This window comes from Brugia malayi (genome assembly GCF_000002995.4).
Source record: "Brugia malayi strain FR3 genome assembly, contig: Bm_v4_ChrX_scaffold_001, whole genome shotgun sequence".
Taxonomy (NCBI): Eukaryota; Metazoa; Nematoda; class Chromadorea; order Rhabditida; family Onchocercidae; genus Brugia; species Brugia malayi.
The window spans coordinates 24,509,668-24,653,846 of NW_025062479.1; the positions used below are offsets into that span (position 1 = coordinate 24,509,668).

At 22.8% G+C, this 144,179-nt stretch overlaps 19 protein-coding genes across 21 annotated transcripts in view; 14 read left to right on the forward strand and 5 right to left on the reverse strand.

Moving 5' to 3' along the window:
• Window positions 1–11,304: 11,304 nt before the first annotated feature.
• On the forward strand, window positions 11,305–13,009 carry Bm18090 (Uncharacterized protein; the record flags this gene model as incomplete). Its single annotated transcript, XM_043075997.1, has 3 exons — window positions 11,305–11,415; window positions 11,951–12,124; window positions 12,869–13,009. The coding sequence occupies 3 exons, from the start codon at window positions 11,305–11,307 to the stop codon at window positions 13,007–13,009; spliced, it is 426 nt and encodes a 141-aa protein (XP_042931931.1).
• A 2,460-nt stretch (window positions 13,010–15,469) lies between these two features.
• On the forward strand, window positions 15,470–22,951 carry Bm8480 (Uncharacterized protein; the record flags this gene model as incomplete). Its single annotated transcript, XM_043075998.1, has 9 exons — window positions 15,470–15,619; window positions 16,223–16,339; window positions 17,834–18,002; window positions 18,870–19,020; window positions 19,864–19,978; window positions 21,247–21,456; window positions 22,153–22,299; window positions 22,400–22,537; window positions 22,856–22,951. 9 exons carry the CDS (start codon window positions 15,470–15,472, stop codon window positions 22,949–22,951), a joined length of 1,293 nt encoding a protein of 430 aa, XP_042931932.1.
• A 3,095-nt stretch (window positions 22,952–26,046) lies between these two features.
• Bm11717 (Serine/threonine-protein kinase K06H7.1, putative) lies at window positions 26,047–31,320 on the forward strand (the record flags this gene model as incomplete). Its single annotated transcript, XM_043075999.1, has 6 exons — window positions 26,047–26,111; window positions 26,808–26,955; window positions 27,779–27,910; window positions 29,225–29,418; window positions 30,375–30,492; window positions 31,213–31,320. The coding sequence occupies 6 exons, from the start codon at window positions 26,047–26,049 to the stop codon at window positions 31,318–31,320; spliced, it is 765 nt and encodes a 254-aa protein (XP_042931933.1).
• A 632-nt stretch (window positions 31,321–31,952) lies between these two features.
• On the forward strand, window positions 31,953–32,637 carry Bm18091 (Uncharacterized protein; the record flags this gene model as incomplete). Its single annotated transcript, XM_043076000.1, has 2 exons — window positions 31,953–32,048; window positions 32,518–32,637. 2 exons carry the CDS (start codon window positions 31,953–31,955, stop codon window positions 32,635–32,637), a joined length of 216 nt encoding a protein of 71 aa, XP_042931934.1.
• Window positions 32,638–40,235: 7,598 nt separating this feature from the next.
• Bm9421 (uncharacterized protein) lies at window positions 40,236–46,090 on the reverse strand (the record flags this gene model as incomplete). Of its 2 annotated transcripts, none has more annotated exons than XM_043076001.1 (13): window positions 40,236–40,729; window positions 41,007–41,364; window positions 41,560–41,728; window positions 41,977–42,018; window positions 42,250–42,398; window positions 43,403–43,519; window positions 43,767–43,912; window positions 44,107–44,225; window positions 44,374–44,496; window positions 44,830–44,939; window positions 45,287–45,395; window positions 45,687–45,739; window positions 45,968–46,090. In XM_043076001.1, 13 exons carry the CDS (start codon window positions 46,088–46,090, stop codon window positions 40,236–40,238), a joined length of 2,112 nt encoding a protein of 703 aa, XP_042931935.1. The 2 variants fall into 2 exon arrangements, with proteins under 2 accessions (XP_042931935.1, XP_042931936.1); XM_043076002.1 differs by having other exon boundaries at window positions 41,977–42,027.
• Window positions 46,091–47,790: 1,700 nt separating this feature from the next.
• Bm13718 (60S ribosomal protein L11, putative) lies at window positions 47,791–49,449 on the forward strand (the record flags this gene model as incomplete). Its single annotated transcript, XM_043076003.1, has 4 exons — window positions 47,791–47,925; window positions 48,362–48,511; window positions 48,919–49,161; window positions 49,390–49,449. 4 exons carry the CDS (start codon window positions 47,791–47,793, stop codon window positions 49,447–49,449), a joined length of 588 nt encoding a protein of 195 aa, XP_042931937.1.
• A 1,044-nt stretch (window positions 49,450–50,493) lies between these two features.
• Bma-vha-15 (Uncharacterized protein) lies at window positions 50,494–55,242 on the reverse strand (the record flags this gene model as incomplete). Its single annotated transcript, XM_043076004.1, has 9 exons — window positions 50,494–50,662; window positions 50,765–50,866; window positions 50,959–51,059; window positions 51,283–51,516; window positions 51,760–51,922; window positions 52,268–52,470; window positions 52,830–52,943; window positions 53,321–53,513; window positions 55,112–55,242. The coding sequence occupies 9 exons, from the start codon at window positions 55,240–55,242 to the stop codon at window positions 50,494–50,496; spliced, it is 1,410 nt and encodes a 469-aa protein (XP_042931938.1).
• A 2,692-nt stretch (window positions 55,243–57,934) lies between these two features.
• On the forward strand, window positions 57,935–67,285 carry Bma-adm-4 (Uncharacterized protein; the record flags this gene model as incomplete). The annotated part of the gene is made up of 17 exons (XM_043076005.1): window positions 57,935–58,040; window positions 58,259–58,388; window positions 58,706–58,851; window positions 59,150–59,259; window positions 59,704–59,879; window positions 59,993–60,074; window positions 60,532–60,723; window positions 62,108–62,248; window positions 62,424–62,532; window positions 63,206–63,330; window positions 63,996–64,168; window positions 64,524–64,673; window positions 64,877–65,019; window positions 65,618–65,736; window positions 66,256–66,334; window positions 66,792–66,880; window positions 67,151–67,285. 17 exons carry the CDS (start codon window positions 57,935–57,937, stop codon window positions 67,283–67,285), a joined length of 2,205 nt encoding a protein of 734 aa, XP_042931939.1.
• Window positions 67,286–68,470: 1,185 nt separating this feature from the next.
• Bma-glna-3 (Uncharacterized protein) lies at window positions 68,471–76,645 on the reverse strand (the record flags this gene model as incomplete). Its single annotated transcript, XM_043076006.1, has 11 exons — window positions 68,471–68,610; window positions 68,897–69,024; window positions 69,805–69,920; window positions 70,229–70,402; window positions 70,515–70,715; window positions 71,712–71,956; window positions 73,593–73,659; window positions 73,900–74,076; window positions 75,411–75,540; window positions 75,649–75,797; window positions 76,511–76,645. The coding sequence occupies 11 exons, from the start codon at window positions 76,643–76,645 to the stop codon at window positions 68,471–68,473; spliced, it is 1,662 nt and encodes a 553-aa protein (XP_042931940.1).
• An 8,594-nt stretch (window positions 76,646–85,239) lies between these two features.
• On the forward strand, window positions 85,240–92,690 carry Bma-npp-11 (Nsp1-like C-terminal region family protein; the record flags this gene model as incomplete). The annotated part of the gene is made up of 16 exons (XM_043076007.1): window positions 85,240–85,534; window positions 86,092–86,292; window positions 86,509–86,634; window positions 86,958–87,053; window positions 87,410–87,577; window positions 87,985–88,287; window positions 89,074–89,136; window positions 89,528–89,587; window positions 89,685–89,733; window positions 90,309–90,395; window positions 90,491–90,799; window positions 91,158–91,302; window positions 91,631–91,845; window positions 92,119–92,191; window positions 92,284–92,401; window positions 92,638–92,690. The coding sequence occupies 16 exons, from the start codon at window positions 85,240–85,242 to the stop codon at window positions 92,688–92,690; spliced, it is 2,361 nt and encodes a 786-aa protein (XP_042931941.1).
• Window positions 92,691–94,974: 2,284 nt separating this feature from the next.
• Window positions 94,975–97,858, reverse strand: Bm13207 (the record flags this gene model as incomplete). Of its 2 annotated transcripts, none has more annotated exons than XM_043076009.1 (6): window positions 94,975–95,016; window positions 95,179–95,318; window positions 95,927–96,119; window positions 96,568–96,735; window positions 96,978–97,215; window positions 97,653–97,858. In XM_043076009.1, 6 exons carry the CDS (start codon window positions 97,856–97,858, stop codon window positions 94,975–94,977), a joined length of 987 nt encoding a protein of 328 aa, XP_042931943.1. The 2 variants fall into 2 exon arrangements, with proteins under 2 accessions (XP_042931943.1, XP_042931942.1); XM_043076008.1 differs by having other exon boundaries at window positions 96,547–96,735.
• A 4,437-nt stretch (window positions 97,859–102,295) lies between these two features.
• Window positions 102,296–103,061, forward strand: Bm13428 (Uncharacterized protein; the record flags this gene model as incomplete). The annotated part of the gene is made up of 2 exons (XM_043076010.1): window positions 102,296–102,388; window positions 102,894–103,061. The coding sequence occupies 2 exons, from the start codon at window positions 102,296–102,298 to the stop codon at window positions 103,059–103,061; spliced, it is 261 nt and encodes an 86-aa protein (XP_042931944.1).
• Window positions 103,062–104,305: 1,244 nt separating this feature from the next.
• Bma-icln-1.1 (Uncharacterized protein) lies at window positions 104,306–104,911 on the forward strand (the record flags this gene model as incomplete). The annotated part of the gene is made up of 2 exons (XM_001896063.2): window positions 104,306–104,424; window positions 104,710–104,911. 2 exons carry the CDS (start codon window positions 104,306–104,308, stop codon window positions 104,909–104,911), a joined length of 321 nt encoding a protein of 106 aa, XP_001896098.2.
• A 2,213-nt stretch (window positions 104,912–107,124) lies between these two features.
• Bm18092 (Uncharacterized protein) lies at window positions 107,125–108,741 on the reverse strand (the record flags this gene model as incomplete). The annotated part of the gene is made up of 3 exons (XM_043076011.1): window positions 107,125–107,166; window positions 107,327–107,466; window positions 108,597–108,741. 3 exons carry the CDS (start codon window positions 108,739–108,741, stop codon window positions 107,125–107,127), a joined length of 327 nt encoding a protein of 108 aa, XP_042931945.1.
• Window positions 108,742–113,239: 4,498 nt separating this feature from the next.
• On the forward strand, window positions 113,240–115,740 carry Bma-dpy-7.2 (Cuticle collagen dpy-7 precursor, putative; the record flags this gene model as incomplete). Its single annotated transcript, XM_001892797.2, has 6 exons — window positions 113,240–113,320; window positions 114,008–114,074; window positions 114,284–114,485; window positions 114,575–114,752; window positions 115,196–115,339; window positions 115,522–115,740. The coding sequence occupies 6 exons, from the start codon at window positions 113,240–113,242 to the stop codon at window positions 115,738–115,740; spliced, it is 891 nt and encodes a 296-aa protein (XP_001892832.2).
• A 2,546-nt stretch (window positions 115,741–118,286) lies between these two features.
• Window positions 118,287–119,117, forward strand: Bm1101 (Uncharacterized protein; the record flags this gene model as incomplete). The annotated part of the gene is made up of 2 exons (XM_043076012.1): window positions 118,287–118,394; window positions 118,923–119,117. The coding sequence occupies 2 exons, from the start codon at window positions 118,287–118,289 to the stop codon at window positions 119,115–119,117; spliced, it is 303 nt and encodes a 100-aa protein (XP_042931946.1).
• A 2,642-nt stretch (window positions 119,118–121,759) lies between these two features.
• On the forward strand, window positions 121,760–123,488 carry Bm18093 (Uncharacterized protein; the record flags this gene model as incomplete). The annotated part of the gene is made up of 4 exons (XM_043076013.1): window positions 121,760–121,918; window positions 122,350–122,542; window positions 123,153–123,292; window positions 123,453–123,488. The coding sequence occupies 4 exons, from the start codon at window positions 121,760–121,762 to the stop codon at window positions 123,486–123,488; spliced, it is 528 nt and encodes a 175-aa protein (XP_042931947.1).
• A 1,039-nt stretch (window positions 123,489–124,527) lies between these two features.
• Window positions 124,528–126,066, forward strand: Bm18094 (Uncharacterized protein; the record flags this gene model as incomplete). The annotated part of the gene is made up of 2 exons (XM_043076014.1): window positions 124,528–124,733; window positions 126,039–126,066. The coding sequence occupies 2 exons, from the start codon at window positions 124,528–124,530 to the stop codon at window positions 126,064–126,066; spliced, it is 234 nt and encodes a 77-aa protein (XP_042931948.1).
• Window positions 126,067–138,791: 12,725 nt separating this feature from the next.
• Bm951 (Uncharacterized protein) overlaps window positions 138,792–144,179 on the forward strand; it is a gene marked incomplete at both ends in the record, with an annotated part of 5,554 nt that continues 166 nt past the window's right edge. Inside the window, 11 exons of the mRNA XM_043076015.1 lie at window positions 138,792–138,861; window positions 139,775–139,951; window positions 140,221–140,303; window positions 140,798–140,917; window positions 141,087–141,200; window positions 141,548–141,660; window positions 141,936–142,000; window positions 142,092–142,253; window positions 142,762–142,839; window positions 143,608–143,703; window positions 143,938–144,075. Of these exons, the coding sequence (XP_042931949.1) occupies window positions 138,792–138,861; window positions 139,775–139,951; window positions 140,221–140,303; window positions 140,798–140,917; window positions 141,087–141,200; window positions 141,548–141,660; window positions 141,936–142,000; window positions 142,092–142,253; window positions 142,762–142,839; window positions 143,608–143,703; window positions 143,938–144,075 (1,216 nt within the window). The remainder of the gene's footprint in view (window positions 138,862–139,774; window positions 139,952–140,220; window positions 140,304–140,797; window positions 140,918–141,086; window positions 141,201–141,547; window positions 141,661–141,935; window positions 142,001–142,091; window positions 142,254–142,761; window positions 142,840–143,607; window positions 143,704–143,937; window positions 144,076–144,179) is intronic.

Consider the following 144,179-nt stretch of genomic DNA (forward strand, 5'->3'; position numbering starts at 1 on the left):
TTGTAGCATTTCATTATTTCATAAATAAATTTAAAAAAAAAAAAAACTTTTTTATTTATTCAATGAAATTAAATTTTTTTTTTAGGTACGTAAATACAAATTTGAGATAATATTATTACTGAATTAATGAATAATTTGTAAAACTGATAAATACAAATTTTTTTTTTCTTTTCAATTCTATGAAATTCTTTTGATTTGTTTCATTTTTCAATTTTAAATTCAAATTTCAAAAAAATATTTTGAATTCAAAAATTTAATAAAAATTTCCATTGATCTTTTTTTTTTTTTGCTGTTTAAGTATGATTTTTTTTCTTCAAATTTCTATTTGTATCATTAAATAAGCAATAATTTAATATAAATAATTTAATAAAAGAGTTAAACAAATAATTAGTAATTATATCAAAGTTAATTAATTTTACTAAGTTAATTTGCTAATTAAAAATAAAATTAATAATCTAATTTGGTAATTAAATTAGTTTAATAAAAATATAATCAATTTAATATCATTTATTATAAATTTGATTAATTTTTTTTTTTTTTGATTATTATTATCGTTCATGGTCATTTCAATATTTTTAATTGATAAGTTCATTTGGTTAACCTAAATTTTTTCTCATTTTTCCCATTTTTTTTTTTTTTTCCTCCCATAAAATTTTATTGGGTATAGTTATAGAGAAGCAAATATAATTATAATAATTAATGTAATAAATTCAAAAATACTTCCCATTATTTCACAGAAAAATTTTAAAGCTTCAAAAAAAAAAAAAAAAAAAATAATTTTTAAAAGTTTGAAAGTTTCAAAAGTTTTTTTTTTTTTTTTTTTATTTTATAACTTTCATTCTTTTTCTCTATTTGATGAAATTTAAAGTATAATTTTGATGATTACAATTATTAAATTGATAATTCATATAAGTAATAAATATTTTCAAAATTTAAAATAAATTCTAAAAAATCAGATTAATGGACAGATAATACAAATAATAATAAATGTTCAAAATTAAATTAAATTCTTGAAAATTAGCATATTAGAAGCTTTTTTTTTTTTTAAGTTCTTTTTATAATTTTATAATTTTCATTCTTTTTCTCTATTTGATGAAATTTTAAACTACAATTTGGTTATAACTATTAAATTTGATAATTCTTACAATAATAAATATTTTCAAAATTTAAATTAAATTCTAGAAAATTCGATTAATGGATATTTCTTACAAATATTAATAAATATTTTCAAAATTTAAATTAATTTCTATAAAATTAAATTAATGCTAAATAAGCTCCAAAATGATTGATTACAATTAGTAAACAAAAATTTTGATCAAAATGAAGACAATTTATAAAATTTACAAAAATTTCATGATAGAGGGCATTTGAGGGAACGATCGATCATTTCAGATTGAAATAAATAAGAAATCAAATTCTTGAGAAAGGAAGTAATAAGTGATAAAGTAAAGATAATTTTAGATAGATGAATAGAATCAAAAGTTTATTTTACATAAAAATAGTTACATTTTTAATATTATTGTTATTATCACTCATTGTTATCATTAATGTTATCGCAATTTTACTATAAACCCTATCAGTATCATTATTTTATCAGTTTTTATCATTTATCAGTACCTCTTTAGCTTGTTAAGATTATAACCAAAATGTGCATAAATAAAATTTCCTTTCTCCCTGAAAGTGGACAAAGAAGTTCATTTTACAAAAAAAATAGTTATATTTTTAATCTTGTAATTATTATCACTATTATCACTCGTTATCACCACAATTTTATCACTAGTTTTATCAGTATCCTTCTCTTTAGCTTGTTAAGATTATAATACAAAATGTGCATAAATAAAATTTCCTTTGTCCTTGAAAATGAACAAAGAAGTTTATTTTACAGAAAAATAGTTATATTTTAATCTTGTAATTATTATCACTATTATCACTCGTTATCACCACAATTTTATCACTAGTTTTATCAGTATCCTTCTCTTTAGCTTGTTAAGATTATAATACAAAATGTGCATAAATAAAATTTCCTTTCTCCCTGAAAGTGGACAAAGAAGTTCATTTTACAAAAAAATAGTTATATTTTAATCTTGTAATTATTATCACTATTATCACTCGTTATCACCACAATTTTATCACTAGTTTTATCAGTATCCTTCTCTTTAGCTTGTTAAGATTATAATACAAAATGTGCATAAATAAAATTTCCTTTGTCCTTGAAAATGAACAAAGAAGTTTATTTTACAGAAAAAATAGTTATATTTTAATCTTGTAATTATTATCACTATTATCACTCGTTATCACCACAATTTTATCACTAGTTTTATCAGTATCCTTCTCTTTAGCTTGTTAAGATTATAATACAAAATGTGCATAAATAAAATTTCCTTTCTCCTTGAAAATGAACAAAGAAGTTCATTTTACAAAAAAATAGTTATATTTTAATCTTGTAATTATTATCACTATTATCACTCGTTATCACCACAATTTTATCACTAGTTTTATCAGTATCCTTCTCTTTAGCTTGTTAAGATTATAATACAAAATGTGCATAAATAAAATTTCCTTTGTCCTTGAAAATGAACAAAGAAGTTTATTTTACAGAAAAAATAGTTATATTTTAATCTTGTAATTATTATCACTATTATCACTCGTTATCACCACAATTTTATCACTAGTTTTATCAGTATCCTTCTCTTTAGCTTGTTAAGATTATAATACAAAATGTGCATAAATAAAATTTCCTTTCTCCTTGAAAATGAACAAAGAAGTTCATTTTACAAAAAAATAGTTATATTTTAATCTTGTAATTATTATCACTATTATCACTCGTTATCACCACAATTTTATCACTAGTTTTATCAGTATCCTTCTCTTTAGCTTGTTAAGATTATAATACAAAATGTGCATAAATAAAATTTCCTTTGTCCTTGAAAATGAACAAAGAAGTTTATTTTACAGAAAAAATAGTTATATTTAATTTTATCATTATTATCACTATTATCACTCGTTGTTATCACTAATGTCATCGCAATTTTAACACTATTTTTATCAGTGTCCCTCTCTTTAGCTTGTTAAGAAAAAAATCAAAAGATGCATAAATAAAATTTCCTTTCTCCTTGAAAATGAACAAAGAGAAAATATCACTTTGTGTAGTCATCAAAGAGAGAGAGAGAGAGAGAAAGAGAAAGAAAGAAAAAAAAAACTGTCTCACAAATAATTTTTATACATTGGCGCAAATTTCCTCTGATGGGAAATGTCCTTCAGTAAAAAGAATTGACATCGATGATTGTTTTTTTCCGCCCATCTGTCCCATTTAATAAAAATATATTTAGTATAAATTTCAAATTATTACATTTATTTCATTTCATTTTTTTTTTTTTTTTCTAAAACGAATGGAACGGAAAAAATATTTTAAATTTATTTTCAATTTTTACAATAATTTTTTCTCTTTTTTTTAATGCATAAAAAATTGCGCTTCTTTCTTTAATTTAGCGCAATTGTTTAATTTATTAATTATTATTAATTTTAGAGTTACAAAAATAATAGGTAATTTGTTATCTGTTTTTTAGTTTTAATTTTTAAAAAATTATTTGAAAATTTAGTTTATTGTTGATGTTATATGTAAATATAATTTAAAATGAAGTTATATAGACTAAAAATTGAAAGGTAATACGATGAAATGAACAAAATTAAATTAGACGTAACTGACCTAAATTCAAACTCAATTAAAATAAAATTTTAAACATTTGAAATTGCAGAATTTGAAATGTGATTGAATGAATCAAATTAAATTTAGCTAATAATATTGTCATATTTATATCGCAATTTTCCTCTTTTTTTTTTTTTTTTGTTTTTTGATTTTAATTAATTAAAATTACCAACTAATATGAATGAATTAATTTTTTTTTTTTGGAAAAAAAGAAATTTGTTCGATTTATACTTTTTTTCCCATCTTTATTCTCATTTATTAATTTTATAAAATAATACGAAAGTTAATTGTCTTTTTTAATTAAGCATTTAAATTTGCAAAATTTGATTTTTGTTGATAAACAAATATAATTTATCAATATATTAAAATTTTCGTATTTATTAATTGTAAATTTTAGTGCAATGCCATAATCAATGAGGTATTTTAAAAATTGAAATTATTAAATTAATTATTGTTTGAAATTATTAAATTTATTGTTTAAAAAATATTTATTCATTAGTAGAAGAAAAAGATCGGAATTAATCCTATGCAGTAGTAGTAGTAGTGATTCTTGTTGTTGCAGTAATATTTGCAGTAGTAGTAGTGATTCTTGTTGTTGCAGTAATATTTGCAGTAGTAGTAGTGGTTCTTATTGTTGCAGTAATATTTGCAGTAGTAGTAGTGATTCTTGTTGTTGCAGTAATATTTGCAGTAGTAGTAGTGATTCTTGTTGTTGCAGTAATATTTGCAGTAGTAGTAGTGATTCTTGTTGTTGCAGTAATATTTGCAGTAGTAGTAGTGGTTCTTATTGTTGCAGTAATATTTGCAGCAGTAGTAGTAGTGATTCTTGTTGTTGCAGTAATATTTGCAGTAGTATTAGTTCTTATTGTTGCAGTAATATTGCAGCAATAGTGGCGGTTTTTGCTACTGCATTAATATTTGCAATAATCCTAGTCCTTATTGTTGCAGTAATATTTACAGTAGTTGATTTCAAGTAAATGAATTAAATTTATCGAAATTATCACAAATAGTTATTGTAGTACTTCTGGGTACTAGTAATAATAATAAAAGTTTTATTTGTAGTATTAGTCAGTCAAGAAGTACTCGAAATACAAACATCCAACAATAGTAATTGAAGAGGGTTTTTTCTCTCTTTCAATTGGTTTCATTTTTTCAATTTTTCTTTTTTTTGCCTAACTTATAATAATTTAAGTACTTTTTTTTTCCTTTGTAAACTAAATTTTATAATTTCTTTGATTACTTTTTCAAATTTAATTTCTTTTCTTGCAAATCGAAATATTAACAAAATATACTTTGTTTTACAAATAAATATGCATAATAATTTAAATGTTTAGAAAATAAATAATAATTTATTAAAATATAAAGAAAATGTATGAATTATGTATGAGTAAATTAATTTTATAACTAAATTGATTTTAATAAATTAATTATAAATAAATTGATTGAATTTATTAAAATGAATTGCAAACATTAATTAATTTTGTTAACATTAAATTAACTAAATGTATTTGTAATAATTAATCAGTCAACCATTTTATGTTTATTATCAATTTATTAGATGAATGAGTCAATTGATTTATGACAAATACTGTTGCTGTTGTTATTGTTATTGTTGTTGCAATTGCTGTTGTTGTTGTTTTTGTTGTTGTGTAATGAATAAATTATAAATTGAAAATGCTTTAACAGAATTACATTTTCAATTAATTAATGAAATTTGATTGCTACATATTATTAATTGATTAATTCAAAACAATTTGTTCCTATTAAACAATCATTAATTAATTAAATAATTAATTCAAAATAATTTGTTATCATTAAATAATCATTAATTAATTAATTTATTCAAAATTGTTTGTTATCATTAAATAATCATTAATTAATTAATTCAAAATTGTTTGTTATTATTTAGCAATCGTTAATTAATTAATTCAAATTTTTTGTTATTTTAAACAATCATTAATTAATTAATTAATTCAAAATTGTTTCTTATTATTAAACAGTCGTTAATCAATTAACTCAAAATTTTTTGTTATTATTAAACAATCATTAATTAATTTATCCAAAATTTTAATCATTAATTAATTTATTCAAAAATGTTCGTTATTATTAAACAATTATTTTTTCTAGTTGTAAATTTTTTTTTGAGAGAGAGAAGTAATTAATAGTTTTATATTTTTTTTTTGAATTAATTTCAATTTCATATAAAACTTATCAAAATGCTTCAAAACTTTTTTTTTATGGGTAATATTTATTATTGTTAGGGAATTTTTCTTGGATAGAAAATAAATATGAAATTAAATTTGATTTGAATAATTTAAAATATTTTCGATTTTTAATTAAGTCACATTTAAAAAAAAAAAAAAAAAAATTGAAAATATTTTCCAAATAATCAATCTTAGTTTTCTTTCGTTTTTTTTTTTTTTTTTTTTTTTGTCAAAATATTATTTCTCATTTATGAAATCACTGCTAACTATTTATGAAAGTAATTAATAATAAATATAAAATGTAATTGAGTTTTTTTTTTTTTTTCACAAAAAGATTTTAATCAAAATTTCAACAATTTTTTGAAATATCACTTCAAAAATTTATTCAAATTATTAAATTTGATTTTAACGGAAGAAAAAGGTATTTGTGAATGAAATTAAAAATTTACTAACCATCGCTATTTAAATCTTTAATTCTTGGAAAAAATTTTAAAAAATTTTTGATCTATTTTTTGCTTCGTTTTTGTGTTATTGTTGTCTCTGTTATTGTTCCTCATATTATTGTTGTTGTAAATAATATATTTTAGGTTTAAAAATTATTTTCATTTCAGTTTAAATTTTAATTTAAAAAAAATATTTTCACATTAGCTGTACAATTATTTTTCATTTAATAATAGAAAATAATATCAGAAAATATTGAATATTTGTGCTGAAAGAAAATGATATGAGATAAAGTAGTCGAAGTTAATTTTAATTTTAATTTTAAAAATTATTTCATTTCGGTTTAAATTTTAAATTTTAAAATTATTTTCACTTCAACTGTAGAATTATTTTCATTTAATAATAATAAATAATAATAATAGTTTTATAACAATAATAAATAGTTTGTTAATCATAATAATAATAATAATAATAATAAACAATTTGTTCTATTAAAATTATTTATCATTGAGAAATTTTAATTCAAAATTTAAATATATAAATTCAGTCTAAATTTGCTTTCTTAAGTTTAATTAAACTGATTATTATTATCAATTATTATCATTAATTGCTATTGTTAATAATAACAAACAATTTGTTCTATTAAATTATTATCAATTGTGAAATTTCAATTCAAATTTAAATATACAAGTTCAGTCTAAATTTGCTTTATTAAATTTAATTAAAATAAATTTAATCATTGCTATTATCAATTATTATTTATTATTATCATTAATTATTATCAATTTTGCCTTATTATGACATCAATCATTTCAATTTTTGTTTATTTCAAAATTTTCATTAATCTTTCTTCTTCTCCTCCTCCTCCTCTCTCTCTCCCTCTTCCACAAAATCATCCTGTTTTAAAAATTAATTTCGCTTCAGTTGCACAAATTATTCTTCTGCCGTCACTCTAATCTTTCAATCTTATCTCTCTTTTATTTACTTTCGAATACTGTTTTCTATTTCTTTAGAAAGTAAAGTAACAAGTAAGTAAGTTAATCCATGCAAATTATCAGTAATCATCTAAGTATATTATCTTCTTTTGTCATTTTAATCAGTTGCTTCGATCAAAACTTCAAAACATTGACTTTTTGAAAATATTTTTACTGAAATGGCATTTCGTTGATTCGTTATAGTAGAAGTAGTAGTGATAATAGTGATAAATTATATTTATTATCAGTATCGTCGCTATTGCTATTACTTCTGCTATTGTTATTGTTATTGTTATCATTATTATTATTATTATTGCAACTATTTTTGTTGTTTTTATTGTTGTTGTTGCTATTATTATTGTTATCATTATTATTATTGCTACTATTTTTGTTGTTCTTATTGTTGCTGTTGTATTATTATTATTACTATACTATTGTTATTGTTGCTATTATTATTATTATTATTGTTATTATTGTTCTTATTGTTGTTCAGTAGTGATAAGTTATATTTATTATCAGTATCATCGCTATTGCTATTGCTTTTGCCATTTTTATTGCTATTGTTGCTATTATTATTATTATCATTACTATTACTATTATCATTGTCGTTCTTATTGTTGTTTAGTAATAATAGTAGTGATAAATAATATTTATTATCAGTATCTTCGCTATTACTACCGCTTCTGCTGTTGTTATTGTTGTTGTTGCTGCTGTCGCCGTTATTGTTATATATTTATTATCCATATGTTGTCGTCATTATTACTACTGCTATTATTACGATTATTTATTATTACATTACCATTATTATTATTATTGTTACTATTATTACTATTAATCATGTCACTAATTGTTGTTATTGTCACTGTTGTTGTTATTTATCATTTATTATCCATATCTGTTGTCATCCTTATTTCTACTGCTATTATTAATATTATTATTATTATTAATTATGTCACTAATTGCTGTTGTTATTGTCACTGTTGTTGTTATTTATCATTTATTATCCATATCTGTTGTCATCCTTATTTCTACTGCTATTATTAATATTATTATTATTATTATTAATTATGTCACTATTATTTGGGTTATTTTGCTCTATTTACTAAAAGTTTTCTCTTCTTCCTTTTTTTTTTTTTTTTTTCCACCAAAACTTTTGCTACAATAATTATTAGTGTTAATCGTTTCTATTCATCTAAAAATTGCTCTTTCTGCCCTCTTTTTTTTTTTTTTTTTTGTTGTTGTTGATAATTCCCTAATTTTTGTTGTTGTCATAATTATTTATTTTTTTTGCTATTATTTTGCTCTATTTACCCGAAAAAAAATATGTATTTCTCAAATTGTTGCTTTTTTTTTCCTAAAATTCCAAAATTAAATATTTAAAATAATTTTTGTTTATTAAAAAATGAAAAATTATTTTATGACAATAAATTATTATATAATGTAAACATATTTAATCTAAAATATTACAATTTTATGTTAACAATTAAACAATTTGAATGAATTTCATTTCTATTTTTACTTCAACATATTTTGCTAATTATTTTTTTGTACTTTAAAAAAATTCTTATTTATTACTTTATTGTATGAAAAAATATTTATAAATATAAATCTAAAAAATTTTATTTCAATTTTCAATTTCTATGTTGAAGATTGAATTTGAATATAAATCAATAATTGATAAGTATTCTTATCAATTGTAAAATTTTATTTTGTTTATATTTGTTGGCGGCACACACACACAAAAAAAAAAAAATTCTTCTATTTCTAAAAATCATAAAAAATTTTTCCTAAAAATTTAAATAGTTAATTTGAATTATTTATTATTTTTACAATATTTTTATTTTTTTTTTTAAAAAAAAAAATAAGAATTTTACTTGTGTGAAATCTTTTCCCACTTAGCAAAATATTTTTTTTCAATTTTTTTATCATTTTTTAATTTCATTAACTTTTTTAATAAAAGAATTACGAATGATTGAATTATTGATTTTAATTTAAATTTAATTTTTATTTACAGTGCTCTCAATTTTAATTACATTTTTACTTTATATTTTTACTTACTTACTTACTTTTGTGCATTGGAAATCTTCACATTTTAATTTTAATTTAATTATTATTTACAGTACTCTCAATTTTAATTATATTTTTACTTACTTACTTACTTGTGCATTGGAAATTTTCACATTTTAATTTTAATTTAATTATTATTTACAGTACTCCAATTTTAATTATATTTTTACTTACTTGCTTATTTTCCTATATATTATAAAACTGTTTTAATAAATTTTAAACAAAATTATTATTTTTTTTAAAAAAAAAACTAAAATGAAAAAAGAAAAATATCTATAAATTTCATTTAAAATGAAAGTTTATTGTACAAATATTTTTTTTTTTTTTTTTTTTTGGAATAAAATTTCATAAATTTGTGGTCAATTAATTAAACTGCGAAAAAAAAATTTTTTTTTTTTATTTTAAAAATTACAACAAATTTAAACTTTAAAAAAAATGAAACAATTTTACAAATACATTTTAGAAGTTATATCTCAATACATTCAATAACATATCAATAGGACATGATAGTTACTTTGACCTTGAAAAATGAATAATTTCTTGAAAGGTCATTTTTATGTAACAAAAAAATAATATTCCAAAATATATTTTCTTCTTTCTTTTTTTTTTTTTTCTTTTAATCTCAATGTTTTCTTATTTTTACTATTTGTTTATTTTTAATTTTGATATATTTTGTAAACAATGATCGTTTTTTTTTTTTTTTTTCAAAAAAATAACCTATTTAAATCAGTTTTATTCTATTGTGATATGATAAGTTGATAACAAGTTTTGAATGATATTATACTACTATATAATACAATGAAAAGTAATAAGTGAATAGTTAATTTAAACTATTGATTTATTGTGATATGATAAGTTGATAACAATCTTGAATGATATTACATGAATGAATAGATGATCTGAGCTATTGATTTTTTGTGATATGATAAGTTGATAACAATCTTTGAATGATATTACGTGAATGAATAGATGATCTGAGCTATTGATTTTTTGTGATATGATAAGTTGATAACAATCTTTGAATGATATTACGTGAATGAATAGATGATCTGAGCTATTGATTTTTTGTGATATGATAAGTGATAAGAATATTTCGAATGATATTACACTATTAAAATACAATCGAAGGTAAAAAATGAGTAAATGATCTGAGCTATTGATTGATTGGATAGTATAATCATTTGATATAAGAATTTTAAATTTAAAAAGTTCAAATTTTTTTTTTTTTGCTTCATTAAATTAGTAAATGAAAAAAAAAAATTTGAAACTAAAGAAGTAATTTAATAAATATTTTATAAATGCAAATTTTGGAATTACAAAAATTTTTCAATTTATCGGACTTTTTTTTTTTTGATTTATCGAATAGAGAAGATTGCATAATTTATATTATTTAACTAGAAATTTTGATTGGTTATGAATTCTTTTTAAATTCGTTTCATTCGAAACGAATTTAAAAAAAAAATTTCAATCAATCATTTTTTTTTTTTTTTTTTTTAATAATAATTTGAGAAATTTTAAAGAAAGATTTATTTTTCAAAAAAGTAAAAAGATACACAATTAATTGTTTAATTTTGAAAAAAAAAAAATTTTATGATAAACAAAAATTATTTGCTTAAATTAATATATTATTTTTGTTAATGCAAATGCTTATTAAAATTTAAAAAAAAAAAATTTCTTATCTTATCAATTTAAATTTTTAATTAAAATTTGCATTAAATGCAGCAAAATTAATATTTGCATTATTCATTTTTATGTTTTTAAATACTGTTATTTCATTTTTAATTTTATAAAATTAATTTGAAAAAATATATTTTTAGCAATTTCATTTTATTATAGATTATTATTATTATTAGCATTTATTAATAATAATACTTTCCTGAAAAAAAAAAAAAAAAAGAATTCCTGATAGTTAATGGCAGCAGTACGTGATTCATTATGTAATATGGAACCGGTACAAATTCCAAGGCCACAAATTTCCGGTTTACAATTTATTCCAACCAGAGGTCGATTAGGATTTTATGCGGTTTAATTTTCTCTCTTTTTTTTTTAAAAAAAATTTTTTTTTTTTTTGAATTTCATTTTATATTTTAATTTTATGTATTATATTTTATTAATTAAATATGTATTTATATTTTATGTAAATATTTATTCAAATTTTCACAATCATTTTTGCTAACCAACCTATTATATAAGTAATTTAATTTAATACAAAAATGTTTATTATTTATTTTTAGAAATTTAAAGCATAAAATTTATATAAAACGAATAAATTTATATGATAACTTAAAATATGTATTTTAATTATAAGTATATTAATTTATTAAAATAATTAATCTTTATCTATTTTTAAAATTTAAATATAAAATGAATATATTCATATGATAACTTAAAATAAGATTCCTATCATATAAGTAATTTAATTTATTACAATAAATATTCATTATCTATTTTTAAAATTTAAAAATATAAAATGAATATACTTATATGATAATTAAAGTAAGTTTTTTTTTTTTTTTTTTTTTTTAAATTCTTTTTAAAAATTTAAAAATTTTTTATAGACAATTCGCCGTGATGGTGAAAAATATGGTGTAGGAATGAAACCAATTGGACCACGACGACCAGTCCTTTCAGAAAGTTTATTTAAAGATGATTGTAATATTTCGAAAACATCAAACATCAAAACGACTAATGAAGGTGACAAAATGGAAAATGTGAAATTGTCACCAAAACAAGTAATTATTTTCTTCAAAATTTCATTTAAATTAGAGTTAATTAATTATAAGTTTTTAAATTGTTTATTTTTTGTTGTTTAAATTTTAACAAATTTAAATTAGAGTTAATTAATTATAGGTCATTAAATTGTTTTTTTTTTTGGTTTAAATTTTAGCAAATTTGAATTCAAAATTAGAATTAATTAATTATAAACTTTTAAATTTTTTTGTTAAATTTTAACAAACTAAAATTTGAGTTAATTAATTATAGGTTATTAAATTGTTTTTTTTTTTGTTTAAATTTAAGCAAATTTGAATTCAAAATTGGAATTAATTAATTATAAACTTTTAAATTTTTTTGTTAAATTTTAACAAATATAAATTCAAATTAGAGTTAATTAATTATAGGTCATTAAATTGTTTTTCTTTGTTTAAATTTTAACAAATTTAAATTCAAAATTCGAGCTAATTAATTATAAGTTATTAAATTGTTTTTTTCTGTTAACTTTTAACAAATTTAAATTTAAATTAGAGTTAATTAATTATAAGTTATTAAATTGTTTTTTTTTTTTTGTTGTTAAATTATAGCAATAATTTTGATAACAAAAAAAAAAATTTTTTTTTATCAAAATCATTATTAAATCATTTAAATAGAAGTATGATAGCTATTATCAATTACTTTATCAATATCAATTCAATTAAAAATGATAAACTGATATGATACAAATCAGTGAAATGATTAAATGATAATAATTTTTATTAAAGGATTTGCAATCAGTAAAAACAAAATCAAATTCGATGACAAATATTTCCAAACAAACAAATTCGCCGACAAACACTTCCAAACAATCATTTCAAGCATCAGAAAATGAAAAAATTAATTTGAATAAAGTAAATGAAAACTGATAAACTGATAAGGAATTTTTTATGAATGATAAGGAATGATAAATATTTCGAGATTACTTCAATGAATTGAATTTATATTATGAAAAATGCAAAATAAAAAAAAAAAAAATTGTTCTCATTTTTTTTTTTTTGTATTTATTTGAAATTTAATAATGCAAATTAATTGCACAATTAAAATTTAAAATTTTACATCAAATTTTGTTTTTTTTTTTTTTTTTTTTTTTTGAGAAATTTATAGTTAAAAATTTATTTATATTGTTGATAAAAAGGAAAATATTAATTTAAATTTAATTTTTATTATTTTCCGATTAACTTTTAACTTTTTTTTTTTATTGTCAAAAAAGAATTATTTAATAAATTATTCATTTGTTGTTTCTATCTTTTTTTGAAAAATTTTGCAAAAAAAATTGTAAATTCTATATGATTGAAGTGGAATGGTTTGATTTTATATTATTTATATTTTCATTATGAATTAATTTAATTAATTAATTTTAAAAATTTCACAACTATTTTTAAATTTCAACGAAGAAAAAAATATATATTTTTATCAATTTTATCAATTGTAAATATTAAAAAAAAGAAATGATAAATTAGTACCAATAATTTGGAGCAGTGATAATTTATCTGATAAAATAGTTAATTAATAATAATTAATTAACAAACAAAATTAGCTATTAGACAGATAGTATGGATGACAAAAGTTAGAATTAAATTTGAACAAATTAAATTTTCTTAATATATATTAATCTAAAAGTAATACTTAAAATTGTATTTTCTTTTTTTTTTTTTTGAATAAAATTTATTTTTATTTTATTTAAAATGTTTGTATTCAGGTAGTTATTGCTATTATAAAATGATAGTTATGTATGACAAAGGTAAATTATAACAAATTGTTTTAATTTTATTTGCTATCGTTTTTTTGTTTGCATATGTTTGGATAAAGTAAATCATTTTGTTGAGTAATATTTGACATTAAAGCCTTATAAATAATTAGGCTTACAAGCTAAGCTCACATCTTGGCCACACAATTCAACCATTCTGCTCGATAATATTTTACAATGAAGCCTTATAAATAATTAGGCTTACAAGCCAAGATCACATCTTGGCCACACAATTCAACCATTCTGCTCGATAATATTTTACATTGAAGGCCATATCAATAATTAGCCTTACAAGCCAAGCTGACATATTTTAGCCTACAATTCAACCATTCTGCTCGATAATATTTTACACTGAAGGCCATATCAATAATTAGCCTTACAAGCCAAGATCACATCTTGGCCACACAATTCAACCATTCTGCTCGATAATATTTTACATTGAAGGCCATATCAATAGTTAGCCTTACAAGCCAAGCTGACATATTTTAGCCTACAATTCAACCATTCTGCTCGATAATATTTTACATTGAAGCCTAATTAGCCTTACAAGCCAAGTTGGCATTTTAGCCTACAATTCATAAGCAGTGATTTAATTATCAAGCATTTCCATGCTTATTTTTAGCTTCTTTTATTCATTGCTTAAATATAAATAAGAAAAACAACTGCTAAGAATTTTTGATCTCTTTTATGCGTGAAAACAAAATGTCACGTGACGTTAGGTACTATCGTACGTGAAAATTGTTTATCTGTCAACTATTTTACCCTAAAAATTGATTTCAGCAAACGCTTAAAACACGTAAGAAAATACGTGTTGTTATTTACTGATATGAAAAATACTTAGCAACAATTGGTTTAACTTATACTTTAACTTATGCAAATTTTACTTAGTAGTACTTATAAATAACTTTGCTTTACATTTACTTAATATTGTTTAATTATGAAGAATCAATGGTACGTTTGTTTTGACATGTTGAACAATTGAATTTTGATTTTAAAATTATTGCAATTTGCACAAGAAATTAAAATATCAAATTACTGATGAAATGATTAAAAGTTGCTGATTAACTTTATTAGGTAATACAATAATTAAATTGATAATTAAATATACTTAAAATAGTTGAAGCAAACCTTTGTTAATCAAAAATTTTCTGTATATTACATTAAAGTTTCTTGTTCAGCCGATATCATTATCAGCTGATATCATTATCACTTCATTATCAGTAATCAGTGATGCAAACTTTATTAATCAATCCATCATGCATTTATTTTTATTATAAACAAAATTTCTAAAATAAAAATTCGCATAGTATAAAATTCTAAAATAAAAATTCGCATAGTTTAAAATTTCTAAAATAAAAATTCGCATAGTTTAAATTTCTAAAATAAAAATTCGCATAGTCTAAAATTTTAAAATGAAAATTCGCATAGTATAAAATTTCTAAAATAAAAAATTTGCACAGTCTAAGGAAAAAATGCATAAAATTGCAGCCTTGTATAGTAACTTAAAAAAAAAAAAGTAATTTAAAAAAATTTAAAAAGCAACTTAAAAAAAAAAAAGAGTAACCTGTGTTATAGTGTGATGAGTAAGACAAATCCGCTAGCAATCCAATTACCGCCCGGAACAGTTATTGAGGGGCGCTTTTTGTTCGAAACATTATCAATGGGTCGTTATAGTACTGTATTTAAAGTTGAGGATAAATTTGATAATCGTCAAAAATATTGCATAAAGGTTTTTTCTAAAAACTTTTTCTTTCTTTTTTTTTTTTTTTTTTTTGCAAATTTATTAAAAATATAATTTGTAATATTATAATTATAATTTTTATTTGTAATTTATATTTTATAATTGTAATATTTATTTAATTTGTCTAATTTTTTGTAATATTTAATTAATAATTTGTATATAATTTGTAATATTTAAATAAATTGTATAATTTTAATATATTTATATAATTTGTATAAATTTTTGTAATATTTAATTAAATAATTTGTATATAATTTGTAATATTTAAAAAATTTGTAATATTTAATAATTTGTTATATTATTATTTAAAAAAAAAGGCCAAAAAATTTAATTTGTAATAGAGTGAAAAAAAAAAAAGCAAAAAATTTAAATATATAATTTAATGCAAATAAAATAAAACAAATTTGTTTATTGTTAAATTTATTATGTTAAAAAAATTTTTATTAAATTTATCTATTATAGCTATAAAAATATGCAATAAATGTTAGCAAATTTTTTTGTCTTTTTTTTTTGCTATTAAATAAGAAATAATTTTTAAAATAATGAAAAAATTTTTTGAATTTAAAATTATTTAAAATTAATTATTGTTAGATAGAATATGATCGAGGATCAAAGACTAATTATTTACATCAAGAAATTGCTGTTTTACACAAATTGGAAACACGTGAAAATATGGCTAGATTATATTATTGTGAACGTTGTGAACCGGTAAAAATTTAATAATTTAAATTAAAAAATAATTTGAATTTAAATTCAAAAAATTTTATTTCAAATTTGATAAGACAATTTATATTAGTAAATTAAAAAATAAAGAAGAAAGCTAGGCTATATTATTGTGAACGTTGTGAATTAAATTAAATTAAATTAAAAAATAATTTGAATTTAAATTCAAAAATTTTATTTCAAATTTGATAAGACAATTTATATTGGTAAATTAAAAATAAAGAAGAAAGCTAGGCTATATTATTGTGAACGTTGTGAATTAAATTAAATTAAAAAATAATTTGAATTTAAATTCAAAAATTTTATTTCAAATTTGATAAGACAATTTATATTGGTAAATTAAAAATAAAGAAGAAAGCTAGGCTATATTATTGTGAACGTTGTGAATTAAATTAAATTAAATTAAAAAATAATTTGAATTTAAATTCAAAAAATCTTATTTCAAATTTGATAAGACAATTTATATTAGTAATTCAAAAAATAAAGAAGAAAGCTAGGCTATATTATTGTGAACGTTGTGAATTAAATTAAATTAAATTAAAAAATAATTTGAATTTAAATTCAAAAAATTTTATTTCAAATTTGATAAGACAATTTATATTGGTAAATTAAAAAATAAAGAAGAAAGCTAGGCTATATTATTGTGAACGTTGTGAATTAAATTAAATTAAATTAAAAAATAATTTGAATTTAAATTCAAAAAATTTATTTCAAATTTGATAAGACAATTTATATTGGTAAATTAAAAATAAAGAAGAAAGCTAGGCTATATTATTGTGAACGTTGTGAATTAAATTAAATTAAATTAAAAAATAATTTGAATTTAAATTCAAAAAATTTTATTTCAAATTTGATAAGACAATTTATATTAGTAAATCAAAAAGTAAAGAAAAAGCTAGATTGTATTATTGTGAACGTTGTGAATTAAATTGAATTAAATAAAAAATAATTTAAGTTTAAATAATTAAATTCAAAAAATTTATTTCAAATTGATAAGACAAATTTTGTTAATAAATCAAGAAATAAAGAGAAAGCCAGGCTATATTATTGTGAACGTTGTGAATTTAATTAAAAAATAATTTAAATAATTTAAATTCAAAAAATTTTATTTCAAATTTGATAAGATAAATTTTGCTAATAAATCAAAAAAGAAAGGAGAAAGCTAGATTATATTATTGTGAACGTTATGAACTGGTAAAAATTTAATAATTTAATTTAAAATTTACTTTTAAATTTTGTAATAAATCAAAAAAAAAAAAAAGTAAAATGATGAAATAAAATAGTAAAAATTAAAAAATTTAATTAAAAATTAAAAAATTTAACTATCATAAAATATATTCAATAATATTTGCAAATAACATATTTTAAATGTAAAATGATTAATATCAATGATTAATTTTGATAAAATAACTAAAATAAATTTTTAAAAATATTTTTTTTTTTTTAATTTTTTTTTAAAAAAAATTGTATATTGTTTAGTTTTCATTTATGTTAACAACATTATTCGGCAAAAGTATTTGGACTTTACGGCAGAATTTACCAAATAAATTACTATCACCGGGATGTTCAGCTCGTATTGCCGTGCATACATTATATCAAATTAAACAAATACATGAAATTGGCTATATTTTACGAGATTTAAAAATTGGTTTAATTTTATTTTATGACGAAAAGTAGTTTAAGTAATATAAGTAATAAAATAATAAAAAAAAAATTAATTTAAAAAATTTCATTTTTTCAAAAAAAACTAATCAATAAAATGATTATTTAAATGTAAATTTAAATATAAAATGATTATCAAATCAGCCAATTCACAAAAGTTTAATCCAATTCAAATTTTTGAAATTTAAAATGCGAAAATTTTAGAAATAGTTTAATGTAGGTAAGTAATAGATTATTTTCTTCTAAAAACTAATCAATTAAATGATTATTTATATGATTGAAATTTTCAATCCAATTCAAATTTTTTTTTTTTTTTTTTGAAATTCCATTTCAAATTTTGAAATTTAAAATATGAAAATTTTAGAAATAGTTTAATATAGGTAAGTAATAGATTATTTTCTTCTAAAAACTAATCAATCAAATGATTATTCAAATATAAATTTCAATATAAATAAATCGATTATTAAAATATAAATTCAAATATAAAACGATTATCAAATCAGCTATTTGATAAAGTTTTTCAATTCAATTCAAATTTTTAAATTTAAAATGCAAAAATTAAAAAAATAGCTTTATGTAGATTATATGAATCATTTTTTTTTTTCTAAAAGCTAATCAATGATATGATTATTTAACAATTAATTAGCTATTTAATTAAACTTTTTTTCAATTGAATGCAAATTTTCGAAATTTAAAATACGAAAATTAATTTTGATTAAGAATTAAACATTGCAAAACTCATCAACTTATCATATAAAGAAAATTAATTAATTAATTATTTTTAATTAATTAATTAATAATTAATTTATTCCAACAACTGATTGATTCTCTCAATCTAAAATAATTGTTCTAGGCGATATGCTAGTTGGATTAAGCGGTAAAGCAGCAAAAATGATCTTTTTGGTTGATTTTGGAATGTGTCGAACATATATTCGAAAGAATTTGAATGGCTCAGTGACAATTCGACCACAACGACAAAAAGTCTTTGTCCGTGGCATTTTAAGGTATTAAAAAAAAAAAAAAAATTTGAAATTTATTTGGATAATTTTAATTAAATTAAATTGAATTAAATTAAATTATATGCCTATTATTATATATTATTAACTTTTGGTACTAAAATTATTATATATTAACTAAATTAAAAAAAAAAAAAAAAAAAAACTAAAATTATTACTATTATTATTATATGGCATTTTAAGGTATTGAAAAAAAAAGAAAGTAACTTAAAAATTTATTTGGATAATTTTAATTAAATTAAATTATATGCCTATTATTATATATTATTAACTTTTTGTACTAAAATTATTATATATTAACTAAATTAAAAAAAAAAAAACTAAATTATTATTATTATATGTTATTAACTTTTGATTTTTTGTAAAATTATAATTAATGAGAAAAGCAAAATTATTAATTCACATTGATTTTATTAGAAATATATGAAAAAAAAAGTAGCAAAATGCAAAATTGTTTATTCACTTATTTTTTTTTTTTTTGTCTGTGGCATTTTAAGGTATTAAAAAAAAAAGAGAAAGTAATTTGAAAATTTATTTGGATAATTTTAATTAAATTAGATTAAATTAAATTATATGCTATTTTATTAACTTTTTGATATGTAATTGAAAATTATTAAACAAATTTATTTTCTAATATTTGTCAAATGAAAAGCAAAATTATTAATTTACATTAATTTTATTTGAAATATATGAAAAAAGTAATAAAGTGCCATTGTTTATTTGTTTATTTTAATTATTGTTTATAAATTTAAATTAGTTATTTATTAAATGTAGCTAAGAAGTTTGTTTACAATTATTTCATACATTTTCAAAAATAATAGTTAAATTCAGGTATTGCTCACCACGTATTCATAAACGACAAGATGTATGCCGAGCAGATGACCTCTGGTCACTTGCTTACATTCTTGTTGATTTAACTACTGGACTTCCATGGCGTGATATTAAAGTAAAATCATAAATAATTTTAAATAAACAATTATTTGTTTGTTTGTTTGCTTTTTTTTTAAAAAAATTAAAGATATTAATCGAATAATTTTTAGGGTTATTTAAGGTTAAATTTATTTCGTATATATTAGGGAAAAAATCAATCATCAATCAGTCAATCAATCAATTAATCGATGCGTTATTTCAAATAAACAATTATTTGCTATTTTTTTTTTTTTTTTTTTAAATCAAACATATTAATTGAATAATTTTTTAGAATTATTTAAAGTTGAATTTATTTCGTATACATTAGGAAAAAAAATTAATCTGTTAATTATTTAATTAATTAATCGATGCGTTATTTCAAATAAACAATTATTTATTGTTTTCTTTTAAATTAAGGATATTAATTGAATAATTTTTTAGTGTTATTATTTAAGATTAAATTTATTTCTTATATATTAAGGAAAAAAAATCAAATCAATCAATTAATCAATTAATCGATGCGTTATTTTAAATAAACAATTATTTGCTTTTTTTTTTTTTTTTTTTTAAATCAAACATATTAATTGAATAATTTTTAGAATTATTTAAAGTTGAATTTATTTCGTATACATTAGGAAAAAAAATTAATCTGTTAATTATTTAATTAATTAATCGATGCGTTATTTCAAATAAACAATTATTTATTGTTTCTTTTAAATTAAAGATATTAATTGAATAATTTTTAGTGTTATTATTTAAGATTAAATTTATTTCTTATATATTAAGGAAAAAAAAATCAAATCAATCAATTAATCAATTAATCGATGCGTTATTTTAATAAACAATTATTTGCTATTTTTTTTTTTTTTTTTAAATCAACATATAATTGAATAATTTTTTAGATTATTTAAAGTTGAATTTATTTCGTATACATTAGGAAAAAATTAATCTGTTAATTATTTAATTAATTAATCGATGCGTTATTTCAAATAAACAATTATTTATTGTTTTCTTTTAAATTAAGGATATTAATTGAATAATTTTTTAGTGTTATTATTTAAGATTAAATTTATTTCTTATATATTAAGGAAAAAAAATCAAATCAATCAATTAATCAATTAATCGATGCGTTATTTTAAATAAACAATTATTTGCTTTTTTTTTTTCTTTAAATTGAAGATATTAATCAAACAATTATTTAGGCTTATTTAAGGTTGAATTTATTTCTTATAATTAGGGAAAAATCAATCAATCAATCAATTTTGATCAGTTTTTTTGATCACTGTAAAGAATTAGTGTTTGCAGTTAGAAAAACCAGTCGCAAAGGAAAAAGAAACAATTAGCGATGCAAAATTATTTAAAGATTGCCCGGAAGAATGGATTGAAATAATGCAACATATTCGATCATTAAACTATGAAACACGTCCCAATTATAAATTAATCTATAATCAATTGCAGAAAACATTGATTCGATTACAGGTTTCTTATTCAGATCCATGGGATTGGGATCTTGTGGTATGCTTTCCAGTAATCTTATCATTTTTATCAGGATTATCAGAAATTATCTAAATTGTTGATCTGTAGTATCTGAAGTATAACATTCCTGAAGTATAATTGAAATATCTGAAGTATTGCTTTCCTGAAGTGTAACTGAAGTATAACTTCTCTGAAATATAACTGAAGTATAACTTTCCTGAATATAACTGAAGGATAAATTTCCTGAAATATAACTGAAGTATAACTTTCCTGAAGTATAACTGAAGTATAGCTTTCCTGAAGTATCTGAAGTATAACATTCCTAAAGTATAACATTCCTGAAATATAACTGAAGTACAACTTTCCTGAAGTATAACATTCCTAGAGTATAACTTTCCTGAAATATAACTAAAGTATAACTTTCCTGAAATATAACTGAAGTATAACCCTCCTGAAGTGTAACTGAAGTATCTGAAGTATAACATTCCTGAAATATAACTGAAGTACAACTTTCCTGAATATAACTAAAGTATAACTTTCCTGAAATATAACCGAAGTATAACTTTTCTGAAATAATTCTTAAAACAGCAATTGAAATATCAGAATGTATATAAAATGATAATGTACAATTTTGTTTTCTTCCTTTCCTTTTTTTTTTTATTTTTTTCTAAAATTTATAAAATTTTAAATTAAACTTTTTTTCGTTTTTCATTTTCAAAAAATGCATCATTTTAGGGTAATAATGTAATTCTTGAAGCAGATTCACGAGAAAAAACTTCATCATCACATTCGAAATCGGAAAAAATTGATCATTCCGGATCCGAACAAACATCAATGCAAAATGATTCATCGAATGAATGCAATTTAAACGCAAATCAAAATGTGAATTTCAGGATTTAATAAAATTTTAAAAATATTTCTTTCTTTCTTTTTCTTTTTGTAATTCAGGAATAATTCAAAAAAGAAATTTTTTTTTTTTCAGGATTTATCAAAGGTACAAAATGTGTCTGAAAATCGATTAAAACAAAAAAATCCATTTAAAGAATTTATTAGTGCACTTCGAAGTTCAATTCCTTTGGTTCCAAGTGTAACAACCGGACAGCAATCTCCACTGCTACCGGTTCTACCTTTTCCTGATTTATTAATTTCCGGTTTTTTTTTTTGCAAGATTGAAATATTTGAAATTTTTGTGATACAAATGTTTGTGTAATTAAATGTATTTGAAATAAAAAAAAAAAGAAAAACGAATAGGAACAATTATTGCTATTGCAACCGGCTTTATCTTTTCCTGATTTATCAATTTCCGGTTTTTTGTGTTGCAAAATTCAATATTGAAATTTTTATGATTGAAATGTTTGCGTAATTAAATTTATTTGAAATAAAAAAAAGGAAATTATTTCTATGTTTAGAATTTTATTGAAGAAAAAATATTTTACAGCCTAGCAAACGGAAACGTTTATCAGCACTGGAATATGATCCATCATTTCCGACAACAAATCCGGAAGAATTTGAAAGAAACGATATTGGAATTTAATATAATGAAAATTTTGCTACAAAATGAAATAAATAAATAATATTTTATATCCATAATTTTGCAAATGCTTTTGTTTATTTGATCAAAATATTATATCACTTAGAAATTTATTAATACCATCGTACCAGTATTTGCAGTCTACTTGATCTTCCGTTTCCGGCAAAATTTTTTTCCGAAATATTTTTAGAAATTATTTGAATGATTAATTTCAAATGTTAAAATATGTTATCTAACCTTTTTCAAATCTTAATTATTTAATAAATTGATGAAATTTCGCATATTTCTAATGCAATAATAAAATTTCTTACTAATTTAGTTTATTAATTAAAATTACTTATTAATTTATAAATAATCCATTGTTAACTTTATTTAATTTTTAATTAATTTTAACAACAAATTTGAAATGAAATACAAATTAAAATTGAATTTCCATTAATTTATACTAATATTTTAATCTCTTTTTTTTGGCATTTTGCTTAGGGTAATATTTTCGGGCAATGTGATCTTCCGTTTCCGGCAAAATTTTTTTGCCAAAGTATTATTAGAAATTATTAAAATTTTGAGATATACGTAGATGGTTAACCTGAAATTTAGATAAATTACCCAAATAATATTGTAATTCTTTTTTTTTGACACTTTGCTTAGGGTAATATTTTCAGGCAATGTGATCTTCCGTTTCTGGCAAAATTTTTTTTGCCGAAATATTATTACAAATTATTAAAATTTTGAGATATACGTAGATGGTTAACCTGAAATTTAGGTAAATTACCCAAATAATATTGTAATTCTTTTTTTTGGCATTTTGCTTGGGGTAATATTTTCAGGCAATGTGATCTTTCGTTTCCGGCAAAATTTTTTTGCCAAAGTATTATTAGAAATTATTAAAATTTTGAGATATACGTAGATGGTAATATTTTCAGGCAATGTGATCTTCCGTTTCTGGCAAAATTTTTTTTTGCCGAAATATTATTACAAATTATTAAAATTTTGAGATATACGTAAACGGTTAACCTGAAATTTAGATCAATTACCCAAATAATATTGTAATTCTTTTTTTTGGCATTTTGCTTAGGGTAATAATTTCAGGCAATGTGATCTTCCGTTTCCGGCAAAATTTTTTTTGCCGAAATATTATCACAAATTATTAACATTTTGTGATATCGGTTATCCTGAAATTTAAATTAATTACCCAAAAAATATTGTAATTAGTGCAAATTATTGAGATATTCACGTAAGTGTGAAAAAGTTCATATAAATTATCAATTATAATGTTTTAATAATATCACTTTGCTTGTCTATTTTAAATAAATATTTTAAAATTTTGTAAAATAATATAAAAATAAATATAATATTAATTCTTTCAAAGACTTTTTGAAAATCTAAAAAATTATTTTCAAATGTAAATTATTTTTTATGCTAAAAATGCAGAAAATTTGTGCAAAAAAAGCATATTTTCTCTATTAGTATGCAAATTTTGCTTTGCTATAAAAGTAAATAATAATTCAAATTTTTTTTTAATTATTGTTTATAGGTGACAAATATACGTGTCGTTTCGTGTTATTAGTTGTGCTAATATTGCTGTGGTAAGGTAGTGGTATATTGAATTTGTCATATTTTAAGTGACAGGTGACAGGTGACAATAAATAATACTGTAGGAATGTTTCTATTCAAGTAATTCAAGCTAAATTAAAGTTAATTAAGCTTATGCGACCATCGAATTTCTCATATTTTATGTGACAGGTGACAGGTGAGATACTAATATGAATGCTTCTATCCAAGTAATCTAAGCTAAATTAAAATTAATTATATATTTAAGTAATTTAAGTTAAATTAAAGTTAACTAAGTTTATGCGACCATCGAATTTGTCATATTTTAAGTGACAGTGACAGGTGACAGGTGACGACAAATAATACTAATATGAATGTTTGATTTTCTCATATTTCAAGTGACAGTGATAGGTGACAATAAATAATACTGATATAAATGTTTCTATTCAAATAATTCAAACTAAATTAAGGTTAATTAAATTTATGTGACCATCAAATTTCCCATATTTTAAGTGACAGTGACAGGTGACAGGTGACAGTGATAAATAATACTAATATGAATGTTTCAATCCAAGTAATTTAAGCTAAATTAAAATTAATCAAGTTTACCCAACTTTAACAATATATATTCAAAAATGAGATTAAAAAAAAATTACAATTACAATTAAAATTGTTAATTAATAGCTCAAAAATGATTATATGCTTCAGTTATACTTCAAAAACTTCAATATAATTTAAAAATGAAAAGAAAAAAAAATAATAAAATAAGAAATTTATTTAAATTCATTTGTTCGCTTTTTATTTTTTTTTTTGCATTACCATTATTCATTAAAAAATTTATTCATTTAAATTATTTTAAAGAATTTATAAGTCAGAAAAAAATACGAATAAAACTTTAACAAATTTCTTATTGTAACATTTTTTCTTTTCACGAAAGTTTAGAAAAAAAAATGATCGATTGCAAATGAAATTTAATTAAATGAATGATTTATTAGCGTTTAAAATGAATTAATTTTAAATTTGTCAGTAATTTTAATTTAATTCTTAATATTTCCATTTTATTAAATTTATCATTTATCATTTATTACTATCATTAATATTTTATTGAAATTTAATTATTATCGTTTAAAATGAATTAATTTTAAATTTGTCAGTAATTTTAATTTAATTCTTAATATTTCCATTTTATTAAATTTATCATTTATCATTTATTACTATCATTAATATTTTATTGAAATTTAATTATTATCGTTTAAAATGAATTAATTTTAAATTTGTCAGTAATTTTAATTTAATTCTTGATATTTCCATTTTATTAAATTTATCATTTATCATTTATTACTATCATTAATATTTTATTGAAATTTAATTATTATCGTTTAAAATGAATTAATTTTAAATTTGTCAGTAATTTTAATTTAATTCTTGATATTTCCATTTTATTAAATTTATCATTTATTACTATCAATACTATTTTATTGTACCAAAATTTGAATTTATTTTTTTTTTTTTTTGTACAGCTTAAATTTGCATAAAGGTATGCAGTAATGAGCGTTGAAGTGACAGCTGAAAGTGAGCATTCATCATGGATTGATTTTAAACCCGGTCGAAGGTAAGCTAATTAAAAAAAAAAAAGTTAATTAAATTGATTTTAAACTCGGTGGAAGGCTAGCTAATTAAAAAATTTGATTAAACTGATTTTGGATTGATTTTAGGATTGATTTTAAACCCGGTCGAAGGTAAGCTAATTAAAAAAAAATAAATTGATTTAAACTAATAAAAAATTTGATTGAACCTGATCGAAGGTAAGTTAATAAAATTGATTTTGAACCCGGTGGAAGGTTAACTAATTAAAGAAAAGTTAATTAAATTGATTTTGAACCAGGTTTATAGTCGTAGGTTAGCTAATTAAAAATTAATTAAATTGATTTTAAACTTGGTCGAAGGTTGACTTATAAAAAGAAAATTAAATAAATTAATTTTAAACTCGGTGGAAGGTTAGCTAATTAAAAAAAAATTGACTAAACTGATTTTAAACCTGGTCGAAAGTAAATTAATTAAATTGATCTTAAACTTAGTCAAAGGTTAACCAATTAAAAAAAAAAAAAAAAGTTAATTAAATTAATTAGAATTATTTAGGCTAAAAAGTATCTTTTGGCGCACTTTTTTTTTTTTTATCTTCCATTTACGGCGGAAAAAGTTTAAAAAATTAAAAACAAAGAAGAAAAAAAAAATTTTTTTTTTTACTTTCATTTGTAAATTTTGCAAATGATATTTGAGAAATTTAAAATTTAAAATTTTTTTTAAGATTTGGTAAATGGCGGATAAAAAATAAATTAGATGAAGGCGGCTTTGGACAAGTGTATCGTGTGGAACATATTCAACAACGTGGTCGTTATGCTGCATTAAAAGCTGAACCAAATGATATTGAGGGTGGATCAGCAATTAAACTTGAAGTTTGTCAAAAAAAAAAATTTTATAAAATTTTTTTCAAAAAAAAAAAAAAAGCACTTTTGAAAATAAGTATTTTCAAGGGAAATAAAAATTTTTTGTTTTCTGTTTATTAAATTTTTTAATTTAAAAATTAATTTAATTAATAAAAATTAAACAATTTGTGATAATTTAAAGTTAAAGAGTTTTGTCTTGTTTTTTGTTTTTGTTTTTTTAAAAAAAAAGCTTTTGTGATTTAAATGATAATTTAAAGTTAAACTTAAAGTTAAAGACTTTTGTTTTAAACAAAACGATTTTGTGATTTAAATGATAATTTCAAGGTAACTTATAATTAGCAATTTATAGTAGTATAATAATTATTGAATCATCGATGAGCATAATTGTCAAATTTTATAGTTTTTTTAAAAAAAAAAAATTTTTTTTTTTTGAAAAAGAGCTCTAATTAGTTCGAAAATACTTTTTTTGTTAAATTTTTGCTTTTAAATCAAACAAATTTTGTGAAATGATAATTTTGAAATTATAACCAAAATTAATTTTTGAATTTATTTTGTTTTTTAACTTATATTTAACAATTTATAGTAATTTAATAAATACTAAGATAGTGTGATAATTTGAATGATAAATTTAAAGTTATATCAAACGATGTTTTTTTTTTTTTTTTTAAATTTATATTTAGTAATTTGTAGCAATATAAAATAATTATTAAATTGTAGATGAAAATAAAATTTAATTTCTGAAATTACAATTTCTTTCTTTTTTTTTTTTAAATCAACTTATCAAAGGTTGTTTTTTGTTTTTTTTTTTTTTTTTAAATTTAAAATAATTCAGATTATGATAATAAACTTTTTAAATCGTGATGGTGATAAGCCACATGTGGTGAAATTATTTCATGCTGCAAAACATAAAAAATTTTCATATATGATTGTAACATTACTTGGTGAAAATCTTCGAACACTTAAAGTAATTAATATTATTTTTTTTTTTGTTCATTTTAATTTGTAATTAATTAAAATTCATAAATTTATTAAATTTTAAGTTACTAATTAAAACGACAAAATTTATTCAAAAAATGCAATAAATTTGTAATATTCTTTTTTTTTTTTTTTTTTTTTTTTTAAATAACAATAACAAAAGTTTCTGAAGGAAAAAATGTTTTTGAACGTATTTTAGATTATTTGTTGCAAAATATATCAAAAAATATTAATTATATTAAAAAAGTATCAAAAAATATTAAATATATTAAAAAAGTATCAAAAATAAATATATTAAAATTAAAAAAAGAAAATAATTATATTAAATTATATTAAAAATAAGTATATCAAATTTATTATATTAAAAAAGTATTGAAAAATATTAATTATATTAAAAAGTATCAAATAATAAACATATCAAAATTGAAAAAAAAATAAGTATATTAGATTATATTGAAATATATTGAAAAAGTCTCAAAAAATATTAAAATTTAAATTTTAAAATTTTATTTACTTTTATTTAATAAGTCATTTAAATATACAAATTAATTTATAGCAACAAATTTTCTGTTTTTTTTTTTTTTTTAAATGCCAAATTTTTAAATGCTTTTCCTCGACAATACTGCTCCATTTTCTAATTTGTACTTTCAACTTTTCTAAATTTAAAATTTGAAAAGTTAATTTTAAAGCGGTATATTTGCTATAAAAAAATCTAATTAAAATTTAAAAAAATTAAAAATCTAATTTCTGTCATTTTTTTAAAATGTCAAATTTTTAAATGCTTTTCCTCGACAATACTGCTCCATTTTCTAATTTGTACTTTCAACTTTTCTAAATTTAAAATTTGAAAAGTTAATTTTAAAGCGGTATATTTGCTATAAAAAAAATCTAATTAAAAATTTAAAAAATTAAAAATCTAATTTCTGTCATTTTTTAAAATGTCAAATTTTTAAATGCTTTTCCTCGACAATACTGCTCCATTTTCTAATTTGTACTTTCAACTTTTCTAAATTTAAAATTTGAAAAGTTAATTTTAAAGCGGTATATTTGCTATAAAAAAAATCTAATTAAAAATTTAAAAAAATTAAAAATCTAATTTCTGTCATTTTTTTAAAATGTCAAATTTTTAAATGCTTTTCCTCGACAATACTGCTCCATTTTCTAATTTGTACTTTCAACTTTTCTAAATTTAAAATTTGAAAAGTTAATTTTAAAGCGGAATATTTGCTATTTATCTATTAAAATGATACGAAAACAAAACAAAAAAAGAATGTGTTGTGATAAATTTGATAAATTTTTAAAGATAAGTTGTCAAGGAGAATATTTATCAATGGAAACATGGTCTCGAATTGGTATACAATGTTTGTATAGCATAAAATTATTACATGATATTGGCTTTGTACATCGTGACATTAAGCCAGCTAATTTTGTAATGGGACATGAAAGTGACGTTGAGCAAGCAAGATGTGTTCATATTTTAGATTTTGGATTAGCACGGTGATTTGTTTATTTATTTTCTAATTTAAAAGGAAGAGAGATATTTATTTATTTGTTTATTTATCTTTTAATTTAAAAAAAAAGAGAGGTACTTATTTATTTATTTGTTTATTTTTTTTTCTAATTTAAAAGAAAGAGAGATATTTTATTTATTTCTTTGTTTATTTATCTTTTAATTCAAAAAAAAAAAAAAAATGAGATATATTTATTTATTTATCATTTAATTAAAAAAAAAAGAGAGATACTTATTTATTTGTTTGTTTATTTATTTTCTATTTTAAAAAAAAGAGTTATTTCTTTATTCACTTGTTTATTTATTTCCTAATATTAAAAAAAAAAAAAAAAAAAGAAGAGCGCGATAATTATTTATTCATTTGTTTATTTTTTTTCTAATTTTAAAAAAAAAAGAGAGAGATTTATTTATTTATTTATTTTCTAATTGAAAAAGAGAGTGTAAAAGAAATGAAAGAAAGAAAAAAAATTGAATGGAAAAAGCTTCAAAAAAAAAAAATTGATGAAAGAATTTATTTATTTATTTATTTCTAATTGAAAGAAAATATTAAATGAAAAAAAAAAAAAAGAAAATTGATGAAAGAAAAGAAATTATTTTAAGATAAACAAAAATTTAAATATTTACTTCGATTAGAATAAATTAAATATCTATGTAAATAAATTAAATATCAATGTAGATATTTCATTTTTTTTTTCTGAAGTAAAAAATATAAATTGATATGAAATTATCAACATATTACTGATAAAAATAAAATATTTAAATTATAAATGTGACAAATTTATAATCATTTCTTTTTTCTTTAATAAAATAATTTCTAACACAAAATATTGTTATTAATTTAAAAAAAAAAAGTTTTAAATATATTTTTATAAGGAAAAAAACAACAATAAAAAAAAAAAATTAAAAATTTTTATAGAATAAATTTTTCATAAAATTTTTACAGTAATTATGCATTTGAAAAACGTAAAGGTCATTGGATAGCACGTCGAGCACGTCGTTCAGCGGAATTTCGTGGCACAATGCGCTATTGTTCACCATCAGTTCACGAAAAGAAAGAACAGGTGTTGAAATGAGTAAATGAAATAGAAAAGAACAGAAAGTTTGGAGAAAAAAGTAGGAAGGAAAAAGATTTAATTAATTGATAAATTAGAAATGTTGCATTCAATTCCTAGTTGATTACTAATTTTCATTTAAAAGTATTCAAATCTAATTGATTATTAATTTCCATTTAAAAGTATTTAATATCGAATTGATTATTAATTTTCATTTAAAAGTATTCAATATCTAATTGATTATTAATTATCCATTTAAAAGTATTTAATATTTAATTGACTATTTTTTTATTTAATATCTAACTGATTATTTTTTCATTTAAAAGTATTTAATATCTAATTGATTACTATTTTTAATTTGAAAGTATTTAATATCGAATTGATTATTAATTTTCATTTAAAACTATTCAATATCTAATTGATTATTAATTTCAATTTATTACATATTTGTTTTCATTTTATTTTCCATAAAATTACTATTATTCTCTTTTTCTTAATTCATTTTGTTATTTATTAATTTAATAGTAAATTTATATTAAAATTAAGAAAATGTTTATTTCATTTATTTATATTAAAATTAAGAAAATGTTTATTATTTTATTAAAAAAAAAGGAAAAAAATGCAATAAAAATAAATTTAAAACCAAAATATTAGTAATAATATGAAAAATTTGCAAAAAAAAAAAAAAAAAAAAAAAAAAGTAAAAATAAAAATGAAAATTTTTTTTAGGGACGTAAGGATGATATTTGGTCATTAATTTATTTATTAATTGAAATGCATTGTGGCTTACCATGGCAACATGAAAGAGATAAGGAACGATTGGAAATTAAAAAATGAATATAAGTGATAAGGATTTATTATCACATTTTCCAGGTTTTATTATCAGAATTTTCTTTGATTGATTAATTGATTGATTGATTGATTGATTGATTGATTGATTGATTGATTGATTGATTGATTGATTGATTGATTGATTGATTGATTGATTGATTTGATTAATAATTATCAAATATAAACGAGAATACGAAAGAGAAAAAATTGAAAGGAATGATAGAAGATTTCGAAAAGATTAATTGATTAGTGGATTGATTGATCGATTGATTGTTTGCTTGATTGATTGATTGATTTACTGGTTAATCGAGTGATTGATTGATTTTATTAATTAATTAATTAGTTGACTGAATGATTGATTGACTGGTTGATTGAATAATTGATTGATTGGGTGATTGCTTGATTGATTGATTTACTGATTAATCGAGTGAATGATTGATTTTATTAATTAATTAATTAGTTGATTGATTAATTGATTGATTATTTTCTTTTTAAACATTTACATACTTAATTTATTTGAATTTAATTTATTTAAATATATATATTTTTTTTTTTCAAAATATTATTTTATAGAAGAGTTACATCCAATAGTTTCACATTTACGAAATTTAAATTGCTACAATCGTCCAGATTATACAATGATACATAAATGTTTTCTTAAATTAATTAAACGAATTGATGTACACTATGATGATCGATATGATTGGGAATCTGATTTACAACTTCAATATGTGGTGTGGTTTTTTTTTTTTTTTTTAAAAAATTAAATTTAAAGTTAAATAAAAAAAAACAAGTAAAAAAAATTTTATTTTAATTAATTAAATGTAAACAAAAATGCTACCACTATTTTTTTACTCTTTTGAATGCTACTTTATTTATATAAATAAGTGCTTTTTTTTTTTTTTTTAATTTAATACAAAAATTAAAAATTACAAAATTAAATAAAATTTGCTTAATAGTACAAAAAAAAAAAAAAAAAACAAGTAAAAAAAATTTATTTTAATTAATTAAATATAAGCAAAAATGCTATCACTATTTTTTTTTTCTCTTTTAATAAGCATTTTAATTCGTTTTCTTAAAAAAAAAAAAATTAAATTCTAATTTTAATTAAAATCTTTTCTTTTTAATTAAATTTTCAAATTCTTTGTTTTTTTTTTTTTTTTTCAATTAAAAATTTCAAAATTCGTTTTTTTTTTTTTTTAGTTAAAGCATCGAAAAAAACGACCAGAATATGAGCATGCTGAAGAATTTTTTGCATCTGATCCAATCAAAGTAAATGGACCACCACCAGCTGAATTAAATATGCGTCGAAGTAATGAATGATTTTAATTTTTTATTTGTTTTTTTGAATTCAAATTTAAATTTTTCACTTAAATTTTTTAAATTCAAATTCAAAAATAACAAATTGAAAATTTTTGAAACAATTTTTAAATTCTTAATTTGATTATAACAACGAATCAAAACTGATTTCGTCTGCATTTTCTTTTATGCGTCGAAGTAATGAATGATTTTAATTTTTTATTTTTTTTTTAAATTCAAATTTAAATTTTTTAAATTCAAATCCAAAAATAACAAATTAAAAATTTTCAAATTCATAATTTGATTATAACAATTGAGTTAAAATTGATTTCGTCTGCATTTTTTTTTAATTTCATTTTTTTTTTTTTTTGTAAAATTTAATTTTTTTTTTTTTTTTTAAAAGAAAATTTTACAGATAAAACAGCGGAAGATTTAGAAGAAATGTTGGCTAATAATTCATCATTATTAAAAGCAAAAATACAACATAAAGAACAAAAAAAAAAACATTGAATTGATAAAATTTGCAAATTATAATTTGTTGATAATTTGAAAATTAAAAATTATATTCATTATTGGTGTTAAATCAATTTCAAATTATATTTCAAAAATAAATTTGTAAGTTAAAAAATTAAACAATAAAATTTAAATTATATTCAAATTTAAATTATATTTTGAATAAGTTAAGTTAAAATAAAGTAAGTTAAAAAAAAAAAAAAAAACAATAAAATTTAATCTTTAAATTAATATTTAAAGTCAATAATGTTAAAAAAAAAATAAAAAAAATACCTTTAAAAAAAAAAATGAAAGCTAATATTTTAGCATTTTGCTAAAAGTAATGACTAGGCTAATAAATAAAATAGCCAAGGATATTATTCAAATATATTTTGTATTTTTAAAACAATGAATTAAACATTTGTTTTCTTTTTGTTTTTATTTATTTATTTATTTTTTTATTTCGATGAAAATGAAATTACAGCAACAATAATTTCAAAATGATGTGATTAAGCTGCTTTTAATGTTATCTAAAATAATATTCATCATCAAAAAAAGTTTTATATTTGTTATCTAAAAAAAGTTATCTAAAATAAGTTTTATATTTGATAAAAAATTTTAATTAAGTAATTTAGCAAATTAAAATTTAATTCACAAATTCCGATTAAATTATTTTCTCAAATCGATTAATTTTTATAATTTAAATGGAAAGAAGAGAAGAAAATTAAACGCATTATAATGTTTGCTAATTATATAAGAAATAATTTTATTGCAAATTTAATCATTCGCTTTTTTTTTTTTTAATAAAATAAATTTGAAATAAATAATAATTGCAGAAATTTGCAAAAAGAAAAGAAATATTTCAAAAAGATTTAATTTAAAAAAAAAAATTAATTTATTTGATTTTATTATATCACATAAAATAATGTCTGAAAGTAATAATTTTAAATAATAATAATAGTATCAATAAATTTATTTGTTTATTTCACATAGAAATAATAAAATCATTTTTCTATTCGCAATTTTTTTTTACAAAGTTATTTTCAACTTTTCTTTTTTTTGAATAAAGTTTAAAATTATTATTAATTTAGTAATTCTAAATAATAATAATAATATCAATAAATTTATTTATTTATTTTACATAGAAATAATAAAATAATTTTTCTACTCGCAATTTTTTTTACGAAATTATTTTTAACTTTTTTATTAAATAGAGTTTAAAATTATTATTAATTTATAATATTTGAAAAATTTTTCTACATTAGCTAATTCATTCCAATTTTTTTCTATTTATAGCCAAAAAAAAAAAAATTCTTTCGTCATTTGAATATGTTTATTGCTTATTTGAAGCATTGATCTATTATTTAATGCATTAATAAAACAGCTAAACTTAAGATTTGTTTACTTCCATTTTCATTTCCTTTCTTTCTTTCTTTCTTTCTTTTACCCTCCTCTCTCTCTCTCCCTCTCTCCCTTTCTCATTTCTTATGTTACTTTTTTGTTATATTTTATTTTGACATCAATAAAAAAGCTAAACTTAAGATTTGCTTACTTCCATTTTCATTTCCTCTCTTTCTTTCTTTTACCCTCCCTCCCTCTCTCTCTCTCCCTTTTATTTTTCATGCAACTTTTTTGTTATATTTTATTTTTATAATTTGCTGCATTTTGTTTTTTTTTTTTAGCATTTAACAGAGAAAATTTATTCAAATAATTTGAGTTTATAATTTTTAGTTAAAATTTTTTTCAAATAATTTTTAGCTATTTTCAATTAATTGAGTTTATATTTTTAGCTATTTTCAATTAATTGAGTTTTATTTTTAGCTATTTAAGCTTTTTTTTTTTTTTTAATAACTTTTAGCTATTTTTAACTAATTTGAGATTATAAAATTGAGATTGTAATAACTTTTAGCATTTAAGCATTCGAGAAAACATTTTTCAACTATTTCACCTGTCGCATAATATCATTTGTGATTATAAATTATGCTAAAATAACAATAACAATTATAATAATAAGTTCAAAGTAAAATGAAATTGGTAAATTTGTAAAAAATATGAAATATTATTGTAAAAAATATGAAATATTAATTAAGCAAATAAATAATTTGTTTACAAATCACAAATCACAGTAATATATTCCTATAATTTGTTTACCATATCAAATTACAGTAATATATTTTCACAATTAGTTTACAATCACAAATTACAGTAATATATTTTTATAATTTGTTTACAATCACAAATCACAGTAATATATTCCTATAATTTGTTTACCATATCAAATTACAGTAATATATTTTCACAATTAGTTTACAATCACAAATTACAGTAATATATTCCTATAATTTGTTTACAATCACAAATCACAGTAATATATTCCTATAATTTGTTTACAATCACAAATCACAGTAATATATTCCTATAATTTGTTTACAATCACAAATTACAGTAATATATTTTTATAATTTGTTTACAATCACAAATTACAGTAATATATTTTTATAATTTGTTTACAGTCACAAATTACAGTAATATATTTTTATAATTTGTTTACAATCACAAATTACAGTAATATATTTTTATAATTTGTTTACAATCACAAATTACAGTAATATATTTTTATAATTTGTTTACAGTCACAAATTACAGTAATATATTTTTATAATTTGTTTACAATCACAAATTACAGTAATATATTCCTATAATTTGTTTACAAGTCATCGAAATATATTATTGGCATTTAATAAAAGCCTTTATGGCAGTAATTTTTAATTTTTAATTATCAGATGAATGATGTCATAAATGCAAATTAGGTTTGAAAGTGATATGACGTTAAAAGGTAAATAAGAAATTTGCTAAGCTAATTTAATATAAAATATCCATTACTTTAGGAAAGAAAAAAAAAAAAAATTTTTTTTCTTTTCTAGAATTTAAAAATGAAAAAATGACTTTTTTAAATTTTAGAAAATTGATTAAATTAGTAAAAATTTGAAACTTTTAAGCTTTTTTATTTTCTGTTTTTCCATTTTTGTATTACCATTTTTAATTTTCGATTTTTGTTTTTTTTTTTAAGTTTTTAAGTGCAATTTCAACTTTTAATTTTTAATTTTTTGTAACCAGACTAAATCTAAAATTTTTCTTTTCTTGCTAATATAAAGAAAAATATGCTGAAATTTCAGAAATAACTTTGAAATTTATTCTCAATTGAAAATTGATTCTTTAAAATTTTAAAAAAAGTAGCATTTATCACAATAATATCACGTCATTCTTCAATTTTATTCATTTATTTTATTTTTATTTATTTAATTTTTTTTTCGTTTGTTTTTTTAGGTGTGATTTTAATGATTAATAATTTATTATTAAATGTTGATTATTTATCATTGAATATTGATCACTTATCACTGAATATTGATCATTTATCATTAGATACTAATCATTTATCATCAAATATTAATCATTTATCATTGAATATTGACCATATATCATTGATTATCAATTATTTGTTATTGAATTTTGATCATTTATCATTGAATATTGATCATTTATCATTGAATATTGATCATTTATCATTGAATATTGATCATTTATCATTGAATATTGATCATTTATCACTGAATATTGATCATTTATCATTTTTAGATTGTTTTTTAATGATCTTTTTGAAATTTTGAAACAAAAAAAAAAAAAACGATCAAATTTGTGATACATTCGATATGATCGCTTGGTGGTTCACATTTATTTATATTCTATTGATTTATGATAAAATTGAAATTACTACAGAGCTGAATTCGTCTGTACCATTCAGTGTAACTCGAATTGAGGTATATATTTTCCGGTTTTCCAGTTTTCCGGTTTTTTTTTTTTGTTTCATACGCGATTTTTTACTTTTCTCTAAATTCCTATATATTTAAAGTTATTCCTCATTCATTTATAGATTTATTTTTAATTTTTGTAATTCTTCTTATTTTCAAAAATTATTTTATGCATTGTGCTATTAAATTTGTAAAATTTTTTTATTCACAAAATTTTAAATTTAAAAAAAAATTATTAATTTCAATTAAATTTGAATTTATTTCAAAATTTTTTAAAAAAAAAATAATATTTTAGGAATTATTTCGTGTTTTATATGGATCAAAACCATTATTTTTGGTACGACGAAATAGCAAACAGCAAGAAAAATATATGGAATATAGCTGATTTGTACTGAATAATTTCAGGTTGCAAAAAAATAAAAAAATAATAATATTTGAAAATTTGAAATGCATAAAATTATTTGAATTGAAATTATCATTCAAATAATGCATAAATTATATTTAATTTTAGGATGTCTTCATCATGCATATTACACAACAAAATTTTTTATCATTAAAAAATGAATTTATAAAGAAAAAAAAAATGAAAAAAAAAATTAAATTAAAAATTAAATCAAATTTCATTCTTATAAATTCAATTTATTTTGATAAATTATATCAATAAAATATTTAAATATGTTTAAATAAAATATTACAACATTATTTATATGCAACATTTTAAAATCAAAATTAAAACTAAAAAAAGCTCTTTAAAAACTTAGTAAAACTAAAGATATTGTCACATGTGGAATAAATAATAAATAAATTTGTAAATTATCAATTTAGATTTTTTAAGTTAAATAAATTTAGAACTTATTTAGGAAAAATTAGAAATTGAAAAATTCTTCATGCAAAATTTATTTCATAGTAACGTTTTAAAAGCTTAAAATTTATTTAATAATAACATTTTAAAATTAAAACTAAAAAAAAAAATCATTAAAAACTTAGTAAAACTAAAGATATTGTCGCATGTGGAATAAATAATAAATAAATTTGTAAATTATCAATTGAGATTTTTAAAGTTAAATAAATTTAGAAATGATTTAGGAAAAAATAGAAATTGAAAAATTTGTCATGAAAAATTTATTTAATAAATTTATTAAAAATTTATTTATATAATAGCAATTAGCTAATAATTTTTGTTTAATTATCAACTTTGCTAATTAATTATGCAATTTTTTGCTATTATATATGATTAGCTAATTGCTTATTAAATTTTTTCTTTTTTGAATTAATTAAAAATTATTAACAAATATTAAGTTTTGAATTTATTAAGTTTAACATTATTAAATTTTTGAATTATAAATTTATCATTATATATTAATATACATATTTTGTAAACATATTTGATTGTTTATGCAAATAATTTTGAAAATTATCAATTAAATTTTTTTTAAGTTAAACAAATTTAGAATTAATCGATTTAGAAATTGAAAATGCAATTTTTTAACAAATATTGAAGAAAAAAAAAAAAAAAAGGAAATCATAAAATATTTAAATACTTTATAAAATATGAATAAATAATAAATAAATAAATAATTTATAATTTTATATAAATGTTATAACTTTTATTACTATTTATAACCTGAATGAAAGAAGAAAAAAAAATTAGTAAATATTTGTTGAAAATTTTTAGAAAAAAAAAAAAAAAAATCCATTAATAAAAATATTTTTTAGTTTTTCTTTTGGTATAAATTTTTTTTTTTTTTTTTTTTTTGCTCGAATAATTCCATTGCTAACACTTAAAGTAAATATATTTGCTATGATATTGCATATTTTTGAATCTTTTAATGCTATATATAAAAATTAAATTTTAAAAATCATTAAAAAAAAAAAAAGAATGCAAAATTATATTTTCAAATTTTAGAAATAATAGATTTCCTTTTTTTAAAACTGTGAATTAATAAATTTGAAGATGAAATACATTCTCATATAAGTTTATAGATTAAATTTTAAATTAAAATTGTATAAATTGTAAAAGAAATGAAGAAATAGAGTTTAAATTTTGAATGAAAGTAAGAAAAAAAAAGCAAAATTTAAGAGAAAATTGTTTTGTTTACTAATTTTTGTTGACAATTTTTTAATTTTTTTGAAATTAAGTATTTAAGTTACAAATATGACATAAAATTAGAATTAAATTTGAATATAAAATATTCAATTTTTCATTTATAAATTATCTAAATTAGAGTAAATATGTTAAAATTATTTAATATGAAATTATATTTATTGAATAAAAAACGACACCACTCATTCAACTATTAATTTTTCATATATTTGGAGAGAAAAAAAAAAAAAAAACTTTAAAATAAAAGCACAAAATGATTGAAATAATATTTGCAAAAGATATTTTCCATTTTAATTTCAAATTATAGCAGTATAATTAGTTATCGAATATATTTCATTTCTTTCACATATGAAAGTGGAAAATATAATACATATAAAAATATATCATTTTGTAAATTATTTTGCAACTATTGTTGAAATAAATTTAGCAGACTTAATTATTGCTATTAGAAATTTTCATTTAGCAATTTTCATTAGCATTTAAACATTCAATACTTCAAATACTTTTTTTGACAAAAAAAAAAAAAAAAAAAAAACTTTCTGATAATTCTAGTCTAAAAATAATTCCTTATTTTAATATTCATATTTAAATTGAAGGCTTCATTAGATGACAAAATTTTTTAGTAGTTCAAATCAAAAGTTAATTAATAATGTTATCTCTTAACATTATATAACTTTTCTTCAGAATCATTTTTCATCTCTCATATTCAAACAGAGAGTAATACTTTAATCTTTGTACATATGTATATATTTCAATGAAAAATCAAATAACTGAATATGAAACATGATCAAAATATAGCATATAATAAATTGAAATGACACAATTTGTATATCATACATGAAATAAAAATTTACTAAAATAAAATCTAAGGCAAAAAAAAAAAAAAATAATAATTTTGCAAAAGCAGCAAATTTCATCAATTCCATTTCACATTCTTGCATTTTCTCATTTTATTATTTGAAAAAATGAAAACTTTCTAATTATTTATTGCATCTATTAGCAAGATTATAGTGAAATGAAGCTTGCAACATCGTCAAAAAAAAAAATTTGAAAAAAATGAAAAAAAAAAGCATAATTCTACAGCACTTGGCAAAAAAAAAAAAAAACCAAATCTATTAACTATCGTTAAAATATTCTCAAAAAAAAAAAAAAAAAATGCCTAAATTTTGATCAAATTTTGAAAAATAATTTCTTTTTCTTTTTTTTTTTTTTTTTTTCTACTCAAATTTTGATCCTTTCTTGAATGCCCATGTTCGTAAAGGTGTTGCTCCTTGTCGTCTTCCTATTACTTTACCGAATGACTTTTCATCATCTTCATAATCACTATGTTGCCTTGATGCAGCAATCATATTTCGACGCTCAACGGTTGCATTACGTCCTAATGTTACCGTTTCTGCGGTATATTGTTGCCGTTGTTGCGCAGCGTAATTATTTGATAATTCAACTGCTGTCCGCAACATTTCCTGATGAAATTGTCGTGAATGATCTGTATTCAATGTACGTGTTAAACTCTCAATTGCTGCAAATAGTTTACGATTTGCAAAAATGGTACTGTTGAGTTGTTGTGATGATGTTACGGCAGGCTCATGCAATGCTACATGTTGAATATTTCGTCGTAACTCATACGGTTCATCATGTTGACGTTGTTCAACTATATGACCTCCACCCATTCTTCGATGCTCTGTCATTCCTTCAGTTGCTGCTACTGCTTCTAAAATTAACAACACAACAAATATTCCTAATGAAATCTAGCAAAAATAAAATAAACATGTTATATATTAATATTATTTCAAAATAATTCAAGTTTCTTTTGTTCTTTTTTTTTTCTTTTTTTTTTGATAAAACTATGAATCTTTACATTTAATTATTGCATTAAATACTGATACGGATATAGAATTATTTACTACTTAAAAAATAAACACGATGCAAACAAAAACCCTTCTCTTTTCTTCTCCCTTCTTTAAAAGAAGCATATTATGATAACAAACTTCGTTCAAGACGATCCACTTCGGTTAATACATCATTGTATTCACGCATCACTTCATCATCAGCATTATCAATGTTGATCTGATCGACATTATCTACATCCACATCATTATCATTATCATCATTACCGTCTCTATCTCTATCTTCATCTCCATCACCAATGTCATCATCATCATCACCATCACCATTATCATCATCATCGTCATCGCCATCATCATAATCTTGTAGTAGATAATACTGCACATCGCTATTTTCCTCACTATTACGCAAGAAACCATCTGTTGCTTTCTCGTCTCTATCACCAGGTAATACAGATAAGCTAACATGATTGCCCTGCTGTAATACGCGTTTACCAGGCTCCTTGAAAAGAACACAATAACAATCTTTGTTTTTTTTTTTTTAAGTTCCTATAATTTTTTACATTTTCCGCCATAAAATCTCCTGGCTTGAAAAACTCATAAGAATTCTTTTAAAAATCATTTTTAAAATTTTGATTTAGTCAATTTGAACTAAGTGATTTGAGAAGACATTAGGAAAACATAGAAATTCACTAACGGTTCTGTTGGAAAATAGTGAAATTTGTTCTGGTGGCTCTGGCACAATACTATCTCTTTCGAAAGAACCAGATGGAGCTGGTTCTTGATCGGTGGTATAAATTTCACTTTCGCTAACCACATCCAGTAATTCAAGACATCCATTCTCACCACTACCAGCTCCTGAGATACTGTAAAAAAAACAAAAACAAAAAACAGTCATTTCTTTTATAACGAATAAATTTTTTCAATAAAATAATTAGAAATATAATAAAATGCATCAAATATCACTTATGAACATATGAATATTTTAAAAATGTGCTTTCTTATCAATATATGTTACCTTTATATGAACTTCAAAATTCTATGTTATATAACATAAATCCTTAAGATAAATTATGTTTTCAAAACATTAAAGATTAACATAAAAAAAACAAACCATGATTGATCACCATCATCATCAAGTTCTTCAACTTCACCACTGAAATTACTGAAAATTAAAGTATAAAAAGAAATCAAAAAATAAAAAAATAACAAAATTTACAAATGTAAATTGAACAGTTGGTAAAAAACAAAAAAAAAAAAAAAAAAAAAGAATTAACAAGAATGCACTCTTTGATTTTTTTCTAAAAATTAAATTGATTCATACTACTTTATCTAGATTATTCCTAACAATTGATAGAAAAAAAAAAAAAAATAATATGAAGCAAACCTTCCTTCATTTCGGAAACTATAATTCGCAGTGTCATAATTTCCTCTTTTCATACCTCTTCGTGTAGCAGATGGTGGAGGAATATTACGCCACCAATCTTTACTACCAACTCGATCAATATTTTCGATACCAGCATCGTGTGCTCGCTTCTGCAATGATATCTTAGGCAAATATTATAATATATATGATCAGTTCTTTTCATAAATAACTGCTACGAAACGAAAATGAAAACAAAATTTTCTACAGGCAAACATTCATTCGTAGTTTCATTAAATCATAATTAACTCTAACAAAAAATCCAGAAAAAAGTCAACTCTAATTAAAGTTTTTTCAAAAGTTAGCTCATCAAACTTCAAATGGCAAATAAAATGCACTCAAATATGCTTTTCTATTAGGTTTGTTTAAAATGATTTCAAGCACCTTATATTGATAATTTGCCAGGAAAAAAAAAAGAAAGCAAAATATTTTTCTACTTTTTCTACTGTCGAGAAATATTACAAAAATATTTCGGAATAATTGAATAACTGAATCAAATAATGTAGAAATTCCTGGCATAAAGTTGTTAAATTTGGAATATTTTTTAGACAAATGATTCATTACATAATATTTTCAAACAACTAAGTTTATATCTAACTATTAAAAAGTTGTAAACTCATAATCAGGATTAATTCAATAAATACAACCCTTTAATTTACTGAGAATTCTCTTTATCCTATCATCTTCTCAGCTCATTTACTGACCAAAAAAAAAAAAAAAAGATTTTATTCATGTTTACACCATTCGTAAACAATGATACTTGGTTTGATCCAATTTCACTACCAAAACTGCGTTAAATCGCTACTAAACAATAGTCTCAATCAAATTCCTACAAAATTTTCCTGAGAATAATCAAGAAAAACGATTTAATGATCAATTCTACCGGAAATATTCTGTGATTATAGTCTCATCAGACATATGAAAAATAAACCCTTCGTTAATGGATGAAACCTTTTGCTACAACTATTCGTCTGCCGAACGCCAAAAATCTCCATTACTAACACAGATACAAGTAATGTAAACATAGCTAACAAAAAGTAGAATTTTCTCATTAATGATTTACAAATAAAGTATAGAGAGTGAAAAATGAAATAAACAAACATAAAAAGAAACTAACAGCACTTCTCCATAGTTTCATGATAACTTTGTTCATCACATCCCACGTCGGATATTCATCTGAATTTAGCAAACCTTTAGGTGCCAAACTCTCTGCTCTGAGAGCTCGTAACCGACCCTAAAAATGAAAAAAAAAAAAAAGAAAACCAGATGATTCACAGAAATACTGACTCATAGAGGATACTTTTGGGGGTGAAACTACCAAATACTGCTCAATAATATATATATAAACACATACTTAATTGATTTTGTTGCCTAGCTCGTATTGCTGAAGCTACCTTATAAGCCGACCCATCCATCATTTTTGTTTTATAATTTTATAATTGAAAATTCTTTGTGAACCTTGGAGAAAAAATGATAATTACCCTATTCCAAGCCTCTTTCGGGCTCATAATAGCGTTGTAAACATCAAGACGAGCTTCCCTATCGAACTGTCGGTTAACAATATTGGAAAATGTAAACAATTCACATTTTAAATTGTGGACTGGATTAACATCACCTACCAAATGACCTGTAATAAAAAAAAAATGAAATGTGCAAATATCAGCTTGAACTTGCAATTCAATTACATTAATCTCCCTTAAATTAACATCGGAAACTATGCAATCAGCAGTAAACAAAATTGGCATTGGTATTTCAGCAAATTATTCTAGAATTTAACCAATCATTTATTGGTAGGATTTAAATAAAAAATTCAGAAATAACCATCAGCAAGTTTTATTTGGGCAATTGGATCGCCAGGTTCCTTTGCCATTGTCTCACATCCTGAACAACGATAATAACATCGTGAATTGCGTGCTTGGTTTAGTCGATAAACACGAAACCTGATAAATAGTAAATAGTTGAATATTATATGAATATCGTATTTATTTCAGATAAAACACACATGCAATATTCCTAACCATAAAATACTTTAAATTTTAAGTCTAAAACTAGAAATTCTAAACTTTAAAAATGATAAATAGGACCAACTTATCAGTCCCAGTAACAGGGATGGCGATATCAGTCCATTTAAAGCGTCGATTTAGAAGGAATACATAAGGATGCAACATTAACGGGCGCTGACCGGTTATTAATTCTTGAAGAAGAGCACATCTGCAAAAAATTAAAACAAATAAGACGAAGTAAACATGTAACTATAACTTTAGCAAATTTTAAGACTTAAAGTTCTCAAACAAATTATTTTTTTATATAGCAAATATATACATTCTTCAAATCCCTCAAATCACCTCCACAAATATTATCATTTTGGAATTAAACTTGAAAACACAGGCAATATAAACTTATAATATTCATCATAATCATTTCTTGCATTTTTTTTCCACTCCTAACACCCAATATATTAGTTAAAAATCAAGTTTGAAAGAAGGAAATTAACTAGATCGATGGAATGATAAATGTTTCATTTAGAAGAACATCACACTCTACCTTTCTCTATCTTCGTCTGTAAAATATTCTTCTGAATTATCAGTCTTTTGCAACGGCACATTGAATACAACTGATGAAGCTAATCCTTTACTGGCTTCTGCAAACGCCTGCTGAAATATATTCATCCTATGTAACTATAAATCTTGAGTGAAAAATAAGTCATCAATTTATTTCAGTTTGAAAAAAAAAAAAAAAATCAACGTCTTACAACATTTAATTAATTAATAAGAAGCAACTAGACATAAAAGAATATTTGAACATCAAAGTATATGAAGTTTTTGAAGGTATTTACGGATGTGGTCGTCGCGTATATATTATTGATGGCGAAAACTTTGTGCTAAACAATCAGGAGAAATTGATAGTTCCATTCAGGGGTTAACAGAAATATGGATAAAAATCTTTAAAAAATACCAAAATCTATTTGAAACAATTAAAAATAAATAAATCACATCCTTACCTGGAATTGTGCGATTTGAGCAGGATGCAAATCACCCAAAGTTATAGTACCAAGCACTTTCGGCTGCTGTTGCTGACATAGTTGTGGCTGTAAATTAGCAGAAATATCCCTAAAAATGGAAGTCTCATTCTCTAACTCTTCAATATTATTGCAAATAAATATTGCAAAAAAAAAAAGTTTTACATTTCATTATTCTAAAAATAAAGAATTTAAAACATTCCCCATACTTTTTTATTCTTCATATTCGTTAGTGATGCTCAATATATCATGTAATTTAAAAAAATAATTACTAACAAATTTCGCTATATAATACTGAAATCTGGGTGACATGTAAAATTAGATGCAGAACGGTAGCATATTTAAGTTCAATTAAAATTAAATTTAAGTAATAATGACTTACATCTTTCCATCACTGTTAATACTATGTTGAACTTCAACACCATTGACATAATTCTGCAATATCCAACAAATGTGAATTTTAAATAAATCTTTATCAATCATTAAAGGTTACTGATGTGAAACTTAAGAAAGTATGACGTTTCTTTAGCCGCATCTACATGACACCTTGCTAGAATAATATAAGTTTGTGAATGTAAAAAAAAAAAAAAAAAAATCGAATGATAACTTCAGCTTAATTAGTAATGCATGATCAATTAAAATTAAGGGAAGAAAATTTAATACCTGGAAATTATTGGTAATAGAATCAGCGCCAAATGAATCAGCAATCTGATCAGCAGCTTCTTCATCTGTTATTTCTCCGCGAAGTGCCCGAACAAATGCCTTCTCAATTAAGGTAGTTAGCATGGAAGCTAAAAAAGGAAATAAAAAATGCAACTTTGTTAAAGCAAATCAGTGCAAACGTACGTTCAAATTTCCGCCATTTTTTATCGTCCGATCAAATACAGAAAGTTTATATTTCTCGGGTATCTTTTGTTTTTAACATTTTTCGATTCAATTTCACTAACACATGCAAATGATTGTTTAATGGGTAAGTTTTACATAAGCAAAAAAAAAAGTACTTTGGATTAGCAAAGATTTATTACACTAGTACTCGCTTCCGGTTCACATCTTAGACTAAATCACAGCTAATGTTTGAACTAGAAGTTGCAGCCTGCTTTCATGACACGTTTTACGTTTAGAAACTGGAAACATCACCGTTAAGTAACTGAAAGAATTTATTCAAAATATGATACATCGCAATCAAAATTTCACAGCATACAATGTAAAATATGCAAAATTTTTAAATAAAAAAGTATCCCATAGAGAATCGAAAAGAAAAAATGCCACTAATTCTGTTAAACAAAAAAAAAAAAAAGTTACTAAAATAAATAAATCATTTAAAATATATATATATATGTTACTTTAAAACAATCTAATCACAATTTTGATAAATTTACATAACTGAACAAAGGACATTGGATTAGTACAAGTTCATCAGATTGACATCTACTTTCAATACTAATAACTAGCAAAAGTAAAAAGTATAGTTTCAAAGTAAAAGTATGCAACTTTGAAGTAGTATAAAGTGAAGTAATTATGCACTGACGTGAAATAATTTCATATATGTATGAAAATGGAATCACTACGTCTTATTCTAGTATTCACACGTGACGTGAAGATACTATACGTGTGGAAAAAGAAAAAAAAAAACAATATGACCAACCTAAATTGAAAAAATAAACCAAAGAAGCAATGAAATAAACTTCGTTAGAGTGATTCGAAATCGTTGCATCTCAATCGATCGAAACGCGTAGCGTTAAAATGCGTGGACCGCGTTTTCTGCTGTATGTTTGAAGGTATAGGAACAACTGGGACAATAGCTTTTGGGTGTTACGTTTGGGAGTTTGATTGTTTACGTGTTTGACGTTTACGTGCGTCATGTTTACATAGTGATTATAGATTAATCCTTCTTTTTTGGACGAGAATTTTTTTTAGTTTTTCTATTATTTTGGAGAAGAGTGAGAGAAAGAAGTGGCATGAAATTTTTCAGATAAATATTAGCCTATGAATGAAAATACTAAAAAATTCCACTCATAGGGAAAAGAATTTATCATGAATTAACTTATGGAAATTTATTTCAGACATTGGAAGGGGTTTTTTTTCTCTTTTTTTTTTTTTTAAAGAAGGTAATGTTGACGAATACAGTTGTTATTTGAAATATTTAATTTACAGCGGTTTTTTTTTTTTTTTTTTTTTGAGAAAAACTATTGCATAGATATGCTAAAGTTTTACTACTATACAAATAAATATTGCTTGTAATTAATTATACACTTAATGAGAAGAACTTTGTCATCATTCTTGCATCGTACAGTTATACTTATTGTTACGTTTCGTTCAGACTCAGATGTTCACGGCTATGTTTACGTTTTTTTTAGTGTTTCTTATGTGCTTCTTTTTGTTTTGTAATATGTTTCTTTTTCGGTATTCGTGTATGGATTTTTTTTTTTTTTGTGATATTCATTTTCTCGCAGGAAGTTTAGCCTCTTTTTCAGGTAGTGTAAAAAATGGGCAAGGCGGAGCAGCTTGCTGAAATTAGGGAGAAAAAGGCGGCCAATCCAATGAGGGAGTTGAAGATTGAGAAATTATGCCTAAATATTTGTGTTGGTGAATCAGGTGATAGACTTACACGTGCTGCTAAGGTATGCTTTCATCTGTTTTCGTCACAAATTCTTGCAAATGAAAAAAAGAAGTGACAAGTTATTGGTTTAGATAACATATAATACATTCACAATTGTTGATAAGTAGTACTAGTTTTGAGGTTATTTTTCATCTGTCTTAATAGTGATGATCTGTCAGTGTATGTCAAATTCTCCATACCTGTAGCACATTTTCAAACAGTTTAAAATGTCCCTTTTCTGACATCCGTCAGTGAAATGTTTGCTCTGGAGTAGTAAATTAATGTTTTGTTGTTTCTGAGAATAGTATGTAGAGTCTTTTTATTACCATACAGTGAAAATATTTCATATATAAGCCTCTAAAATATAGAGTAAGCTACATATGATCAGTTCTAGTAGATGAAACCTGACTGATGTGTGAATGAGCCATAATACCAATTATTCTGTTTCGTGTTTTCAGGTACTTGAACAACTGACTGGTCAAACACCGGTGTTTTCGAAAGCAAGATATACCGTACGATCATTTGGTATTCGTCGTAACGAGAAAATTGCTGTGCACTGTACCGTAAGGGGTCCGAAAGCTGAAGAAATCATTGAGCGTGGTTTGAAGGTTCCTAATTTTATTACAGCCTCTTTTATCACTTTCCCATTTTTTGATCTGAGCTGTACTTTGGACTGTACTTTCGTTCAACTGGACAAAAATGCTTAATGATTATTTCGTCCGTTGCAGAGAAAATTGTAATACAACATCTATTGTACAGATAATTAATTAATGTTTCGTATAATTTTCCTTCTGAAGCTTGTTCATCCAAAAATTAGGTGTTAATGTGTTAGTCTGTATTTTAGAGCGATTCTACTAGTTATTTGATTTTAGATTTCTTTGTTATGTTCTTTTTTTTTGAAGGATGGCCAAGTATTTAGGTAAATTGAAGGCATGAATTAAATTAACTGACCTCCATTTTCTTTAAATATGTACGCACTTTTTTTTTGTTGAAACAAATTTCCTTGTAATTGTAGGTGAAAGAATATGAATTATACCGAGAAAATTTCTCAGACACTGGAAACTTCGGTTTCGGAATACAGGAGCATATCGATTTGGGAATTAAATATGACCCGTTGATTGGTATCTACGGCATGGACTTCTATGTTGTTCTCGGACGTGCTGGTCATAGAGTTGCGAAACGTAGACGTGCCCGTGGACGTGTTGGACACACACATCGGGTAGGGAAAGAGGAAGCAGTAAAATGGTTTCAGCAAAAGGTATGCTTGTTATAAATGAGCTTGAGCTTGTGACCTTTATTAAGAATAAATGCCGAAGTTCCTTCATACCATTAAAAATTATTTGAAATTACCAGCATTTTCATACTTCATTATTGAAGCCATTCATACCTCTGATAAAGTCTTTCTAACTCTTATATAAGGTTCTCATTTGTCTTCCAGAACTAATATATTCGTTACGCAAAGTTTCATTATTTTCATTTGTTTCAGTATGATGGCATTATTCTGCCTCCAAAAGCAAAAGAAATTCGACGTGGGCGAAGGCATTGAAAATAATTTTTGTTATCGATTCATTGTTGTAACTTAAATTCGTATGGTTATAAACAAGTTTCTGCTATTTACAGTAATTTGTGGCATGTTTTAAAGATGTGGACATATTAAAACGTAACCCATTATCCAACCCTTCAGGTAATATGTAAGTATATCCCAGATGATTCTGATTGCTCCTTTAAATTCTTGATTTCAAGACCATTTCACACGAAAAATACCTGACACCAATTTCAAACATATGTCAAACTTTTAGACTTATTTTTTTCAGACATATTTTATTGCATCAAAAAAAAAAAAAAAATATCATTAATTCTCTATGGAACTATGCAATGATCACAGATTATATTGTAGTCATATGAAAACACATCAACTTGAAATTAACCTTTTGATGTGAAACTTAATTGAAAAAATAATAATCCATTATAGATGGAATGAATGATCTAGAATGTTAGAAAGTGAATAAACATAATGGTGCGTGAAAAAATTTAACTAGTCTGGAAAGTTTCTTGATCTCTTTCACTCACTCATTGGATCCTGATGTTAATTTAAGCATATGTAATTAAGCGTTTGTTATTTCTTTTGCTAACTTATTTTTCCTTTTCAGGTAAAAAAAAAAAAATTTTTTTTTCTTTTTTTGTAACAAATCTTTCTTAATTAGTCTACGCTTTATTACTAAGATGCTTTTAAAAAAACTTTTCCTTTTAATTATTTACTCAAGCAATTCATTAATCATCAAAAAATGAAAAATTCATTAACCATCAAAAGTTATTCTATCAAAACATTAAAAATTTTAAAAGCATCTTAGTAATTAGACATTAGACATATATATAGTTAGCCCTATAAAAGTCAGCAAAATTTGACACGCTGAAAAATCTACAATTTTAAATTGATTCAATTAGAAATTTGAATAGTATGTTGTAATTTTCCTACAATTTCCTACAAAATTTCCTACAAACAATACAATCTAATATAAACTAATTAATATAATTAATCTAATATAAACTAATTAACATACATACATATATATAAATACATTTACAATATTCATTCAGCTGCAATTGCTGCATTATCAGCATCTAATTGTTTGCCAAGATATTCCCAATTATGCACCATTAATTTCTGAATTGCAAGCAATGAATGATAGCGTACATTTGGATCATCTGCCGAAAGTAATTTCATTACTGCTTGCTTACCTTGTAATTGCTCAATCTTGCTGAAATGAAAAAAGAAAAAAATATGCAAGTATATAAAATATATATATATATACAATCTTATATCTTATCAAGAGAAAGGAAAAAAAAAAAAAAAAACGAACTTTTTACCCCTCGGATAATGTCTTACATATTCTCCAATATCATGTACTGCTACACAAAGAGCTAATGTATCCGATTGCACTTCCAAAATCTTGATCAAAATCCTAAAAATAACAAAATAAAGCGATTGATATACTCTCTCTCTTTCAATGTTTTTCAGTTATAAACTGAAAAGAAAAAAAAAAAAAAAACTTGCCTTAAAAGTTCGAAATCTTTTTCATTGAATTTTTGTGCATTTTCTCTCCAGAATTTTTCTGATTTATGAACTGGACTCCATTGCAACCGACCTGATTTAACCTAAAAAAAAAAAGGATTGAAAAAACAAAGTCCTCTTAAGTTTATTTGTATGATATATCGTTTTTTTTGATTTGATGAACGAAAAAAAAAACTGAGTAAATTCTAAAATAAATATAGAATAGTCTTAAAGTTTAAAACATGTTAAAATTTGCTACAGAATTCAACAAGTTTATTCAAACTTCTGGTAAACACACTTATCAGGAAATTATCACTTAGAACATACCTCCGATACATATTCATCAAACGAAGAAAAATCTTGGACCGAAGAATGCAACTTTTGATCGAGAAATTCAACATCATCATTCAGTTCGTCATCATCAAATTTTTTAGAATCCATTAGTTCAAGTGTTTTTAAAGTCTTACATTGCACCATTTGCAAAGCTGCTTCTCGTTCAAGATCATGATCATCGATTTTCTCCAGAATATTTCGGAACGTTCCCAGGATTATGCGAATTACCTATGACAAAATAATTTTAACAATTGCTTAATTTTAATAATAAATTTTTATTAATTTTAAGAATTTAAGAATTGGTAAACTTTTACAAACATTTACAAAGAGACGAAAACAAAAAGTAAAATGATAAAAAACATTAACAATAACACTCCAAACTCATGTATAATAAACCATCTTCATACAAATATACTAATTTTAAAAAATGAACTGAGAAAAAACAAATATATAAAAAATATACAATTTTACCTTTTCCTTAGTTGATTCCGATAGAATATCACCAAGAATTTGAATAGCTCCAGTATGTGGAAATTTTTCAGCTATAGCCGGATTAAACGTAAGACACCATAAGGAAAATATAAGCTGATACTGGAGTTGAAAATTAGTTTTACCACTCAATACTGATAAAATACTGAAAGTTAAGATATTTTCAAATCACTGCAAATCACTCACTAAGATATTTTCGAATTATTAATGAAAGAAGTAACAAAAGATATAAAAGTCTGTTCGAATAAAAATATACGTCTAATTATCCGCTTACTTTTCTTCTAATCAAATTTAAAATATGCTAACAACATTTTTTGGATTTGTGAAATATTGTAAAACAAATTAGTTTATTAGTTTAAAATATTACTAAAAAAAATTAGTTCATTTAATGTTTGAAGCACTACATATTATTTCTAGGAGCAATAGTAGTTTTAATTATATCTTATCAAAGAATCATACAAAAAGAAGAAGTAATAATTTATTCAAAAACCTTGCAATACCATCCATTGCTAAAAATGTATGACGATACTCATCAATTCGAAGCATCATCTGTAAACAACGTGCTGTTGTATTGATATATTCATTTCTTGGAGTTTTTAACTGATCTTTGAGAAATGAAATGTAGAAGTTCAAATCAGAACCTTCCATTAGTGTCATACCAAAACATGCAAATTTTGCCAAAACAGATGACATCTGAAAAATATTTTTCTTCAATTGTTACACCATAAAATATCTTATTTACAAAGTAAATATATAAATCATAGATCTTCAACAAAGTAAATATATAAATCATAAATCCTTAACTAATTTGATCAAAGATGTCACCAAATGCTAACAGATAGATGTAAGCAACCATATATTCACTGTTAAGCATTATTTTAAATTTCAATATTTATTATTTATACATCAATATCGTAGCAGTTACAGATAAGATAATCAAGAGAAGAAAAATTTATTAATAATGTTAATGTTTTATAAAAAGTATCTTAAATATGTATTCTATCAAATTACTTTCAAGCTTTTTTTGCTTAAGAATGAATCGAAATTCAAACCTGATTTACGATAAATGCATCTTGACGTTGTAAAATACCTAAAAACCATGACCACAACGTACGTTTATTTCTTCGGGCATAACTGTGGAATATTTCCACACGTGATTTATCTTCCTGCAATAAATTATATCATTGAAAAGAAGTGCTAAATGTGTTAGAATTAAAGAGAAAAGGTTATCTATCCAGTTTTACATTAAATTTTTAGAATTCTCTTATTTCTTTTCCCAGAAAGTAAGATTTTCTTTTTCAGTAAACTCGAAATTTTCAATATAGCATTTCAACTTTTGTAAAAATAATAATTTATATCAATTGATCAATATAAAGACTAAAATAATGGCTAGTACTATAAATTTGAATTACTTGATAGTTCAGAAGAACACAATGAAATTTTTTTTTTTTTTTTTTTTTCACTGAATTTGTAATTAAATTTTTATTTGTAATTATCTATATTTTGTAATTGTAAAATGAAAAAACATAAATGGAACACTAACCATAATCATATCATCCAGCAATGTTAGTATATAACGAACATTGTGATCTTTAGCAACAGTTGTAATAAAACTGATCATTGTTTGAGCACACTGCATCTTGTTACTCTCCAAAAGTTCATCACGACTTTGCTTAGTTTTTGACATCTCATATGAAGTTATAAAATCGTAATCTTCCTGTGTAATCATTTGACTCCTATAATATCCATTTATTATTTTACAACAATTAATACATTGATTTGGAACATACTTTACTTTTCCTTTTTATAAATTGTTTTACAGTTACTTTCTCACTCATTAATTAATTAATCCACCAATAAGAAGACAGTAAATATTAACACAACATATAGTAGAAGACTGAAATAAATATGACTAAACTTTGGAAATTTTTTGATAGCAATAAAAAGTAATCCTCAAAAGTTTAAAAAGGAACAGTAAAAAGCAATCAACTTTTAATTATAATAAAGAGAAAAAATGACTAATAGTCAAATAAATGAAAATTTAAAGTCAAAAAAAAAAAACATTACACTATAAAAAACATAGATTTTACAAGTTGAGTTTTTTTTTGTTTCAGCTTTTCAGTACGTTTTAACTACTACCAATTATTGAATATTTCTCAACATATCACGAAATCTTTTCTCTTTTTTTTTTTTCATACACATCATAATTGAAGCTTATTCTGGTACCTAGCAAATGAGAAAAAAGGTTTACTCTATATCTACAAATGATATGTAAAATGTATATAATTTCAACAAAATATTACTTCAATCTTTACTATGAACATATTCTCCTTCATATCGGTAGCTGTGTAAAACATTTCACTTTAAAATAAGACAAAATGCAGGTGTGTAGTTGAAATATAAATAAAATATTGGTATAATTAAAATACAATAATAAACTAGCATAATAAAGTCCTGACTATCAACCTTAAGTAGAAGTTCCAATTAAGCATAATATAACGAAAATACAATAATAAACAAGCATAAAAAGTACTAAATACCAACCTTAAGTAAGAGTTCCAATTAGGTATAATATAACTAAAATACAATAATAAACAGGTATAATAAAACACTGAACACCAACCTTAAGTAAAAGTTCCAATTAAGTATAGTGTAATTAAAATACAATAATAAACTAGCATAATAAAGTCCTGACTACCAACCTTAAGTAAGAGTTCCAATTAGGTATAATATAACTAAAATACAATAATAAACAGGTATAATAAAACACTGAACACCAACCTTAAGTAAAAGTTCCAATTAAGTATAGTGTAATTAAAATACAATAATAAACTAGCATAATAAAGTCCTGACTACCAACCTTAAGTAAGAGTTCCAATTAGGTATAATATAACTAAAATACAATAATAAACAGGTATAATAAAACACTGAACACCAACCTTAAGTAAAAGTTCCAATTAAGTATAGTGTAATTAAAATACAATAATAAACTAGCATAATAAAGTCCTGACTACCAACCTTAAGTAAGAGTTCCAATTAGGTATAATATAACTAAAATACAATAATAAACAGGTATAATAAAACACTGAACACCAACCTTAAGTAAAAGTTCCAATTAAGTATAGTGTAATTAAAATACAATAATAAACTAGCATAATAAAGTCCTGACTACCAACCTTAAGTAAGAGTTCCAATTAGGTATAATATAACTAAAATACAATAATAAACAGGTATAATAAAACACTGAACACCAACCTTAAGTAAAAGTTCCAATTAAGCATAGTGTAATTAAAATACAATAATAAACAGGTATAATAAAATACTGAATACCAACCTTAAGTAAGAATTCCAATTAGGTTTGTTACTTCGAACATCAGCTGCTTCTAGTTGTAATTTACTTGTTGCACTAATCATATCGACTTGAGGAATTTGTGGTACATCCGTTGGTATTGTTAAATCGGCCATTTCTCCGGAATGAAATGCAAAAATTCAGGAATGCTGCAAAATAAACTTCAACTAGTAAATATCACACATTATCATTTCAATATTTTGATCAAATATTTTGATCAATTTCTATTTTTTTTTTCCATGATTATTACAATTATTTTATTAATGGAATCAGGAAAAAGAGAATGAATGAATGAATGATTGTCCGGAAAAAAAAAAAAAAAAGGAAAAAAAAATAGCAGAAATTAAAGACATTAACAAATTGTCAAATGATCAGAGATACACGACAAAATATTAGAATCAATAAATGCAAGAACGGAAATGAGGAGCAAAAAGAAAGAAGGCGGAAAATTACAACAGTGGATAAATTTGAAAGGAAAATTACCGGAACAAAAAAAACGGACATACCGGAATAAAAAACGGACATACCGGAAAAACAATGCACACACGATTTTATATGAGCAATAAATAATGACCAAAGAGTAAGAGACCAATGATCAAAGGCAGAAATTCCATCTAAGACCGTTTTTCTTTTTGAATTATTTGTCACATTTATAAATTATTGGATGATTTTATGAAAATTAAAAATTAATCAAACATTTTAAAATATACCAAAATTTAAATTATATTGTTGAAAAATTTATTTTTTACAAATTAAAATTCTTTTTTTTTTAAAACAATTTAAAATTAACAACAAATCTGAGGTAAATATATATAGATATTAATGAAAATTTTGAGAAATTACAAAGAAATTAAATAATCAAAAATTTTAAAATATATCAAAATTTAAATTACATTTTTGAAAAATTTATTTTTTTCAAATTAAAATTCATTTTTTTTTTTTTTTAAAAAAAAAACAATTTAAAATAAACGATAAATCTGAAGTAAATATATATATATATAGATAATAAAGATTTTGTAGATAATTAATTAATGAATATATTTAGATAGAATAGAAAATCTTACGTCAACAATATTCACGTACGCTTTTTTTTGATATAATTAATTAGCATTGTAATGAATTGTATTCATACATATTTAAATGGAAAGATTATATTAAATGATTGAAATTATCAGTAAAAAGATTACTTTAAATGATTGAAATTATCAGTAATTAATTTATTAACATACTTATCAATGATAACTTACGTCAACAATATTCACGTACGCTTTTTTTTGATATAATTAATTAGCATTGTAATGAATTGTATTCATACATATTTAAATGGAAAGATTATATTAAATGATTGAAATTATCAGTAAAAAGATTACTTTAAATGATTGAAATTATCAGTAATTAATTTATTAACATATTTATCAATGATAATATTTCAATTATTCACAAATATTTTCGATTAATCGAATACCTTTTTTTTTACTTAAGTAAACTTCACACAGCCTTCATCGTCTATTTTCACATTTCTGTTTCACTTTCTTTTCCCATTCCTCTGCATCGATCATAACAGACAGATATTACTCGTTGATGATTCATCGATGAGTCATCTCCCCTTACAGTCATTTGTCTCTTCACGCAAACCATACTTTTCTGATTGTTTGATTACGAAACTCACTGCAAAGTTTTCAAAATTTTCGAAATTTCTTCCGCATACCTCTCCGTACGACTGTCTCGGTGGCTGTCTGTCACAGGCATATGTCTGTGTAGGTGGTTGCATGCCTATGCATGTCTGTAAAGGTATCTGTTTGTGTATACATTTGTATGTGTGCTGCACACCTATGTATGTGTCTGTGTGTGTGTGTGTGTGTGTGTATGTGTACTTGTGCACGTGTACATGTATACATGTGCATACATTTCTATGTATGCTGCATATGTATATATGTGTTTGTGTGCTTGCGTGCACGTGAATCTACGTATGTATGTCCATGTGTATACATTTGTCTGTTTGTGTGTGTGTGTGTGCACGTGTATCTACACATGTATGTGTCTGTGTGTGTGTACTTGTACTTATGTATCTATATATGTATGTGTATACATTTGTATATGTGCTGCACATGTATGTATATGTTTGTCTGTGTATGTGCTTGTCTGTTTGTGTATGTCTACGTCTATCTGTGTATGTGCGTGTCTGTTTGTGTATGTCTACGTCTATCTGCGTATGTCCGTGTATGTCTGCGTCTATCTGTGTATGTGCGTGTCTGTTTGTGTATGTCTGTGTATGTCTACGTCTATCTGCGTATGTCCGTGTACGTCTACGTCTATCTGTGTATGTGCGTGTCTGTTTATGTATGTCTGTGTTTGTTTGTGTCTGTCCGTGTGTGTGTGTGTGTAATCAGTGTGTCATTTTAAAGGTATATTATTGGGTAAAATATACCTGAAAGTTACCCGAGAATAATAGTTATTGACTTATAGAAGAATGACTGATATATTTATTATTCATCGATTATTCATAAATCTTTGATTGTGAAAAAAAAAAATGAAAATTTCAAGAATATACAAAATTAAAAGAGACGAATTTAACTTTAGCATTTCAATAAAGTATTTTACTTATTCAAATTTTCACCTAAAAAAAATCCTAGAAATTGAATTAAATTTAAATAAATTGAAGGAATTTTAATTAAAAATGTTTATTTACATAAATTATTTTGCTCATTTTTGAAATGTTTATTTATGATTAAACTAATGGCGGCGGTAATTTAATTTTCAGGCTAAACAGATAAATATCTGATGACATATGCGCCATATTTTATATAAATGTTGTTGTTATTGTTGTTTTTTTGGCGACAAATTATCATCATTGTGTCATTTCATTTTCAATTTTATACTTGTTTACTAATTAATGATGCATTTACTATTAACGGTAATTTTAATCATTTTTTTTTTTTTTTTTTTTTTTTAAATTCAAATTTATAAAATTTGTAAATAAAAAAATGTTATAGAAATGTAAAGTGTAAGAAGGCAAATTAATTATTAAAATCAAATCAGATATCAAAATGATAAACTGATTAATGTTAAGTCATTTGTTATCAGTGTTTGTTTGTTTTTTTATCAGTAAATAATGAAATGAAAATTTTAAAGGTGATAAGAAAATTAATTTAAATGAGCGATTAAAATATTATGAAATTATTGAAATAAATCGACGAATTGAAAAACGAGGCATTGTGGACAATAATATTTCATACAACAAACAACAACGATTAACATTTAGGTTTAATTTTTATTCTTTCTTTTTTTTTTTTTGTTTGTTTGTTTTACTTTTTAATATTTTTGCTAAATTTGAATTTATCAAATTTATCATTGCTTATCATATCATAATAGTTTTGTAAAATTAAGACTTTAACAATTTTACTTTTAAGTATTATCATAAATTTTATTTTATTTATAAGTTAAATTTAATTTGCTTTTTTTGCATAAAATATACGAATTGTTTTTGTATAAAACTAAATTAATAATTTGTTTTTTTTTTTTTTAAAAAATAATTTTTTTTATTCGAGAATTATTTTGAATTCGAGAATTATTTTGCAGAGCTTTTAATCGTTTTTTTGATATCTATCTTACACCAAAGAAGGGCATTCTTCATGCAAATTTCAAATGTCGTGAAATAGATGGTTATGGTTATGAAAAGCTATGTACGGTTAATCCGGATGAATATTTTGGTGGACATTTACATGGTAAAATATTTTTTAATTTTATTATTTTAAATGCAAATTAAATTTGAAATTTATACTTTATGAAAATTTTCATTTTTTTTTTTTCGTTTTAATTTTAATTAAATTTGAGATTGGATTTTAAAAGTTTAATTAACATTAGTTTTTATTTCTAAATATTAGCTATAAATGTAAAAATTAACTTACTCTATTAATTAGCATTTCAATTTACATTTCAATTATGGAATTTTATTTTTATTTTTTTCAATTTGTTAATCAATCTAACAGTTATTTCCGGAATTTTATTTCCGGTATTCTGAAGGTGTTGCTAATTCGATTGTAGCAATTAGTTACAGTGATGAAGGCTCATTATTGGGTACCGTACAAAGTGATGGTGAAATTTACATTTTTGAACCAGCAAAAATTCATTTTGTAATTTTTTTTTTTTTTTTTTTTTTTTTTTTTTTTTTTTTTTTTTTTTTTTGAAATTAATTTTTATCATTTAAAGAATTTATTTTTGCATTGTGATTTAAATGAATTTTTATTTAATATCAATTATTCTAATTTATTTATTGCATCTGTTTATGAAATAGTGTGGAAATTTTAAAAAAAAAATTTAATAAATTATTAAATTAAATCAATTATAATTCTGTGTTAGTATATTTTTTTTTGGTGGAAAAAGCATTATTAAAAGTTAAATTTTAAACGAAAAAAAATTTTTAAAAAAAAAAAAAAAATTGTTTTTTTAGAATTTACAGCATGATTGTTTAATTTAAATATTAAAATTTTAAAGTTTTTCTTTTTTTTTTTTTTTTTTTTAAGAATACATTAATATTATCATATTCTGTATGTTAGGGAAATTTTTTTTTTTTTTAGGAAACAGCTCATCCATGGCAAATTTTAGCTTATCGAAATTCAGATTTAAAATTTAATTTTGAACTGAATAATAGATCATTTTGTTCATCAATTTTAATTGGCAATTCAAATAATATCACATTTTCGCAATCAATGCGATTTAAACGTTTATCAGCATTACCAACAACTAAAAATCGGTTAGTTTGATAACTTTTTTTTCCTTTGAAAGTATAAAATATTTTATGATTATAATTCATTTAAATCTGAAAATGATTATTTGTTAATTTTAAATTTAAATTCAAAATTTTAGATGTTCTTTACGTGTTGTTGCGGATTATCGATTTTTTCGAACAATTGGAAATGGTAGTCAAGCTTTCTCTGCCAGATATTTGGTTAATTTTAGCAATTATTTATTTTAATTATTTTAATTTAATTTGTTTTAATTACAAATTCATTTTAATTATTTTAATTTAATTTATTTTAATTATAAATGTTTACTTTTTCTTTTTCTTTATTTATTATTATTAATTCTTTTTACTATTTAATTATTTGTGTAATAAAAATATTTTAAAATAGTAAACGAAAAGAAAAGAAAAGAATGCTTTTGATTTATTTTTTATTATTGAAAATTTTCTCTTTTTCATTTTTGAATAATTGAAAAGAAAATAATATTAAATGATATTAAACTATTATTCTAATTATTAATTCTTTTTACTATTTAATTATTTATGTAATAAAAATATTTTATTATTTTTTATTATTGAAATTTTCTCCTTTTTCATTTTTGAATAATTGAAAAGAAAATGTTATTAAATTAAATTAATATTGTAAATTTAAAAAATTTTATAGATAAATGTGATCGATCGTATTAACACATTATATACAGTGACTGATTGGGGTATTGATGAAGATGGCCGACGATTGATTAATATGGGTTTTATGATAAAAGAAATGATAATTCATACATCACCTACTGTTAATCAACCAAATCATTATAATTCAAATATTAATACTAAACGAAATGTTAAAGCTATTCTTGATGTTAGTTTTATTCAATTATTATTTTATAGTTTTATTATTATTTGACTTATTATTTTACTTTAACTTATTTTATAGTTTTATTATTATTTGACTTATTATTTTACTTTAACTTATTTTATAGTTTTATTATTATTTGACTTATTATTTTATTTATTATATTACTTTAACTTATTTTATAGTTTTATTATTATTTGACTTATTATTTTATTTATTATATTACTTTAACTTATTTTATAGTTTTATTATTATTTTATTCTACTTATTATTTTACTTACTTCTGTTATTTGCTATCAAATAATATCTCTATGTAAACTCTCTTAATAATAATCAAATTATTCAAATATTAATACTAAACGAAATGTTAATGCTATTCTTGATGTTAGTTCCATTATTATTTCACTTATTATTTTATTTATTACTTTACTTTTACTTATTATTTTATTTCACTTATTATTTTACTTTAACTTATTTTATAGTTTTATTATTATTTGACTTTTTTTTGTTTTTTTTTTTTTTTTTTTTTTTATTATTATTGGTTTTTTTTTTTTTTTTTTTTATTCTTATTATATCAAATTATTCAAATACTAATACTAAACGAAATGTTTAAGTTATTCTTGATATTAGTTCCATTATTATTTTACTTACTTCTTTTATTTGCTATCAAATAATATCTCTATGTAAACTATCTTCCTAATAATCAAATTATTCAAATATTTCTTGGTGTTAGTTCTATTATTATTTTATTTATTACTTTACTTTTACTTATTATTTTATTTATTACTTTACTTTTACTTATTATTTTACTTACTTCTCTTATTTGCTATCAAATAATATCTCTATGTTGGCTTTCTTCCTAATAATCAAATTATTCAAATATTTCTTGGTGTTAGTTCTATTATTATTTTATTTATTGCTTTACTTTTATTTATTATTTTATTTTACTTATTATTTTACTTACTTCTGTTATTTGCTGTCAAGTAATATCTCTACGTAAGCTGTCTCACATAATAATCAAATTATTTAAAATTACTCAAATGAGAAAAAAAAAAAAGAAACAAAAAATTATTATCAATTATTTCATTAAAAAGAATAATTGAATTGCTGGACAATGTAAAGTTTTTCCTTTCCTTCCCTTTTTTTTTTTGTTCTATAATTACAGATACAATTTTATATACTAAAATAAACTTTTTTTATATTTAAAAAAAAAAAAAAGATACTTTAATAATTGCAGGAGAGTTTTTTAGTATATAATTAATTTGTCAAATGATAATTAACTTTTAGTTAAATTTTTCATTTTTTTTTTTTGTTTATTTTAGTCATTTTATATGATGTTTTTTGTATATAATTTTTTTTTTTTTTTTTTAATATATAAAATATTTTTTAGAATTTTTCACGAAATCAAGGATCCGATAAATATTGCCTTGTTCATTTGTTTACAGCACAATCATTCGAGAATGGTGTCCTTGGCTTAGCATATATCTCATCACCTGAACTTGATGCAGCTGGTGGAATATGTTCAATACAGGTAAAGTTTTTATTTAGAAGTAAATTTTAATTTCAATTTCAAAAAATTAATTTAATTTCAATTGTTGCATACCATATAACCTCTACTAAATTCATTATGTGTTTCTTTTTTTTTTTTTTTTTTTTTTTACTTGAATACTTAATTTTTATTAAATTATAATAAATAAGAAATTCAGAACAGAGATCGATTAGGTGTTGTTTATTACAATACTGCTCTCTCAAGCACAAAAGCTACCCATGGTGTCACCGTGGTATCACGTGAAGCAGATATTGTAACAGCTCACGGTAATCAAACTTTTATTTATTTTATTATTTATTTTTTTTTTGATATTTAATTAATTTTGCAAAAAAAAGAAAAGCCGAAATTACGTTAGTATGATGAATTATAGTTTTGGTACAATTTAATTTAAAATAAATATAAAATTTGATTAAATTAGATATAAAATTAATTTAAAATAGATGTAACTATGATAAAGATAAAAATTAGATACAAAATTTATTTATTTAAAATAGATGTAACTATAATAAAAATATATATATATATAATGAATATGTAAATAAATATATAAATAAATATGCAATTTAATTAAAATAGATATAAAATATGATAAATATATGATAAGTAGTAAAATTGTTAATTGAATGATTTGAATTTTCTTTTTTTTTTTTTTTTTTGTTAATTATTCTACTAGGATTGTTGTATTGAAGAAAAATAAAAAAAAAAAAAAAAAGGTTGAAATTTGAATTTGAAATTGTATTTAATTTATTGTTTTATTAATTTATTTAATTTTATTGAAATTGTATTTAATTTATTTAACAAATTTGAAATTTATTTATTGAGTTCAAATTTGAAATTGTATTTAATTTATTGTTTTATTCATTTAATTTATTAATTTATATATAATTTATTTAACAAATTTGAAATTGTTATTTATTTCAAAGTTTTGATGATTTTCAGAATTAGGTCATAATTGGGGTGCAACACATGATGATTTATCAGTGGAATGTTCACCACCATACAGTTTAGGTGGTTCCTATATTATGAATACTTTTTCCGTTTCCGGTTATGATGAGAATAATAATGTAAGTTAATTAGATATTTTAAAAATGAAAGAAAAGAGAAAAAAAATAAATAAAGTAAATTGATAATAAATGATACGATGATTTGAGAGAAATCGGTAAAATTTAGGATATATGAAAATTTTAGTGATAAAATTTAATTTTGAAAAAAATTAAAATTGTTTCAAATTAATAATTTTATCATATTTCTTTTCATCGCATTTATTTTATGTTTTAAAATGGAAATTTTATTTGAAACCTGAATTTTTCATATTTTTTTTTCATGTATTTGAGAAATTAATATTTAGAAATTAATAAAAAAAAATTAATAATTAATAATAATGTAAGTTAATTAGATATTTTAAAAATGAAAGAAAAGAAAAAATAAAATAAATTGATAATAAATGATACGATAATTTGAAATTGAAAATTTAGTGATAAAATTTAGTGTTGAAAGAATTAAAATTGCTTCAAATTAGTAATTTTATCATATTTCTTTTCATCATCATTTGTAATTTTATTTTTTTAAAAAAAAAATAAAAATTTTATTTGAAACCTGAATTTTTCATATTTTATTTTATTTTTTTTTTTTTTTTGCATATATTTGAGAAATTAATATATTTTTTTTCTTATAAATTATAATTGATTTTTTTTTAAAAAAATAAATAAATGATTTATTTATTTATCAGCGTTTTTCGCCATGTTCGCGACGTCTAATTGGAAAAGTTTTATCACGAAAAGCAAATATATGTTTTGAGCCTGAAATGAATGCATTTTGTGGTAATGGTAAAGTTGAAAATGATACAAATGGTTTTGCAGAAGAATGTGATGTTGGTAGTTTACTATCCGGAATTACTGATCAGTAAGTAATATTTAAACATTTAATTTTCATTTAGTTTAAAAATTTTTTCTTACCATTATAAAATATAAATAGCTAAAAAAAAAGAGGTAATTCTAATGTATATTTCAATTAAATTTGATACAAAATAAAAAGGTTTTTTTTTTTTTTTTTTTTTTAAAAAAAAAAGGAAAAACAATTCGGCTTTTGTTTTTATTTAATAATAAAAGACAAGTGTTCTTTTTTTTTTCTTGGATATATTATTAATTTTAAAGATTTCATTTTTTCATTATTGCACTTGATATGATATGATATCAGTAAAATAAATGTGATATGATATCAGTAAAATAAATGAATGATTTTTTTTTTTTTTTTTTAGATGTTGTACATCAGATTGTCGTTTTAAACCGAATGCAATTTGTTCACCAAAAAATAGTCCATGTTGTTCAAGTAATTGTCAATTTCTTCCATCAACTCATCTTTGTCTTCATGAAAATCGATTTCAATGCAAACTTTCTTCATATTGCACGTTAGTTGTTTACTGTTTTTGTTTTTGTTTTTTCATATTGCACGTTAGTTGTTTACTGTTTTTGTTTTTGTTTTTTCATATTGCACGTTAGTTGTTTACTGTTTTTGTTTTTGTTTTTCATATTGCACGTTAGTTGTTTATTATTATTATTATTTTTTTTCATATTGCACGTTGTTTACTATTTTCGTTTTTGTTTTTTCCAGGGGCAATTCAGGTGAATGTCCAGAGCCTGGTTTTGTACAAGATGGTACACCATGCATTGAAGATGGTGAATGTTTGAATGGTCATTGTCTTACATTTTGTGAAAAGCCATCTGTCAACAAAAAACCGTGTATGTGTAGTAGAGGTAACTTTTTTGATTAAATTAATAAATATTTAATACTAGATTATTAATTCATTAATTTTTTATATGTAGTTTTTAATTTTCGTATATGATTACTGATTAATTTTTATATAAAGTTTATTACTGACTAAAGTGATTTCAATTATTTTCAACATCTCTTTTTTTTTGTAGTATTTGTTAAATGTTTAATGTGTGTATCAATCTCTGATTATTTTAATAAATATTTAATACTAGATTATTAATTCATTAATTGTTTATATATAGTTTTTTAATTTTCATATATTATCACTGATTAAAATGATAACAATTATTTTCAACATTTTTTTTTTTTTTTTGTAGTATTCGTTAAATATTTGATATGTGTATCAATTTTCAATTAATTTAAATTTACATTTGTCAGTTAAACTATGTGAAGTTTTTCAATTCGAATTACAATTACAATAATAATTATAAATATAAAAGCATATAGAATCAAAATTAGCAAGGATAATGTTAATTTCATGAATTTTATTAATTCATAAATGCTTTAAAAAAATAAATAATAATTTCATGAATTTTATTAATTTATAAATTTTATGAAAAAAAAAAAAAAAAATTACAGAAGCAGTTGCATGCTTACGTTGTTGTCGTTCTGAAAATGGTACATGTGAACCATATAGTTATGATCCCAAATATATTTTAAAAGATGGTACTCGTTGTATTCATGGTACATGCTTACGTGTTAGTTTTTTTTTTTTTATTTTATTTTTCTATTTTAAAATTTATTTTAAAATTTAAAACTCAAAAATTTTTTATAGTAAAATTTATAGGTAGGTAATTAAAGAAAGATATATTTAAAATATGCTCAATTTTTCACAAAAATATTTGACAAAAAAAAATAAGATATGTGATGATCAGAATTTCTTCTTTTTTTTTTTTTATTCTATTTTAAAATTTATTGAAAGCAGATAGTTTCTCAAAATCTTTTATAGTAAAATTTATAGGTAATGAAAAAAAAAAAAAAATATATTTAAAATTTATTCAATTGTTCACAAAAATAAAAAAAATGAGATATGTAATAATCAGAATTTCTTTTTTTTTTTTTTTTTTGATTAAGTTTAGAAATATTGATGTTTGTTTACTCACAGTTTTTGAATTTTTTTTTTTTTTATTTTCAAATAGTCAAAAAAAAAAAATTTTAGTTCTATCTTTATTTTATAAAATATGTATAATGTGACTTTTTTTTTTTCTATATTATAGGCTATTTGTATTAAAGAAGTTGCTGATGTTATTTCTCATTTTTGGTCTATCATTGAAAATATTGATGAAAAGAATTTTTGTAAGTAAAAATTATTTATTTATTTATTTATTTCTAATGTTGTTAAATAGAAATGCTTTTTGATGAAATACAAATGATATTATATTTTTTTTTTTTGAAATTGCTAATTTCAAATTATAGTTAAATTTTTTCAAATTATAGTAATATTCAATATTTACTTCCTTTTTTTTTTTTTATTAGAATATTCGAGAAAAAGAAATACATATCTATGCTTTTTGATGAAATACAAATGATATTGTATTTTTGAAATTGTTAATTTCAAATTATAGTTAAATTTTGTAATATTCAAAATTTACTTCCTTTTTTTTCATTCTTTTTTATTAGAATATTCGAGAAATGATATTCGAGAATGATTAAACTTAAGCAGTAAATAATTTTTCTTTTTTTTTTTTCGAGAAATGATATTCGAGAATGATTAAACTTAAGCAGTAAATAATTTTTTTTGTTTTTTTTTAAGGGAAATTTGTTGGTGACAATTTGGTTGGTATCATTGCAGCTATTGTTTTGATTATATGGATTCCTGCAAGTATAATTATACATAAAATAGTATGTATTTTTTAAAATATTTTTTTTAAAAAAAAAAAAAAAAAAGAAACACTGTCATATTGTCGTCATAATTATTCATATCAGTAATAGTTAATTCTAATGTTATTCGTAAAAATTGAAGAGTAATTTTTTTTTTTTTTTTTTTTTTGAGAAATTATTTTGGTACTAATATTGAGAATAAACTATTTTACTATTTACATCTAAATGTTTTTTTTTTTAATTATTTGATTTGTAATTTCAATATTTTTCTTTTGTTTTTTTTTTTTTTAGGATAAAGCACGTGAAATTGCAGCAATTAATGAAAGTGAAAATCGTATTGAAATTGTTGGAGAAAAATCAATTTACAAATATATTATTAATTCATATTCTGAAGAAGATGATATTGATAGAAATTCACGATATTAATTCTAAATTTTCATTTTTTATTGAAAAAAAAAGAAAAGTATTTGATTAATGAAAAATGTTAGTATATGAGAAAAAAATTTTTATAAAGCAAAATTAGATTTATTTAAAACTTTTAATGATTATATGTTTTATAGTTGTTAATATTAACATTTAACTTTTATTCTTGTATATAATTTAATTTTTTTTTTTTTTTTTATCACTCTTTATACATATCAATTTTTTAACTGAGATCAAAATGTTTTTATTTCTAAATTCTCATTTCTGTTTACTTTTTCATGTCTGAAATATGAAATATTTAATTAATTGTGTAGTAAAGCTATTTAAATTTTTAAATTGAATAATTGCTCCTAGTAAGATTTGGATTAAAATATATAAAATTGCTAGGTTAATAATTTAATCATACTTAATGATTAATGCAATCTCTTCATGTTTATGTTTCAAAATGTTTATTCAATTTTATCAATTTTATATGTTTATGTTTCAAAATGTTTATTCAATTTTATCAATTTTATCATCATTTTTTTTTTTTTTTTACTATCAATTTTAATGCTTTAAAGTTGTTATATGGTGTAATCAAAAAAAGTTATTAAAAATTTCACTTGAAAAGTAATTTTTAAAAAACAAAAATTACTCTTTTCTTATTCATTAAAATGATCAAAGTACTCATGGTTTAAAAGTCTCTTAGCCTGTTGTTGTTGTTGTTGTTGTTGTTTATTAAGCAAATGTTTATTGGAAAGAAATAATTTATACACTGTAATCAATGATCAATAATCATATCACTTCTTTCCTAATTTTTTCATCCTCAAATAAACATTAACACTAATCTCATAATTTGTAACTATGAGAAGTTAAAAATGAGAGATATGAAAAAAGGAAAGACTAAAACATAAATAAATAAATCAAAAAAAAAAATTTCTCGAATATTTAATGATCTCTAGAGATCACTCTGAGTGAATAATACAAAATTCTCATGTTTTTTTCTTTTCTTTTTGACAAACAAAACGAATTTTTAAAATTCAGGAATGGAGTAAATATGATAGATAAAAGAAATATAAAATTAGATTTCGATGCAAAATAAAAAAAAAAAAGAAAAAAGGGAAAAAGACATAAAAATTAAATTTCTACATAAAAAAAAAAAAAAAAAAAAACAAAAATAACTTTTCTGTTATTTCAAATACTTTACAATTAACTTGTAAAAGGACTATTTTTCTCTTGTATTTTTGCTATATACTTTTGTAAAGCTCTTTCTAAAATTTCCACACAATTACTATGACCAAATTCTCTAGCATCATCCAATGGTTTTCGTCCATAACGATCCAATGGATCTAAACTATTTTTTCAAATATTTTCATAAAAAAAAAAAGAGACAAATTTGAAATATGATCTAAAACTAATATAAAACAATTATTACTAATACCTTTTTTTTTTTTAAATTCTCGACTTTTTTTTTTTTCTTTTCTAACCCTAATAACTTTTATAGTACTATGAATTACCTACTGCCTCAATATAATAATATCTAAAATAGATAATGCTGATAAAAAAAATGATAATTGTTATCAATTTACTATGATTATATTATTTAGTATTTGAATTTCTTAGTAATTTGTTTACCTGGACTTTCTTGCCATCGTTGCAATAAAAATTTGAGAACATTCTCATTTCCATGTGCTGCAGCAACATGTAAAACAGTACGATCATCGTAATCTCTTTCAGCGATACTTGCACCCAATAAAAGATATCTGAAAATACTTTGTATCATTTTTAAATAGAATAATTTACAAATCTAATCATATTTTTATTAGAGTTGTATAATTTTAAAAATATTAGCATTAGCAAAATTGCTTAAATCATTCACTTTCAATTTCTAATTTCTTTTTTTTTTTTTTTTTTTAATTATTTCATTTAATTGTTTTTTTTTTTTTTCATATTTTTAAATTCTTCAAGAATTTTGGTTTTTTTTTTTTTTAATTATTATTTCATCTAATTGTTTTTTTTTTTTTTTTTAAATTATTATTTCATTTAATTGTTTTTTTTTTTTTTCATATTTTCAAATTCTTCAAAAATTTTGGTTTTTTTTTTTTTTCAGACTTTATATGTTGAAAATTTAAATTAAACTCTACTAAGTTATTATTTCATTTAGTTGTCTTTTTTTTTTTTTTTCTTTTTCAGATTTTATATGTTGAAAATTTTTTTACAATAATCTTTTTAAAATTTCTTCAAATTTAAATTAAACTCTAATTATGATCAGTTTTAACAATTTCAGTTCTTTTTTTTTTCATACTTTATACGTTGAAAATTTTTTAAAATTATCTTTTTAAAATTTCTTTTAAAATTAAATTAAACTCTAATAATGATCATATATTAAACTTCCAAAAAAAAAAAAAAAAATCCAATCCGTTTAATTTAATTTCCAATTAAAGTTTAATCAAATTATCATGATTAAATTCATGTCACATCTCTGCTAATGAAAAACTGACTTAATCTGAATCTGAAAACAAGTAAAACATATTAAATTTCACCTTTGAATAGATGAAATATCACCAGTAGTTGCAGCATACATCATATTTGATACAGATTCATGTTTCACTTCTCGAATCTTTTTTCGAGGATCAATCTTATGCGTTTCAGAGTAAACCTTAAAATAAAATTGTAAAAAAAAAAAAAAAAAAAAAAAAAAACATTTATTCACATAATTTATTTTAATCTATAAACTTAAAAATTTAATTTTAGTGTGATGAAAAAATTTATAATTCATTAATAAATATATCTAATTTATTAATAATTATTAATAATAAACATATCTTAATAAACATATAATTTATTAATATAATAAATAATAAACATATAATTTATTAATAAACATACCACATTTTTTTTTTTTTTTAAAAAAAATTATCAAATTTTATAGCAAAATTTACAAATAAATGTCCAATCTAAACATACAAGACTATCATAATTATGAAAATTGAATTTTTCCACAAATTGTTCCGCAAATTTTACACCTCGAACTGTATTACCAAGTTGATCAAGCGGTGGTGAAAATAAACAAATACCCATAACATTTGGTACAACAATAATCATATCACCGGATACACCACTTTTTGCCGGTAAACCAACCTGAAAAAAAAGAAAAAAAAAAAATAAAATTAAATTAAATAATTAAATAAAACATTTCAATCTTAATTTTTTTTTTTTTTTTTTGGAAAACCATAAATACCTTAAAAGATACCTTGAAAGCAAATTGTCCAGAATAATCATACATTCCACATGAATACATTAATGATAACGTATCACGAACCGCTCGATTACATACAACTCGTTCCTCACTTAACGGTGATACTCCACCATTAGCTAATGTTGCTGCCATTACTGCTAATGTATCAACATTTGTTTCAATTGAACAAAGTTGAAAATATAAATCTAAAGTATCCTGAAATTATCAAATAAAAATTAGATTAAATTCCATCAATTTATTTTGTAAAAAAAAAAAAAAAAATCCAATAATTTTATATTGTTTACGGTTAAATTAGGTTAATTAACTAAATTAGGTTAGTTATGTACTAAAAAACAAACAAACAAACAAACAAACAAATTTTATATTGTTTACGGTTAAATTAGGTTAGTTATGGACTAAAACAAACAATCAAATGCTTTTATGAACTGAAAAAAAAAAAAAAATGATCATATTTGAAAATAAAATATATAATAAGTCAAATCAAAATTTTGCAAGCAATAATTTGATATATAATATAGTTGGACAAATTTTTCAAAATGTTTAATTTTTCAAAAGCAGGAAAAAATTTCAAATCAAAATAAGAACAAATTTGAAACCCTTGTCATATTTTTATGTATTTAATTGCATTAATTGAAAAAACAAAACAAAACATCAAAATATTTCTTCTTTCTCAATTTCTTAATTTTTTTTTTCGAATATTTAAACTACGTAAGATGATAAGATCAGATTAAAATAACACAAATTCACAAAATTCACATTATCAATTATTTAATGTAAGAAAATTTATCTTTTCAATATCAAAAAATTTTCATAATTTAAACTTTCTCATATATTCTTTTGTATCTAATTGCACTAATTAAAAAAAAAAAAAACAAAAAAACAAAAAAACAAAAAACAAAACATCAAAATATTTCTTCTTTCTCAATTTCTTAATTTTTTTTTTTTCTTTCAAATATTTAAACTACGTAAGATGATAAGATTAGATTAAAATAACATTATCAAATTCACATTATCAAATAAAATTTTTCAAAGAAAATAAAAAAAAAAAAAGAAATTTAAAAGAAATTCAATTATTCAAAGAGAAAAACGAAATCAAAAGGAAATTTTTCGTTTCATAATTTAAAAAGAAAACAAAAACAAAACAAATTTATATTCTAAAAAAAAAAAAAAAAAAAAAAAAAAGTTATTTACTTGTAAACTTGTTTTTGGTGGAAAACATTTATGTTCACGCATATAATATGATAATGCATAATTACGATCAGCTGTTTCACGTTCAGATAAAAAAACAGCATTATTAAAACCAACAAAACCACCAGCAGCAAATCGTTTAAAATATTGCAATGCAAAATCAAATCGATCAGCAAGTGAATTGGAACGTTTAAGTAATGATGCTACTAATATTGCACCTGCATTGATCATTGGATTATGTGGCTTATCTGAAAAAAAACATTTTCGTTTCTTTTCTTTTCTTTTCCATTTATTATTCCATTAATTTTCTTTTTATTTTAAAAAAAAAAAAAAAAAAAAAATTGTTCATTTTTTTGTTAAATTTTTCAAATTTCAAAATTTATAATTTCAATAAAATTTCCTCGTTTTATGCTTATACATCTATATATACATATATTTTTTTCATTTTAATATCATTTAAATTTCAATCATAATTGCATGCTTTACTCTTTTTCCTTTTTTTTTTTTTTACTTTCTTTCTTCTCCCACAAATTATTTTAATTTCATATTTCATTTTTCAATTATGTAAATTTACATTTAAATTTCAATCATAATTGCATGTTTCACTCTTTTTTTTTTCTTTCTTCTTCCACAAATTATTTTAATTTCATATTTCATTTTTTAATTATGCAATTTATTTCATTCACTTTTTTTTTTTTTACTTCATTAAAATTTAATCTAAGAAAAAAAAAAACACCAAAAAATATTTTGTTTATTTTAATAATTGATGGAAAAGTTTGATATTTAAATGCAAAAATGGATAGCAAACATTTTCAATCTGATAATTGAATTTTTTTTTTTTTTGGATAGCAAACATTTTCAATCTGATAATTGAATTTTTTTTATGTATGTATGTAATTTTAGTTTCTTCTATCAATCTAATAGATTTAAATGCAAAAAACATACAATTAGAAAAATCCAATCATATTTTAAATATTAGACATTAAAATTAACAAAAATCAATCATTTACCAATTGCTATAAGCATAAATAATTATTCAAACAAACAAACAAAAAAAAAATTTTATATTTTCAAAAAAAAAAAAGATTACATTTTTCAAATTTACCTATTTTTTTTTTTTTTTACTTCATTTAAATTCAAATTATAGAAATAGAAATAAACTTTTTCACCATAGGAATAAATTTAAATTATAAAATGACTTATGGAATTAGTTTCAAAAAAAAAAAGTTTAATTATGGAATTAATTTCAAAAAAAAAAAAAAGAAAAAACTAATAATATAATGTAAAAGATATTCACATTTTTATGATTCGCATAATTTGACTTTTATAATTTAGATGGAAAAAAAAAAAAAAAAAAGCAATTAAATTTAATTTTTTTTTTTAACCAAATAATTTTATCTTTATTAGTTAAAAAGAAAAAAAAAAGAAAATCATCATTTATATGTATTATTTCACTTCATCCACTAATGATATATGAATTTTTAAAGTTTTTTGCCAAAATGCCAATATGACATAAATCAATTTTGATTAATTATAAGAATTTTTTTTTAAAAAAAAAAAGCAAATCACAATAGTTATTGCACATAATTGATGTATTTCATGCATAAATAAAAATTTAAAAACCACTTTTCCTCAATATATTTTCTTTGTTTTTTTTTTTTTTTGCATCTTTTCTCTTGCATATTTATTTCATATAAAGAATAAAGATTACTAAATATATATATTCTAATAAATGCATTACTAAACAAATTATTTAATATTTACATAAAAATTTCCACATTGTCATCTTTATTTAGATTTATGATTTATTTACAAATGCCACAGTTTGACTAAGAGAATAGCAAAAGAAAAAAGAAAAATAAAAAGAAAAATTGAATCACTTACGATTATGATCCAAGCAAATTTCATTGAATAATCGACCTGATGGCTCTTGACCGATATATTTATGTACCTTTAAAAATTTTTTTTTTCTTTTTTTTCAAAGTTAAATAAATTAATTTAAAAAAAAAAGAAAAGTAAATTAAAAAAATTAAATTAGTGAAAGTTTTTTTTTTTTTTTTTTTCTTATTTTTCTGTCTTTTCGCTTTTCAATTTAAAGATAACAAATAGACAAATATTGTTAATTAATTATTAAAATTTATGAAAATTTTTACAAAATTTAAAAAAAAAAAAAAAAAGTAAGTATACTTACTTCTTCTGCACCAAGTTCATCCATAGCAATAGCATAGGTAAATGGTTTTGATACACTTTGCAAGCAAAATGGTACTTGTGTAGCACCCCATGATCGACGTTGTCCATCAATGGTACAAACAGCCATAGCCCATGTTTTTGGATCTGATCGAGCTAATTGCGGAATGTATGTTGCTACCTGAAAATATTAACCTGAAATTTATTTGAATAGCTATTTAATAACCAATTAAGATAACAATATATTGATTGAATGATTAATTGATTGATTGGCAAATTGACTGACTGATTGATTGATTGATTGATCGTAGTGAATAAATGCTATTAAATGAAATTAAAAAAAAAAAAACAAGAGACTTTTGAAATTGTGAATAAACATCCCGGAAGAAATGAAAATAAAACCGATAACACAGATCATATAGAGTTTCAAAGTACTCCTATTGATCAGAAATGATCAATCAAATGGATCAATTGGCTGCTAATTAATTAAAAGACCAGAAAATGATAATATTTAAAGAAAAAAAAATTAAAACTAAAAGATGTAAGTCATAAATAGTGATGATTCATTTATTTGGATAGCTATTCGATAGCTAATTAAGATGACAACATATCGATTGATTGATTGATTGATTGGTAGATTGGTAGATTGACTGATTGATTAATTAACTGATCGTAGTGAATAAATGCTATTAAATGAAATTACAAAAAACAAAAAACTTTTGAAATTGTGAATGAAAATAAAACCGATAAATATATAAAGTTTCAAAGTATTCCTATTGATCACAGATGATCAATCAAATGGATCAATTGGCTGAGAATGCCTTAATTAATTAAAAGACCAGAAAATAACAATATTTAAAGAAAAAAAAAATTAAAAAATGTAAATCATAAATAGTGATGATTCATTTCAACAATTTCTATATTTCAATCACAAATAAAAATTTTTTCTAGACTATTTCAATAATTTCAAAATTAACATATCAAGTGGAAATTTCGGCTCTTATTTCCTTCATTTTTTTCTCTCTCTCTTTTTTAGTAAAATGATTCACTACTCATCTTCTCATCATCATAAGTCATACAAAAATATCAGTAGGAAAAAAATTATAAAATAAATGATCAATAGAATTTCTTTTTCATGAAATAAATGTTCGGAAACTATCAGTTTTATCAGTTATCAGTTTTATCAGTTCTATTATTATTATTATTATCAGTTTTATCAGTTCTATTACTATTATTATTATCAGTTTTATCAGTAAAACAAAGGAAATATAAAATGTAGAAAAAAAAAAAAAACATTGATTGATTGCTGCTGAATGATTGTATCTTTTAACATTTAAAACGTACGAGAAGAAAAATAAAAAAAAAAAAAGAAAAATTTTTCATTAGATTTTGATAAAATCTAAATAAATTTTTTTTCTAAGTTTGAATCAATATAATATGAAAATAAACTGTAAAAATATTTACTTTTACTTAAATTATAAAAAAAAAAAAAAAAGCATTGAAAATAAAACTAACATTTCCATCATTAAAATCGCGACATGATTCAAAAATTTCACCAAGAACTGTAATAAATGCTGGCCAATCCGGAATTACAAGTTGTTTTTTTAAAGCTTTTGCAATAATTCCAATTGCATCACCAACATATCTGAAAAACAAAAACCCCCAAAAGCTTACAGCTTACAACAAAAGTTTTTTTTTTTTATCATTTATAATGATTTTAAAATTTTAATCTAAAAAAAAAAAAAAAAAAAACCTTTTAAAAGTTTCACGATCCAAATTTTCATTTATAACTTCATTGGATGTTATATCCAAAACGGAATGTCTTCGTTCATCATGTCGTATTGCATGTAAAAAATTAGCTAAACGTGGATCATCACGTCTAATTCCAGTTTCATAAAGTAACTAAAAAAATTGATTTAAATACAAAAAAAGAAATTATTTAAAAAAATTGTTACTTCAATTTAAAAAAAAAAAATTCAATTTAATTTATTGCTTTATTAGCAAAGCAATTAAAATTTAAAATTTTAACTTTTCAAAATAATTACATCAATCGTTTATTGAAACGATGTTGGCAACATATTAATTGCAAATTGCAAAAAAAAAAAAAAAACATCTGCAACAGATGTTACAAATCTTGATCTTTACTTAAAATTATAGTTTCATTTTTCATTTTTTCCCTTTCAAAAAAAAAAAAAAAAATTAGTATAAATTTTGTTAATGAAACAAAATTCACAAATAAAATATAATCTGAAAAAGTAGCAATACATACATTTTCACTTTATCAATTTAAATTTATCTTCCATTATTCAGCAAAATAGTAAATGAACAACTTTTTTTTTTTTTTTTTTTTTTTTTTTTAAATAATATTTTACATTTTTTTATGATTTTTTTTTCCTTTTTTTTCCTTTGCAAAGAAACCAATTATTTTTGTAAAATTTTTTTAGAAATTTTTAAATATTATAATATTTTATAAACAATATGCGATATTTTGAATCAAAATTATTCGCTAAAATGTTATCAATTAATAGCAAAATAATACTAATAACACATAAAATAAATAACATATAATATAATCCATAATTAATTAAGGGGAAAAAAAAAAAAGAAAGGAATACCTTTAATAAACCAGATGATGATAAAGTTTCAGATTCCGGATTTCTATACAGATCAAAAACAGCATCATCAATATGTGGTGCACCTCTTGAACTTACAGAATCTGTTGAAAATTGTCGTTCACGAATACAACCCATCGAACCTCTTGATCTAGAAATTAATTTTTTTATCAATAAACAACCGAATCTTACAAACATTTCTCATCTAAATATATCGTTAAAATGTAAATCATTCTCATAAATACCACAAATTATTTTTTCATTTTAAACAAATAAAAAAGCACTCTAATTTTTCTTTTTTTTTTTTTTTTTACATTTCATAAATGAATAAATTTTTTTTTTTTTTTACATAATTGATGAAAAAGAAAAAGAAAAAAAAAAAAGTTAATTTTTTTAAAATTTTATTTCAATTTATTTCTATATATAACATATTCAGTGGTAAACATTTAGATTAAATAAAGCAAAAATTTAAACCAAACCAAACAAAATATCATTAAAAAAAAAAAAAAAAAAAAAAAAAAAAAAAACCATTGCTTGGGAGAAGTTTTGATAAAAATAAGAATATTCTAGATAATAAAAAAAAAAAAAAATGTAACATAAATAAAATAAGTGGAAAATTTTCACAATTTTATTATTAATTGAGAGAAATAATAGTATTACTACTAATCAGACCAGGATCAAATTTTATGAGAATGTAAGTCTCCTCAATATATCACAAAAATGAAAAAATGAAAGATTTCATTTCATTTTTTTGAAAAAAAAAATTTTTTTTCGCAATTTAAAAAAAAAATTATTGATTCATTCCTTTCTAAATTGTAATACATCTGAAGTAGTAAGGAAAAAAAAAAGAAAAAAAAAAAAAAAAAAGGACAAATTTAATAAATTTGTTAACTTGTTCTCGACTCTACCAGCAAATGAATTTCATCACCAAAAAAAAAAAAAGTATATTTTTTTTTTCTTTTTCTCTTTTTTTTGGAAAAAAAAAAAAAAAAAAAAAAAACAAACTGATAAAAAGATAATAATTTAATCTATAACATATTAAAGAAAACAAATAATTAATTTTGATGATTATCAAAAAAAAAAAAAAATAAATAAATAAACCTTGACGAGAATAGGTAACAAATATCATAGGTGATATCAAAGAAGAAGCAAGACGAGAAATTAATAATAATAATAATAATCGTAATAATTAGATATTATCCTACAATTGAATTCATTTCCTTATTTTGTATGTTCTTTTTTATTCTCAAAAATTATAGCAATAATAAAGTTATTAATTTTCAATGCAAAATATTAACTTTATATTTTGGAAATTAAAATTAAAAATTATCGAAAAATTTTAATTACAAAAATTTTGCTTATTTTGCCTATAAATATATATATATATATATAGAGAATAAATTTTATATCTATAATGAAAATTCAAAAAATAAATAAATAAATAAATAAGAATAAATATATATATATATATAGAATAAATTTTATATCTATAATGAAAATTCAAAAAATAAATAAATAAATAAATAAGAATAAAAAGTATTAATCATTTAGGATCAGTGATAAACAACAATTGTTACTTTATCGGCATCGAAGTATTAACAATAGATGATCATCATCCCTCATGTGACAATCAATCGAGAGCATTGATATCATTTCGAACAAAGTTGAAATGATAGTAAACAAAGTTATAGTATTTTTGAATTTATCTTATTTCTTACCTCTTTTTTTTTTTTTATTTTTTTAACAAGAAAAAATTATTATTACTATTATTATTATTATTATTGAGAAGAAAATATTCGAAACTAATAAAAGCTTTTTTCTTTTTTTTTTTTTTCCAAATATATAAAAGCATTGCAAATGAAAAAGAACGAAAAGATAATTTAGAAAAAAAAAAAAAAAGAAGGAAGGAAGGAAAAGAATAGAAAGAGAGAGAGAGAGAGAGAGGGAGAGAAAGAGAAAGAAAGAAAAAAAAGCATAAAAAGAAAACAATTTTATAAATAATTTAAGAGAAAATAAGGAGAATGTTAGCTATTCAAAACTGAAAAAAAATAAAAAAAATTAAAAAAAAAAAAAAGCATACCTCCGAAATGAAGGCATCCCTTACGTTGATAATAGGTTATTGCTTCGTAGTTATTTCCAAGATATGTCCCTCTTTCTCTCTCTCTCTCTCTCTCCCTCTCTCCCTGTATATCTTTTTCCTAAAGTTGAATATCATCAAGTAATCAATTTGTTTCTAAAATTTTTTCAACAAACTAAAACTTTTTCTTTTTCTTTTTTTTTTTTTTTTCTTCTTTTCAATAATTATTAAAAGAAATGAAAAATAAACAAGCAAACAAACAAACAAACAAACAAACAGACAAGCAAATAAACAAACAAAAAGAAAGAAAGAAATGAAAGTATCAAATTAAAATGTAAGCCAAAAAGAAAAATGAAAAATCAACTAGCTTAATATAGCTTTTAAAGAGATGTAAAGGGAGAAAAAATGAATGAATCTTCTTTTAACTGAGATGAAAGAAATGAATGAATGACAATGATAACAATAATAATAATAATAATAATAATAATAATAATAATAATAATAATAATAATAATAATAATAATAATAATAATAATAATAATAATAATAATAATAATAAAAAGGAAACGGAAAAATGAAAGATAAATTTTCATCTCTAAAATTTCTTCTTTTCATTCATAATATAATCACCATAAATGAAGAATGCTATTTTTATTTGCAATAATACAATTGAAAATTTCTTCATTCTCATAATTCATAATACTTTTATCAAAAAAAAAAATACAACCGAAATGCGAAAAAAAAAAAAAAAATAAGAGAAAAAAAAAAGGATTCAAAATAGAGGAAAATTTTTTGAATTCTTTAAAATATAACAAAAAAAAACTTTGTCAGTCAATAGGAAAAAAAAACAAAAAACAAAAGAAATAATAATTATTAAAATTTTAATAATATAAAAGTTTATTAATAACAAATTGTGTATTCTGTGAATAATTTGAAATATAAATGCATTTGCATTTGTTTCAGAAAGCATATAAATATGGATATTTAATGATTACTTCTTTCTCTTTCTCTCTCTCTCTCTCCCTTTTTTTTTCTTTTTCTTTTTTCCCTCATTTCTCCTTCTTTACTAGGCTCATTATTAAATCATCCTTCGTACTAGGCTCATATTAAATCTCAGGCTCATTTTGGCATCGATTTGCTTGTGCTCTAATTTTAGAATATTGTGCTTATTGCAAGCACAAAATGCAACTAAGGGATGAATGAAGAAATGAATAAAAAGAGAGATAATCAATCTTTTTTTCATTATTAGCTGAAACTTTCTCATTCCAAAAATAAATTGAAATGAAAATTAAAAAAATAAAATAAAATAAAATAAAATCTGAAAAAGGGATGCAATATTTGCTCATATGCTTAAAGTCAATAGATGTATATAGGATGAAGAGAAATATTAGTAATTGATAACAATAAAAATAATTTAAAGATAAAAAATAGAAAATTAAAATAAAATTTTTTAAAAAAAAAAAAAAAATCAAAAATTCAAAAAAAAAAATATGAGAAAATATAAGACCAAAAAAGAAGCAAAAAATAAAGAATAAAAATTTAAAAATTAAAAAAGAAAAAGAAAAAATAGTAAAAAATAAAAACAAATGAAAAAAATAAAAAATTAAAAAAAAATTAAATGAAAAGTAAAGGCAAATAATAAACGAAGAACAAAAAAAAAAAAAATAAAGAAAGAAAAAGTAAACATAAAGAATACTAAAATTAAAAATTGGAAATAAAACTAAAAAAAAAGAAAAACTAAAAAAAAGAATAAACAATAAAAAATTTATAAAATAATAAATAAGTAATAAATAATGCAAATCAATAACAAATAACTAAACAAAATTGATTCTTCATCCATTTCCTGATTATGACCTATTTTTCGTAACTTAGGAGTGAAATTTAAAAAACATTTGTCAAATGAATCAAAGCTAAAATTTATTATCATATTTTTACCTAAGCTTCAAATAGCTTCAAAATTAATTATCATATTTTTACCTAAGCTTCAAATAGCTTCAAAATTTATTATCATATTTTTACCTAAGCTTCAAATAGCTTCAAAATTTATTATCATATTTTTACCTAAGCTTCAAATAGCTTCAAAATTAATTATCATATTTTTACCTAAGCTTCAAATAGCTTCAAAATTAATTATCATATTTTTACCTAAGCTTCAAATTTTCAAATTATGCATTAGTTTTCACAATTTTTGGAGAGGAAGGGGAGGAGGAGGAGTAGAAAGAAATGTCAAAAACTAACAATCAAATAAATTAAATTGAATAGAATAAGAAGAACCATTGTCCATGAATCATTTAGAAAAAGCTTTTTTCATTTGAAGTGCCATGTAAGGTGCAAAATAGAAAAAAAAAGAATTTCAATTTGAAATTAAATGTACCAAAAATGTTAGGGGATGCAAATGAATAAATGACAAATGCGACAATCAACTATCATAATTGCATTTCTAAATTTATTCAATTTCAAAAATTTTACATTTACACAAAATTTTTAAATAAATTTCAGAAAAAAAAAAAAAATTTCTTATATAAAAAATTTTTTATATAGCTTATAAGATTAACTTACTTAGAAGTGATGGAGACAAAACGATTGAAATAAACATTAACAATAATGTCTCATTAAAATGCTTAATGATGAAATTAATCATTAGGAACTAATAGATCAGACGGGAACAGATCAAATCAGATTTGTTAATATTCATATCTTTAGATCAAATATGTAATTTTCTTTTATCAAAAAAAAAAAGGGAAAAAAAGACTGATATACTTAATTCTATCCTGTAACTACTTGATTTCAATTCGTTTATTTTTACTTAATCTAATCCATATTACAGTTTTTCTTTTTTTTTTTTACCTAACTTAACCCATGTTAACTTTATTTTTACCTAACTTTACTTATATTCAAGTTATTTTATTCACCAATGTACAATTATTATTCGTAAATTTTAATCATTCATCCATTTATCCGTATTTCAGTTACAATCTACGCCAAAAAGTTATTATTATAATTATCACATGACTCATTTCTTTGCTACATTTAAATTTTCAATAGTATAATTATTTGAAAATTTCATTTCAATTAAAATTTACTAGTAGCAGTTGTTATATCAATTGCAATTATATACATTTTTAACAATATATTTATTATAACTAATTTATATGATTAAATTTATACTTACTATGATCAGTTTCTACTTATTGTTAAATTAATTTCTACTTGATTTAGTTTAAAAAAAAAAAAAAAAACATATGTGAATAATATTTTACTTATTTTTAATCTGCTAGAAATAATTTCACTTATATTTTTAATTTTAATCCGTCCATTATATAACAATGCAATTTATTGTCTATAACAAGTAGAATTCATTAAATGACAACATTTTTGGTGACAAAAAAAAAAAAAAAAAAAATGCTGTCACCAAATACATCAGTAAATATAAGTTGTGCATAGGACGACGAGCTAATCGACTGTCAAAGAGACAGCAGTTGACCTCCTTATCATTCGATAATCAAATAAAAAAAAAAAAAAAAAGAAAGAAAGAAGACTGCTAACAAAATGATTAACTGAGGAAGTTAAATAAGATGAAAGTAGCATAATCGAAATTGAAAAAAATTTTTAGATCAAAAGGATAAAAAATATTGCTCCTAAAAATCATTTTGTATTAAAATGAATTATTAAGATGATTAATTTTGATCGTTTAAATAAATTAATAATCTCAAAAAATGTTGAAATAAGATAATAAAAAGAAAATAGATGAAATTTGATAACATATACAAAAATTATTTCATTATATAAGTAACTGATTGATTATATGTCAGTCAATTTTTAAAATGATGCAAATTTCCTATCAATACAGAATGATAATATTTATCTTAATTACTGGTTTCTGTTTGCAAAGATAAATACAGCTGAATTTTAACTTGAGATATAAGTGAAATTATGACAATTACTGTTTCTGTTATTAATTACCGCTTAAAATTCAAATATATAAAAGAGTTAAAAAAACATTTAGCTTTTTTATATGAAATGAATCTTAGATGAATTATGAATAAAAAATAAATTAGGTTATATTTTAGCTTTTTATAACTTACTAATGCATCCAATTTCAGTATAATAAAAAATTTTTTAAGTTTATGAATTGCAAATTAATATTCACGTTATCATCCACTTAACATTCTATCATTCACGTTGTCACTCACTTAACACTGTATCATTCACGTTATCATCCACTATCATTCATGTAATCATCCACTTAACATTGTATCATTCACGTTGTCACTCACTTAACACTGTATCATTCACGTTATCATCCAGTTAACATTGTATCATTCACGTTGTCACTCACTTAACACTGTATCATTCACGTTATCATCCAGTTAACATTCTATCATTCACGTTGTCACTCACTTAACACTGTATCATTCACGTAATCATCCACTATCATTCATGTAATCATCCACTTAACACTGTATCATTCACGTAATCATCCACTTAATACTGTATCATTCACGTAATCATCCACTTAACATTGTATCATTCACGTTGTCACTCACTTAACACTGTATCATTCACGTAATCATCCACTTAACACTGTATCATTCACGTAATCATCCACTTAATACTGTATCATTCACGTTATCATCCACTATCATTCACGTAATCATCCACTTAACACTGTATCATTCACGTTGTCACTCACTTAACACTGTATCATTCACGTTATCATCCACTATCATTCATGTAATCATCCACTTAACATTGTATCATTCACGTTGTCACTCACTTAACACTGTATCATTCACGTTATCATCCACTATCATTCATGTAATCATCCACTTAACACTGTATCATTCACGTTGTCACTCACTTAACACTGTATCATTCACGTTATCATCCACTATCATTCATGTAATCATCCACTTAACATTGTATCATTCACGTTGTCACTCACTTAACACTGTATCATTCACGTAATCATCCACTATCATTCACGTTATCATCCACTTAACACTCTATCATTCACGTTATCATCCACTTAACACTCTATCATTCACGTTATCATCCACTATCATTCATGTAATCATCCACTTAACATTGTATCATTCACGTTGTCACTCACTTAACACTGTATCATTCACGTTATCATCCAGTTAACATTCTATCATTCACGTTGTCACTCACTTATCATCCAGTTAACATTCTATCATTCACGTTGTCACTCACTTAACACTGTATCATTCACGTAATCATCCACTTAATACTGTATCTTCACGTTATCATTCACGTAATCATCCACTTAACATTGTATCATTCACGTTGTCACTCACTTAACACTGTATCATTCACGTAATCATCCACTTAATACTGTATCTTCACGTTATCATTCACGTAATCATCCACTTAACACTGTATCATTCACGTTGTCACTCACTTAATACTGTATCATTCACGTAATCATCCACTTAACACTGTATCATTCACGTTGTCACTCACTTAATACTGTATCATTCACGTAATCATCCACTTAATACTGTATCTTCACGTTATCATCCACTTAAACTGTTCACGTCACATTTACGTTACTATCCATTCATTATATTTTATACTTACGCATGAATGCAAAAACTCGACATATATTTAATATTACGATAAACTGTGCTTTTCTAAATATAATAGTTAAATGTAAAACAATTATTTCAATAAAATTGTATTACAACTCTTTTATGCCTTATACGTATACGTTTTTCTCGTTTTTTTCAATCTGTTACTGTCATCTAAGTATTGCGCTACACGTTTAAGCATTAATAAAATTATATCACAACAAAATGCATCTATGTATCATCAAAATAAAAATTAGATTTTTAAATTAATAATTAATAAATTGCTAACGCTTCCTATTTTGTTTTATCATGAAATGAATGCAAGCAAAGACACGTGTAAACTTATATTAGACATACTGACGTGTACTGACGTTTGAGTAGTCAGATTTAGACATAACAATCTAATGCAACGAGTAGTAAAGAAATATAACCAACAAGCAGAGAGCTACGTCAGAAAAAGAAAATAAATAAGTTGCAATAGTGTTGCTTTAGTTCATTTTGCATTTTGCAACGAAAATCTTCCTGTCGTAATAAAATTTAAGTTAGCAGACACTTTGCCGGTTGCTTTTTTAAATATCTGTTCGTTTGGTAGTTTGTGTTTTTGAGCTTTCTCATTTTTTTTTTTCATCTAATTTCATTCATTAATTTATCTGTTAAGTACTTGTATAAACAACAAAGTTTTTTAAAAAAAAATGACTAATCATATAAATAAAAGACAAAACCACTACCGATATCCAAAAAACAAAAACCAATTTGAGATGTAGTACTTAAAGCAGCAATCTCTTTTGCATCCTGTTCAATTAAAGCACAAAATGCAGAAAAAAACCATAGTGAAAAAAAAAAACCAATATAAAAAACAAAAGTCAAAATATCAGAATTCAAACAGACATTAGAATTATATTTCATTTCTTAAATTTGTTGAAAATTATTATATTAAACTATTTATTATTAATGGTATAATATTCCAGTCAATCATTTATTATATTCTTCCCAGTCTATTGCAATAATTTAAAAAAATTTATTATTTAAAATTAGCAAAATATGATTAAATTTTAGAGACTATGTTTGGTGGTTCGAAGGGAACTAATACAGGATTTACCTTTGGATCAACATCAACTACAACAAATGGAACAACAGCAGGTACACAAGGAGCAGCGAAACCTTTATTTTCTTTTGGAAATACTACGACATCTTCTGCTATCACAACTACTACACAATCCTCTGGTTTTTCCTTTGGCAACACATCTAAACCACTGTTATTTGGTGGAACTGCTGCAAGTGGTGGAACTGCTACAAGTGTAGCTTCTAATACTGGTGCCACAACTGGATTTAGTTTTGGATCCGCAACCAATAAAGGTCTTTATTATTCCTTTTTTTTTTTTTTTTTTTTTTAATTTGTGCTTATTGCATATGACATAATTTCTAGTTTTTTTTTTTTTTTTTCGTGAAATTCAGTTTAAATAACCTGTTGCTTTTTAGGATGGTAATAGGTAGGTAATTACCTTTTCAGGATTTGAATAAGTTTGGTTTGCAAAGTAGGATTCATTTTGGGTGAATGTGTAAGCTATACTACATGTAATACAAACAGAACATGATGATACATATTCTGAATGAGTAGAAAAAAATTGGAAAGTAACTTTTTTTGCAGTAAATTCTTATAACGAAGGAACATAACAAAACGCATCTATGTTAAAATGTATATGCAGATATCGGCTTTTTAGTGGAAGTTTCGATCTAATATGAGTATAGGTTTGAATAGCTGATTTGCCGGTTAATATCATGGGCTTTATGGAATAATCCATATGCGGACATATATTCAGCTTGGAGTTTTTCAAAAGAAACTTGTTTTTTCATAGAACGACTGAATGCTTCTTGATGTTATTAAACTGTAAATTTTCGAAAGATTTTTCCAGGAACAGGAAGTATTTTTGGCAGCACGTTTGGTTCACCTTCGACAACTGCGAATGGTGGTTTTACGTTTGGTGCTAAACCAGCCGCTGGTTCTGGTGGTTTATTTGGCACCTCCACAACCACATCATCATTGGCAGCAGCAACAACAACAACAGCAACGGCTCCTGCAAATACGACTGCATCAATCTTCTCTTCATCGCTTGGTAGAATTTAATTTTTTGTTGCACGACTTATGAGTTTATTCTGCAAATTCAGTCATTGAGTAATTTTTCTATTATATAATATACTTCTGAGTCGATTTTTATAAAAGCTTGCTTAGCGACTAAAATTAATAGCTTATTAATTGTTTATGCAATCTGTAATGGTTACTGTGGAAAAGGTGAAAGGCAATTCCCATGTTTTTGAAATCAGGTATTTAGGTGTTGGTGCAAAACCATCTTCATTGTTCGCTAATCTCACTTCACCAACGGTAACGGCAACACCAGCCACCACTACAAATGCTCAACTCGGTGGAGGTCTTTTGTTTGGAACTGTACCAACAACTGGTAACTAGCTGAAGCTTACTTATTCTTTATTTTTATAGCTTTGTCGTCACTGTAAGCTAATTATTTGGATAGGTTTTTATGTTTTTCCTTAAGATTACTTTCCTCATTCACTTAAGGTTTTTCCTCAGATTACTTTTTAAGACGTGTCATGCATGTCTGGATCATTGAATTTTATTTTGTTACAGACATCAGGAAATATGAGTAAAAGAATTTGTAGAGTTCGGGTACCTAAGGTTTTTCTTTATAACTAATTTAACAATCACAATTATTAGTGTTAACATTATAATTACTAAATGTGGCGTCATTGAAAAGATTGTCTTCAGCAACAAACACCGGTTCAGTTGGTACAACAACCAGTATGGCTCCATTTTCCTTCGGCACTCCAACTTCTAGTAGCCAACCTTCTGGTTCTTTATTTGGTAGGTTTTTTGTGATGTGCTGAAGATTTTATACTTTTTTATTCAAAAATATATTGAGATCTGTTCTGTCTAGAATTTAGTATTTCGGTGTTGATCTAAATCATTAAATATAATTTATTTACAGTGTTCAACCATAATCTGAAAGTAATTTGCTGAATATTTTTTACGAGAAAATGAAGATTATCTGCTATCTTACTCCAAATTATAATAAAATAAAAATTTGATTCATCAAGGTGGACATTTGGTTAACCTTCTCTGGGTTGGGATATACATAAAATGTTATCGTCAATTTTGTTCGGCAGTATTCTTCACCAAGATTATTGCTGAATTTTTTTAGGAAAAATCCCTTCTTTCAGGACTTGCAACAGTGCAGCCAGCTGTGTCTGCTACTCCAACTATTGGTGCTTCGACGAGTAGCCTCTTTGGTCAAAAATCGACTTCAGGAGGTTTATTTGGTCAAGTTGCTGCTACTACACCTAGCACTATTCCAACAACTGGATCTCTCTTTAGTACTTCGACTATAGGTTCCCTTTTGAAGTTTACTTTCTGACATATCTTTCGAGTGGTTCTAGAAGTGGCTTTTGTGACCTTAATGCGTCAGTAAATTTTTAGATAATTTATAAATTTAGAAGAATTTAAGAGTTTATAGTGATATACATGAATTATGTCATCATTATATCTTAGTATGATCTTACTGCAAAAATCAGAGTAAATCTGTGAAAGCATTGAAGATGAGACTGAAATGCAATCATTCTACAATAATTAATTAAGATGATTAATTATCTTCAGGTTATCTTTGAAAAATTTTTTGTGAATCAATCTAGCAAGTGAACGATTAAATTTGTAATATTTTTGATTTAGAAAAGAAATGATAAAGTTGGAAAAGAAGACAAATTTTGTTAAAGAATAACTTGAATTGCAATAATTCTAGCGAAATCAACATTTGCATCACCTTCGGCAATTGGTACTGCTGCAACTCCTGCTACTACTACTACTGTTGCGGCACCTGCCTTATCCTTTGGTTTCAACACTGCGGCTCCGACGACTGGAACCGCAGCACCATCTTTATTCGGTTCTGCTGTTTCTTCATTAACTTCGACTAGTACTGCACCTACTGTTGCATTTCAGTCTACTGCTTCCATGGCAGCTCCTCAATTTGCTGGATTATTTGGAACGAAAACTGCGTCAGTTACCACATCTGCGACTGGTACTACGTCGATGTCTGAATTGAGTGGTATGATTATACATATTGCAAGCCATGTTAAGATTTTGGGGAATTAGTTTGGGAATTCATAAATAAACTGTGTTGATGCTAATTGGCAAGCATCACGTTATCGGTGTCCTCAGTTGTAGAGTTGATTGAGCGAAATGAGTTGACTTTGTTTTTGGTAAATCATGTATCGAGTTTTTTTTATAAATTATGTTATAATTTTTTATGAATTAGTTGGCATATTTGTTGCAACAGTCCTGCTACTCATTTTTTAAAGAATCTGTTAATATCTTCTGTATATTTTTTGTGCATTGTTCTTGAAATCTTAACCATTAGCAAAGAAATGGTAAAAAAAAAATGGAACTAAGTCAATCATAGGTTATTATTTAGTATTTAGATTTAAATTTTATTATTTAGTATTTAAATTTAAAGTACATATGACCATTATTACTTCGTTGACTGTTAAAAAATTAAAAATGTTAATGCATAACGTCAAGTATTGTTCCTTATACCTCTTATATATGCTACCACTTACATTCGGTTATTATATTAGCAGGAAGTGTAGTTCTCGCTTGCCAACTGATAGCTTCTTAGTTTAATGTCGTATCTGTTGTTATAAAAAAAAAAAAAAAAATAATAATGGCATTCATAATGAAATGCTAGCTCATTTTTTCAAACATTTTATTAATAGTATGAGGATTCGAAAGGTATTGAAAGGAGTGCAGGTAACATCAGGGCATCTTTTAAATTTCAACTTCTTTTCGATCTGACTGATTTTTTCATTTTTTTTTTCCATTGATTTGGTTTCAGGTACAGCAGCACCATCATTAACTACTACAACTAGCAGTGCAGTGCTCTCTTTTGGTAGTACAGGTGAAATATCTGTTTTCTGGCTAAAAGCTAAAATGTGTTAAGTAGAGAATTCTTTTTTAGTACCAACAATTTCTAATGTCATATTTTTGTTTTATTCATATGCTTTTTTTTTTTTTAGTCTTTTCAGGTTGATTCGTTTGGTACTATAGGAAACAATATATTTAATGTATTATTGAGCTTCCAGAAATGAATTCTAGATTTTGAAATGAATTCTGGATTTTAATACAAGCTGAATTAAGAGACATCATGCGACTTTATGGTGATAGGCAAATTTAAAATGAGCTAAATGAATGCTGCTTTTTTCTGCAAGGAGTTGCTTTTTCTGTTTTGAAAAATTTTCCACTTTGTTTTGTATCAAAGTTATTTTTCTAGATAAATATTTCTTGTTTAGGAACAACGCCCGCTTCCCTTAATCCAGCTGCTACTTCTGCATTTACTTTTGGTTCTTCAGGTAATTTTCAGTTTTGAAGTTGTATTTCCTTTATGGATATTTGTTTGTGCGTCTTAATTTTTTTTTTTTTTTTTTCATGTAATGTTTCAATTTTCAGCTCTCACACCAGCATCGAGTGCGCTACAACCATTACAACCAGTAGTGAGGTGATTTTATAAGATTGAATTAGTTTCAATTTCTGCTGTTTTGTGTAGAATGATTCCATAATCTTTACAACACACAAGTACACTTTTGTTGTAATAATAGTATCTTTTCAAATTTTAATTTAATTAAAATTTATGCCAACTGGTGCAGTTCATGAATTAACTAAATATAATATTGCTGTTCTTACACTGTTTCTCACTTGTTCTCTTTAAGAACACAGTTGTCACTTCTAGTTTCACTTAATGAAGTTTACAAAAACTCAGCCATCACTTAAAGCGGAATTCTTTTTCCTTCGCTATAATTAAGTTGATTACCGTAGCTTAAGTCTACAATTCTTGTTTTCAAGTTAAAAAATCATTCGAATTTGCATTTTAAATCAAAAAGTAAATTAATTTTTTGGCGCAAGAATAATTATCAATATTTGTGACAAATATTTGATGACCTTTTTTATTATTACATTAATAGTGCATGTGCAGTCCCCATATCTTGTTGCTAATGGCCTCAGTAATTAACACTTGCTAAAAATGTTCAAATTTCTCATTTTCATATGTAATGGTCATTTATCATTTCATTTCAGCATGACTTCAGCTGCTTCGACACTGCCATTATTTCAAGCTACACCTGCAACTGCTCTTCCTACTGTACCAACAAATGGATTTGCCTTGTAAGTTAAAAGTTTGAACTTTTTCTTTTTTCATTTAAAATATATCTTTCTTGATTTCAATAAGTAAATCATTATTGACAAATTACGTCTTACAGTGGGCAATTAGCAACAACAACAACAACAACAACAACAACAACAACAGCAGCAGCAGCAGCAGCAGCGGTAACAACAACGATGGTAACTACTGCTTCATTACCAATTATAACATCTTTTTTACAATCTACCACAACTACTTCCGCTGTATCTACTACAAATACAGTGACTTCGGCTGGTTCAGCACTCCCATCATTATTATATCCTTCGAGAACAACTGCTTTACCATCAACTGCTTCAATTACAACTACTACTTCAACAATAACTTCAAGTGCTTTAGCTAGTATTGTTCCTGCTGCTCCCACTATCACGTAAGTTATATTTCGTTCGGGTTATAATTGGAATTTTGGTTTCTAAATAATAATAAAATATATAAAAGAAATAGCTGGAAAAGTTAAACAAAATTATCAGTTAGAGATCGGCTTCAGATTAGTTACTGTATTTTATTTTTTAAAAAATAAAAATTTAAAAATGACTTTTCTACAAATTAAATGGTGCTAACAATAATTTGAAGATAGATAGAAGTGAGATTCTGATTAGTACACCTGATCTTCTCAATATAAAACTTGCATGTTTGGCTGTTTTATTTTAATTTTTACGGGACTGTTTTTATTGTTAAGCATATAGGTACCAGTTACATATATATATTCATTAGCTGATTTGCTACAGACCTGATAAACCGATCTCATTTGCACAACTGGAGCAGCTTATAAATCGTTTAGCACTTGATGTCGAAACACAACAGCGTGTTTTTATGTCCCAAGTACTTGAATTGAATGCATTTGATCGAGTTTTGCGAGGAAATCAGCAAAAGGTATAACTTTTTGTTTTTTTTTTTTTGTGTGTGTGTGTATATTTCAGTCTCATTTTCTGCAATACTTAAGGCCAACTTTTGTTTTTTTTTTTTTTTTTTTTTTTTTCTTTTTTTGATTTATTTCTTTAAAATTTGTAATTTTTCTTTATGAATGATGCGATATTTTAATTGTCGATCATGTAACTGTTTGCTTTTTATTGATTCTAATTCTTGATTAACTTCAACATGTAATTGCACCATCACAACATACGCTGAATTTCTTATTTCTTTGAATTTTAGTTCGAAGTCCATTATTTTGTATGGAAGTATGATTGCATAAGAATTATAGGTTCTTGATATAAGCGAAGAGATCAAGCAACTGGAAGAGGAGAAGGATCGATTTTTGCATACTGTGGATTTTATTTCTCAACAGCAAGCTGAACTTGAGGCTTTAGTTGTTGATTTGGAAAAGGCATTGGGTCTTAGTGATTGGACAGAAATGACGCCAATAGGACTACCAGATCCAGGTGTAGCTACTCATGCTGATATGCAACGACAGGCTATGTAAGTTTGTTTTTGACACTGTAACAACTTGACTAGGCTCATTTTGCGGCTTTCACTTTGTAATCATATCTTAATTTCTAGTCGTAAAAGTACTTTCGGAAATTTTTTGTTACCATTATGTTTTGTTTTTTTCGTTAAATGACAACAAAAACTATAAAATAATTGACTGGTTATTATTATTATTATGATATAAGTTTTTATGCTTTCAGTTTTATTGTATTTAGACAAAATGCAAATTAGCCTTAAAATTGCTAATAATTTGTCTAATTTTAGGTTGCAACTACAGCTACGAATTGATGCACAGCTGAAACAAGCAGATGATGACATCACTGACATCATCGAACAGGTGCATTTGCATAACTTTCTGCATTATACTTATAGAATTTCTATATTTTATGTAGGATTTGAAGTATTTACTGGACAAATATAAATTTTTAGGTTAAAGAACTACAGAGAAGTGCTGTGGGTCTCGATGATGAGGCTGAATCGGCGGAACAGATTGCGCAGATTCTTAGACGTCAACTGGATGCTCTGCAATGGATTGATGAACAAAGCTGTTAGTGTTCCTTTTTTTTTTTCTATATGAATATTTGTTCATTGTGATCAAACTTTATTTGCTATTTGATGTAGAATAATATAATTTAAATTATAAAGTTTTAGCTTGTTTTTGATGTTGATTTCATGGTGAGGAGGTCTTATTGCGTAAGAAATTTAGCTGGTGAAGATTTGATAATCAGTGCTTAATTTTGGCATATGTTTTCAGAAATGTGATTAAATTCATTTACATTACAGGTGACTTAAAAAAGAAAGTGGCAAAATTATCGGAAGGATTATCGATGAAATAAATGAAGAAAAATCTAGTCTCTTTTGTACGGATCTTTTTGTTTGCTATAATCTTTTTTGTATCAGTTTTATGAGACGATAAATGCATATGAAGTTTTTCATCTCATGACATATAAAAGAGATTTACTTATTCTTAACGCTACATTTTAGAAGAAGGAATAGTTACAGACTAGAATAGACTTTTCTTTGTTGATCCTATTTGCTTGCATCGTGGTTTTCTCTTTTTTATCAAGCATGCAAATTATAATTTATTCTTGAATGCATCCGTTTTGTTTTTCATATCTTATATGTGTATTATTAAAAAAAAAAAAAAAATTATTGTTATCTCATATTATTGTTATCCCTTTGAGAATCGAAAATGGTTTAGTTAAAATATCCAACTATGAAATGCAAATTTGCCTGCCTTTTTTTTTTTTACTTTGTTACTGCTATCTCGTCCCTTTTATTATTGGTTTTTCTAAGGAAAAATGAGCCGTATATTCTATTCTATTTATTAAACATAATAAAATGCATCTAATTCTGCTTTTTTTTTTCATTCCTTAATAAATTTAGTTCAAAAATATTTCAAAAAAAAAAAAAAAAAATGAAATTTTATTGAAAGAAAAAAAGGAAAAACCAAAAATATGAATCCAACAAAATGCACAGTTGTTCAATTCAATCAAAATTATTTATTTGCATAATTTTAACAAATATATTGACTTATAAATCGGCTTATAAATTATAAATCGGAACTGGATTATACAATATTTCGATACTGCAAAGCAAATTTGATTTGAAACAAAATTTTTAACACATATTAAACATAATGCACATAGCTTTTGTTATTAGATGAAATATATGTTTTTAGAACAAGCAGATAAGCTCAGATAAAATGTAAAAATGAGAAATAATTTTCTTGCTTAAATGATGTATAATTTTCTAGTGTTCAATTGAAATGAATTTTAACTTCAAATTGAACTTCAAATTTTACGAGAAGATTCATTAAATTAGACTGCACAAATTATTTTAATTTTCATAATTCTAATCAAGTGAGATGAGTTTTAGTAAACAAAAGTGAAATATGAGGAGAGAAATGAGACAGTGCCAATTGACATGACATTCCCTAGATAGTTCTGTGCTAATTTCTACTTATCATCAATAGATCTTTCTAGGATGAATTTTTGTTCATTAAATTTGTGATTTTAAATTACGCATATTTTACAACGTTTCGATTTTACACTCACAATAGACTACAAATTACTGATTACAGAGAGAAGTGAAATAAGTGGAATTAATTAACACAAATAAAATGTGACAATTACAAACTCATTAAATAATTAAGCCATGGGATAAGCATACAATCATCTTTTAAATGACTTAAAATAAAATTTGAGATAGTCAAAAAGCAATCAATCACATACTCTTCCTTTCTTAACAACTGCGCATGTGCGCAAATGAAATAGCCTATTAGAGTTTTTAGTGATCAAAGACAGTCTCTGATAGTAGAGATCGGCAAAATGCGCAGCGCGGAATATGACTGCATTGATTGGTTTCACCTTTTCCTTCCCTTACATCTAAGGATTTTAATTTTAAAATTGATAAATGAGTTGCAGCAAGCAGCAAAAATAAACTTATCATTGTTTATCATTTTATTGATAAAATGTCTGTAAACTGATATTTGTCATCTTATTTCTTTGTAATTTATTTTTAAATTAATATGCAAATAAGGGTGAGTTTGTCGCCTATAACCAAATAAATATGCCAGAACGTAACTCATTTATACTTTTATTCTTATGACAATTTGACGATAACTTTTGTAGTAAAATCACTATTTTATTATGCAGTCGATTTTTTTTTTTTTGAACAATTTTGTTGCAATTTTGAGAACTATTGGAGTAAAGTTAAATTGTTCGATGGGCAAATAAATTTATTCAAACAAAGAAATGTTTTACAAGGATTGAACTTATAATTATGATAAATTTTTTGTTTGAAAAAAAAAAAAAGAGGGTAATAGTGACAATATTTCCACGATAACCATTTTTCTTTTCTTTTTATATTAAGAATTTTTAATATTAAGAATATAAATATTACGAATAAAAAGAATTTTACACCAAAAATAGTTTTAATGAGAATGGTATTAAATTAAAGAAAATATATATTACCAATTAGATTTGATGAGAGATGAGATCTTTAATTTCTTTTAAAATTTGTTTTTTTTTTTTTTTTGTGTTCTTCTCAAATCTATTCAACTTATAATTTTCATCGTCTTTATGCTTTCATTGCTGACACATTGTTAAGACATTCTTTTCAATCTTTAAGCATTCTTCCTGCAGGTCTTTCGAAAATTGTCTGAAAAAATGCAAATCAAATTTTCGAAATTCATTGCTAATATATTTAAGCAACGTTTGTTTGTAAACAAGCTAATATATTAATTACCTTCCTTTAATAATTCGTATATTTAACAATTCTTTCTAAGAATTAAAATGCTCAAAAAAGCATTAAAATACATACAAAGTAATGATTAGCTGCTTCATTGCCCTTTAATTCCATAGCTTTCCGGCAATTTTCCTGGGCAGTTTTCCTGACATGTTTTTCTGTCCATACTATAGCAATTGGTAAGGTTAATGCGTATAATGGTGTTAGCTGTAGACCTGAATTTTAATAAAATTTTTTGTACCACCTAGATAAGCATTTTTGAAGTCCCATTTTTAAAACATTAACATTAATGGATAATTTTATAGTATTATTTTTTTTTTGATAAGTTGCACAATTTATACTACAACGATAAATTTTACAAAATCGATAAGACATCATAGTTCAAAGTGCCAACAATAAAATTATAGTTAGCAGTAAGACAAGCTTATAAATTTAAAAGTTCAGTAAGTAAAAACTATTCAAATCATTTCTGAATTCCTTCGTAACATTTAAGTTTTTTTTAATATTCCTTCTATAATTTGTAAATAACTCTATGAATCAAAATTGTCTAATCTCATGTTTATTGTTTAAATTTATTTATTAAAAATTTTCGAAAATTTTCAATGTTATGCTTATTTTGATTTTGGTTTCTATATTGATTATATTTCACATATTTCAAGCGATTTTTTACTGTCCCCGTATTGCTTGAGGCAAATTAGATTGGAATAAATTTCCATTTCACTATTATTAACTGAATTCGTTTATCTGCAATTATCTATTCATATATTTTGTTTGAATCAGAGAAAATTCGAGTTACTATTTTAATTTGAAAAAGGAAACGAACCTTCCAGATAAATAGCATTTCCGACAGAAGATTTCAAACGAAAAGCAAAAAACATAGACACTGCAACCAGGTGAAGACCTCGAAATAGAGAATGAAATGTGAACATGCGTAATAATGTACGAAGAGAATTTATATTTTCTGTGATTTGATAACGATCCGATAAGTTCACGTGAATTTTATTACGATGAAATCTCTGAAAAAATTATACGTTGGATGAAAATTAAAAGTAAAATGCAATGAAGAAAAAAAGAAAACTTTTGTTTATAAGTTTTTTTTTTTTTTAATTTTAACTTTATAAATGTTAAATTCTTCTATCATTAATGCTGGAATCCTTCCATTTCGTTCTTCTAAGATAGAATATGCAATCGAAACGGTAAGGAAATGAGTCACATCAACAATTTGTTCCGATAATACGATGGAAAAATCCGCAAAGTACTTCTGATCTGCTATGACTAAATCAGAAGTACTTGGCAGAACATTCAGGAAGTAGATCAACCGGAACATGCAAAAAACGCTTACGTAACTTAAAGTTAATTTCTTCCAGAACATTTAGATTGAATCAATCCATTTGGTATTTAATCTGTATTTGTAAATGAAAAAGTGAAATAAACCAGAATTGCCTTATTAACGTAAAGTAAAACCGGAATAACTAAAACAGAAATGAAATCGATTAGAGCATGAAGACCGAGGACCATAGAAATTCTTGTAGCTCTCTCAGGCCATGCTTTAGGACAATGGTGTACCCTTTTTGAATAGGGTAATGTAAAATCACCAAACATAAACGCAAAGGTTCCAATTCCAAGAACTACCTGAAAAGTTATATTTACAAAATATTCACAAATATCATTAGAACTACAAACTTCATTTCCAAGTTTTATGCAACTTTAATTGTATTGTTTATTAATATTATTAGGAAGAATTCATATATTTTATTAACGTATACGGAATTAAAATTTAAATTGTGCAGTATTTTCAATTTTTTAATTCAAAAACAAGCTTGAAATTATTAAATTTATTTAAAGTATTAAAGACAAAATAAAATTGTTCATACCTCTATTATAATAAAGATGACAGCCACTTTTTTTCCAAATTTTTCATATTTGGATGAGAAAAATGTAGCAATAATTCTTTCAGCTACTATTGAAGGTATAGAAGCGGAATTTAGGGAAGATGATAAAACGATCGGTGCTCGCATCATGAAACATTCCCAAACAAACAACATATACCCGCACGGGTTATCGACACGTACCCTACGGTATGCCAGTAATACATAGGTATGGGCAAATATTCTGTAATAACTAGAAAAGATTTTTCAAAGTGAGTGAAATTTTTGCTCGTAACTTGAATTGTTTGAAATGATTGTACAGCATTCGCTTATCATCCGAGATGTGATCGGTTGATCAGCAGTCGATCAACTAATCCACTTCTTTGTACATTCCGTTGCTTACTTACAGCTTTAGTTTGATATAATATTCAATTGATTGCTTTTTTCTCTTTTCCACCAGTATTTTGTTACTGTATACCTTTTTATTTACATTTTAATCATTTCTTTGTGCACAATTTTTGAAAGAATTGAATTTAGGAGTGCGACATTACCGCATCGCTATTCGTTTGAGGTTGCAGAAAAGTATTAAAGACAAACTTAAATTCTTCATATATGTACTACAATAAAGAAAGTAATCAAAAAATGAAAATTCTTTTAATAATTAGAGCAAAAATATGAAACCTTGCAGCACAGTGAAGAATGAGCCATAACTGATGTGTGATAATCAAAATTCGAGCATTCTGATGGAGTAAAATACGATTTGTTGTCTTAAATATTACCCAAATTTCAACAATAATTGCTGTCGCTGAAGTGATAATTACAGCAATGAGAATAGCATTGTATACGATACTATTAGCTAATTCACTTGCTTGCTTGCATGATTCCATATTTATAATCAGCCTAAAATTTTTGCAGCTTACTACCTCTAAATTTCAATAATTAGAGTTGAGTTGCCTTTTTGTAGGAAGATATTACATATAAAAAGAAGAAAATTAAAGAATTTGTCGAGATCAAGGCTGAAGTTTGATAATGAGTAAGAACTCACCTTTAATTAACAGCTAATCCTGTTAATTAGAATTATGTTGATATATGTCACATATTCTTTGCAGACAATTGTGTAAAGATGAAAAGAGAATGAAAATGATGCATGAAAAGTTTTTTTTGAATTTTCCAGCAGCGAAAAACTTTTAGCAGCAAAGTCTCATTAAATAGTTCATGGAAAGCTTAATAAAATTAAAAACTAAAATTGTGTGAATATTTCAATGATTTTCATGAGAGAATTATAAAACCATGGTAAATTTATAAATGGCAAATTTCTGTTTTCAATAAAGAAATGTGAGAAATGAGAAAGTGAAATTAATAATATTTTGAGTTAGCACTGGGAACCTTAAAAATGATTTTCTTTTCTTTCTTAATTCATTTTTTTTTTTTTTTTAGTAATGATCACAACCACAATTTCTATCTTTTGATCTGTGTAGTTTAATGATTGAATTTTAGTGTGCAGCAGAAAATAAAATTGCGCCATTTTTTATGTATATCGTTCGGATCACAATGAGAAAATAAAATTATTTTACTGATTGCTTTTTTCTTAGCAAATTACATGAATAAGTGAAATTCCTTCAAATGTAATAAGGAAATTCCAACCTCTGACGAAATAACATTACGGAATATCACGTGTCACATTGTAAGTTTTCATTTAATTTAGGTGTGAATACGAAATTACTGTAAATGGGAGCACGTTAATATTGCTGCATCAATCGAACGAATTTTGAATGGCGTGGAATTTCGAATAATTGAAAATATGAATAATTGAATTTGAAAAAGCAAAATTTGTCGTAGAAGATTTGATAATTTAACTTATTGTTTCGGGAAAGGTTATTGATCGCAGGGAGATTCGTTGGATGTAAATGTAAATATATGGGGTAACAGAGGAATATAATAACTCCTTTATTAACAGAAGCAATAATATAATAACTTGATAGAGAACACTGGAGATTGATTTCAAGGAAAGACTGAAGTTATCGCACTGAAAACAAGGATAGCTCGAAGGTTAGTAAATAATTTCCGCTGATATTTCATTTTGTTTTTAAAAAAAAACTGCATATCAAACTGAGGAACTTGGATTCAGACTAGAATTTTAAGTTCGAATTGGTCAGATTATCATTTTATACGTGTGGTTAAGATCAATCAAAACTAATTGAGTATTTTTTTTTCCAGTAAATTTCACTAGAAAGCATTGTTAAATTATAACAATATTACTTAACAAAATCAAAATAGAAACAGAATCAGATTACCATTGTGATAAGGCATTTCAACAACAAAAGCAGAAAAGCATTTTGATCAATGTTAAAATGATATTAGTTAAAAACAAAATTGCAGTTCTATCAGTAAGAGTAAAAATCGTCATTAATGTGATTTGAGCAACCTAAGCACCTAAATAATAGTTCCGCTGAATCCATACAAAGTGATATGCTCTGTTCGATAGCTTCATCTATTTTATCCAATAAAGTAGTCGCTGAACTGTTCGAATTGATTTTGAAATCGTTTAATGTCTGAAAATCTTTGAACTTGTTCATTCACATACGAAATTTCCTAACAACATATAATTTAAATCAGTTAAATGCATTTAATTGATTTAAAATATGTTCCATTGAGAGAACGATGTTCTCATTATCAGATATAATCCTCTCATATTGCACTGCATTGTATCAGTGTACTATAATTTGAAGTACTAATTGTAAGAAATAACTGTAAAAAGAAAGTAGCCATATCTAATGCATTACCATAATAAAATCATTTAGAACTTTGCATGATTTCATGCAAAGTTCTAAATGAATAGAAGTATTTAAATTCAATACTTTTGGTATCTCTAACTCACTAGTTATAAACTCTAACCCACTAATGATAAACTGAATAATCGATAAAATTGAATGACGAATTGAATTCAGATAAAATTCTGTCGTTTTGGCAATAAAATAAATATAATTTGAGGCGAAATTAAAGTCAATTGTATAATTTGTTTCCATTTAATTCAGACCTGATTGCTGATAATATTTTCAAACAGCAGAAAACAAAGGGATAAGGGAGAAAGAAGGAGAACGAGATGAGAAAAAAGAAAAAGGACAGGAATTTGAAAGGGAAACGGCATGAGAGAAGCGATAAAATCGAAACGTTAATTGATAATTTAATTTAATGCAAAGATTTGAGATTAATCTTTTGTTAACTGATTCCTTCACAATTTTCCACCATTTCACTACATATATGATTTATTATTATAAGTTAATCTATGACTTGAAATTCGTTAATTTATACTTAATCGGTACTGGTTTTACTTATCCAATATGAATTTTACCTATCCTAACATATATTTGGTTTTATAATTAATTTAGTTAATTAAAAATGCTCATAAATTGATTCAATTCATTTCGGTATTCTTCATCTTACTGTTTTTTAACGACCTTTTCTTCATCCTTTCTTTACTTTTCTTCTGCTCAAATCTACTCTTTCCTTTGATTATATCTTCCTTTCTAGGTAATTTCAAAACTTTTCATTTAATGACTTTATTATGTGTCGCGGAACTCGAAATAAGTCTTGTGAACATCCAAATAACTTACAAAATATATCAAATAAAAGTGCATCAATCCACAATATTAAAATTTGTTCTAATTGAACATTCTTTAAAGAAATATAAAACTGTTTTAAATTGCACCTCATGTAAGTAATCACGATTCTAGCATTTATCTTTCCTTTTAGCTAAACTTATCTGCTTGTTTAGTTTGTTTCGAAATTTTTCAATTGTTAACAGTTGGGAAATGTTTTTCAAATGTTTTTTTAAATGTTTAGAAACTTTCAACTGTTAACAAAAGCTATGTGCATTGTTTAATATGTTAAAAACTATTTCTTTGTTCCGAATCAAATTTGCTTGCAATGTTGAAATATTGTAATGGTTTTGTAATCTAATAGTTATTGTTATGAGAAACTGACAATATTAAAACCCATCCCTTACTATATAAAGAGTAAAGGTCATCTGATATCTCTTTGCTCCACGTAATCATGTGTTTATTTCAAATCAATGCCCACTATCTATGGATTTAAATCCCTTGTCTCGGGTTAGTTTTTTGTACCAGCAAGTTATATAGTTCGGCTACTGCTATCTTGCTCACTTAATTCAGTTCACTTAAATTCTTTAAGTTCTAATCAATTTATTCATTTCCTTTATCTCATTCGTAGTTACTCCACGAAATGATTAGTGTACTATTGCTATAGATTAATACCTATATTTTATTGTTGTTAGCAAATAAAATCGTTATAATTTTTTTCTTCCACTCAACGCATTCGTTAATAAACAAAGAAAACTGCTGAGCATACGAAAGTTCAATTCGACTCTAAGCTACAAGAGTTAGAATCCAAGTTTCATAACATTATGTTCAAACCTCATTCCACCAAATTTTTTCATAATCTCATTTTCCACTCTTAATTTTTGCACAGAAGAAAAGAAATAAAGACCAAATCAATCGATATCTGTCTCCTCTCAAAGTAATGCTAACCGACAAGAAAGTGAACATTACCAATAAATTAATGGTATTTACTTCTTAATGCCATATTTTCACCTAATTAAAGTTGAAAATTTCTAAATTTATTGAAAAATTAATAAAACACAAACGATTAATGCACACTATTCAAACGCAACAATACAATACATAATCCCGTGACATTCCTTTTACACATTCTTTTAACTCATTACTATGCAAAACATGAAAATCAAGTTATACTTAAAAACCATATTTGAAACTATTACTAATCCTATGCGACAATGAATAAATTACATTCATTCGAGATGACAATGAATAAATTGCATTGAATAAGGATTAAAAAAATCGTTAAACCATTCATTGTTTAACCAATATGCTAATTTGCTATCTGACACTTTAAAAAGTCTCATTTTACTCGTTCCACACAGTTCATTTTTACTAATATCATCTGTTTGATAAAAAGAATTTCACTATCAGTTAACATTTTCCCCACCTGAAATGGATTCACGGAAATCTCTATAATATTAAATGTTGATTAGACTTTAAACTTACCATTTCATAAAGTCAGCTCATTTACTTTCAAACATGCAACTTTTATTTTAGGTTAAAATAGACAAGCATCAAATTTGTTGGCATACTATCTTCAAGATTGACATAAAAACGAGAATTCCTTTTTATCATACTTTTTTTACATATCAAAACATTTTTTTAATATCAGTTTTCTAGGTTGAGGAAGATTTGTCTTTGCAGATTAATTAAAGTTTGTTTTGGAATATGGTGATGATGATGACAATGTTATGTATCATTTTATGCATAATTGCGCCAATATTCAGTGCTAATGTTTATCGGACTACGAATGACACTGAGATTGTTCCACTTAACATAGTAAGTTTGTGAATTTTTATTTCTTGTGCTCATGATAAAGCTAATTACCAGTGATAACCTAATAGTAATTTGTTGATAAGTCGTTGATGTATCTATTTTGTGATGCTTCGAGGAATATGTGAATATGGAAAAAGATGAAACTAACAGAATGGAATCTGAATGTGATCATTCCGGGTGATGTGTAAAGATGGCACCAGAAGTATTGAATTCAAATACTTCTATTCATTCATTAAGAAAATTGAAATCATACAAAATTCTAAATGGTTTTATTATGGTAATGCATCAGATATAGCTACTTTCTTTTTACACTTATTTCTTACAATTCGTACTTCAAATTATAGTACACTGATACAATGCAGTGCAATATGAGAGGATTATATCTGATAATGAGAACATCGTTCTCTCAATGGAACATATTTTAAATCAATTAAATGCATTTAACTGATTTAAATTATATGTTGTTAGGAAATTTCGTATGTGAATGAACAAGTTCAAAGATTTTCAGACATTAAACGATTTCAAAATCAATTCGAACAGTTCAGCGACTACTTTATTGGATAAAATAGATGAAGCTATCGAACAGAGCATATCACTTTGTATGGATTCAGCGGAACTATTATTTAGGTGCTTAGGTTGCTCAAATCACATTAATGACAATTTTTACTCTTACTGATAGAACTGCAATTTTGTTTTTAACTAATATCATTTTAACATTGATCAAAATGCTTTTCTGCTTTTGTTGTTGAAATGCCTTATCACAATGGTAATCTGATTCTGTTTCTATTTTGATTTTGTTAAGTAATATTGTTATAATTTAACAATGCTTTCTAGTGAAATTTACTGGAAAAAAAAATACTCAATTAGTTTTGATTGATCTTAACCACACGTACAAAATGATAATCTGACCAATTCGAACTTAAAATTCTAGTCTGAATCCAAGTTCCCCAGTTTGATATGCAGTTTTTTTTTAAAAACAAAATGGAATATCAGCGGAAATTATTTACTAACCTTCGAGCTATCCTTGTTTTCAATGCGATTACTTCAGCCTTTCCTTCCCATCTTTTTCAAATTCAAATCCAAGTATTCATATTTTCAATTATTCGAAATTCCACGCCATTCAAAATTCGTTCGAATGATGCAACATTGTCAGCATGCTCCCATTTACAGTAATTTCATATTCACACCTAAATTAAAACGGAACTCAGAATGAATGATTAACATCAGTGCAGTAATTAGTTACTGCGTGATATGTGATATTTCATAATATCAAGCAAGCTAATATTTATAATTTTGCACTATGTTGCGTGTTAATGAAAAAGAAAGCGCTATTACACTTGCACACATTATATACATTTCTGCATCAAGTTATTATTTAAACATTCAATAAGTTTATAACATCAAATAACACAATGTTTACAGCAATGCATTTTCCTATGTATTTTATCCATTTGCATCTAATTTTAGCTTAACACGTAAAAAAGAAAAAAAAAAAGGATAAAAAAGAAAACCAATTGTTACTGCATCATAAAGCAAACGTAAAGCAATCCAAACTATCACGAATATCTTAAATTAAACATGCAAATCATTACGTTGCATGAATAATGATTAATCCTGAAACGAAAGTTATTCTACGGTGTTGGTAACTTGCCATGCTAGTTAAGTATAGTTAGTGAAATTATGGTCCTCGTTAGGTTAAGTAAGTTTCAACATGTCAGCGTGACTGTGACCTTTAACACTAATGGTCGGTAGAATTACTGATTTTGGCGGACGTACGCTGACTTCTAAGTAACAGTTTACATTTTTACAGGTTGATATTAGCATTTGGTAGGATTAAACTGTGAATGTGGAATGTAAATACTACTATAATCATTTTGTGCATAAAATTATATTGTCGAATTAATTTTAGGACGATAAGAAATGATTGTTTTAAGTAATGTAGCTGTGCCAACAGATGGCATTCGATTGATTCAAGGTCAAGTTACTGCATATATTGAAAGTGAATCTGCTGGTGAAGGTGAACTGACCATTGCCGAAAGGTATCGAATTGGTTTGAATTAAATTGTGTTGTTATTAAATATTATATTATTTGAAGAAAATTATTAAAAAATTGTATGGTCCAGTGATTGTTGTGTTACCCCTAGCAGATTAGTTTGCATAAAGGTTTGGAGCAGTTTAGCTTTCGGATGCTTTTTGTGCCAGCTGGAAGGGGTAAATCATGCAATTTTGAAATATTTTCTAGACAGATTTGAGTCAGTTTAATTATTTTTATGTTAATATTAGCCGTATTCGAATCTGGTTGCGAAATAGATGGAATGTTTTAGTTCAGTAACATGGATTTCAAATATAAGTGGACAAGGCTTTAGTCTGACTTATCCGTCAATCATCCTTCATGCTGTTTCACGGGAAAGTGGCAAAATTATCGGAAGGTTTATCGATGAAATAAATGAAGAAAAATCTAGTCTCTTTTGTACGGATCTTTTTGTTTGCTCTAATCTTTTTTGTATCAGTTTTATGAGACGATAAATGCATGTGAAGTTTTTCATCTTATGACATATAAAAGAGATTTACTTATTCTTAACGCTACATTTTAGAAGAAGGAATAGTTACAGACTAGAATAGACTTTTCTTTGTTGATCCTATTTGCTTGCATCGTGGTTTTCTCTTTTTTATCAAGCATGCAAATTATAATTTATTCTTGAATGCATCCGTTTTGTTTTTCATATCTTATATGTGTATTATTAAAAAAAAAAAAAAAATTATTGTTATCTCATATTATTGTTATCCCTTTGAGAATCGAAAATGGTTTAGTTAAAATATCCAACTATGAAATGCAAATTTGCCTGCCTTTTTTTTTTTTACTTTGTTACTGCTATCTCGTCCCTTTTATTATTGGTTTTTCTAAGGAAAAATGAGCCGTATATTCTATTCTATTTATTAAACATAATAAAATGCATGTAATTCTGCTTTTTTTTTCATTCCTTAATAAATTTAGTTCAAAAATATTTCAAAAAAAAAAGAGAAAAAATGGAATTTTATTGAAAGAAAAAAAGGAAAAACCAAAAATATGAATCCAACAAAATGCACAGTTGTTCAATTCAATCAAAATTATTTATTTGCATAATTTTAACAAATATATTGACTTATAAATCGGCTTATAAATTATAAATCGGAACTGGATTATACAATATTTCGATACTGCAAAGCAAATTTGATTTGAAACAAAAGAGTAATTTTTAACACATATTAAACATAATGCACATAGCTTTTGTTATTAGATGAAATATATGTTTTTAGAACAAGCAGATAAGCTCAGATAAAATGTAAAAATGAGAAATAATTTTCTTGCTTAAATGATGTATAATTTTCTAGTGTTCAATTGAAATGAATTTTAACTTCAAATTGAACTTCAAATTTTACGAGAAGATTCATTAAATTAGACTGCACAAATTATTTTAATTTTCATAATTCTAATTCTAATCAAGTGAGATGAGTTTTAGTAAACAAAAGTGAAATATGAGGAGAGAAATGAGACAGTGCCAATTGACATGACATTCCCTAGATAGTTCTGTGCTAATTTCTACTTATCATCAATAGATCTTTCTAGGATGAATTTTTGTTCATTAAATTTGTGATTTTAAATTACGCATATTTTACAACGTTTCGATTTTACACTCACAATAGACTACAAATTACTGATTACAGAGAGAAGTGAAATAAGTGGAATTAATTAACACAAATAAAATGTGACAATTACAAACTCATTAAATAATTAAGCCATGGGATAAGCATACAATCATCTTTTAAATGACTTAAAATAAAATTTGAGATAGTCAAAAAGCAATCAATCACATACTCTTCCTTTCTTAACAACTGCGCATGTGCGCAAATGAAATAGCCTATTAGAGTTTTTAGTGATCAAAGACAGTCTCTGATAGTAGAGATCGGCAAAATGCGCAGCGCGGAATATGACTGCATTGATTGGTTTCACCTTTTCCTTCCCTTACATCTAAGGATTTTAATTTTAAAATTGATAAATGAGTTGCAGCAAGCAGCAAAAATAAACTTATCATTGTTTATCATTTTATTGATAAAATGTCTGTAAACTGATATTTGTCATCTTATTTCTTTGTAATTTATTTTTAAATTAATATGCAAATAAGGGTGAGTTTGTCGCCTATACCCAAATAAATATGCCAGAACGTAACTCATTTATACTTTTATTCTTATGACAATTTGACGATAACTTTTGTAGTAAAATCACTATTTTATTATGCAGTCGATTTTTTTTTTTGAACAATTTTGTTGCAATTTTGAGAACTATTGGAGTAAAGTTAAATTGTTCGATGGGCAAATAAATTTATTCAAACAAAGAAATGTTTTACAAGGATTGAACTTATAATTATGATAAATTTTTTGTTTGAAAAAAAAAAAGAGGGTAATAGTAACAATATTTCCACGACAACCATTTTTCTTTTCTTTTTATATTAAGAATTTTTAATATTAAGAATATAAATATTACGAATATGAAGAATTTTACACCAAAAATAGTTTTAATGAGAATGGTATTAAATTAAAGAAAATATATATTACCAATTAGATTTGATGAGAGATGAGATCTTTAATTTCTTTTAAAATTTGTTTTTTTTTTTTTTTTTGTGTTCTTCTCAAATCTTTTCAACTTATAAATTTCATCGTCTTTATGCTTTCATTGCTGACACATTGTTAAGACATTCTTTTCAATCTTTAAGCATTCTTCCTGCAGGTCTTTCGAAAATTGTCTGAAAAAATGCAAATCAAATTTTCGAAATTCATTGCTAATATATTTAAGCAACGTTTGTTTGTAAACAAGCTAATATATTAATTACCTTCCTTTAATAATTCGTATACTTAACAATTCTTTCTAAGAATTAAAAGAGAAAAAAACATTAAAATACATACAAAGTAATGATTAGCTGCTTCATTGCCCTTTAATTCCATAGCTTTCCGGCAATTTTCCTGGGCAGTTTTCCTGACATGTTTTTCTGTCCATACTATAGCAATTGGTAAGGTTAATGCATATAGCGGAGTTTGCTGAATACCTGAATTTTAGTAAAATTTTCCACATAATTTATCATCTGTAAGAAAATTTCTTTTTTTTTTTTTTAATTTCATAAATAAGTTTACAATAATATTTGCTTAGTAAACTGAATAGTTTATGCTATAATAGATTACTTAAAATATTAATTCAATTATACTTTTAACTATCAGTAATAAAATTATAATCAGTAGTAAAAGAAGTTGTTTGCAGTATAAAAGTTAAAAGATCTGATGAGTGCAATCAAATTAAATAAATAAAATTGTTCGAAAAATAAACAATAAATATTCAAATTATTTTTGTATTCTTTAGCTTTTTCATTTCTACTAAAATTCGTAAATTTTTACAAAAGTCATTTGAAACCAAAAAAAAAAATTTTTCTTCATTTCTTTACAGTTATTCAATTTGATAGAAGAAATAGAGGAAGCCAAGCATCATCGATACAATAGAATTGAATTTATGCTTGAAATGAGCAGTAAATAAATTAAATAAATTTTAATTCACTTAAATTACATGTAGTGAAATTTTACATAAAGTTTTTTTTTTATTCTAAAATTCTATACAATAAGAAATTTGATTTTTTATATAATTTTAATTTTATTTTGAAACATTAATTTTATCCCTCTACTATTAACAGGTATATATATATATAAGAAAAAATTTTAAATTTCGATTAACTGAATGAATATATATATTAGAAATTAATATTATTTCGATTAAATATGTATTAGAAATTAATATTATTCCGATTAAATGAATGAATATATATTAGAAATTAATATTATTTCAATTAACTGAATGAATTTTTATTAGAATTAATATTATTTCGATTAACTGAATGAATTTTTATTAGAAATTAATGTTATTTCGATTAACTGAATGAATTTTTATTAGAAATTAATATTATTTCGATTAACTGAATGAATTTTTATTAGAAATTAATATTATTTTGATTAAATGAATGAATATATAATAGAAATTAATATTATTTCGATTTACTGAATGAATATAAATTAAAAAGTTAATTCATTTATTATACACATTAGCTGATGGTTATATATATTTTTATATTTTTTTTTTCTGTTTAAATTTGAAAAAAAAAAAAAAACTATTAGAAATGGATGATAAACAAACTTTCAAGATAGATAGCAAATTGTTTTGGTGAAAATTTGAAGTTGAATGCAAAATGCATAAATAATGCACCCATAAAAATTGCCAGGAATATCGAGTAAAATGCTACCATTGGTGATAATGTTTGAAGAGAATTGATATTTTCCATAATTTGATAACGATGCGATAAGTTAACATGAATTTTATTTCGATGAAATTTCTGAAAATTTTATTGCATAAAGATATTCAATCAATGCTATCAGTAAATTAATCTTATAATAGATTTTTTATCACTTATAACTTATGATCAAATTTCTTTATACAAATAAAATTAATCCAAATGCGCAAAGAGCAACCAAAACACTTAAATAAATAATTTTAATGTCAATTTCTCAGGAAAAAAACAAAAAAAAAAGAAAATTTTAATTAAATTAACACTTAAATCAATTAATCTGTCATTCATTTAATCTATTACTGAATGTATTTGTAAATGGGAAATTTAAAAAATAAATAAAATTTAGCTTTAGTTTGCCTTATTAATGCAAATTAAAAGTGGAAGTGTTAAAGCAGAAATGAAATCGATGATTGTATAAAAGCCAAAAATGATAGCTGATTTTAGCGCATTTCCTTCATTTGCCGTTGAACAGTAGACTACTTTTTTTGAATCGAACAAATTGAAATTGCTAACAATAAAAAAAAAACATCCAAAGCCAATAGCTAACTGAAATTATAGAGCTTTTTACTTTTTCATATATTATCAGAATGTTGTTTTAAATTATATTTTTTAAATATTTTAAAGATATCATCTGCTATTTGCAGAGAAGTGGCAATTTCTCTGTGACATTTCAAATCTTTGTTTTTCTTTTTTTTTTTGCTTATTCACTGATTTACTGAGTTCTGTTTTTTAATTTATTACTTAGGAATGAATTTAAAAGTAAGATAAGTTCAAAGGATTGAATGCAATCAAACTGTTAGTAAAAAAAATTTGATTGAATTTAGAAACAATCATTTTTATTTATTTATTTATTTTTTAAATATTTTCTAAGAGAATAATAAATTTAAATGTTTCTTTCTACCTGTGCTATGAAAAGTACAATAGCGATAGTTTTTCCAAATTTTTCATATTTTGCAGAGAAATATGTTGCAAGAGCTCGTTCAATTACAACTGTCGGTATTGATGTAGCATTTAGGAGTAATGTTAAAGTAATCGGTGTTCGCATCATGAAACATTCCCATGGGTAAACCATATACCCACATGGATCAGTATATGTCTTCTGATATAACACTAACACATACAAATGGGCAAATATTCTGCAACAAAAAAAGAAAATAAAAAAAAAAAAAAATTTGTCAACAAAATAAGAGTTTGTACAAAAAAAAAAAAAAAAAAAAAAAATTAATTGATAATATGATTAAAACAGTTTTTAAATGATCTTTGTTTTTTTTTCTTTTTTTTTTGCTATATTTTGTAATTTTCAACATATCAGATCATTCCGTATCGATCAATTTTGATCATTTAAAACATATCAGATCATTCCGTATCGGTCAATTTTGATCATTTAAAACATATCAGATCATTCCGTATCGGTCAATTTTGATCATTTAAAACATATCAGATCATTCCGTATCGATCAATTTTGATCATTTAAAACATATCAGATCATTCCGTATCGATCAATTTTGATCATTTAAAACATATCAGATCATTCCGTATCGATCAATTTTGATCATTTAAAAGCTTTTCTGCTTTAACTTTGATACTTGATCACAATGCTAAATGAAATGCAATTGAAAGACATTTTACATTCTTGCCTTCTTTTTATTAAGTTTCATCTTACTGAAAATGCTACAAATCACTGTTGCATGCATCAATTTTATTTTAATAATTTAATCTTGAAATAACTTGGAAAGACTTTTTCAAAATTAATTTGAAAAATTTTTGCTTCCTAAAATTTAATACATCATTCAAATTGTATGTCATTTGTTTGATGATATGAATTTTTATCAAATATTTCCTCTTTTTCGCCACTTTTTTTTTTCTCTCTCACTTATATCTGAATGATTTTTTTTTTTTTTTATTTTATGCTTAATTTTTTCAAATTATATTACAAACTACCTACCTTTGTAGGTAATAAAAAAAGAAAAATGATAAATTTTTAATTTTTTTTTTCACATTTGAAAAAAAAAAAAAAAAAAAAATGTAGAATGAAATAACCTTGCAACACAATGAAGAATAAGCCATAATTGATGTGTGATAATTAAAATTCGAGTATTTCGATGTAATAAAATACGATTTGTTGTCTTAAATATCACCCATATTTCAACAATAATTCCTACTACTGATATGATAATTACAACAATAAGAATTGCACTGAATAAATCACTCTTAGCTAATTCATTTGCTTGCATACATAATTCCATATTTATAATTAAGCCTAAAAACAAAAACAAAAACAAAAAATTGTAGCTTATTATTTCATGAATTTATAATGAAGAAAAATATTTTTGCATACATATTAAAATTTATTTTCAGAAAAAATGAAAAAATGAAAGAGATTGAAAAATCAAAAGAAAAGATAAGTAAGTACTAAAGATTTAATTCATAAACATATTCAAAAAAAAAAAAAAAATTTTCAGAGATTAACAATTGAACATTGTTAATTAGCATTTACTGAGATATATATGTGATATATTATTTTCATGCAATTGCACAAATAAAATAAAATATCGTATAAAATGTGAAAAAAAAAAAGCTTTTTTTTTTTTAAACTATTCATTAGGTAAGTTTTAAAAATATTCATTTAAAATAGCATTTATCACTCATGTGTAACAAAAGTATTTTAATAAAATTGACAAACGATATATAGGATAATGAAGCAAACATACATTTATTTGAAATTATAAATAACCTTATTGAATAAATATTTGCATATGTTTGAATAAATAATAAGCAAATTCTATTTTAGTTCATATTTATTATAATTTATATTTTTGTTATTTATAATTTTGTAGTTTACTAATGTTAGAAAATTTTGCAATAATTAATATTAAAACAATCTTTTTTTTATAGGGATAACAATTATATGTAAGAATAAAATCGACTTAGTTTATAATACAAATAAAAGTTCTCTTTTTTTTTTTTTTTTTTTTTTTTGTTAAAAAATTTTTTTAAAATCAAAGCTGAAGTTTGATAATGAGCATGAAATCATCTTTAATTAATAGCTAAAATGTTGTTAAATTAAAAATTCTGCAGATATTATGTTATACATTTATTTCTTAGACAATTCTCTATGAAAATAAAAAAGTGAATGAAAATTGATGCATGAAAAAAAAAAAAATTTTTTTTTTTTTAAATTAGCAAAATTTTAAATTACTAATTAAATAGTTCATGAAATGCTTAATAAAAATTTGCAGCTAAAATTGTATGAATACATTTAGTGTTTTTTTCATGAGAAAAATTATAAAAACTAATTTATGAATGGCAAAATTTTAGTTTTAATGAAGAAATATGAGAAATGATTAATTTTTTAAAGGAAATAAACAAAAAAAGAAAAAATTTTTGAAGTGATATCAATTCCAATCAACATATTACTGAAAAATTTTTTCTTTCATTCATTTCTCCTTCTTTTTCTTCGTTTGAATAATTAGAAATTCTCAATGATATTAGTGCGAAATTTTTTTATCTATTATTTTAAATAATATTTTTTCACATTTTCAATCTAATTTTTAAAATTTTTTGCTAATAACATTTAGTGAAAATTATATTTTGGATGAAGAATGCAAAGTTTTTTTCAATCTTTTATATATTTCATACAATTAAGATGGCAAAGCTTATTGTCTCTTATAGTAATAATTAAATAAGATAACTATTAAATTATTTTTAATTAGTATTCAAAAAAAAAAATCAAATTTATTGCTATGTTTAAAAATGATGCTGAAAAATTATGATAAATCTTCATATAATTAATTCATTCTAGGAAAATCAATGTTTATAATTAATTTCATTAAAAGTTGTGATTTAAAATTTTTAACTTTTTTTAAACTTTTAAATTTTGAAGAAAATAGGTGAAAGAACAAAAGGTACAAAAAAAAAAATACCAAAAATGATTATTTATTATCTGACAGAATTATTTTTTAATTTATATCATTTTTACTTAAACACTATCTAAAAGTTTAGTTGTAGATCTCATCCAAAAACATTTATAAATAAATAATCAATACTGAATAATGAATTAAATTTGGTGATCAATAATTTTTTTTTTTTTTTTTTGGTGAAATATCATTAATTGACTAAAATGAAATTTCTCAATTTAAAAAAGATGACCTGAAAATGTGTCGTTGACCTTTTTTTTTTTTTAATTATCTTATCAATATATTATTTAGTTGTATGAATGAACAACTAAACAGGTCATTGAAAGGATTCATTTTCATGAATGATTCGTTTCTTTTTTTTTTTTTTTGAAAAAAAAAATTTTTAATATTTCTTATTTTAAATTAAATAATTTCATTTATTAATTATTGTTGAAAATTTTTTTACAGCTTACCAAAGAATGCTAAAAATGAAACATTCAAATGTTTTATTCATTAATGAATCATCAACGAAGTTATCATTGAGCATCAAATTAAGCTATGCATCAGTGATAATTTCACTGATATGCATCACTTCTATGCTTATTGTTTTACCATTTCTTTGCCTCAAATTAGACTATGCATCCAATCAAATTATGGAACGAATGAACAATTTTGGCGTATGTTTTACTTATTAAGTGATAATTGTTAATTATTAAGTGATAACAGTTAATTATCATGTGATAATTGTTATTTATTTAGTGGTAATTGTTAATTACTAAGTGATAATAGTTAATTATTAAGTGACAATTGTTAATTGTTAAGTGATAACAGTTAATTATCATGTGATAATTGCTAGTTATTTAGTGGTAATTGTTAATTACTAAGTGATAATAGTTAATTATTAAGTGACAATTGTTAATTGTTAAGTGATAATTGTTAATTATCAAGTGATAACAGCTAATTACTAAGTGATAACAGTTAATTATCATGCGATAATTGTTGGTTATTAAGTGATAACAGTTAATTATTAAGTGATAAGAGCTAATTATTATGTGATAATTGTTAATTGATAATAGTTAATTATTAAGTGATAATTGTTAATTAACATTAATACCAAACAAAAAAAAAATTGGTTCTATTCTGATTTTTATTTAGCCATATAATTAAATTTAAACTTTATTATCATTTAGGATAAATTTTTTAACATTTTTATCAGCCTTAATTACAGTGCAGCATTATTTATAATAATTCACTATATGATTTATATTGTCTAAAATGAATTCATTAAATAGTTATTAAATACTTTTAATTTAAATTTTTATTTTTCATTATTATATTACTTCATAATATTTCAATTTCTTTAGGTAACATCAAAAAATTTGTGGCATGATATCATTTTGATTAGAAGTAATGGACGGATTAAACGTCAAGGTTTGTTCATTCTTACTTTTATACATTTATCAAAGTCTCTAAAATTAGTTATTATTTTAAATTTGAAAAGATATTTTTTATCATTTATGCAGATTTCATTATTATCATAATTGTTTAATTTCTGTATGAGAGAGAGAGAGAGCTATAGAGAGAGAAAAGCAAATAAATCTGATAATGAAAAAGTTGAATAGACGAGAGTGATTTTATAGGTTATGGCGAAACATCAATAATGAATTCCGATGAAACTGAAGGGCAATGCGGTAGCTGTGTAGAGCTAAGATGTCCACCAGGTACACCAGGTCCATCAGGATTGGATGGAGAAGATGGTACAAATGGTGAACCTGGAAGACCTGGAAAACCTGGATTAGATGGATTAGATATCCCGTTGGAACCGGAACCAAGTTCACCTTGGTATTTATTATGCTCATTTTATCAATTTTATTTATTGTATTGCAAAAATTACAAAAAGTTGTGTATCTAATATGAAAATGAAATTCCAGCGTAATTTGTCCAGCAGGACCACCAGGAAATAGAGGACGACAAGGAGAACCAGGAAGACCCGGAATACCTGGTGAGCCAGGTCATCATGGAATACCTGGAAGACCAGGTAAAGGAGGTAGGGTAGGCGATCCTGGACCACCTGGACCTCCTGGTGAGGAAGGTGAGCCTGGCATTAAGGTACATTTCATTTTGTTATAAAAAATACCACTTTTTTTATAACTAAGTAATATTTTATAGCTGAGTCATAAAAGGCAATTTGATTGATGACTGAAAGGACAAAGATTAAATTTTATTTATTTATTTTTTTTTTTTATCTTAATTAGCTATAAAATACTGCGATTGGATTATAATTAATTCAATGACAATGTTGGAATGAAACCGAATAAAAACACAAATAATAGAAGGACAGGAAGAGATTATTCCTGGCACAATTAAGCAATAAAAAAAGTCACACAGATATAAAAATCGTAAAAAAAAAAAAAAAAATAAAAAAAAAAATGAAGAATAAATAGTACGAAGAAATCAATGCACTGCCGAATAGTATATTTGTAAATGAAAAAAAAAAAAAAAAAAAGAGTAAAATCATTAAGTTATTACCTATACACATATATATTGCCCAGGGTCCACCTGGTGATGATGCAATCGGTGGAACAGGAATCAAAGGTCCACCAGGATCACAAGGACCTCGTGGACCCAAAGGTCCACCAGGACCAAATGGAATTCCATCTAGCAATTTTGGGCCACCAGGACCTCCTGGTGAAATGGTATGCTTAGCTTATTCCATTGTTTTCCTAAGTATTATAATTGCACTAAGAGGCTATTTACTCTATACTTAATTTTAGATTTATGATTAATTTAAATGAAAAACGTATTATCCAAGAGTATTTCGCATCTTTTCTTACATACCCGTTCTGTAATTTAATATTTTCTATGGTTTACTTTGAAGGGACCAACCGGACCACCAGGTAAACGAGGTGAACCAGGACCTAATGGACCAGTTGGACCACCTGGTGAACGTGGTGAACCTGGTGGACACTGCAAATCATCATGTGGAATTCAAGAAGTTGTAGCTCCATCTATTGTTGAATTAGACATTTATGACCCAAAAAAAGACACAAAAGGAAATTGGAAAACGGCTGGAACAAATTATAAACATAAGCAGTAGATCTAATGTCCACAAAATGGTCAAAACGGTCACTCTTACGATATCGTTAAAACAATGTCTTTTAATAATTGGAAAACATCAACAATTGTCGTATATCAAACATTCGTAAATCTTTTTTTTTTTTTTTTTTAAATTTATGAATTGGTAAATTGAAATTTAAAATGATTTGCACTAATAAAATTTGTCCGTCCCATATATTTCACAAATATAATTTATTATCATATCATAAATGATGGTTATCATCTGATAACATAAAGAAAGTATTTGATTACAATCTGAAGGATTGAATGATTAACCAATCAGATTCATTTAGTATTTCGAGATTAGATTTTCAACTTGTAAATTAAAGTTGTGCTTGTAAAACTAAACTATACAGTTAGTGCATTCACCTTAAAAGCCTAAGGTTATGTCACTACTCAAAGTAATTGCAATATGAGAAATTCATTTTATTTAATTTAAAAACATTTTTTTTTTCATTAAAAAGTACAACAACGTCAATCATATACAATAAGTAAAATTTACAAAACAATAATAAACAACGTTTTTGTTTTATTTCTCATCTTCAGAATGCTCTGATTCCACTTCATCATTATCACTTGAAATATCACTTGGCTCATTTGCTATTGAGACAAAAAAAAAAAAAAAAACTGGGCACGAAATAATTCAAGCTTAGAAATATTAAAATTTTTGCTATGATGCATCAATTTCAACATTTCAAGCTTATGCTTATTAACAGAACTCTCACTAACACACATTTATTTATCATGAAATAAAGCGAAACAAAAATTATTTAAAAAATTACCAATTCAACATGATATCTTTATGATATGATATGATGATAAGTTGATAGAAGGACCATCGTATTCAAATGGACAAGTTGATTGAAATGTCAAATAAATTTTGCATATGCTAAATTTAGCGCCATCTTCTTTCAACTTTTCTACTTCAAACGTTGTTACACATTTTTGAAATTACTTTCTATTTCATTCTTCATTTTTTACTTACGCATTTCGTCTGGATAAAACTAATTTATGAGATTCAAAATATGAAATGATCATCAAAAATGATCATAACTGTCAACTAGCAATTAATTAATTAAGCGATGCGATTAAAATTACTGGCAATTCAGCAAAGTATGAAGTGAGAAAAATGAGAAATTCAACAAAATATGAATCTAAAAATTTTGTTTGTAAACAAGCCAATCGCTTCTTCCTTCTCATTTTCCATTTTTCTCATTCCCATAAATTTCTTAAAAATAAGAAAAAAATTATTAAATATAAATTACTTAAATGCAAATTACGATTATTTCATTTAAAATCAAACTACTGCGAAAGAATTCATTATCACCAGCTTATCACTCATTCACTCATTAAGTTTATTTCTGCTTTAAATTTCATCAATTTTTTATCATTATTTTAAAAGTTAATTTATAACTAGAAATTTCTTAATTTATACTTAATCGGTATTGATTTTATCTATTTAATTTTGCCTATTCTAAATATACATTTGGTTTCAGAATTAATTTCATTGATCAAAAATGCTCATAAATTGATTCAATTAATTTCGTTTATTCACCTTACTTTTTTCTGGCAATCTTTTCTTCATCCTTTCTTTATTTTTCTTTTGTTTTAATTTACTCATTCCTTTGATCATACCTTCCTTCCTAGGTAATTTCAAAACTTTTCATTTAACAATTTTATTATGTTTAATCTCATTCATCTTTTCTCACCAAATTTTTTCATTGCACTATCACAAGATTTCATTTTCTACCCTATTTTTTTTTTTTTTTTTTTAAATTTTAACTCAAAAGAAAAGCAATAAACAATGATTAGATTAATCGATTTCTGTCTCCTTTCAGTATAATACTAATTGTTCAAGAAGCGAAAATGAACTGCTTCTTGTATTTATGTTCAATTATTTTAAATTCATTGAAAAATTAATAAAACACAGAAGATTAATGCAATATGCTTGCTACCCAATTGCTATGCTAAATATGAAAATTAAGTTATATTTAAAAATGATATTTGAAAATATTATTAATCCTATGTGACAGTCAATGAGTTACATCCATTCGTGTGCGACAATGAATAAATTGCATTGAATAAAGATTAAAAAATTCGTTAATCCATTCCTTGTTTAACCAATATGCTAATTTGCTGTCTGACCCTTTAAAAAGCCCCATTTTATTCTGCTTCATACAGTTCATTTTTACTAATATCACCTGTTTGATCAAACAAGTTTCATTATCAGTTAATATTTTCCTCACCTGAAATGGATTCAGGGAAATCTATATAATGTTAAATGTCTGATTAGACTTTAAACTTACGATTTTATAAAGTCAGCTCATTTATTTTCAAACATGCAACTTTTATTTTAGGTTAAAAAAGGCAAGCATCAAATTTGTTGGCATCCTATCTTCAAGATTGACATAAAAACGAGAATTTCTTTTTATCATACTTTTTTACATATCAAAACATTTTTTTAATATAGTTTTCTAGGTTGAGGAAGATTTGTCTTTGCAGATTAATTGAAGTTTATTTTAGGATATGATGATGATAACAATGTTATGTATCATTTTATGCATAATTGCGCCAATATTTAACGCTAATGTTTATCGGACTACGAATGACACTGAGATTGTTCCGCTTAACATAGTAAGTTTGTGAATGTTATTTCTTGTGCTCTTGATAAAGCTAATTATCATTGATAACCTAGCAGTAATTTATTGATAAGTTGTTGATGTATCTATTTTGTGATGCTTGGAGGAATAAGTGAATATGGAAAAAGATGAAACTAACAGAATGAAATCTGAATGTTCACACCGGGTGATGTGTAAAGATTGCACCAAAAGATTGAATTTAAATACTTCTATTCATTCATTAAGAAAATTGAAATCGTGTAAAATTATAAAATTATAAAATTAAAAATAGTGTAAAAATTATAAAATTATAAAATTAAAAATTAAAAATCGTATAAAATTAAAAAATCGTGTAAAATTGTAAAATTATAAATAATTTTATTGTGGTAGTGCATCAGATATGGTTACTTTCTTTTTAAACTTATTCCTTAGAATTAATACTTCAAATTATAGCAGAATAAGAGACAATTAAACGGATTTAACTGATTTGAAATATATGTTTCTAAGAAACTATATGTGATTGAACAAGTTCAGAGATTTTCAGACATCAGATGATTTCAAAATCAATTCGAGCACTTCAGCTCCTACTTTATTGGAAAAAATAAATGATGTTATCGAACAAAGTATTTTTCTTTGTATGAATTCAACGGAACTATTTCTTAGATGTTGCAGTTGTTCAAATATCGATGATATTGATGATAGTGATGATAGCAGTGACAAATTTTACTTTTACCCATAGTGCTACAATTTTTGTTTTTTAACTAATATACTTTTCTATTTTTCTTATTGAAATGTCTTATCATCTTTTGTAATGTAATGATAATTTGATTCTATTTCTATTTTGATATTATTAAATAATATATGCTATAACAAGAATTTCTGGTGAAAGTTTTCAAAAATTTTTGCAATTTAGTGAAAAAAAAAAAAATACTCAATTAGTTTTGATTGATTTTAACCACACATGTAAAATGACAATCTGAATAATATTGAATTTAAAATTCTAATTTGAATTCAAGTTCCTCAGTTTGATATGCAGTTTTTTTTTTTTTTTTTTTTTTTTTTTTTAACAAAACAAAATGAAATGTCAGCGAAAATTATCTATCAAATTTTGAGCTATTTTTGTTCTCAACGCGATAACTTCCATTTTTCCCTCCAATCAATTTCAAGGTTCTCTATCAAGTTACTGTACTATTGCTTCTGTTAATAAAGGAATTATTATATTCCTCTGTTACCCCACATATTTACATTTACATCCAACGAATCTCCCTGCGACCAAAATCTCCCAAAATAATAAATCAAATTCGAATCCAAGTATTCAGATTTTCAATTATTCGAAATTCCACGCCATTCAAAATTCGTTCGAATGATGAAGCATTATTAACATGCTCCCATTTATAGTAATTTCGTATTCACACCTAAATTAAATGAAAACTTACAATGTGACACGTGATATTCCGTAATGTTATTTCGTCAGAGGTTGGAATTTGCTTATTGCATTTGAAGGAATTTCACTTATTCATGTAATTTGCTAAGAAAAAAGCAATCAGTAAAATAATTTTATTTTCTCATTGTGATCCGAACGATATACATAAAAAATGGCGCAATTTTATTTCCTGCTGCACACTAAAATTCAATCATTAAACTACACAGATCAAAAGATAGAAATTATGGTTGTGATCGTTACTAAAAAAAAAAATGAATTAAGAAATAAAAGAAAATCATTTTTAAGGTTCCCAGTGCTAACTCAAAATATTATTAATTTTACTTTCTCATTTCACACATTTTTTTATTGAAAACAAAATTCTGCCATTCATAAATTGACCATAGTTTTATAATTCTCTCATGAAAAAACATTAAAATATTCATACAATTTTAACTTAATTTCATCAAGTTTTCCAATGAACTATTTAAATGAGACTTTGCTGCTAAAAGTTTTTTGCTGCTGGAAAATTCAAAAAAAAAAGCTTTTCATGCATCATTTTCATTCTCTTTTCATCTTCACACAACTGTCTGAAAAAAATGTGTGACACATATCAACAGAAGTTTAATTAACAGGATTAGCTGTTAATTAAAGGTGAGTTCTTGCTCATTATCAAACTTCAGCCTTGATCTCGACAAATTCTTTAATTTTCTTCTTTTTATATGTAATATCTTCCTACAAAAAGACATCTCAACTCTAATTATTGAAATTTAGAGGTAGTAAGCTGCAAAAATTTTAGGCTGATTATAAATATGGAATCATGCAAGCAAGCAAGTGAATTAGCTAATAATATCGTATACAATGCTATTCTCATTGCTGCAATTATCACTTCAGCGACAGCAATTATTGTTGAAATTTGGGTAATATTTAAAACATCAAATCGTATTTTACTCCATCAAAATGCTCGAATTTTGATTATCACACATCAGTTATGGCTCATTCTTCACTGTGCTGCAAGGTTACATATTTTTGCTCTAATTATTAAAAGAATTTTCATTTTCTGATTACTTTCCTTATTGTAGTACATATGTGAAGAATTTAAGTTTGTCTTTAATACTTTTCTACAACCTCAAACGAATAGCGAGGCGGTGTCGCACTCCTAAATTCAATTCTTTCAAAAATTGTGCACAAAGAAATGATTAAAATGTAAATAAAAAGGTATACAGTAACAAAATACTGGTGGAAAAGAGAAAAAAGCAATCAATTGAATATTATATCAAACTAAAGCTGTAAGTAAGCAACGAAATGTGCAAAGAAATGGATTAGTTGATCGATTGCTGTTCAACCGATCACATCTCGGATGATAAACGAATGCTGTACAATCATTTCAAACAATTCAAGTTACGAGCAAAAATTTCACTCATTTTGAAAAATCTTTTCTAGTTATTACAGAATATTTGCCCATACCTATGTATTACTGGCATACCGTAGGGTACGTGTCGATAACCCGTGCGGGTATATGTTGTTTGTTTGGGAATGTTTCATGATGCGAACACCGATCGTTTTATCATCTTCCCTAAATTCCGCTTCTATACTTTCAATAGTAGCTGAAAGAATTATTGCTACATTTTTCTCATCCAAATATGAAAAATTTGGAAAAAAAGTGGCTGTCATCCTTATTCTAATACAGGCACGAACAATTTTAATTTGTCTTTAACACTTAAATAAGTTTAGTAATTTCAAACTCGTTTTTAAATTAATAAATTGAAAATACTGCACAATTTAGATTTTAATTCCGTATATGTTAATAAAATATATAAATTCTTTCTAATAATATTGATGAATAATACAGTTAAAGTTGCATAAAACCTGGAAATGACGTTTGTAGTTCTAATGATATTCGTGAATATTTTGTAAATATAACTTTTCAGATAGTTATTGGAATTGGTACCTTTGCGTTTATGTTTGGTGATTTTACATTACCCTATTCAAAAAGGGTACACCATTGTCCTAAAGCATGGCCTGAGAGAGTTACAAGAATTTCTATGGTCCTCGGTCTTCATGCTCTAATCGATTTCATTTCTGTTTTAGTTATTCCGATTTTACTTCACGTTAATAAGGCAATTCTGATTTATTTCACTTTTTCATTTACAAATACAGATTAAATACCAAATGGATTGATTCATTCTAAATGTTCTGGAAGAAATTAACTCTAAGTTACGTAAGCGTTTTTTGCATGTTCCGGTTGATCTACTTCCTGAATGTTCTGCCAAGTACTTCTGATTTAGTCATAGCAGATCAGAAGTACTTTGCGGATTTTTCCATCGTATTATCGGAACAAATTGTTGATGTGACTCATTTCCTTACCGTTTCGATTGCATATTCTATCTTAGAAGAACGAAATGGAAGGATTCCAGCATTAATGATAGAAGAATTTAACATTTATAAAGTTAAAATTTAAAAAAAAAAAAAAAAACTCATAAACAAAAGTTTTCTTTTTTTCTTCATTGCATTTTACTTTTAATTTTCATCCAACGTATAATTTTTTCAGAGATTTCATCGTAATAAAATTCACGTGAACTTATCGGATCGTTATCAAATCACAGAAAATATAAATTCTCTTCGTACATTATTACGCATGTTCACATTTCATTCTCTATTTCGAGGTCTTCACCTGGTTGCAGTGTCTATGTTTTTTGCTTTTCGTTTGAAATCTTCTGTCGGAAATGCTATTTATCTGGAAGGTTCGTTTCCTTTTTCAAATTAAAATAGTAACTCGAATTTTCTCTGATTCAAACAAAATATATGAATAGATAATTGCAGATAAACGAATTCAGTTAATAATAGTGAAATGAAAATTTATTCCAATCTAATTTGTCTCAAGCAATACGGCGACAATAAAAAATCGCTTGAAATATGTGAAATATAGCCAATATAGAAACCAAAATCAAAATAAGCATAACATTGAAATTATTTCGAAAAATTTTAAAAAATAAATAGAAACAATAAACATGAGATTAGACAGTTTTGATTCATAGAGTTATTTACAAATTATAGAAGGAATATTAAAAAAAACTTAAATGTTACGAAGGAATTCAGAAATGATTTGAATAGTTTTTACTTACTGAACTTTTAAATTTATAAACTTGTCTTACTGCTAACTATAATTTTATTGTTGGCACTTTGAACTATGATGTCTTATCGATTTTGTAAAATTTATCGTTGTAGTATAAATTGTGCAACTTATCAAAAAAAAAAATAATACTATAAAATTATCCATTAATGTTAATGTTTTAAAAATGTGACTTCAAAAATGCTTATCTAGGTGGTACAAAAAATTTTATTAAAATTCAGGTCTACAGCTAACACCATTATACGCATTAACCTTACCAATTGCTATAGTATGGACAGAAAAACATGTCAGGAAAACTGCCCAGGAAAATTGCCGGAAAGCTATAGAATTAAAGGGCAATGAAGCAGCTAATCATTACTTTGTATGTATTTTAATGCTTTTTTGTCTCTTAATTCTTAGAAAGAATTGTTAAGTATACGAATTATTAAAGGAAGGTAATTAATATATTAGCTTGTTTACAAACAAACGTTGCTTAAATATATTAGCAATGAATTTCGAAAATTTGATTTGCACTTTTTCAGACAATTTTTGCAGCACCAACAAGAAGAAATGCTTAAAAATTGGAATTATTACTTGCACAATATTAGTAATATCTCAACAGTTGAATGCATTTGAAAAGAGAAAAATGAAAATTACATGTAAATGGATTTTAAAAAAGTTGAAAATTGTCATCTCTCATTAAATAATTTCGATTGCTGGCACATATTTACTGTAGTTGGAAATATTTGCACTGGAAAAATTTTTTTAATGAATTAATAAATTTTATTGTAGCTAATATTTTAAAGAACAAAAATGAATATTGTCAATTTCATTTTTTTTTTTTTTTCAAATTAAAACTATGAAAATTAACTTGCATTAAAGCTAACCATTATTTTATATGTATTTTGGTATTTGCATTTATTGTCATTTAATTTTTCAAAACTATGTTAGAAATAATTGTCAAATATAAAGGTATGGAATTTCTCGAGAATTTCAGTTCGCTTCTTTCAAACAACAAAAATGAGCATTTCAGTTCAAAATAAATCAAAAATTCATTTATCCATCAAACAATTTTAATTCATTTTAACAATTATTTCTAACATAATTTCTAAAAATTAAAAAAGCTAAAATATCTTTTGCATTCTTATGCTTTATTTATTTGAAGAATCAATTACTAATTAAACTTTTTTTTTTTACTTCTTGAAATAACTATTGAATAATAAAAAAAATATAATTTCTTTGCAAAAATTATAATCAATTAGCATAGAAATATTAAAAGTTTAAACCATTTAATGAGACTAATTAAAAGTTTGTTGCTGAAAAATTCAAAAAAAAAAAAAGAAAAAACTCTTCATGCATCATTTTCATTTCCTTTTCATCGTCATACAGTTACCTGGAAACAATGTGTGATATATATCAACTGTTAATTAATTAAAGGTGAGTTCTTGCTCATTATCAAACTTCAGCCTTAATCTCGACAAATTTTTCCTTCTATTGAATTAAACGTTTAATTTTCTTCCTTTTTATATATAATATCTTCCTACAAAAAAGCATCTCAGCTCTAATTATTGAAATTTAGAAGTAATAAGCTGTAAAATTTTTAGACTGATTATAAATATGGAATCATGCAAGCAAGCAAGTGAATTAGCTAATAATATCGTATACAATGCTATTCTCATTGCTGCAATTATCACTTCAGCGACAGCAATTATTGTTGAAATTTGGGTAATATTTAAAACATCAAATCGTATTTTACTCCATCAAAATGCTCGAATTTTGATTATCACACATCAGTTATGGCTCATTCTTCACTGTGTTGCAAGGTTACATATTTTTGCTCTAATTATTAAAAGAATTTTCATTTTCTGATTACTTTCCTTATTGTAGTACATATGTGAAGAATTTAAGTTTGTCTTTAATACTTTTCTGCAACTGCAAACGAATAGCGAGGCGGTAATGTCGCACTCCTAAATTCAATTCTTTCAAAAATTGTGCACAAAGAAATGATTAAAATGTAAATAAAAAGGTATACAGTAACAAAATACTGGTAGAAAAGAGAAAAAAGCAATCAATTGAATATTATATCAAACTAAAGCCGTAAGTAAGCAACGGAATGTGCAAAGAAATGGATTAGTTGATCGATTGCTGATCAACCGATCACATCTCGGATGATAAGCGAATGCTGTATAATCATTTCAAACAATTCAAGTTACGAGCAAAAATTTCACTCATTTTGAAAAATTTTTTCTAGTTATTACAGAATATTTGCTAATACCTATGTATTACTGGCATACCGTAGGGTACGTGTCGATAACCCGTGCGGGTATATGTTGTTTGTTTGGGAATGTTTCATGATGCGAGCACCGATCGTTTTATCATCTTCCCTAAATTCCGCTTCTATACCTTCAATAGTAGCTGAACGAATTACCGCTACATTTTTCCCATCCAAAATTAAAAAATTTGGAAAAAAAATATATTATCATAAATAAAGTACGAACAATTTTAATTTTTTAATTAATTATTTAATAAACAAATTTGTTCATATTTGGATGAGAAAAATGTATATAACGGCGGTAATTTGTTCAGTTTTTTAAACATCTTTTTGCAACCGTCAACGATTTGTGCTAGCTTATGGATGTAAAATTTTATTCAATTTTTTAAAATTCTTCCGCCGATCATATAGCTTAAATTTTTATCTTAGAAAATTAACAAATTAAACAATTTTTAAAATAAAATTTTGAGAATTTTTTTTTTTTTTTGCATTTTATGAGAGAGGGAAGTGAAACTTAATTAATGAATTCAAGATAAAAGTTATATATTTATATATTTAAACTTAATTAATTCAAAACAAAAGTATTTTATTGAAAACAAAAAATCATTCACATGTATATTATATATTTATTTTTTAATTTAGTGCTGAATATTGGAAATGAATAAATTTTGTTCCTACAAAATTTTTTAGACTTCTACAAATTATTTCAGTATAAGAATTTAATTTCATATGTATAAGTTGAAAAAAAAATTCGTATAATTAATTTAACTCCTGCATTTGACTTTCTTTTTGTCTGTGTTTGTCAAATATTGTTAAATTAAATTCTTTATGTCAAATAAATTTTTTGAATTTTCAGCTCGACAATTTTGAATGCATCAAATTAAATGGCATAATGACAAGAAGTTATCAATTTACTGATAACATCATATATCAACTAGAATCAATATTATCACTGTATCAAATACTTCTCAATCATTGATAATATCATTCTTGATCATTATCATTTCTAATAATTGTTTCAATCTTGCAATTTACTATACTCTACGGAATTAATGTTTACTTTTTAATGTTTTTTTCTTTTTTTTTTCCTTTTTCAAATTTTTTCTTTTTTTATCAAATTTATCATTTTTTACCATTTTTTATCAGGAAAAATTTTTGCCTTTTCATAAAATGATAGAATCATAAGTAATTTGCATTTGCAATTTTTTAAAAAATTTATAAATATATTTTTTTCTTCATACTTTTGCTTTGTTATTTTTTTTTTTATTTTCTGTTTTTTAACTATTTTGCATGCGCTTTTTTTTTTTTTTTTTAAATTTATTTATAAAAAATTTTTTGCTTATTTTTGCATGATTTTAATGCCTTACTTAGTATTTTGCATGGTTTTTTTTTTTTGATTCTTTATTTTGATATTAATTAATTTGCATGAATTGAATTAAAAAGTTATTTTGCAATTTTTGCACGCTTTTTCTTGCATTCTTGCATATTGTTTGCATCATTTTTACATTATTTAATGAATGGAAATTAATTATTCAAAAGCAACAAAAAAAAAAAAAAATTATTTTTTATTTGAAAAGATATTTTTTTATTAAATTTACTGTTTTTTTAAAAAAAATTTTTTAAATTTACTGTTTATCAATATTAATTAAATGATTGTAGGGTAAAACAATTAACCTGTCAACTGTCACTTATCCTATGATTTATTTTTAAATTAATAAATAAATAAAACAAAGTTATGATGACCATTGATAAAGATACTAAACTATGATTACTTTTATTTATATTCCAATTGAAGATAATATTTGCAAATGAAATTATTCATTTTTTTTTATCATTTAATTTCTATTTTACTTTTTTTTTTAAAAATAGTTATTTGAAAAAGTAAAAAAAAAAATTTTTTTTCAAAAAAAAAGTGTTATAAATAATTTATTTCTCAAATAAATGAAGCATAAAAATATAAAAGATATTTTAACAATTTTGATTTCGTTTTGCACTTGTTCAAAATAAATTAAAATTAAAGTTGTTTGAATGAATAAATAAATTTATTCAAATAGTTTTTTGCAACAATCTGAACTAAAATTTTTGAGAAATATTTGAATTGAATAAAAAAAAAAAAAAAAAAAGCTACTATTTTCTAAGCATTCATTCTTGTTATTCAAAATATTAGTTACTGATAAAATTTATATATCAAAAACAAAAGTTGAAATAGGAATTATTTATCAAAATAGAAATAGAAATAATATTATATTTATATATCAAAAAAAAGTTGAAATAGGAATTATATATCAAAATAGAAATTATATATATATATATCAAAAAAAAAGTTTGAAATAGGAATTAGATATCAAAATAGAAATAGAAATTATATTATATTTATATATCAAAAAAAGTTTGAAATAGGAATTATATATCAAATAGAAATAGAATTATATATATATAATATATATATATATATATATATATATATATATCAAAAAAAAGTTTGAAATAGGAATTATATATCAAAATAGAAATAGAAATTATATAATATATTTATATTTCAAAAAAAAAGTTTGGAATAGGAATTATATATCAAAATTGAAATAGAAATTATATATATATATATATATTTATATATCAAAAAAAAGTTTGAAATGGGAATTATATATCAAATAGAAATTATATATATATATTTATATATCAAAAAAAAGTTTGAAATAGGAATTATATATCAAAATTGAAATAGAAATTATATATATATATACATATATATATATTTATATATCAAAAAAAAGTTTGAAATAGGAATTATATATCAAAATAGAAATAGAAATTATATATATATAAATATATATATATATATATATATATATTTACATATCAAAAAAAAAAGTTTGAAATAGGAATAATTTTAATTTATGATAGATGTTTGATATCAATTGGTTATAGCTATCAATTTGTTTTCAGGACCAGATGACAATTTGATAACGAATGGTTTTCAAATCGATTCAATTTAAAATTTCCTTCTATTTCTCTTTTTCAATTCATTTATTTTTCAACTGTTGTTTACGGCATTATTAATTATTTAACTATTATTATTATTGTTTAACTGATTCAAATATCCCATTTTTTTAGATATTTCAAAAATTTTTTAAAAAATTCAAATCAAACTTTCAAAGAAGTAAACAAAACTTACTTCTATTTAATATATTGTCTATGGTAAAAATTTTTTGAAAAACTTTAATTCAAATTATTAAAATATGTCAGAAATTTTGATTTGCAAAAGCACAAAATGTATTGATTTTTTTATTTATTTGTTTACATGTTTATTTTAATTAATATTTCGTTTTATTTTTGTTATATAAAAATGTTGTAATGATGTGTTACACAATTTAATTATTGTCGTGAAACCTCAAACTTGGGTAATTAAAACCTTTATTTAACATGAAGCAAATAATAGCGCTTTATACATATCGTACGGATGCTACACCGATTAACAAACGCGTAACGAAAGATATAATTATAAAACATTAAAATGATATCAAAACCACCCCAAAATGCAGAATGAACCACCGTATGGAGGACGATGGTTTATATGCAGAACTGAGCTGACCTGATATCCGGCAGAGGATATTTAACTGATGTGAAACAAAGACTGCTAATAAAGGGTTTTGCTAACAAAGGGTTGCTAACAAAGGGTTTTTGTTGTGTGAGGAAAAGGAATCAGATAAGAGGAATTTGTTAGTTTTGGATATAATAATTTAAATATTTCGTCTTTCACGACAATTATTAAAGTTTTCCTTTTTTTTTTTTCTTAATTAAATTTTGATTTAAAATTGTTAGGATGTGACTGAATGAAATAAATGTAAATTTTTTTGTTTGTTTTTTTTTTTTTTTTTTTATTTTTAAATAAGTATTAAAATTATTAAAAAATTTGATAAGCAAAAATAATTGTTGAAAATTGTTAAAATAATTTTAATTTTATTGATGTCTTCTTGTGTTACTTATGCAATTACTTTTACATATTTAAAATTTGCATAATATTTAATTACAATGTTCGATTTCTTTACAAACTACTGATTAACAGATAATGATAACAAATTGAATATTTGAGTGATAATATTAATGATAACAGATTGAATATTTAAGTGATAATATTAATGATATCAGATTGAATATTTAAGTGATAATAATAATGATATCAGATTGAATATTTAAGTGATGATAATAAATTGAATATTTACACAACAAATTAAATATTTCAGTGATTGTAATAAATTCAAGATTAAAATAAAAATAAAAATCAAAATATTTAATTTTGTTTTTTTAGATAAAAAAATGTAACAATAAGAAAAATAATCAGATTAAAAAATAAATAATTGAATTGGGTGATAAAAAGAAAAAAGAAAAGAAAAAATTAATTTATGAAATGAGAAAAAATAAAGAAATTCTTTTTTTTTTTCTAAATTACATTTTGATTTAAAATTGTTAGGATTTTAATATTTCCAAATTATAAGTCACATAAATTAATTTCTGAAATTATTTCATTTATATTTCGAAATATAAATTTTGTCATTTATTATTCGAAAAAAAAAAAAAAACAATATTGCTTGTTAAATTGTTGAGTAAATTTTGCTTGTCAAATAAGCTAATTAATGAAGCATTCAAACAACAAATGAATGTTGCAAAATGAATTAAGGAAATGAAAATTAAAAAAAAAAAAAAAGAAAAAACTGTTGCATTTAAACGTTTCCTCTTTCTTTTTTTTTTTTTTTTTCAAATTAAAATTGAATAATTGAAATTTTCGTCATTGCTATTTCAATTAAGTTTGGAAAAGTTGGAATAAGAAAAAGCTAACAAAGAATGAACTAAAAAAAGGTTTTGAATCAAATTGTCTTTTTATTTTGAAATGTATTTCAAAAATTAACTTTTTTAATTTTTACTTTTTTTTTTTTACTTTAAAAAAAGTTTTCGAATCAAATTGTCTTTTTATTTTGAAATGTATTTCAAAAATTGACTTTGAACTAAGAAAAAAGTTTTTGAATCAAATTATCTTTTTATTTTGAAATGTATTTCAAAAATTAACTTTTTTAATTTTTACTTTTTTTTTTCTTTTAAATTTTATCAACAATACTAGAAAAAAATTTTTTTTTTTTCTCCAAAATGGACAAAAACAAATTTCAATTTCAAGATTCATATAATCAAATAAATAATATATTAACTTAAAAATGTAATGTAATGAAGCAAATAAAAAAATGCATCATTTAAATTTAAAGCTCTTCTAAGATTTTCGGAAAATTAAATTTCTCTTTCTTTCTTTTTTTATTTTGCTTTTCACTAACATTTTCATAGCGCTTAAAATTGAATGCTAAAAAAAAAAATTTTACACTTTCCAGCAGGTATTTTAAAATGAGAATAAAATAACTTTTTCACTGCTAAAAAAAAAAAAAAAAAAAAAAAAAACGAAATGAAATGAAATCGTCAACATCCTTTCTTTTCGTTTCATTTTTAAATAAATGATTCATATGAAGAAATAAATTTTATTGCTAAAGTTTGATAATACTTTAAAAAAAAAAAAAAAAAAAATTAAATAATTACCATTAATATTTCATCAAACTAAATAATTTGAAAAAAAAAAAATTTTTAAATTAATTTTAAAATGATCAAACGAAAACTTTTTTTTTTCTCTTTCTCTCTCTCTCTCTCTCTCTTGCTCAACCTTTCATTCTTCTTTCTCATTCATTTAGTTTTTTTGCTTGAATAAATTTTAAATGCATTAAAATTTAGAATTAATCATTTAACTTTTTTTTTTCCTTTTTCAAAAAAAAAAAAATTCAAAAATTAATTTAAGTTTAATGAAAGAAAAGAAGGAATAGAAATTTGTGAAAGAATGAAATTTTGATAACTTTTTCAAATTTTTTTGATTCATTCTTTTTTCAATATAATTTGCAAAATGTTCATTTCAAATTAAATAATTTTCCATTCTAGCTAAAAGCTTAGCAAAAATGTTAGCTATATTAGCTTGAAGAATTCATTTGAAAATTAAATTTGAAATGAAATTATTTTTTTTTTTCCTTCCTTCTTTCTTTCTTTCTTTCTTATTCGTTGTCACTTTTCAAAACTCATCAAAATAAGTTCTTTTCTTTCCTTTTTTCTTTTCTTTTTTTTTTTTTTACGATTTCAAATTTGATTATTATTTATTTGGCAAATTTGTTTTTACATCAAAATTTTTTGCCAATTTTATTAAATTTATTAAATTCCAATTTATATTCAATTCAAAATATGAAAGTGAAAAAAATAAACAAAATCCAAATTTTTAAATTATAAATTTGAATTTTAATAAATTTTAAATTCTTTATTTTCTATTTCATATCAAATATAAAATAATCTAGCTTATCAAATTTTTCAACACCAATTTTTTAGCTAATAAATTTTTTGAAAATAAGAGCAAAAAAAAAAAAAAAAGCTATTTTTTTTTTTTACTTTTTACTTTTGTTTAGCTAATATTACTTTTTTTTTTTTCGCTAATATTGCTAAATAATTATTATGTGAAAGTAATAATTTGATCTTGTAAATAACAACCTTGCAATCAATAAATGATAAGTGATAAGAGAATGATAAATGATAAGAGAAAATTCCTTATGATTAATTTAAACAAGCAAAAAGTACAAATGATTAATACATTCACATAATAAAAATTGAAAATAAGAATGATTAATAAATAAAAATTAAAAAATATTAATAAATATTATTGTAAAAGTAAGAAATCAATAAATGAAATAATATTATTATATGTTTGTTGAATAGAAATTAAAATAATTATTGAAAAATATTAAAATATTGAAAAAAAAAAAATATTATATTGAAAAATATTAAATTATTGAAAAAATATTAAATGAACATTGAATATGAAATTATTTACTAAATTTGAACAGTAAAAAGAGTACGTATTAGAATTTTAATAAAATACAAATATTTTCTGTTTTTAACAATATCAATTTTTATTTATTATTTTTACAGATTTATGCTTAAAAAAAAGGAAAAAAAAACGAATTGAAATTTTCTTAAATTATATAATTAGTATTCAATTTTTATTTATTATTCAATTTTACTTATTATTTTTTATTTTTACAGATTTATGGTAAGACAAAAAAAAAAAAAGAAAACGAATTGAAATTTTATAAAATTATATAAATAGTATTGAATTTTTATTTATTATTTTTACAGACTTATGCTAAGACAAAAAAGAAAAAGAAAACGAATTGAAATTTTATAAAATTATATAATTAGTATTGAATTTTCATTTATTATTTTTACAGATTTGTGCTAAAAAAAAAAGGAAAAAGAAAACGAATTAAAATTTTACTAAATTATATAATTAGTATTCAATTTTTATTCATTATTCAATTTTATTATTTTTACAGATTTATGCTAAGACAAAAAAAAAGCGAATTGAAATTTTATTAAATTATATAATTAGTATTCAATTTTTATTTATTATTCAATTTTACTTATTATTTTTTATTTTTACAGATTTATGGTAAGACAAAAAAAAAAAAAAAAAAAAAAAAACGAATTGAAATTTTATTAAATTATATAATTAGTATTATTTTATGATTATTTCAAATATTCGTCTCAATGTAATCATCGCAGTATTCTTATCAATTTTTTTTTTAATACACATCAAAAAATTTATTATATTTATAAATATTGATAAGTTAGATACTTTTTTTTTTTGCCCTATTATTGGAATATATTTCCATTTTAAGTTTTATAGCAAAAAAATGAAAAAAACAATTCAAAAAAAAAGTAATTCTATTTTTAAAATTTGCAAAAAAAAAAAAAAAAAGAATTAAAGAATTGAAATATTTCCTTTAAAAAATCTTTTGTTTACTTTTTTTCTCAAAAAAAAAAAAAAAAGAAAACTTCGTTCATTTATTTGTGTGCACGCAATTGTTTAAGAAATACATTTGAAAAAAAAAAAGAAAAATTTTCATAATTATAATTTTATTATTAATTAAAAAATTATTATTATTAATTATTTTCATAATTATAATTTTATTAATTAATTTTTTAAAAAAAAAAATTTTTTTTTTTAATAATGCAAATAATTCAAAATTAACTGTTCAAATAATTTTAATACAAATTTGCTTTTAAACAATAAATTAAAATAATTAATGATTATTTTAACATTTATTTACATTCATCTAAAATGTCATCAAATGTACTTTACTTTACTTTTTTTTTCCTGCATTTATAATTTTGCTAATAATCTAAGTATTACTTATTAAAAAAAAAAAAAAAAAAAAAAGACTATTTAAATTTATCAATGATATAAATTTAAAAAAGTAATCCAATAACAAACTTTTTTATTTTTTTTTGTTTTTTTTTCATTAATGCGTAATTTTTAATTTAGCATTTCAATAATATACGCTCAAATTCTCTTTTAAATTTTCACAAAATTTTACCTCATTAAATTTAAAGTTAAATGTTTGCAAAAATATTTTAAAAATTATAAAGATTAAAAGAGAGAGAGAGAGAGGGAGAGAGAAGGGAAAAAAGAAAAAAAAAATATTTATTTGTGATGTATTTATGAATGCATAAGAAATTGTTAATGAAATAATTTGATTGATATAATAGCACATACCAAAAAAAAAAAAAATATTTTTTATTATAAATGATTGATAAGCAAAAGAATGATTTATTTATGTAATCATAATAAAATATACTCTTTATGCTTATTCATTTACTTACTTTAACTTAATACTTAATCAATAATTATAAGTAAAGTATTATATAAGTAATAGATAATGTTAACTTAATCAACTAATATTGATTTTCTATTTGAAATTTAATTATTTGAATAGCATTATTTTTAAGAAATTAATTTACAACGAATGATATAACAAATAATAAGAGATCAAAGAACTAAATAATTATATTTTCAGCTTAAATAGATTTCTTATATATTTCACTACTTTGAAAGTATTTATTTTATTTTATTTTTTGTCTCCTTACATACATTTCAAATTTTTGTTTTTCTTGTTTTTTGCTGTTGTTGTTTTCTTGTTGAATTTATTTTTTAAAATATTTTAATTCTTTTTTTTTTTGTTGTTGTAATTGTAAAATAAAATGAAATAATACTATATTAATAGTTTTGTTAATTGTTTTTTTTTTTTTTCACATTAAATCTTTCAAACAATTTTGCTAACATAATTTTTTTTTTTTTTTTTTTCATTTTTTACAGTGTTTTGATGTAATGTAATCGAATTAAGTTTTTTTATTATGCATATTACTGTTGCTGTTGTAGTTATTACCATTATTATTGTTATTGTTATTATTGCTATTATTGTTGTTATTATTATCGTTGCTATTATTATTATTGTTGGCACTATTATTATTATTATTACTATTGTTGTTATTATTAATGCTATCACTATTGTTGTCATTATTATTACTATTGCTATTATCATTGCTGTTGTTGTTACTATTATTGTTATCATTATTGGTACTATTATTATTGCTATTGTTATTATTATTGGTAATATTATTATTGCTATTGTTGTTGTTAGTATTAATGCTATCATTACTGTTGTTATTATTATTGATACTATTATTAATATCCTCTTGTTATTATTATTCTTGCTATTATTGTTATTATTATCATTATTGCTATCATTATTGTTGTTATTGCTATTATTATTGCTGTTACTACTATTATTATTATTATTGGTCTTATTATTGTTATATCACTATTATTATTGTTGTTATTGCTATTATTATTGCTGTTACTACTATTATTATTATTATTGGTCTTATTATTGTTATATCACTATTATTATTATCGCTGCTGTTATTGTTATTATTGTTTATTATTATTGTTATTACTATTGCTATTATTATTATTTGTTATTGCAATCAGAATTGAAGAGAAATCTGATAATATATAAATTATAATAATTATAATTTTATATTGCTTACATTTCTAGTTTGACATTGTAGAATCAATGATTATATCTCCTTGAGTATATTATTATTCCCGGTAATTACTTCATTTTTCTTTTTCTTTTTTTTTTTTTTTGTTAGTATAACACCTGTCCTCATTTCTCTATCTCTCATATTCTTACTTATTACTTATGTACTTAATTAAATTCTAAAATTCATTTTTTTTTTTTTAATTTCCTTGCTTTTTTCCATATAAAGTGATATATTATTTCTAGTGCATTCTAAATATTATCAACAAAAGTTTTTCCTTACCTTTTTAAAATGTTTTTTAAGCTTCAAATCTTAGCTTATTTTTAATTTCAACATAATTCTATTCAGTTCACTTTTTAATTTTAATCGAATTTTTGTGCATTTCATTTTTTTTTTAATTTTAACCCAACTTTTGTTCAGTTCATTTTTTTAATTTTCAATCTCATTTATTTCATTTATTCAAATTTCAACTCAGTTCCATTCATTTTATCCTAATTTAATTCTATTCCTATTTATATTTCATTTCAATCCAATTCCGTTAAATTTCATCCTGTTTTTTTTTTTGTAATTTTATTAATAATTTCAAAAATTTTTGATTATGTTAAAGGTTTTTCTATCACTTATATTATTTGCTTTCAAAATTTAGTAAAAAAAAAAAAAAAAAAAAATTAGCAAATATTTTGTTGTATTTAAAATTTAATTGCTAATCATTTATAAATTCTTTTTTTTTTTTTAAAAAAATTTTGTTAGAAATGTTGGAAATAATAATTGTTTTTATTACCAACCATTATGACTGTTTTTTTTTTTTTTTTTTTTTTAATTTTGTCATTAAACTGAGTGAGTGATATCATTCGAAAGCAATGTGTATAAATTAAATTGAAAATTATCTAAATGATATGTCCATAAAAATCTATGAAATTTTTCATTACAGTATCAAATTTATTTTTTAAATTTTTTCAAAATGATACCATTGTGTAAAGTGAAATATTGAAAATTAAAAAAAAAAAAAATAAATATCCAAAATTTACTTTGATTAATTGTAATCATTTTCAAAATTTTATTGTTATGATTAGCAGTTGTTGTTGTTATTGTTGAAAGCAAATAATGAAATGTTTGAAATGAATTGATAAAATTTAAATGATTTCTTGAAGAAAAAGAAGAAATAAATTTTTGGACAAAACAAAAGTTATTTCAAATTTAAAATTTAAATTTTTTAAAAAAACTTTTTTGCTTTATTTTTATGCCAAAATTTTTTCATTCCAATTTTTTTGTGTTTTTGTGTTTTTTAAAAAAAAAAAAAATTGTTTTTTTTTTTAAAAATGAATAATAATATCATTCAATAATTTTTTCAATAATTTTTTAAATTAATAGAAATATAGAATTTTTGAATGATTGTTAAAGATTTTTCATTTTCAATTAATCGATCAAGAAGTTTAAGCTATTTTTTTTTTCTACTCAGTTAGATTTTATAAGATAAAATCAGTGATCTTTTTTAATTAAAATTTATTTAAAATTTAATGTTTGATTTTAAACATTAAAAATTTTTTTTTATATAATTGCGCATTTTGAATCGATTATAAATTCGCTAATCATTAATTGTATGAATAATAAACATGTATGAATAATAAACAAAATGAAATTTATTATTTTTTTTTTTTTTTTTTTGAAGGAAAAAAGTACTAAATTTTAATTTAAGAATCTGAACAAACAACATTTTTCGTAGTATCATAAACAATTTGATATAAAATTTGCAAAGTTAAAAAAAAATGTTCAAAAATTAATTCTTTAATAAATTAAATTTGAATAATTGATTTTTGTAGTTATGCAAATTATTATTTATAATTAATAATAAAATAGTAACTTATCACTTATCAGTTATCATTTACTATCAATGTTAATTTATCATCCCTGCTATTATTATTATTTTGTAACATTTGCGTAGTATCATAAGCAATTTGATATATCGTTGAAATTTGCTAAGTTAAAAAAAATGTTCAAAAATTAATTCCTTAATAAATTAAATTTAAATAATTAATTTTTGAAATTATGCAAATTATTATTTTTAATTAATAATAAAATAGCAACTTATCACTTATCAGTTATCATTTACTATCAATGTTAATTTATCATTCCTGCTATTATTATTTTGTAACATTTGCGTAGTATCATAAGCAATTTGATATATCGTTGAAATTTGCTAAGTTAAAAAAAATGTTCAAAAATTAATTCTTTAATAAATTAAATTTGAATAATTGATTTTTGTAATTATGCAAATTATTATTTTTAATTAATAATAAAATAGCAACTTATCACTTATCAGTTATCATTTACTATCAATGTTTTTTTTTTTTTTTTTTTTTGCTATTATTATTATTTTTTAATAATTTAATGCAGTTAATTTATAATTATTTTAGCATTTTTTTTTTTCTTATTATCATTTCTTTTTTTTTTTTTCGTTTCATTTGCTTATATAATTTAATTGCTAATGAATAAAATTTCATTGATAAGTTCAAAGATTGCATTTTTCCAATGACAGAAATAAATAATTGTAATTAAAGAAACTAAATTGCTTTATGTAAGATACAAATTAAACATTTTGTCATTGTATCAATTCAATGAAACATTTGCAATTAAGTAAATTTGTAGTTTTATTAATAAAGCTAATCTTTTCAAATTAATATGTTTCCTTTTTTTTTTTTTTTTTTTTTTTTTTTTTTTTTTTTTTTTTCAATTTCAGTTCCAAAATTTTCACACAATTATCTTCTGCATGTTTTAAGTTTAAATAATTTAATCTTTTTACTTCTTTCTTCTTTTTTTTTAACATTTCTATAAAAATAAAATTTGTAGTTTTACCTTTTTTTTTGTTTGACATTTCTCTAAAAAGTAAAATTTGTAGTTTTAAGTTTTTTTTTTTTTTTTTTTTTTTTTTTCGAGGAGGGAAAATGAATAAATTATTGATGAAAATAAAATTAAACATTTTTCATTATGAAAAATCAAATGAAAAAAAATTTCATTGAGAAATGAAAATATAGCACAATTTTTTTGATTTAAATTTTAAAGAATTAAGTAAATGATTGAAAATGAAAAAAAAATTTTTCTTTAATTTTTAAGCAAAAAAAACTATATTTCATTCTTTTTATTTTTTTTTTTTTTTATTTTTGGTATGAAATAATATATTGCAATAAATTAGAAAGATTTTTGTTTATATATATAATTTAATTTAACTAATTTAAAAATTTATGATAACATAAATAAAAAGATTATTGTTTAAAAATTATATTTCATTTTATAATAATTGAAAGGGAAAAAGTTTTACTCAATATTTTAATTATATTTTTTGAAATATAAATTTCTTTTTTAAATATATTAAATAATATTTTGAAAATTATATTTCATTTTATAATAATTGAAAAGGAAAAAGTTTTACTCAATATTTTAATTATACTTTTCTTTTTTATTTTTCTTATTTAAATATATTAAGTGATATTTTAATTTAATTATGCATAAATTAACAAATTAGCCTATCTACCATATATTTATCAAAATATTTTGTGATCTAATTAATTGTACTAAAAAATTGTAATTAATTAATTTATAATTAATATTTTGCAAATTTTGCAGATGATGAAATGGAAGCTTTTTAGTAAAGGATAATATGGTAATTAGTGCTAAAGATAACGAAGAGACAACACCAATAGCACAAGAAAGTGAGAAATTTTGTCCAGGTAATATTAATTAATATTTGTTTAATTAATTAATTAATATTTGTTTACAGGTAAGGAATATTTTTTGATCTTTAAAATCATAAATAATTAGTATTAAACAGTAATGAAAGAATGAGTAAATGGCAAGAAAATGATTATTATTTCAGCCGAATATTTTAATAAATAATTTTTTTTTTTTGTAGAAAACTTGACAGATATAGTTATATCGGTGGAATTTAATGATAGTAGTCCTTTTCGTCTTTTGTAGACTATTCGGCAAATATAGTTATATCAGTAGATTTTAATGATAGTAGCCGTTCTCGTCTTTTATAGACTATTCGGCAGATATAGTTATATCAGTAGATTTTAATGATAGTAGCCGTTCTCGTCTTTTGTAGACTATTCGGCAGATATAGTTATATCAGTAGATTTTAATGATAGTAGCCGTTCTCGTCTTTTGTAGACTATTCGGCAGATATAGTCATATCAGTGGATTTCAATGATAGTAGCCGTTCTCGTCTCTTGTAGACTATTCGGCAAATATAGTTATATCAGTAGATTTTAATGATAGTAGCCGTTCTCGTCTTTTGTAGACTATTCGGCAGATATAGTCATATCAGTGGATTTCAATGATAGTAGCCGTTCTCATCTTTTGTAGATTATTCGGCAGATAAAACAAAACGATATCAGCTCTAATCTTCTTCTGTAGAATATTCGAGAGTTATAGTCGTATTAGTAGAGCAAAATGATATCAGTCCTTCCTTTCTTCTCTAGAATATTCGACAGGTACAGTCACATCAGCGGAATTATTCGACAGACTTAGTTATATTAGAAGAATTAATTCTTTTAATTTTTTTTTTTTTTTTTTTTTACAAAATTTAAGTGAAAAATGAAAATTTGTAATATTATCCTTTCACTTTCTTTCTTTTTTCAGCAGGAAATTCAAACGATGTAATTATATCGTTGGAACTTAGTGATATTAGTCCACGTACTGTGAAACTTACAAAAAAACGGAAATTAATTGAATGCTGTAAAGCAGAAAAACGTAAAGCAGCAATTCCTGTATATATTATAACGGGTATTGGTATATTATTACTTGCTACAATTATTGGTAAGTTATTAAATTCAAATTTAAACATTATTTTATTTAAAAATTTTTAATTAAAATTGAAATAAAAGATGAAAAAAGAGGTCTAAGAGAAAATATTTTAATTATACATACAAATAAGTTTGTAAACATTAAGTTTATTTTATCATTAATATATGAAATATTAATCGAATACTTATTTACCAATTATTAATTAATTCTTCACTTTGTATTATGCATAATAATCGAAACAACTAACGCAAGAAATTGGCCGAATTCTCGAAGTGATAAAGAATGGATTGGTCATAGTGAAGAAGATAAGCGATATCATTTATCAATTGTTACTTATGTTAATGAATTAAATACCACTTGGAAGGTTAATAATAAAATAATCATTATTAATTGTTATCACTATTTATTGCTATCATTATCATCATTAATCACTACTGTATCATTATTAATTGTCACTAATTATTGCTATCATTACCATTATCAATTATTACTATATCATTATTATTTGTTATCACTATTTATCGCTATCATTATCATTATCAATTATTATTATATCGTTATTATTTGTTATCACTAATTATCGCTATCATTATCATTATCAATTATTATTATATCGTTATTATTTGTTATCACTATTTATTGCTATCATTATCATTATCAGTTATTGCTATATTATTATTATTATTATTATTTATGCTCATATATTTTTCAACAAACAAGAAATGACATATATTTCACATATATAATAATAATAATAATTTCCATTTTGCCTTATTTCAATTAAAAAATAAAAAATAATTATTTCTTATTTTCTAGCTAACAAAGAATAATTCATTTAAACTAATTAATTTATTTTAGGCAATTTATAATCGTTTTGCATCACGAGGAGTAAGTGCAAAAGAAATTTCTCTATTAGCTCATAAAAAGAAAAAAATAAGTCAAGAATATCGTCTTGGTGATACAGTTGAACATATAAAGGTAATATTTTTTTTATAAAGTAATACTTGAAGTATTACTTTAACTTTATAATACTATTTAACAGAGCAATCAATAATACTTGAATTTTTTTTTTTTTTTTTTTTAAACAATTCTTTTATTTGCAAAATAATTGCAAAATGATAAAAAATATTATTGTAATTATTTTCAGTTTTTGAAGAGTAAAAAATTACATTTACCGGAACAGTTTGATGCACGTTTACAATGGCCTCTTTGCTGGTCCGTTCATCAGGTAGCTAATCAAGGTGGATGTGGATCATGTTGGGTTAGTGTTATCTTATCTTATCAAATCATTTGTTTATTAATCAATTAGTTCTATTAATTAATCAATCAATTAAACTGTTAAATTTTGAGCATCCAATTATGAGATATTAAAAATTTAATTCAATTACTATAAACTATTTAAATGTTAGTTTTATCAAACAATCATTTAAACTGTAAAATTTTGAAATATTAAAAATTTAATTCAATTACTATAAACTATTTAAATGTTAGTTTTATCAAACAATCATTTAAACTGTAAAATTTTGAAATATTAAAAATTTAATTCAATTACTATAAATTATATGAAATGTTTCATTTTTTTTTTTTTTTTTTTGTCCTCTTTTTTAGGCTATATCAGCAGCATCCGTAATGTCTGATCGTTTATGCATAGCAACAAATTATAGCAATCAAAAACAAATCTCTGCAGAAGATCTGATAACTTGTTGCGCAGAATGTGGCGGGTTTGTCCTATCATTTATTTATTTGGCTCATTTTTATTCTTATCATTTATAATAAAAAAGTTTTCACACTAAAAAAAAAAAAAAAAAATTATCATTTTTGATTATTATTATCAGTATATTATTCGATTAATATGGCTACAAGTAATGTTTATTTAAAATTTTATTTAAAAATTTTTTGATTTGATTTTATTTTATTTTTGATATTTGTAAATTGAGAAAAAAAAAAAACATTTTCTTATTAGATAAATATGTTATATATATATATTTTTTAAAAGATGCCAAGGATCACATTGGGCATTATCAGCATTCATCTATTGGCGAAATCATGGTATTGTAACAGGTTTGTTAGTTATAAAATCAATTTTAAGCCTTAATTATTACTTCATTTAAATAAATTATTAACAGACTAAAAAGTATGAATCAAATTATAGGTGGTGATTATGGTAGCTTTGAAGGTTGTAAACCATATGCTACCGCACCAAGTTGTGGTAGTCCATGCTCCTTTGAACACTATCGAAAGAAAGCAGCACCAATTTGTCAAAAAACTTGTCAACCACTTTATGGTCTTAGCTATGAAGAGGATCTTATAAGCAGTATATCATTTTCTATTCTTATTATTATTATTGATTATCATTATTATTATTATTATTACCTTGTTACAATTGTTAATAATATTATAATCACTGTTATTATCATTACAATCACTGCCATCTTAAACTTCAAATTATCAAACTTAACGAAATGTTACAATATCATAACAAATCAATAATGACAAATGTTTTTATTATTATTGTCGTTATGATTATCATTGCTATTATTATTATAGTTACCGTTATTACAATTATTATTAATATTATTATCATTATAATCACTGCTGTTACCATTACAATTATTGTTATCTTAAACTTCAATTTAACAAATTTAACAAAATGTAACAATTTTAAAACGAATTGTGTAAGCATTTATGAAATTCCATTTCCGTATTTTCCTTTTGAACTGGTGCAATTGCCATTATTATAAATATTTTTAAAATTAAAACGAATGTTAAAATTTCATATTAGTTATTGATTAGTTAATTTTTTTTTTTTTGCATAAAATTAGGTCGAAAGGCTTATTGGATTCGAGCAGAAAAAGGTAGCAATGATGTGCATGGAATTGTTCAAGAAGCAATTGGAAATGGTATATTTTTATTATTCAACAATTTATTATTATTAATAGAAAAAACAAAGGAAATATTAAAAATGAAATAATTGTAAACAAAAAAAAAAAAAAAATAAACAATACTAATTAAAAAAAAAACTAACACATAGTTTTTATTTATGAATTATTTGATATTTGTTGATATATAAACTTTGTTTTGTAAATATTTTTATCGTAATGATAAGAAAATATTAATAATAATAATAATAAATTGTTGAAAATTAATTGTGATATTTTCAAATGAAAGTATTTTTAAAAGAATTTAATATAATTTATCATAAAAAAGTATGTAATACTGATTGATTTTTATTTGATTGATTTGAATTATATCAGAAAGAAAAGACAATGAAAGTGTTTTTTGTTCATCGCTAACAAATTAATTAATTGTTTAAAGTACTAATTTTTAATTCTTAAATTTTGAACTAATTTTAATTTTTGAACTAATTTTTAGTTTACAGTCTTAAATTTGATTTTTTTTTTTTTTTTTTTGTTATTGTTTTATGTTTACTTTTTCTATTTTTAATTTATTAAATCAATTAAGTGTAATTAACAGAAAGCAGTCGTCAAGAATCTTTCATGATTATTTATATTTAAATTTATTAATAAAAAAAAAAAAAAAAATATTGACAATATGAATTAAATAAAAATTGAATTAAATATATAAATCAGTATGGTTCAAAACATTTTTATATTAGTGAATTAATTTTATTTTTTTTAAAAAATTAATTTAAATTTTTGTCATTTCAGATGATCCAATAGAATTAATTAAACGTGAAATTTATTTATATGGTCCAATACTTGCATGTTTTATAGCACGAGAAGATTTTCAGCATTATAATTCAGGTAATACTACAAAAGTAACAACTAGGCATAAAAACATTTTTCATATATGATAAATAATTTATTTATTGAATATAGAATTATTAGTAAAAATAATTCTTATAAAATTTAATTTTTTAATTTTTTTTTTTTTTTTTTTTTTGAGAATTTAAACTTCAATTTGTTGTCAAAATACACATTACTTTTAGGAAAAAAAAAAAAAAAAAAAAAAAAAGGAAAAGAAAAGAAATATTTCAGGAATTTATCAAACAATTAATTCAACAATTTCAAAAGAACTTTATGGACACTGCGCTAAATTATTAGGTTGGGGAAAAGAGGGTACATTTAAATATTGGCTTTATATGAATACATGGGGACGAAATTGGGGTGATTATGGTATGTTCAATTTATGCAAATTTTTTTTTTTTTTAACTTTAAAAAAAAATTAACTTTATTAGAATCATTTATAACAGCAGTAAAAATATTAGTAGTTAACTTTT